The 144,179-nt window shown below is 41.1% G+C and overlaps 2 protein-coding genes and 2 long non-coding RNA genes across 15 annotated transcripts in view; 1 reads left to right on the forward strand and 3 right to left on the reverse strand.

Moving 5' to 3' along the window:
* Positions 1-1,125: 1,125 nt before the first annotated feature.
* TAF4B (TATA-box binding protein associated factor 4b) lies at positions 1,126-82,745 on the reverse strand. Of its 3 annotated transcripts, XR_008464990.1 has the most exons (17): positions 82,268-82,667; positions 64,778-64,926; positions 63,931-64,038; positions 59,570-59,737; positions 59,340-59,462; positions 57,086-57,175; positions 53,256-53,840; positions 47,936-48,071; positions 47,218-47,323; positions 41,690-41,859; positions 38,862-38,992; positions 33,196-33,321; positions 32,086-32,142; positions 19,342-19,461; positions 6,399-7,954; positions 2,381-2,857; positions 1,126-1,517 (listed from the first exon to the last, which is right to left on the reverse strand). XR_008464990.1 is itself a non-coding variant. In XM_054192342.1 (15 exons), the coding sequence occupies exons 1-15, from the start codon at positions 82,581-82,583 to the stop codon at positions 7,787-7,789; spliced, it is 2,553 nt and encodes an 850-aa protein (XP_054048317.1). In that variant the 5' UTR covers positions 82,584-82,745; the 3' UTR covers positions 6,106-7,786. The 3 variants fall into 3 exon arrangements, 1 of the variants encoding a protein (XP_054048317.1); XR_008464991.1 differs by lacking the exons at positions 1,126-1,517; positions 2,381-2,857 and having other exon boundaries at positions 6,106-6,500; positions 7,690-7,954; XM_054192342.1 differs by lacking the exons at positions 1,126-1,517; positions 2,381-2,857 and having other exon boundaries at positions 6,106-7,954; positions 82,268-82,745.
* Positions 82,746-83,744: 999 nt separating this feature from the next.
* Positions 83,745-91,701, reverse strand: LOC128905183 (uncharacterized). The gene is made up of 4 exons (XR_008464764.1): positions 91,583-91,701; positions 91,303-91,500; positions 85,108-85,212; positions 83,745-84,855 (listed from the first exon to the last, which is right to left on the reverse strand). It is a non-coding gene; the product is annotated as an uncharacterized LOC128905183 (long non-coding RNA).
* Positions 91,702-97,156: 5,455 nt separating this feature from the next.
* On the reverse strand, positions 97,157-110,049 carry LOC128905181 (uncharacterized). 7 transcript variants are annotated; one of them, XR_008464758.1, is made up of 5 exons: positions 109,913-110,049; positions 109,230-109,319; positions 102,255-102,382; positions 99,232-99,360; positions 97,157-98,692 (listed from the first exon to the last, which is right to left on the reverse strand). It is a non-coding gene; the product is annotated as an uncharacterized LOC128905181 (long non-coding RNA). The 7 variants fall into 7 exon arrangements; XR_008464760.1 differs by having other exon boundaries at positions 102,255-102,385; XR_008464757.1 differs by having other exon boundaries at positions 109,224-109,319.
* A 149-nt stretch (positions 110,050-110,198) lies between these two features.
* The window catches only part of SS18 (SS18 subunit of BAF chromatin remodeling complex), a 43,142-nt gene continuing 9,161 nt past the window's right edge, over positions 110,199-144,179 (forward strand). For 2 of the 4 annotated variants that reach the window (XM_054190844.1, XM_054190846.1), the window contains exons 1-7: positions 110,199-110,368; positions 112,784-112,860; positions 114,118-114,202; positions 128,222-128,375; positions 134,556-134,777; positions 142,603-142,770; positions 143,500-143,604. In XM_054190844.1, the coding sequence (XP_054046819.1) occupies positions 110,300-110,368; positions 112,784-112,860; positions 114,118-114,202; positions 128,222-128,375; positions 134,556-134,777; positions 142,603-142,770; positions 143,500-143,604 (880 nt within the window). In that variant the 5' untranslated portion in view covers positions 110,199-110,299. Of the gene's footprint in view, positions 110,369-111,383; positions 111,484-112,783; positions 112,861-114,117; positions 114,203-128,221; positions 128,376-134,555; positions 134,778-142,602; positions 142,771-143,499; positions 143,605-144,179 lie in introns of those variants that run through there. The other 2 variants (XM_054190845.1, XM_054190847.1) reach the window with 2 other exon arrangements.

The following is a 144,179-nucleotide window of genomic DNA, read 5'->3' on the forward strand; positions in this document are numbered from 1 at the left end:
TCCGCCAAGCAGGCGGCTTTCCCAAGGGCGCCTCCGCCAGCGCAGCCCCACCGCCCTTCCCGGGACCGGGTCCCCAGGCAGGAGCTGCGGGCAAGTCGCTGCCGGCCCCCACCACCCATGACCACGGCCACTCATTGCCCCCGTACCACCCACCCTGCCCAAACCCCACGCTGCTTTGTCTTCTACATGCCAAACTGCCACCCAAGGCAGGTGACACCTATACGGGGTTTTAAAATCCTTTCTCAAGCACAAACCTGCGTTTCTGAGGGGAAAAAAAAATCACCAAAAGAGGCAGCACACTGCCCCTGCTGCCCTGGGCTACGCGCCCCCCCCCCCGCTTTCTCCCCTGGGGAATAACACCCCTGGGGTCAGCTCGGCTTCCCCGCTCCCAGCCATCCTCGGAAAGTCATCTGCAGCTCTGTTCTGCAGAAAGTTTAACCTATTACAGAGAAAAAGCCTTTTTCAGGCAGCCGTCTACCTCAGGAGGTGGAGCAGCCTCACGGAGGTATAGGGAGGTCTGGAAGAGTCAGGCCCCTGCAAAGTTTTCTTAAGTTTTGACTCGATCAAGACTATAGAGAAAAAGAAAAAAGAAAAAAAAAAAAAGAAGAAAAAAAAAGCCTCCTGACTCACTTTCTTCCCAAGACTGCCCTAGCCCAGGGCATCTTCCCTGCCTTGGGAAGTGTTGCAAAATTTGAGCTTGCCCTGGAGGTATCTCTCACTAATTACTGGATATCCTGGTTTTGTGTAAGGACACAGGCAGAACCTTCCCACAGGTTCTTCTTTACGCCATGGGAAAAAAAAAACTCGAAACGCTGATTTCTGTTTCAGCATCCCCAGCAGACTGCTGCGAAGGGCTGATTACCCTCTCGAGGGGATCTCTTTCTGGAGCCATCCTCCTCAGCTCTGGGGCATCGCTCACCAACAGTCTCTAAGAAGCAAGGAATTTCAAAGGCAAAACCCAACCTTACTTTTAATATTTGCCCTCTGTACCTGAAGTTTGGGTCACTTTCAATTTTTTTTTGCCCTGTAATAAAGAAGGCGAAAGCTTTCAAATTAGAAGCAAAGAGTCTGAGAGCTGTGTGAGATGAGGCCTGTTTGAGTTCGCACCGCCCGCCATCTGTGCTGCAAAGGGCTAATGAATCGGCTGGTGAAAGGCAAGGTGCAGAAAATTACAGCCCTGGCCCTGACAAGAGGTAGCACAACTCTGATTACTACATCAGCTCGACGCAAGGCAGATGCTCACGCAGGCTGTAAGCCTCCCTCCATGGTTTATTCACATCCGTAGAGGAAAACCGCTTCAGCTCTGAGACGCTGAATAGCCCATGCTGTGTCTACACACCTTCTGGTATCTAGTGTATCTACACATCTGCTCATTCCAGCCTCTTCTTTCAGCATCAGTCAGGCCACCGACTCCCGTGGACAGCACATGTCCCCCTGTCCTACATCCCACAGTTCTTCAGCTCGGTGGCTGGACCACAGCACTGGGCTGCATCTGGCGATAATGCTTCTTGCCACTCCTTCAAAGAGAGATGAGATGATTACAGAGGGTTTCTCCAAATTTTAGGAAACATGAAGAACAAAAACTGCATTGAACAGGAAGCAACAATTTAAGGATTTCTTCCCCAAATAGAAGTTACCCAGTAAGTCTGCTTCATTAAATACGTAGCCTGCACATACATACCCACCTACTTTGATGGATTTTTTTTTTTTTTTCTAGAAAGGGTCTTTTCTGTTGTTTCTGTAAATGAAAGTCTCTGCCAGAATGCACATAAAGGTATCACCGAAGCTCCTGAAGAGAGGAGCGAGCTCTGATTTTAATCCTCTGAATACTTTCTCCTTTTCCTACCCTCCCTTCCTGAGAAGTCCCGCTGATCAGCTCTTCAAGGGAGTCTTTATTCTCTGCCTAATTTTGCACAAAAGGTATCAAAGGATTTTAACATATTAAAACGTGCAATCTCTTCAAGAATTCATCTCCTTCCTCCCTCTCTCCTTGTTGCTGGAGTTCCACACCTGGGAGCCGTTATAACTCAGCCCTTACAAGAAGTAGGGTATTTCTTTTAAAAAAGTTACTTAGCCATCTTTATACACACAGAGTACATGTATATTCACACATAATACTTGAAAAAAATACTCCCCCTCCTCCCTTCCAGCTTCTAAGGACAGAAATAAGAAACACCTTCAAATAACTGTAAATAATAAACCCCGTCACGCTAGACACTTCAAAGTGGAAGTGCAAATATCTCAATAAGCTTGGGGAACTGCACATAATCATGAATTAGCTCACAAAAACAGATACAGATGATCTTTCAGATAATTTTTCATTTCAAACAGATTTTAAAATAATATTCCCTGTGATCTGTTAAAGAGAGTAACAGCTTACCAATAACTGCAGTTCTTCTGGGAAAGCCTGTGGAACGGGAGCATGCATGCCAGGCTGTTGAGATGAAGATGACTTTTTCGCCTTGGCAGTACCCACGCAGAAGACCCTCACTTTTGCTCCCTCCCAGCAGGGCACAGCCCTGGGGGAGACAAGTCTTTCACTGCCACTACTGATAGGCAGAGCTCTAGAGAAACACGTAGTGGTCACTCCTGGGGCCTCAGCACAGGTCCTGATACCACCGTGTCCAGCTCCTGGGGTGCATCAAAAAGAGTGGCCAGCAGGTCGAGGGAGGTCATCCTCCCCCTCTACTCTGCCTTGGTGAGGCGGCATCTGGAGTACTGTGTCCAGTTCTGGGCTCCCCAGTTCAAGAAGGACAGGGAACTGCTGGAGAGGGTGCAGCAAAGGGCTACCAAGATGATTAGGGGACTGGAACACTTCTCTTATAAAGAAAGGCTGAGGGATTTGGGTCTCTTCAGTCTGGAAAAAAAGACAACGGAGGGGGGATCTTATCAATGCTTATAAATACTTAATGGGTGGGTGTCAGGAGGATGGGGCCAGGCTCTTTTCAGTGGTGCCCAGTGACAGGACAAGAGGTAACGGGCACAAACTTGAGCATGGGAAGTTCCATCTAAACATGAGAAGGAAGTTCTTCTAGGCGAACATGCTTTGGCAGGGCGGTTGGACTAGATGGTCTCCAGAGGTCCTTTCCAACCCCTATCATTCTGTGATTCTGTGAATCACGCAAGACATGGCTCTATACTCTTTCCTACTTCTGAGACAGAAAGTGGCTGAAGAGGGGACACTTGGAAGAGCTGTGGGACTGTGAGATGGCAGTTGGAGAACGGATGACTGTCTCTTACAGCGTCTCCAGTAGGTGTCTCTGCCAGGGAAACATCCCTTGGAAGGTCAGAAGTACCTACTGCTGCAAGGACCTTGTAGAAAACCCTTGATGAACTAGGACTTAATGGTAGAAGTCTTGCCCACCATGAAACACAAACTTCCTGTGAGAACATGGCCCCTGTGCAGAAAGTAGCAACCTCAGGCCTGGCATGGGCTGACCTGCACCACCACCTCCTTCCGCTCCTAAACAGCAATTCAGCTTTCAAGTCCAGGAAGGAGATCCTCCCTTTCCTCCCTCCTTCACAGCAAAAATCGCTTCAAAAGCAGGCTGTCTGGAGGCAATCTGTGAACTGTGAAGCTGGGGATCCTGAGAAGACACTGGGTAGCAAAGTTATCAGCTAACATGCTAGAATAGCTACAGATAGCAGGCAAGGACTGACCAGCTCCTGCCTATAGTAGCAGAGGAAAGAAGAGGCAGTAGGAACAAGGAATGATGTATCTGGAAGGAAAAGACAAGGTTTGTAGCTTCTTCCTTCAAAATGTAATAAAGCCAAAAGGGGTGCTCTCCTAGCTTACAAAAGGCCTGCACCAAGTGAAACACTGGTGTTGTGGCCTGCAGATAGGCAGCCTTCCTACCAGATGAAGGTAGGACAAGCCCCTGACATGTGGTAACAAGCCCAGTACCAAGTGTGACAAAACAGAGGCCCAGTGTGCTACGTTCTTCAATCATGGTACACAATTTTGCACTTGTCAAAGGAGTAAAGCCTTCACTGCAGACTGCAGTTACCTCTAGAGCTGCAGGCTCCAGCCATGGGACTTTGGATAACAACGGCTGGATCCAGCTCTCAGAGGATGTTGTAGACATCACGTGTGCTACGTGCAGAGGGAAGCGTATGCAGCTCTTGGCCTCAGAAACCCAGCAGCCCTCATTTGGAAAGTTGCTGGGAGCAAGCTCATTTCATCAAGTCCAATCACTTGGACTGTCTGCCCCTTCAGGACATCCTTGTTTGCCTTAGTCTTTCCTTCTTCACCCCCGTGATTACAAATGAAGAGGAAAGCAAAGAACAGAGCAAAGAGATGAACCTGGAGAACAGCTGACAGCGCTTTTTGCCGAGCACAGTGCACTCACATGGCAGGACACAGGTGCCTAGAAGAGAGTGGGCCTAGAACAACTTGATGCAAACAGTAGCCTTAAGCTACTCGTGTCAAAGTGTCCAAGAGAGCGCACTGGCTTTGAGGAATCATCTAGCAACATCTCATGGGCCCCCACTACCTTCCTCATTAAACCTTGAACAAAGCTGCGGGGTGTGTTAGTGCACTCCGGCTAGTCTTCCCAGGGGGAGAAGAGAAAAGCTGAAGTCAAAGACAAGTGCAAAGGGCTGGATTCAGTGGTAGGACTTGAAAATGGCAATAAAGGGAAAAAGCAGCAGCTGGAGGAGAAAGAGTACAGGGCCCCTTTTGTCTTCACGTAACGTAGAAAACTTGGCATACTATGCAGCTAAGATAGTAGTAATCAAGAGGCAGCAACAACAGCTTTCGCCCCACAAGTGTATACACTGTTTTCACTAAAGGCAGAATACTCGAGTGGCGGGGATAGTTCCCGGGGCAGCTCAGGGCACCAGAAATAGCCACTAGGCTAGCAGGCCATCTGAACAGCAAGAAGTGCCTGGAGTAAGCTTTAGTCCCCTCACAGCATCAGTGGCATAGATGACTCTGCTGCTAGAGCCATCCCCCCAAGCACAGGGGGAACATGAGCATGCTGAGAACTAAGAGGCAAGGGAGCACGATGGCATGGTTTGTGTTCATCAACTATGACTGGGCTTTTGGTGTTTACCCAAAGAGCAGTCCGCCTTCCCATAAAGCGTAACAACATTGGGGAAAAGGCAAGGAAGTGAACGCATGGTCAACCCCCCCTTAACTCCTCATGTGGCTGAACAAAGCCCAAGTGTCAACTAAGTGCCACTTTAGAGGACACTTGTTTTTATCAGAAGCCAAGTTGAGCTCAAATGAGAGGCAGGCTGAACCCCTGGGAGGGAGAAAAGTATTTTTAGCCCTTGCACCAAGGGCATGTCTGTCCCTGTTTGAAATTAGGCCTAAAGACCTGCTGAAAAACCTTTCTGAAAACATCTGCTGCTCCTTACAGGATAAAATTTTGGGGTTTGGGGTGTGTTTTGGGGATGGGGAAGAGGTGTCACACAAGGAGGAACTACTGGTGAAAGAGACAACTTGCTACGGCAGCAATGAAAGCATGCAATCTGCATCATAGGCAAGTCGTAAAACCACTCGAATCATCTGTCATACTTTATGTATATCTATTTATCAATTAAGTTATTTTCTCCAACATTTGTCATTTGAAGTATCACACCGGTTTCAAGATGACAAAGAGGCAGGCCTACAAGCGGACACTCACCTTTGTTCTCCAACCTGCACTCAATTAATTGTGAGCTGCTTTAAAAATAATTTAGGACAATGCTTCCACTGCACATTGCTTAAGTCGGAGACCATTCCTGTGTTTTCACTTCCCAGAACACATGCAAAGTGCTCACCTCTGCCCAGCTGCTAAAAAACCAAAAACCCAGCCTCTGTGCTGACTGACTGGGGGAAGGCAGGCAAATGGGAGGTTGCTTTTCCTCCCTGGCCATTCCCCCTTCAAGTAATTCTTTTCTCTGTCACCTTAAGCTCCATTTAAAAACCTTAAAATGTAGATGTTTATCATTAATACATCATGTGGGGCGACCGTGCCAATTACTGTGATGGGCAGATAGCTGGGGCTCACTCTCGAGAGACACGCCATTAGTCATAGGGATGACAGCTTCAGACGCTGAATCTCTCACGTTAGGAAACGAAGTTACCGATTTATTATTTTTAATAAAATAATTGCTTTAATGCAGTATTTAAAATAATTTTAAACATCTGATCAATAAGATACAGTACACAAATATGGAAAATGCTGCACTTTACATAAAAAGTAAAGCTAAGCATTTAATTATACAAAACAATTTTGCCTGATGCCATCAATATCTTGCAAACTATAGCTTAGTCAAAGTACTGCTTTTCTTTTATATATATATATGCTATATATACATATATAAATAATTTACAGCATTCATTTACTAGATTTGTTTACTACTGTTCCAACAAAAAAAAACCCAAAAAACATAACCAATGCACAACTTACTGAGTTTGGCAACTATCTGCAGTGGTTCTGACGGTGGAGGGCGTTTGAATCATCACTTCGAGTTTTGAAGTAGCATGCCAAACAACCATAGGAAGCTTGTTCCTTAAAAGAAAAAACTTTCAGCAGGAAGCCATTCAAAAGAGTCAGTGCCTTTCCCACCGGTCCTAGGAACTAGCCATGCTATACAGCACTGCGTCATGGGAGGCAAAAATGTTTGGAGGCTGGGGAGAAGGGTGACCCAGATGGCTTTCCTTCCACCACAAAGCGGTCTTTACCAGCAAGCAGAAAATCTTTGAATCTCTTCTAACAATGTAAATAACCCGGAGTCATCCTCCTCACTGAATGGAAACCAGGCAACTGTCTCAATACTTTCTGTTTGGGAAGTTTCCCTGTTATACCATGTTAAAGTATTAAATCTGTATTCTAAATAAAGCAGTGAATCCTGTGCGTTGCAACCTCTGCTTTTCTCCTTAAGAGAGACTCCAGCTGCAAAGTTTCAATGCAGCTCAAGTTTTCCCTTTTTTGCAGTCAGCACAGGTTGCTTTTGTTCATTTCTTTCTACATCTATGCTCAGGTTCAATGCTATTTTTTATATCTACAGAAAGATAAACTGTTTCTTCTGTTTACCCTTCCTTTTTAGGTTCCTTCACTCCTTGCGAAACTCAAGTTTAGTAACTCCAAATTTTCCCCAAACATCGAAGTATTCCCTAACTACACTGTCTGGATGTACTTCAATCACAAGAACGACCAATTTGGTCACCTTCCCTCAGACACCTTCTCAGAGGAAAGGGGGGAGGGCAGTTGAGGCAAGGTGGGGCAAGAAAGCACCCCTCATTCCTTCTGCTTGCTACTTTGGTCTCCACGAACAAGCATCCAGTAGTAATTCTAAACCCAGAAAATTTAAGGAGATGCTGAGTGAGACAGGCAATACATTAGCATGTTGACTGACTGCTGGTTCATGATTAAATACAGTTGCCATGCTATGCAGTGCCTTTAAAGTGTTATGTTTTCCCTAAATAAGGTTGGATTAGGAGAAGGCACTACACGTAGAACAGATGTTGCAGACTCTGGAGTACTGAAGCAAGTGACACACATAAACTAGGTACACGTATCAAGCCCTCAGAGCCTGCGAGTCAGTGAAATGCAGGCAGGTAGTCAGAGGTGCTTGTGTGTGCAGCTCTGTTTTCACTGGTTTACAGACTGGTTTAAGCCAAACATTATTAAAAACCCTACAGGTGCTAAGTTAGGTATTTAATAAAAATGTTTATCTGTAAACAGAAGTTATCCTTACAACGGATCATTTTCCAGAAATTGGAATTTCAAGACAGTGCAACAATGCTTCAGTGTTTTCTTTGGCAGTAGAGAGCAAGGTGAAATGTAAATTTAAATCACTTCAGAAGAGCACGGTACAAGGTTAGAGAATGCTTCATCTCCCTCTCTTGTTCCATGCAGAATATCAAGTCCCTGAGACAGACACGGGTTATTCTTGGACAGAGCAGCTGTTTCGTAAGGCCAAAACCTGATGATCCAGGAGCAACTCCATTGCGATTCGAACCCTAAATGGAGCGGGGAGAGAGAAAAACAACATTAGAATTCCATGTAAATACAAGGGGGTTTTTTTAACCACATTAGTTGGATTATACTGGCTACTTGCATGAGACTAGCTTGCTGATGTTTGGCTTTACATGTTGAAAACCAGCACTTCAGAATTCCTTGCAGATCAGATACTTTAAAAGACAATGCAAGCACTTGCCAGTTGATGGTTTATTTCAGTCAAAGCAACCAGAAAATTCTATCTTTCTTTAAACCTATATTATTATGGTAAGATATATAACTCTGATTTCACTGAAGTCATACTGCACAGACACTTCCACTGAGAAAGGACAAGCTAACTCAAAAATGATACTACGATGGTTCTTGTGCAGAGCCCCAGGTTGTGCAAGGTTCTTACTCCCACTTGCAAACACCCAAGCTCCAGACGTTCCCACCTCTTCTTGAAGAAAACCATCACTGCAAATTGGTTCTGGCCTTGAAACACGTCTGGGAGAACTCCTGCCCTGGCCCTCACCTGTGAATTGTCCTTTAAGGGAGCAACAAACACACAGAGTCGAATCATCCACATGTTCGGAACACTATCCGAGCCTATTCATCGCAGTCGGCTGCCTCACTTGGTTATGAAAGCACAGTTGGTAGAAGATGATGATGTTTAGTAGTTATACATTCAGGCTACTGGAATGAGCAACCCCCACGCATTCCAAAATGCCCCAAGATTTATTATTAGGGGCGGAGAGGAGGAAGATTACCAGGAGCTGCACAATAGACTGGCTACTTATCTTGGAGCCAATCTATGCTACACAGCCAGTCTCTTATCACTACTGGAGGGTTCTCGGTAATGAATGCAATTTGTACAAATACGAGTGCTCAGTCTCTGTAACTTCAGCAAGGCAATGCCTGCCAGCATCAACACCAATTGGAGACGGTGTTGCTCGGATGCCGTGTTAACTATATCAATTCTTACCCTAACACTCTCTGCAAGACTTCAGCAAAATGACTTTGCCCACTTTGCTTAGAGAAATCTGGTTAAAAGCCCCATATGTTAGAAACAAATACCAGTGCTGGACTATCTATAGCAGTGAATGCTACTGTTGTTAGGGGGAAAGCATTGAAATTTATTAAAAAAATAAAGAGATTCACCAGAGAGCACGCACTAACCACAGAAAACCCAGGGCATGTTGCAGAAATGGAAGCTGTATTTCTTACTAGCAGCATGCAGGGTATTCAGCACCATTTCATTTGCTTTACAGTCGATACTATTAAACACTATGAAATGCCATCACTTGAAATTTTCAGTTTGTTAAATGGCTTGGAACAAATGCGTGCGTGGGGAAGACTGCTGGCCACATCACACAGAGAGGGCACTGCCGTCCTGGTAAGACACAAAAGGGTCACAGTTCAAGTTTGTCATATGACAACCCTGAAGGATCCAGGGAAAAGATAGCGCTGCAATGCAGCTGCCAGCACGGGTTGAAAAGGAGGTCAATCCAACAGGATGCAGCAGAAGGCCTGAGGCAATGTTATAAATGAAACAAACCCCAAGGGTTTTCAGTAACCCAGCAGCAATGTCCTTTATAATTCAAAGAACTTTCTGGAGGTGAAAGTATTTTCTCTCTAAATAGTCATTAGACTAGAAGTCTTACCTTTAAAAAGAGACCAAACAAAGAGACCTCAATCCTGCTCGCTCCCTTACAAAAAGGAGGCAGACAGCACAAACCCCCGAGCCTGCTTTGGAAGCTGTTGGAGCTGCAAGATGCTACAATAGGGCAGAAGTGCCAAGCTGCCCATGTTTGAGACAGAGTTTTTTTTATTCTTAAATTCTTACCCATCATGCCCAGTGCAGAGACATAAAGTGATGTTATGCTGTAATATCACTCCCAAAGCCAAAGCTTTTCCCCGACTCCTGTTTGCAGCCAGTTCATACTTCTCAGTTTCACGGAGCATCACACCGGCTTATCAGAGCTACTGAGTACAGCATTTCAGGGGCCAGGAGCTCTTTCACTAGGTACTGAACATATCTCAACCAACAGCTGCTACCACATCCAAGTTAAAAGAAAAGGTCCTTCTCTCAAAGTGCATGATGGTTTAAAATTAAAGAAGCCAACAGACAGCCTAGGTCATTGCAGTCCAGACTGGGACTGCGTTGGGGAACTTACTCTGAAATAAGTTTATACGGGGATGAGCACTAACTCCTTTTGGATATTGTCTCCTGGTCTTTCACAGGTTTGTTTTGGACTTTGGACCAAGCAGTGGAGGGTGATGTACTGCCTGTCTTTTTGTAATAAAAGATTTAGAGAACCAAAAGTGAAAACACTTGAAATTAAGATGCCATCTGCACATCAAAATGAACCATCACGGGTGCCTCTGTTAATGTCCGAGACCTTATTTAAGAAGTGCCCAAGACTTCAGCTCTCCAGCTGCCACAAGGGACACTTTAGGGGAGGTTCCTCTGCTGCTCAGCTCTCAGAGCCTCCTCTTGAGAAAGTTCCTCTTGGGCAGCAGGTCAATCTTGTCCGGCCCCAGGCAAACAGTCAGCAGTCCTCTCCTTTACAGCTCACATATCCCTTCCTGCACAGAAGCTCCCCCCACGCTGCGTCTGAGACCTTAATAACCCTGGTGAGAACAACACCAGCCTACTCCTTGCTCCCAGACGTCTCTATTACATTCCTCCCAGTTGGGCATCGACTGCCTTTGTCTTGCTGTTTTGGGGGATTCTTCACTGCAAAAGTCTTCAGCCTACCCTAAGACAGCTTTGTGAGCCTCTTCTGAGGGAAAGTGAAAAATGCTGCTTTTCAAACAGGCCACAGACAACTACAAAGATAAGTGAATATAGAATGCATCCCTGTAGAACTAATTCTAGCAAAGGGTACTGCAACCAGCCTGCGCTCTCCTTCTGAAACATCTCATTATTAGTGCCTTTACTAGCAACTTCTTTTCTTCTTTTTTTCATTTTCTCTTTTTTTTTTTTTTTTTTTTAAATTTATGTTATTTTAAATTGGTAATGAACACTCCTCCACAGGGAAAATGTCAGCCCTATCCTGAAGTTCCTACCTTTCACTGGACGCCCAGTACCACGTTTTCCTTCCAAAAGGAGAAACCATGTGGAGACATGCAGCCCAGGAGGGGTAACTACCAGCATAAATTCTAGCAGTCAATCCAGGTATCAACAGCTGACAGACCCTGTTCATAAGCCAGGTAAGGTACTGCAGCAACATGGCTCTGCACCACTGGAAACCACCCTTCACAGTACCGAGACCACCAGCTGGCTTAAAACCAGCCCCAGGAGGTCACAACAGCTGCAGTCCTGCTTCTGGCCTATCCTCAGAGTCAAGTCAAATCAGCAACTTTGCCAAAGCCACACGCTGTCACCCTTTCTTGATCCTCAGAGCCTTTTACGTACACCTGGCAGAGATCAGTTACTCTCGTTGATCTTGGCAGCAGAAGACATTATGGAGCTCCTGCTGTAGTCCCACGCCTGTCATGCAGCTAGTTTTGTTGACAGGTTGCTCCCGAAACCTGTTTTAAGATCTCTAGAGCTCTCTCCAGTGGCTGGACCGAGAACTAAATACCAACTCTCTCTGAAAAAGCGACAGTCCAGTTGATACAGAGGCACAGCTCACAACAAGCTCTTCCTTTACCAGAGCTACCATCATCACCTTATTTTTAGTCTTCAAGGTATCTGGAGCATGTGACCTACAAGTCTGGATCGCAGGTTCTGACAAGGGTATCAAAGTTGCTCAGAGCTAGTCTACAAGCCCCGATACAAAGCTCAAAGGGGTCAGACGACACCTTCCTTCCCACCAAGTCCAGGTGAGGGTCAGTGAGCTGTTCCTGGCAGGGTACGCTCTCCCTTCTCAAATTCAATGGCTTCACACAAATTGCATTCAAAATTTTAAACTCTTAAGAGGGGGACACTTTAAGGGAGCAACCCATTCAGTCAAGTGTTAAAAAGTCAAGCCAAGAGTTCTCATTTTAATTTTTGGTGTGGCACAAATACACCCCAGTCTCACAGCCAAGATCCCAAGAGAGCGAACTGTCATGGCAGTTCTGCTGCACATTATAAAAATACCACCAGCAGAAGGAAGCAAAGTCATGAGACAGTTTTCAATGACATCTCCAAATACTGAACAATTACTGCTGCGTGCAGCAGAGACCTTCTTGGAAAGTGGTAAAAGCATCTCATGAATCAGAGCAAAAGCATCTGGGCAGCCCAGCAAAAGCAATCCAGCAACCCCCAGCTCTGTCACCTGTGGTCACACTGGTATCTGTGATACCTAGTGTACCCTGTACATTAGTTTCCCAGCTGTAAGATACAGAACACATTCCTGTCTTACAGGAGGAAAAAAGGGTTAAAAAGCCATTAATGAACTGTGGAGTGCTCAAACACTCTCCTGGGTCTCTCCCAGGAGCGAGGTGGAAGGAAGAGACCCTGCTAGAATTGTGGAAGTTTTGCTTGTACAAATAAGTGCATAATTTAGTCCAGAGAAAACAAAGTGAAAAAAGTTGATATTACGTTGGTGACAATTCTAACAAGCCTCACTCAGTCTACTCGAAGTACTTCCACATTCACAATACTAAAAATACTACGTTACTCAATATTTATATAAATATGATATTTTTAAAAAATAAGGTTGGTGGTGTTGGGTAGTGGTTGTTTTTTTGGTTCGTTGGTTTTTTAAACATTGTAGACCATTAGGTTAGATCAAGCCAATGTCTGAAAGGCTCTATTTCCAGGCTGCTTCTTGTGCAGCTGAAAACAAACGTGTATATTTATGATGTTATCCGCTGTAGTCTACAAAAAAGCGTCACGAAGCTGTTCTCTGTTATATGGATCTGGCACTATTCAACTACGCATTTTTCCTCAGATTTCATTGCAACATTCCTACAAGTCCTTTCAAATGTAGGCAACAACATGTTTTACATATTGAAACAAATTACTGCGAATGTAATGTCAGTTTATTCACTATTATGCCCAAGATTCATGTACGCATGTCACTTCGTATGGCTACATCAGATGCTTAATCTGTACCTGGAGGTAATGAATACTATACAAATATGTCATGTTAGTTAATAGACAATTATTAAGCTGAAATTTTCTGGCTCTTTGCCACATCATTTTAAGCAATGTATTGTCAACTAAATTATAAATCTCTTGACCCTTCACATGTCATCAACATTTGCGCATTACCAATATGTTCAGCCTAAAGCTACAATGCAATTAGTCATTTAAATTGCAGATATCTTTCACACATAGGAAGAATTAAGTTCATCTCTAACACAGAGAAGGCACGATATGGGCCAATGAACTGTATTTCTGAAGAGCGTGAATGGCAGTCGAGAATATTTTTGCCTATTTACATGGGAAAAAATTCACATCAAGTGTATGGCCTAGACTGACAGCAGCCAGGAAATTTAGCGCTGAAATTGAAACTCTCCAGCTGACAGGGCTGTGCTTAGGTCGTGCAGCAGATAAGTAAGATGTTGAAGCCACATTTTATAATTCTAGTAACACTTTTAGCTCCCCTCTTCCCCAAAGGTATGACCACGCTGTAGGCTCTTCGACTGGCCTGACAGCCTGAATAAGAACCAGAGACTCGAATCAAGAGTGTGCATATGTTAAGCGTATGCAAAATAGAAGAAAGAAAAACCCTCCTGTATCACTTCAGACCTAAATCTCAAAATGGGGTGGAGGAAGGGGTGATAGAGACAGAGACACAAAGAGAAAGAGAGGGAAACCCCCCAAGTGCAGAAATAGATTTTGTAGCCTGACTCTGAACGCCTACTTACATGCAAGTAGTATAGGTCCATTTTAAAGTGATTGCTCTTAAATTCATTTTCTGCAGCTTTTAAGAAAATATTTTAGCAGACTATCATGTACCAATGCCAAGCACCAGCCAGCAGCCTCTCTGTGCCCCATGGATATACAGGAAGCAGCAAACCTATCATCCATTCGCTACAGAGCCAACTTCAGCATTTAATTCACATTTAGACACAGTCACATCTTTAATACCAATACTGAAGTTGATGAATTATGCTAGTGTGTCCTCTCATCAGAAGAGCTCATGGCCAGAAAGGCGGCAGTAACTTCTACAGCTACCACTTATAAGAGCATAAAGCCAGATACCCCTTAGCTACCACACATTCCTCCCACAAACGCCAAAAAGAGTGATTTGATTGTCACACAGTGGAAAAACCAAAACATCTCTCTTCCCCAAACATTTGGAATAGTTGTCATTTTCTTTCATTCTGCAGAAAAGGACTTGATGCTTAAAAGCTTGGTTCTTCCCAGGTCAGCCTAAAGAGCATTTCCAAAGCTTAAACATGCACCACATACATACAGAATATGTCTGATCAACTTGCATACCGGCATCCTAAGCTGTAAAGCAAGAAGGATAAGTTTAAGTTCTGCTAACAATGATCAGATGTGGCAGAGACCTTGGCCCAAAAGAGAAGACAACACGCTTGCTTTTTCCACCCACAGTCAATACTAAAAATGGAACAATGACCAGTGTGGTAAACAAGACATTTCTCCTTGCCAAATGTCTTCCCAGAAGGACAATACAAGCTTATTTGTGGATTGCTGTATCAGAAGATGTGCATCACCTCTGAAGTATTGCGTTATTTTATGCATGTTGGAGTTTGACAGAAAGTACTTGAATGCCTCTGCACTGACCCCAAGATACCAGCTGCATCATTTACTTCTGTAGCAGCTACTTGCAGTAGCCTAAGTTTCCGCAGCAGAGCTAGACTATGGGTGGCAAGGCAAGACTCGCATGTACTAACAGAGCAGCCAGTCTTGGTGGGGGACAGAACAGCCACAAGCAGTATCTGGAAGGAGGAAATTTCCTTTGCCATCAGCTCAGGCAAACAGAAAAAAAAGACAGAAGATTTAACCCCGAGTAAGTCAATGTGACCAACCCGGAAGAAGGCAAGTGAAGGACACACCACCAACAGCACTTTGGGGCAAGACAGACTGCAGCATTTTTTCAATTAGTTAACGTGTTATCATTGAGCCAGAAAATGGATCAGAAGAAAGCAGTCTTCCCCAAAAAATTACACAGAAGTGCAGGCATCCAAGTAAGTTTTCCTCTATAAAGCAGAAGAATGGTCCAACCACAGTCTTCAGAAGCTGACCATAAGAGTAACTGCTAACTCCACTTTCAAAAACGTATCTAGACTTTTTCTCCTCCCTTCTGATGTGTGATACGGCACAAATATACTGCTCTCAGTTCAAGACCAAAGATGAGCTGAGACCCGGGACAACTTTGGATAGAAGGAAAGAAAGTTTACGGACTCATAACTGCAGCCTGTTTCCTCACAGGAAAAAAAAAAAAAAGCTTTAAATATCTGCAAGGGTTTTCAAACTTCTAAGACTCCAGTTACAGTGAGAATGAGAGAAAATTGTTTCCAAAATAGCTTTGTCATCAGAGAAGCAGTAAAACTTAATCCAAAATAATCCTTGACTATTTCTCAGCATTGAAAACATTATGGGGCATGTTACCAACCAATAAAAACTATGAAACAGAACACAGAATCGGGAAAGTAAGTCTGTGGCCTCAAGTTTATTTTTTTCTGATTTGTTTTAGAAGCGTTCTCAAGATGAGTTATTTTTCAATTCTTCCCACCCTTTAATTCATTACTGTTCACCACACGCCCCCCCAAAAAGGAAAAGAGGTGGGTAACAAATACACAAATCCGAAAACACATATGAATGAAATCCAAAGGACTCTCCCCCTCATTGTATCCAGAAGTGTCCGGAGGGACTAGAATGAGAGAGATGAAGATATTACCACCTCTGGAATACAAGTAGCACCAATTAACACATTTTCACAATAGAGGGGTTTTCTTACAAGGGCTTTCTCAAATTACTCTTTCTGAACAATACCATTCAAATGTTAAGTCCTAGTGAAGAGAACATGCAAAACTACCCAAACCAGTGTTTCCAACCAGAAGGGGGAAAAGAATTCCCATTATACTGATGCCTTTTTTTCTCCCCCCTCCCCCTTTTTTTTAAATTAGCTTACAGCATTAGCCTTATTTTTTCATTCCATGATCTTCATGGATTTGCACCTACTGCTATTTCAAGTTTAGTGATACATAAGCAATAATCATGGCAAGATATTGTTTACCCGTTTTATATTGCTTTTAGGTCCAATCAGTTGACAGATACTCCTCTGGGCAAGAACCTTTTTCTTTATTTGCTACCTGCCATGCTATAAAATGATGTGGCTGATGGTAAGCAGGCTTCCAGCTGTAAAGAACGTGCTCACGTCACCACATGTTCTAGTTTCCAGATTAAAATAATCCTTAATAGGTGCCCTTAAAAGACCAAGTAAAGAAAGCAGAATTTCAGAGAACAAGACAGGATTAACGTGCAGGAATCAGGCAAACAACTATCCCAGGGAAAAGACTTTCCAGAAGACGTGGCAAAACCAAGTGGCAGAGTATGGAGGAAGCAGATACCTAGGGCTGAAGAACCATCCCAATTAAATACATATACTCATTTGTGAAGAAAGGAAACATGGTATGCTACGAAAATGCTGTTCTTAGCCCTTCACACCTACTGTTACTGCAACAGAAGGTAGCAGATACATACCAACCCACTCAGCTGAGTTGCACTCTTCCAGTACCCATTACATTTTGGTACTGAATAAAGAAAGGCAAATATGTAACAAATTTGCTTACGGAGTTTCACTTTTTTAATACATACTGTAACTGATTATTTCTTCCCTGTCTCCCCAAATACCTTAGGGCTTCATTTTACATCAATAATGGCTTGAAACAATTCCTTTCCTTTAATTATTGTGGCAGGTAAAGATAAAAAGAAGCTGAACGGAGTCAACTTTGCTCTTACAGGGACATAAGAGACACAAACATTGCACAAAGAACATTATCCAAGGAAAGTTGAAGTCTCAGTTAAAAAACCGAACACAGTTAGCATCAGTGATTTCATTCGATACCGTCAAAGTATCATTCATATTCAGGGACAACTCATTCCACCATACCCATCTACCAAGATATTAGGCTTTAAAAAAGAAAAAAATGGTCGCAGGAGTATTATGCACAGATTTACTCCTTGCCATTGCATAGTCAGGAAGTTCTGACATTTAAGATTACTTGAGAGCAAAGCTGTCTGTGTTTGCAATTTGAAATGAGAAAGTACATCCTGCCTGTTTAAATTATTCTCAGACAGGTTGCCCCAAAAGATGATTTTAAAGATGCCCGAATGTGTATCAGCCTAAGGCCATATTGTACTTGCTTTCAGTTTCAAAGACCTCCTTTCATCTCTGAAGAATGGAATGTTGTTTACTGCTCAGGATGTTTTGCCATGTTATCATGAATGTATTACAAATGTTCTGCTTCTTGAACTACAGAGTGTTTGTCAAAACCATTCTTTATTCTACATGAGAAGTCTTAAGCCTTTTATAAATCCTGCTCAGATATATTGGGACACTTAAACGTCTAAGTCTAAACATCCTTCTCAAGTATGCTACCTTGCGTAATTTCACAAAAAACAAAAAAAGTCCATCGAGAATCGCTTTCTGGTAGCATGAAGCTTAAGTATTAGGCACTGGAATGCAAGATCGCATGCAAGAAACAAAAGCAGTTTCACTGGCAGAATTACTTTCACCTACTGCCCTTGCAATTCAGTCTAGTTGCAATTCTCAATCTATATGAGAAGCACCTTAAAATACAGCAGGTAAATTTCTTGCAATGATATGCCGTCAAGGCTTATCGTTACTTTTAGGCACGTTACGTCCATGTTCTTTTAAACTGACAATTAAATAATGGATCACCACCTTTGAATAGCAACATCGTTATCTGTCTCACTTTGGCACAACCTCATGAAGTGCTTAATAAAGCAGACACACCGCAGACGATGAGAAATAACTGAAAAGTACCTAACAGGCAGACTTGTTAAATATTCAGAAACAAATCCGGCAATAATTACAGAAAACCACTACGAAGAACAGGAATAGTTACTCGATAGAAGCTTGGGGGGAAGATGAGAAAAGGATGAGGAAAACTGTTCTTGTGCTAAATTCATTTTTTCAAGTTTTTCCAGTGGTATTGTAAAAAAAAAAATAACTACACCTTCAGCCTCATGTGAAAGTGTATTAAAAAACTTCAAAGAACTGAAGAATAGCTGCTCAAAAGCTGGGAATGCTGCTTTCTGCAGCTTCTTTAGATACAGATTCCCTCACTTCGTTTGTGGTAAACAGGGAGCTTAAACGCTAATTGTGTCTCCATGTCAGGAGACAAAAAAAAAAAAAAAAAAAAAAGAATTAAAAAAAATATCAGAGAAACAAGTCTACCTCACCTCCGTAGAGAGGTCTCTTGTCACATTCCAGGCTGAGAGAAAACCTACAGGACAGATGCCACCACTGTTTCAGTTACACTGCAAATAATTGAGCTTTATACAAGGTCCTTCCAGACTCCGGCATACAAAAACACCAGAGTATTTTCAGTCCTAGCATCTATTTAAGCTTCCTAGGCCATAAGCATGAAAAAGACTTAAGGTTTATCAGAAAGGACAACTTTACCACCACTTCTTCCACACAAGAGTTACTTTTTAGGTGACTGTTCACTGTTCTCGGGTCACAAGCCAACCACCTGTTGAGCAACGTTGATGCGTCGTACGAAAGAAGGGCAAAACTGGCAACAACACTTGAATGACAGCCCACAACACATTTCTCCCATCTCCAGACAAGATGAACCCTAACAGAAGTAGGCCGTCAGTCTCCTTGGAAAGAACTTCTGCAGCCCCATAAGCTTCCCAGGTCCCAGAAATAGTTAATCTCCAACACAATTAAGAGATTTCTTCTGACCACAATTTGTTAAAAGCACTTTCAAGGCACTTTTAAAATGCAGCATGAGCCAGAAAAGGTGACCTGGCTCATTGCAGGAACCGAATGGTCTAGCTTTATTTATTTATTGCTTTTTCAGGAGGATCTAGCCAAGGCAAACTCACAGTATATTTGAAAGAGAGTTACGCATTGTGCATGGAAAAAAGTCCACAGCCAAATGTCAAAGTAAAAGCCACTTCAAAACCCACCCAAACCAACTTCAGCTGAGGGGCCATGACAACCAGCTGCTGTGGAAGACCACCATGTTACCCTCCACTGCAGACACAAGTTTCTCCGAGTTATCATTTCATTCAAGTCCTTTACACACAATGCTCTTATCCACAGTTCTTCTTATACCACACAATTAAACATCCCCATCAAATTTACCAGAAACAATCCTTTCAAGCGTCAAACACACAGACTAGTTTTCTTACAGTATGTAACCAGCCATTTTGTGTAAGAGAATTTTCACTTCTTCCAACAGGGAAAGATAAAAATAATTCAGTACGAAAAATACAACAACATGCAAGTCATCTCCGTACCTCCAGCCCAGGTTCAATGCTTGATGAATCCAGTGGTCTTTTCTTCCTTGGTCCAATGGCTGCCAAAGCTGTGAGGTTGGCTTCCCTCTGTTGCATTTGCGCTAACTCCAACTGTTGCATCTAATTTAAAAAGAAAACATTTATATTAATTATGATATACAGTATGCTAAAGGTCTGGGTTCTCTTTATGGCAACTTCAGACAGCTCTGTGGTCCCCAGTGAAACAACGTATTCCACAGCATCTTTTCCTGTCTGTCTGGACACTTTTGACAGATTCCAATACTCATTTGTGCTTAGAGCCTTGAAAGGCTAACGGACCTATAAATAGCCCTGTGTAAGTAACACTTTTTATGGAGACCACATTGCAATATCAACTCAGCTTTAGCAGGAGCCTTGCTGCTGGTTCCTCAGCTCATAAGCTTTGGCATTTCTGATTAACAGAAAATATTGATCAGAACTGGTTTATGAAGCCAGATAAGTATTTAAAAATTGAAGTTAGCAAGTTCTGCAAAGTGGGGACATTCTTAATTCAAAATCTCAATCACAAGCAAGACACTCAATTTCTTCATGCTGTATTTACCTGAACTCAGCACTCAACATTGCCACTCTGAAACATCTTATTATCCAGCTGAACAGGATGCTGCCAGTTCACTGATATTCTCTCTTTCCCAGTACATATTTTAATCTTCAGGCATATCTGAAGCAAGTTAAGAGATACACTGCATATATTTATTTTCACTCTCCTCCAAAAACTGTTCAACACAAAGAAACCCTTAAGAAGAAAAACTACCTGTGTTAGGTAAACTTGGGATGGGAGAGAAGCCCATAGTCAAGAGGATTTAAAAAAAAAAAAAGTTTTTTCTCTCTGTATTTTGAGGTACATACTACTTCATTCTATTCGGCAACTATAGACACCAGCTGCTCTAGAGCTCAACCCAGTCAAGTCTAATAGATTTACTAGCTTTGATTGGCCACCTTGCTAATGCAACCACACTGCTTTGCTTTCAGACGCACCAGCTGCCCATCTTAGAGCACGGGTGGAGGGGAGCGCGCTTGCTCTCTGTGGAGAAGGAAGCTTTTCTATTTATTCGGGTTGAGTTTGTCCTTAAACACAAACTTCTAGGTTTGATGTCAGTCCTTAAATGATCTGACATGCAACTAGAACAGCTCCTTAGCCCATGCTCTTCCCCACTCCCAGGACTTAAAAGATCTGTTTGGATGGGAATTCTCCACATTCATGCATGTCCATGTCTTCAAAGAAAGTACAGCCGTGTCATGGTAGCAAAGCAACCAACTCTGCTCCCCTCCCTCAAATCATTAAACTCAACCCCTACCTCAACCCCGCAAATCATTAAAAAAAAAATTAATTGGAATTCCTCATTCAGTCAGTACAGGTATTTTGCTTATTAAGCTTGCAATATATTATGTTTTTGCTTGCTTTTCAGCTCTCAAATATCCTACTTGGAAAAGAAAAATTCAGCTGGCTAAGAAATGAGCTTGTAGCACCTACACAGCGTTACTACGCCACTTGCTACTACTTCAGTAAGAACCCACAATAAAAAAACCCAACCAAACAAGCACATACCATATGGTTGGGTGGGGGGCTTTTTTTTTGTTGTTGTTCAGAGTTTGGTTTTTTTGGGGGATTGGCTTTTAGGGTTTGTTTTTTGGGTGTTTTGTTTGGTTTTTTTTGCAAGTCTGTAATTTTACTTCAGAACGGTAGACTCATTCTTACTTTAGTGATGCTGGCAGCTTCACATCAAGTATTGCAGCCAGCTAAGCTATTTAAAGAAAAACAATTCCTAAAAGGACATCCTGCCCTGTAAGACTCAAACTATACACATGCTCAAGATTTTTCAACAGAAACCAGGAATGCAAGACTTTGACATAGATATGTTGAGCGTAGTTGGGGTTTTATTTTGGTTTTTTTTGAAGACGAGACAAATGATTCAGTTATGAAAACACCACCATTTGCAAGTCAGCTTTGATCACACCACGTAGGCTTTTCCTTACAGGAATAGAGGAGTAGTACTTCAACACCAGATACCATCATTCACTTACCACACACACTATTCTTGCTTTTGTGTGCAGCGTAAACATTTATAACTGTCTTTATCAGAACTACTTCAGTTCTGAATTGGTTTTTTTTTTTATTGTCTTTTTCAAAGTATATAGTATTGCTTTCAGGAATATTTTAGAGACTGTAAGGTTTGAAGTCCCTTAAACTTGAAAACTACAGTTCTGCAATTGTATGACATTACTCCAGCTGGCCTACTTGCACAAGATGCTTAAGATAAACTCCCCTTTAATCTCAGTCTTAAATATGTATATTTATATTCAGGAACACATTGCAACCTATCAGGAATGGGGTGAAATCAGACTAAGTCTGAAGAAGTTAACTCGAAACTTCACAAACTCTGTGAAACACAGAGGCTTAGAAACTATTTTTATGTGATGTCTTCGTCACTCCCTGGATTAATTGGGAACAATAAAATGCTGAGATTCTTTGGGAGAGGCATATGCTGACTTCCAGCCCCAGCTGCCCAGGCCTCCAATAGCTGAAGCCACCCTCACTTACAGGCAGCTACGGAGCATCCACGTAGAAGTACACCTTCCTGCTACCAATGTAGTTCAGTCGTCACCGTGGCTGCATGTCCACCACAGTCTTCTTGCCGTGAGAAGAGACATTACAACATGCCATGCACATGGCATCCCTTTGGGGACCGATTAAATTCCAAAAGGCTCCAGGGGCAAAAAAAAGCAGAAGGGGAAAGATAATTTGCTTTACTTTTAAGAATCATTACACTTAAAATGAAAAATTATTTTTTAAGACCATTAAGCCTAAAACAAAAAAGAAAACAAAAGCCTTTATTAGCCTAACCTTGTGCTTCTGTCCCTGTAATTCATTAGAAAACATATCCCGCCGTCTCCCTCAACCCTACAAAACACATACAAACCAGCTTCACTACAGCAAACATGTCAAAAATGGGCAGCTGCTGAACATTTGGTCACTGTCTTGACGCAGCATTGCAATAAGACCCCCACTCCTCTCTCTTTACAGCTGATGTTGACGGGGAGCCATAGTAAAGACCAAGGACAAGAGGCAGAGCCATGAATTACATACCGAGGGGCTTTGAGTTGGCATCAGCATGAGGTGGAGGGGACTAGGTGGGTTGAGTGCCTCTTGGTGGAATACCAGGATGCTGAGAAGCGGGGAGTGCCTGGGCACCATCGCTCGTTTACCCCATGCAATTCAAGCTGAGAAAGCATGCGGTTGACACAAGACGCCCTGCAGGAGTGAGCACTGCTGCTGGAGGGCAGTGCTGGCAGAAAACCCACCCGTACAAAGGATGAGATGACACTTGATGGATGGTATGAAAAAGATGCGCTTTATAGAAACAGAATCAATGCATCTTTGACCACACAGTTCCCAAGACAATGCCAGAAACATAGGTCCCTACCATCACCCATTTTCCCCAACACATTTTCTACCTCGTAACCAGTCAAAGGATTTTTCAAATCAGGCAGTATCTCACCAGGGCTTTGGAGCAAAAGAAAAAAAGGATATCATAGTCTTGTTGCATTCTAGACATCTCGGGGATTTTTCTGAGAACCATAATTAAGACAAATGAATTTAAACACTCAATCTCCATAATGGACTCAACAGATCCCCATTAAGCAATGCGGGCAGGCATCCAAATTACCCTGCTGAAGCCAGAAAATCATCTTTTCATCAAGTTTTGTTCCATTAAAAAGTGTGAGATTAAATGTCCAAACATTGTGTGAGCAGTTAAAAGCACAGGATAAGGAGAAGACAGGCAGATAACATCAAGGGATACCCGAGGATACTGGCTGAGTAACTACTGCCAGATTTTCTTAAACATGATTAGGAAAGAGCAAGAGGCAACTATGTTGAGTCAAATCTTTCTTTAACAGACAGTTTTGTAGCACACAAGTTAGGGCAGAAAGATCACTGCAGCAAGTGAAAGACAGTAAGAGTAGTATATGCACTTTATTAAAATATAACATAGGGAAGCTGCATCTAGTGTTGCGTCCTTTCTAGGGGCCAGTTTTACTATAACTGGTGTCTCTGACTAAAAAAGGATACAAACAGGACCTGTGATACCCAGGTCTGTATCTTGAAAACAGATGATTTTTCTCCCTTGAAGAGAGAAGTATGTAATGGCAATTCAAGAGGAGCAGGGTCAACTTGTGCCATATGCTGGACCCACAAACTAGCGGGTTTCCCCTCAACCCGACCTACTTCATCTGCTGGAGGATGCTGCTGTTCCATCACGACACAGGAGTCCAACACATGTTCTGTTCAAAATTCATTCCTCAAGAAGGGCATTGAGAGGGGACAATCTCCAGGCAAGCGGCAAATGAATGTTCATGCTCCTTCTCCCCCCTTTCCGATTTTTACATATGCTAAGAATTGCAGTACAAAGAGTTCTAAAAACCTGTGTATAAAGATCAAATTGCTATGAAAACGTCTCAGAACTTGTAAAATAGTCTTTGTTGCTGCTGGCCTTTTTAATAATAAAAATAGGGTTTAAAGTCTGGTCTTGCAGCAAGCAGGAATCTCTAGGGTGACACAATAACCATTTTAGTTAATCTGACCTGCAGCACAAATCAAGAAGTAAGGTATGTTTTAAAGTCCTCCCTTGTAGTGAAATGGCATTTGCAGCATGGCTGTAATCACACAAAATGAAAGGTTTTAAAATTGACCTCTCTGTTCTTCACTCAATCCTCTACTGAGAAAAAGATTTCTTCTCCTGCTCACAGAATTCTCTCTCACTTACGTCTCATACTCCGCATTTCAGACAATATGCAAAATCTATTTTTACTACTATACCAATGACATTTTTGTGGCATTTTAATATTAAAAATTAAATTTCAAGTTGCATAAGGAGACAAGAAGTACTTCAGCTATGAGATGCTGAGATTTTTTTAAAGCAATACTGCAAGTTGGTTTTAAACCCTTCCAGTTACGAAGTAGAGATCTGGTTGTTAGCATTACCAGAGCTCCGATAATTCAAGTTATGCAAATCTTGCAAGATTTTCCCTAAACACTGCAAAGAAGAATCCTTCAAACACAACTGAAGAAAGGAAAAAGCATACCGTAGTACAAACAAAAACTAATTCACACCAGCTAATCCATGGTGTGTACAGCAGCAGGTGGCTGTATTACCCAAGAGGGGTAAACGGAAGAGCCACCTAACTGAGCACACGTTCACCTTCAAAAAGGAGGAATGAAACCCCTCACGGCTGGTCACAAAGTACCCACAAAAGCAGAACAGGGTATTTGGTATAAGCTTTCATAGACAATAAAGCACATGAAACTTTTACTCTCTAGATCCTCAAGGACAGTTTTACCAGGGAAGACTTCTCTAAAGGTAGAGACAAGAAATTAAGCACCTGTGTTAGGCAGGGCTCACAGAGCTCTAACAGGTCTGAGGTTAAAGAAAAGCCAAACAGGTGACACTTGTCCACCACGATGCTGGCAGATGACACGCGTCTCAAGAAATTCATACCACTGCCCACTCCTGCAGGAGCTTCAAATATGTAAAGTACTAGGAAATAAATAAAGAGAGAATTCTTTTCTCCACATCTTAGATTTAAGTGCTAGGAACTTATGTTTAGAAAAAAAACCAAACACCCAAAATAGTCTTGGCAATGCAATAACAAATAAATACAGCCGTACGGATGTAAATGAGTTCAGAAGAAATGCTGGTAAGACAGATGGGGAAGCTAAACACCAGAATTCTGGACTTGGTTACAGTTAATATAAGGGCAAGTCTAACAAGCATAAAATACCGGGTTTAATATCAAGAAAAAAGTGGGGATGTCTCCACATATGACATTGTAGGCTGACAGAGTATGGGACAGATTAAATAAATATTTAAAGTAACAGAAGAACTGGCAGGAAAGGAAACCAGGGAAGGCTGAAGACAAGTTAATGTATGCCTAAGGGTTATGTGTGCTACCCAGCAATAAGTACATCAGGAGTAATAAAAGCACTAAAGCAGATGAACAAGAATTTGTATAAGACTTGCGGGGCGGGAAAAATAGCAATGAATACAAGCATATAAAAGAGACAGAAGCCCCCGATTCTTTCAGGTTCCACAATAAACAAATTACACAATCAATTAACGAATATTAAAATTCAAAAAGTCAAAGCAACCGTTTACTTTTTTGTAGCTTGCATCAGTGAAAAAGGAACCTGAACATCCACATGGGTCCTCGCTATTGCCCTTTACTGTACATTTTTAAAGAACTGAATGTTGAGGTATCTTTTAAGTGGGGCCACTTATCCCACTGAACTGACTTTTCTTTCGTGTTTCTATCCATTCTTTATTCTGACCATCTTTTTCAAAGTTTCACTGGGTTTCATTGTGTCCTCCATTTAGCGCTGAGGAAGTTTTCTACTGCTCCCAGTTGCTTCTCCCTTCATTGTCTTTCGGAAGAAAAGAACTCCAATTTTTTCCGCATTCCCTTAAAGCATTTTAAGGAACTTGTGACGAAAATGAAAAATAAACCTTAAAAATCTGTTTTCAATCCCAAGCCTCTCGCACTGGTTGTCATAAAGCTCAATGAGCATTACTGCCTCCAGCCTCTACCTTTTCTATACAAAATTTTCTGCCCTACAGGTTGAATGCGGCTGAATAGCAGACTCCTCATAGGGGGACATTCTCTGAGGAAAACTGACATTTGAAGGCTGCATATTTAAACATTTATCATCCTCTCCTCTTGCCTATAATGCAATTTCTCTTCTTGCAATTGCTGCCTTTCAAACTGTTTTAATTAGCCATACAATTAGTTTCCACTGACTTTTCCCTTCGTTGTAATTTAGATTTAACAGCAGAAAGGCAGAATAGCATGCACTGGTTTGATATGAAGTCCTAACTTGTAATAGGGCTGTATGTAATACTGTAGGTTTCTTTCAGGTAAATATTCCACATACATGCTTCAGTGGTAGAACAGCCCCTACCGTGGCTGTGTCCCCCAAGACCAGGTGCCTTGTTGTCTAGAACTAAAGGGGGCAATAAGATATTTTGGAGAACAACAGAAATTTTTTCTAGGATAGCCATGAAGTAACCTACCCATAGGAAAAAAAAAAAAAATCCTTCAGTTGATATTTGACATTCTTTAATAGATAAACAACTAGGTCCCCACAGAATCGAAGAAAAAAGTCCAAGGTGCGGTGACTTAAGACTCCTAATTTTGCCCTTTCTTGTTAAGAATTACCCAAGTGTGGAGCATGTATTTCCTTTTACGAGGTTTTTGTTTTGTTTAACAATTATTGATGCATGTCTGTGTAGTCTAGAACACCTGGAGCATGCCTTTTCTCCTGTGCAGCCTCATCAGCTTGCCTTACTTGGAGGCCCAGAGAAGTTCCTGGGTGTCAAGTATCCAGCACCAAGCTCTCTTTATGTGTGTTTTCAGATACAGCCCAGGCTACTTTTGTTGCACGGCCAAGAAAAGGCTAGAGCACAGCACACCAATGCAATATATTCTGTAGTTTTTGTTTCAGATGCTATCGTGTGTGAGAAGACTGCTCAGTGACCACAAGCAGACCTGCATTATCACAACAGGACAGTGTCCAGCCCTTGCAAGACATTACTTTAAAACCAATTACAGTTCTTCCAAACACATGATATTTTGAATGATTTTCAGCTGCTGTAACACTGCATATCCATTCAGTCACTCTTGAGGTCTCAAAGCTAGAGAACGTTTAAGACCCATCTTCCACCTGCAGGTTTCTCCATCTCATCGTACAGTCCACCCAACACTCGTTCTTGGCACAGAACTCTGGCTCTCCATTATCATCTTTTTGTTGTACTTTTAGTCCTAAAATTTCCTCTATTAGCAAGTTTTTAATCCAAGGCCATACTTTCAGCTGGTTACATGTCCATTATATAGTCTCTCAGAAACCTAGAAAAGGCTACTTGAAAATCCAAGAACAGGCTTAATGGAGTTTGGGGTGAGGGGGGCTTTTTTTTTTTTCCCCACTAGATACAGTTGCTATCATCTTCCAGCCAGATGGTTTCAGGGTATCTGACACAGTATCTCAGTTGCTCTTTTCTTATGCTCCTTCAAAACACCAAGATGAATGCCACATAAACAGGGTATTGATTAATTCTTCAGTTTGCTCAATATTCTAACGCTTTGCAGGATTTCCATCCCTGACTTTCTGTAAGACTCGTAACACACCACATCTCTGATGACAGCCCTTTGCTATTTGTAGGGCTACACTGCAGGTAACAAAATTTATATCTGTTTAATAATCATGCTTTTTTTTTTTTTTCCAAACCATGGAGAAGCAGGTAAGAAACACTACAGAACAATAAAGATAATATAAATCAGATAATTAAGCAGAAGCTCTCCGAATGTCACTAAAGGCTCATAAAAAGTCAATTGATCGCGATGAGATCTTATTTTGCTCGCAGCATCTTGTTTGCTTTTTTGAGAGGTTATGGTTAACTAGGGAGCTACCTTGTCCCCTGACACAAGAGTGGTCTTAAAGAATTTGAACCATTAGGTCCAGAAGACTAAATACAGAAGCAGCACAAGAGGGGTGCGTATGTGGGGAAAGAGTAAAAGAACAGCTTGAAAATGTGGGTTGGAGACATTAGGGAGAGCAGCAGACAAAGAATCAGGTTACAGTTACTTGTAATCTGAGAATGAGAGAGAAAATAAGGGAGTCAGGATGGACACATGAAAGGGAAAAAAAAAAGGTGATATTTGAAAAAAGATGCTACGAACAACTAAATTTCAGTCATTACTATATAGCACCCAGGAACTCACTGGAATCATGCAGCAACTTTTCCCCCCCCATCCCCAATGTTTTTGATAGGGTTTGTTTTGTCTCTACAAAAAAACCTAGGGTTTACTATTTTCCTCCCAGTCAGTTTATGCTAAAGGTATTGAATTTTCTCAGCATCCCATCTGCTGCTGTCTTGTGACATCCGTGTCAAAATCATAACAGTAAAATGCACAAGTGCGTCAAACAGCCAGGAACAAGGGACTGGGAAGACCCGTGCAGTGCTAAGTGAAGGGAGCTGCTGGAAGAGCAAGGAACGGGGCAGGCAAGTCTGCTGTCCATCAGGTGCTTGCTCCACACGTTCCTTCCCCTAGTTCAAGATGCAGCTGCTCACCTTTATCCACCGACAGACGCTGCAAGGGGCCACAAGGTAAGAGCAGAGATGAAGGCAGGTACTACGGAGTAAGCAAAGAAGCTGTCCGTATGTGCTCAACCCCAGGCAGCAGTCTTGCACACATACAATCTGAAAGATTTGCCCAGCCTCAGCCTTAAGCTTCCTGAAGCCATACTGCAAGCACACTCATTTTTGAGGATGAGAGACAGAAGTACAAAAGATCAGGGTTTATGGTTTAAATTTACAGTACACACTGCTTAATACTGACATTTTTACAGGTCTTCTGGGATGCACTGTTCATATGGCGTGCTTGCGCATTTGACAGCATCCTACACCTACTCAATTTAAGTAAGCTCATTTCAGAAAAGGGATGAAGCCAGAGATAAACTATAAATACAGCTACAAAAATTGCACCAACTGAACATTTTCTTTGTAACTGGAAGCATAGTTGAAAGTAGAACAGGAAATAGCAGAAAGCACCTAAAAAAAGTTATGGTTTAAAAGGTCCTCACATCAGGGACAATGCAAGGACTGTATCCTCTCAGGTTGAAGCGGCAGATAAGGCTGAATGAAAAGCAGCGGTAATTTACCCAGACTTCAGGAATGTCACTATACAAAGAGCTGGCCCATGAGGTGAACAAGGACAAAATTCTTGAGCGCACAAAGGAGCGGCTTGGGGCAAGCCTTGCAGCTGTCTCAGAAGGAATGTGCGCTTTCTGTAGGTATTAAAATCTGCTGAAACAGGTGAAAGAGGGAAGTAAATAAAGACTTAATTCACGGCAAGCTGCATAGACTAAGAATATAGGAAAGTAAATGACTTAGCATAGGCGAAGTTTGAGGCAATAGGTCATGCAAAGAGGGATGAAAAGGTCACAGCAATTATGTATAGCCTTTTGGATAAAAGAATCCACTGCCGAGTCTCTGGATGTACTTCCAGCAATGTTAAGATGTTGCCTCCAGCTGCTGGATGACAGCACATCCTGGATTTATAAGTATTCATTGTTAGGATGTACACTCCGCATTTTGGGAAACATTGCTTTAGAACATGCTCCAGTGTTATTACCCCACACCCTCTCCCTTCTCCAGGGGGTCACCATCAACACATAAAAGACAGCTTTTAGGAAGGAAGGCCCATATTCATTCTTAAAGAACGTTAAGGGGATCAGATCAGGCTTTCCTGTGGATACTCAACCAGAGTGGCCTGAAAAGGATTTGATTCCAGCTGACAGAGGTATCAAAATTCCCCGAGTGTGGTTTCTTAGGAGCAGGCTACGCTCACAATACAAGACAGACAGACAATGGTAAGCCTTTTCAGGCTTTCATCCCAGTATACACCATGCTTCTGTGTTACCAGTTTCAGCCTTGGGATATTTGTTGATATTTATTTTGCTCTTATTCCAGCTCTACTCACATTTGCATTTTTTAATGCATATATGTGCTGACCATTTATGTCCGAACTGTCAATAAAGTGCAAAAACTGACCAGCTGCATTTGGGCTCATTTCCACTTGAGACTCCAGTCTCGCAGATAAGAAAGCATCCCTGGCACAGGAGATGGGTTTCCCATGCGGCACATGATGCCTGGAGAAGTTCCGTCTGCCTCATTCTCTGAAGAACAAAGCAGCAGGACAAAGGGCAAGGCAATACCAACACAAAGATCTGTGTTGTCCCACAATGCATATCTGCCTCCTCTTCTTTTGGTGAAGCAGTTGGAGACGGTCACTCTGGGAACAGCACAGCATGGAGAAACATGCAGGACAAGCGCAACAAAGAATGTGTTAGTCTGGCACAAGATAAGATGCACTGGAGGAGATGAACTCAAGCACTTAGTAGAACACCAGGCGCTGAACTTAGATGCCTTCTCCGCTCTGTTGGCTCCTTTTTTGTACACCTATATGTCACTTTTTAAAAAAGATCTCATAAACAATACCAACCAAACTAAAAAAAGACCCAAAACACATACCTAGCTTCTTACTGTTAAAAATATCCAGATCACAGAATACTTTTCCAAGATCCTACACATTATTGTTCAAAGGAAAACAGAAAAGAAACTGCATGAATGAATCACTTGGCAGTGTTTTATTAAGAGAAAGAACCTCTAGAAACGACCAGATGATGCAGAGGTAAAGCCACCTACAAAACAAGACAAATTAGCATCACCCACTGATTGTTGATGCTGGTGGCACTACAGGCAAACTGGGAAGGGCTTTAGGGCAACTTTGTACTCACAGATTGTAAGCATAAAGAAGGAGTTATAAGCAGAAAGAAAGAATTAAGAGACAGATAGTAAAGCAAGTTCCTTCTCTGTCCTCTTATTTTACAAATTTCTTCTACTACGGTGCAAATCCAGAGCATTGATTCTAATACTATTTTACTGGATTTCCATTTGTTTTGCCTGGGCTCCTACATTAATCCAAACAATAAGGGCCTTTAAAGCATTCATAAATAACCTGCTGCTGCTGCTGCTGGCACCTAGGAGCCAAGTGCAGCAATGTTAAGCAACAACAAATTTCATAGTTCAAGAGGCACAGTTAAGGAAAAAGGTTGCTCAGAAAATCACTCTCATTTAGCACAAAGATCCTTAAAAATTGCATGAAATCAGTCAAGTAACTATAGAAACCAATTTCTTCAGCTCTGTATCACACGTCTCACACCTCAATTGTCTTTATTATCGTCTGCTGTCAGATCCTTAATCAGAAATGTGAACAGGCTTGATGATTTATTCAGCAGGGAAAAGAATCTGTAGGTCAAGTGAAAAATTTCACACACACATACACACGCACACACATCTTCAACCTTAGGTACTTTCATTTCATTCTGTTCCCAGTAGCTCTGGGGGCAACTCCAGTGAGATCCAATATTAAGGCTCAATTAAAATAAGCTCCAATTAGTGGAGCTTTTTTCTCTCAGGCTAGAAAAGTCAGGAAATGGATATTGGGAAATGTAAAAAGTCAGCTACTGAGAGGAGGCTGCAGACATAAATGAACTTATTTGTTGATTTCTACAGTTGCTATGCAGAGGCCTCTGGGAGTAAAAGCTTAACCAGTCTAAGCTATAAACTAAAACCCCTGCAGCTAAACATGAACTGTGTGAAACAAGGGCTCCATTCCAGAACAGAAAACTGCTGGGCCCAGAAAATTAAAAGCCAGAGGCGTTTTCCATTTAAAACTAAATCCCAGTACCGCCTCCCAGCCAAAGAATTATAAGCAGTATCAGATTTACAAAACGAACAATTACCCTGGAAAAATGTAGCCTATTGTACAGTCCCAGATGCTAAATCTCAAAGTTTCTTTTTTTTTTTTTTTTCTAATCCCACATTATATTCCTACGAAGCGTACTGCTGCCCGTTTACAAAGGACCGTTTCTAGACAGGACTGAAACTACAAAAATAAAATGTTAAAAAAGAGAGCTCATAATTCATTGACCTCATTTGAAGCACTGCCCTTGCCTGTGGCAGTTCCTGTCCTTCCCCAAGGCCTCTGCAAATGGTATGCAGCAGCAAAATAAACCCTGACCTAATTGCCAGGACAGGGCTGCCAACCTTCCCTCAACACACAAAGGCAAGCATGGTAACAGGAAAGTCCTACCTCTTTCACTTTCTGCTTTAACTGCAGTTGCTCTGGATCATCTTTACTGGAACGGCTCTACCAAAGGAAGAGGAAAAAGATTGAATAGAAATTACTGGCATCCAAACAGCATCGTATCCGTTAAATATTTAATAAATGACAATTTTCTCTGGTGATTGAAAGATTTAGCTCCAGGGGTGAATGCCTCAATCCAGACTGGCTTCCCTCCCCCTCCACGCACACACGCACAACCCCCCTCCTCATCTGGGCCGGCTGCCTCTGCTCTAGCCTGAAGCAAGATTAAGCTGAAAATGATGCTAACGCTGTCAGTCAGGTCCAGTCTAGGCATGATGTTGTTCATGTCAGCAGCAGACACTTAAAAAGGACAGGAAGTATAGAAAAGAAAGGGAGTCGTACTCGTGTAAGTACAACACGATTCTTTCAAGTCTAGATTAGATTTTCACCCATGGGGCTCCAGAATTCAGTTTAAAACAAAACCAAAAAACCCCAACAAACAGAAGATGATCAAGTCACATCTGATGGAGCAACATCTACTGATTTTCCTTTCTTTTGTTTGTTGTTTTTTTTTTTTTTTTCCCCTTCCATTCTTGAGGGGAGGGAAGGGGGAAGATGGGTACTTATTCTGTTCTAGCAGGGGTTTGCAGATGCAAGGGTACCAGCTCCAAGGCTAGCCCTCTGATCTGACTACAGAAAAATACATCTGGCAGGGTGGTGGATCTCACCAGGCTCCAGCTTGAACAAGCACAACTAAACCGTATTTTCAAACCGTGCCATACACGGAAATATGGAGAAAGACACACCACTTTTACAGCCAGAAATAGAGCCAGGATGGACATTTACAGCTATGTGAATACTTCTTTCATTTCATTTTGGCTGGTAGGAATAATCTCAAAAGAAGTTCACCCCACCACACATCTGAAAGGACTCCTGGTATTTGTTTTTTTTTTTTAACAAATGTAAAAAGCTAAAATCCTCTTCTGTATAGCCTAGGCTATCCTAAACATTATGGATTTCCAGTTACAGGCTTAATGGTTACATTTAAAGCAGAAATAGGAGAAACCTGAAGATGTTCACCAGTCTAAGGGACAACCCTACTTGTGAAGTTCTTACCTTGACTGCTCGAAGCAACATTTCACGTTCCTCTTCAGCCTTTCTCTGCTTTTCTAGGTGATCAAGCTTTTCAAGAAATTTCAGCTGTGCTCTGGTGTCACTAGATACGATGTACCTATCACTCCCCTGGAAAGAGAAGTTTGTTATAGACAAGCAAACTTTCATATACACCACTAGAGCTAATAAACCCAATGGGATCAATCTGGAAAGAACACCACTATTTTTTCAAAGCTGAAAAATGCAGGCTGTTTTAGAAAAGACTTCAGGTGGTAGACAGTCATCATCACATCTCCTCTCCACTGAAGCATGTTCCCTGGCATCTCTGACTAGTAAGACGCTATTGAACAAGTGACATGAACAACATCTAGTCTATATTGACTACAACACCAACAAAGTCTTTAAGTCTACAATTTTGTTTTGAACAGCAATTCTGCATGTTTACTGGATATGTACAAGACTGTCTTCTGGACAGGTTAAGAGGAAAAAAAAAACTAAAAAAAAACTCAAAAAAAAACGCAAAGCAGCAGAACATGTTATCCTTCCCCCTTTAAATAAATTTTAAATTTTAATTTAAATTTAATTTAAAAATTAAAATTTAAATTTAAATTTTAAATTTTAAACTAAAATGGTGAAGAAAAAACAAAATTTGACATTTTAAGTTTCTAGTCGTTAGTGTTCTAGTTTCAGCCATTTAATCCAGAATTTGAAAATAAGTGTCACCTGGTATTTCCAAAAAAGAGGTTTTATGGAGTGGAGAACTAGTTATAATGAATCTTGGGGGTAGGGAAAGTGACATAAATGATATATGGTTTATTATAGCTTTAGGAATACATATTTTTGCCTCAGTGGATGCTCTCAAGTCATAGGACTTGAATAGTTTATGTTGAAAGGTGACCTGTGGAAGTCATCTGGTCCAGTCCCCTGTGCAAAGCTGAGCCAATGAGTACTAATGAATAGTTCCAACAGTAACTGGACATGCATGCATTGAAACAAGACCATGGTCCCTTTGGTCTAAAAAATAACAATCAGTAGTTTCTTTTTCATACTATTTTTGCCCTCACTAAAAAGCCTGAGTTTAGTTTTATTTTAGAGAGGAAAGAAGGCAGAGAAAGGAAAGATTTAAGATGTGGTCAACTTGCAATGAAGAGCTTGTTTTTACCATTCCGCTCTTCCAAAGACACGCCATTTAAGCTACACGTTGGCCAGAGGGCAGTAGGCAAAAGAAAGCAGGGAGCCCATTCTGGATAAGGCACATCTGTGCTACCTGTTTGTACCGCTTTTTAATGCGCATCTTAGAGTCATCATCTTTCTCTGTTACTTTGTGAACTTATCTTTTCCTGAGAAATTTACCCTTGGGCTTTTACCAGCCCAACACACCATATACTTTCAGCAACCCTTCTTTCTACCCTACCCCAATCTCACGCTTTAATGAAGCAACCTTGACACACAACTGTTCTTGAATAAGCACAGCATGTTTTACAACTATATTTTAAGCAAGGGCGTATTTTAAGTATATGGACTATCAGTGACTTCAGTTGCTAAAGTCTTAGTTTTCAAACACACTATACTCTGACTCTTCTTCCACACCCAGTCATATACTTTTAAAAGCTGGGAAGAAAGTAAAAGTCTTCTTGTAGGGCACCATTGTCTCCCAGTCTGAATTCTCACAATCCAGCCAGAGCATGGAATCAATCCTTCTTCTGGTATTAAGTTGGGTCCTTTTCAATGAGCCACCACATAGCCATGTATCACCAACTTGTGGCTTGGACCACACCATGCACTGCAACCAAGGAGACTTTCTTTCCAAAGCAGAGTCTGTGGCTCTGTAAAGATGTTCAACAAACCTTTCCCCCCTCTTCTGTTACTGAGATTTCTTTTATATTGCTCCCCACAAAACCATAACACTACTTTGAGTCAGTACAGCTTGTTTTCAAGTAGCAGTTTATAATAATACACCACCATGTCCCTTTAAAAGGCACAAAGAAGAAAGCCATATTACCAGAGTATTATTTTTAGCAGAGTTTAGAAGTGTTTTGCTTTGGAATGCCCAAAGTTGGAGTTAGGTACTTATATTTTTAAAGCCAAATCCAAGACCCTATGCCAGTTAGGAATGCAAGCCTCTCAACCAGAAGCACCCCAATGTACTAACATGAGCTTATATGGGACAAGAAACGGGTGCATTCATAACAGTATTTCATCTCATCAACAAAACTAAAGTTACGAGTGTAATTGAGAACAGAATTTAACTTAGTGATACATAAAGCACGTAACCACTATACACAGTGAGGTTAGATTTGTATGTGCCAAAGCTGAACTTGTATATCTGACAGTTAAAACATCATTTTTATTTTAACTGAGCTAAATTTAACTGCAGTTCACTTGCTATCTTGAAAGAAGCTATTGTTTCCACACAACAATAGCACATTAGTGCATCTATACAACCTTATTATGAAATTCATTCCTCCACACTTTTTTTTCCTTCAGAAGAAATGCACATAGTTAAGACTTCTCCACAGATGTGCTCCAAAGCACAGCCAATTCCTACCAAAATTTTTACGTTAGGTTTGCACATATTTGAAACATGCAGCACTGAAGCAAAGCGTTCACAGGTATGTCTTTAGTGAGAAGAGAGCTGGCAACAAATTCAAGAGCAGTTATACACCTTTGTCTGCGATTTGCAGCCCCCTTCCCAGACTGTCACATACCTCTAAGTGAATCTGAAACCTGACTAAGGCACTTGAGGTTTAGCCATACAGGAATGTATTGCATGTCCAGGGGCACAAAGGAAAAACCCACATACAGGGAAGCTGCACTCCAGTCCACCAGGAAAGAAGTTGGAAGAATCCTACAAAGACCAGTTCTCCCACAAAATCTGAACAGTTCAAGTTGTGTTGAACAGCTTTGCTGAGGACAGAGCAGGAATGCAGGCAGTTGCAGAGACTCGGCTACTAGGTGGGAACTTAGGCTTCGGCATTTCATAGTCAACTCCTAAACCAAGTTAATAACAAAAAGGCTTCTGGTAAGTTACTCCTGTGCTCTGCAGTTTGATGGCAGCACGGTGTGGGTAGGAGGCTGGCTGTTTTCACATCTAGGAGTGATCACTCCATTACATTCAGAGCTTACCCCTCAAATCAATGCAGCTGCCACGCCATATTGCCCTACAGATAGTGCAGTTCAGGGTTGCAGTGCACTGTTACTGCAGTACATAGGGAAAATGTTTTCATGGCGCAATGTTCACAGCACAGCACCGTACCATACCTCTCCAAGCCACGTTCTCGTGGGCTCCAAACACAGGAGCATGGCAGTCATCTCATGCTGTGCTGAATCCACCCACATTAAAAACATTTTTTTAATCACTGTACTGTTTAGTTGCCATTATTAATTCTGGCCTTGGGTATCATATTACGTCGCATGCATACTCTTATACCTCAGCAGTTCTACAGATTGTAGGAGGGAAGCAGCCGAAGAACCAAACCCACTACCTAAATGCCTTTATGGTCTTACTGAGGGTCTATAAAGGCACTGCAACAAGAGCCGCAGCACAAAGAGCAGCTTACAACAATCTGAAAGGCTATTTCTACTTCAGATAAAGAGACCACCACGATAGTTTTATCCTAATTAAGCCAGTAACTTCCAGTTACATACTTTTTTTTTTATTATTTCTTAAATTTATCAAAACAAGGGCAAAAATTGGCAGGTCTACATGGTGGCATGGTATGAAGGTTTTACCCTGAACAACTCTCTCTGCAGGGCTATCTATCAGATATAAGCTGCAAGGCATGAGCTGAGCAAACTGGGAAGAAGAGTTTTCTGAGTATGATCCCATGAATTATTGGCTTTTTACACCAACTTCTACGCTAACGATAGTTACCTTGGTTTCACCACACCTATCCCTGTTACTGTCCGTCTTTTTGTAATGAAGACAGGCCAATGCAAAGCTTTACAGGGCAACTGCCCAATCCTCTTCGAAAGGCTCTTGATAATTCTCTGAAATGCATGGATTGCACGTTGCACACGTTGCACCTATTGATAGCCTAAGAGGAAAAGAGGACTGGGGCAAGCACTGGGGCAGATGGAATACCGGACTGTGTAAATATATATATATATATAAAAATATATATATATAATTTATAAAAATGCATAACAGGGCTCCAAAACCCTGTAGGGTTCTGTTCTTGAACTTAAGTTTCTAAAAGCCTGTCAGCATCTCTCACAATATTATTACTCACAAACGCAATCCTGTAGGACATTCCTCTGTAGCGTAATACCATCTTCCTAACGGAAGAGGGTACCTGTGCCTCTAGGATTATTATGCCCATTACTTTTTGTTTGTTTGTTTTTGAGAAAAGAGGAAAAGAAAGCAAGCTTATTGCAGGCTTACAATCTCATCAGTGCTTCTGGCAATTCAATCAGACAAAAACCTATCAGTTTTCTGTTGCTTTAGCTCAACGAGAAAGAAATCAGCTCTATAAAGCCCACTGTCCAAAAACATTCCCTTGTGTTCTTCGTGTCTCCAAGACACTAAGTCCTACTGGTTACTCAGGACTTCAGCTTCCACCTCACTTTTGCTCACAAGCTCTATTGGATCTCCCACTTTGGAGAGACAACACAGAACATGTGCAGATTTCTGAAGACTTCTCATAAAAAATTCCATACTACCTCTGTATCAATTTTTTTGTTACTGCATCTTCTTCCAGCAAGGAACAGCATACTCAACTGCTCCAGACATTACTATAAATACTTGGAAGTTTCCAAATAGTTCCTGCTCTTTACTATTGCTTCTCAAGTGCTTAAAAGCCTATAAAAAGTGTTCGGTACAAAAATAACTCCTACCACATCAGTTAGTTTTCTTGTTAAATTTCATGAAGTATAAAGTTCCTGTAAAAAAAACCCAAATCCAAACAAACAAAAACTTAAGACCTGACAGATACATCCTGCTTCTAACTTCCAATTTTTTTTTCCCAAAACAGCTTGATACTGTTAAAAGTAAGGACTAATATCTTATTATTGAATGACAAAAAAAAGCCTCAAAGAGCTATTTTGGCTACTAGTAAGTTATTGCTTCCCATTTGCACCATACAAGCATCTTAAGGGATACTGGCTCACTGGAACCCAATGTACTTTCTATTGAATGGAGCTAATACAAGAGGGAGGGGAGGGAATCTTAAGTAGCACTGGTGGAAAAAAAGTTCCGGAAACTTTAAGATCAAAGGGGTCTCTGCCTTCACACGGAACACTTTCTAAAAATAAAATACTCAATTCAGTTTCCCAAGGCTTTTTACTGAGCCAATACTGCAGTTCCATCAACAGTAAATGCATAAAGCAAACACGAGTCCCTAAATCAACCCAACCACCGAGAGCATTCAAAAATAGCTTTACATTTACCATGCAAGACAGATTTTGTATAACAGGCACCACTTCTATCGAAGAGGAGGCGGAGAAACGCATGCATTTATGCTTATGCTGGGTTTTAAGAGCACCTATCCAAGAAGCTGAATGGAAAACGTAAGGAACAGTTAGAGGCTATGAACAGTTAAAACCAGCCTTTGGTAGATACTGAAAATGCACAGATTGAATATGATATGCCTACAGTTGGAAGAGGTTTACCTTCAAGGCTGCAAAGCAGGAAAACTTTGGTACAAAACTTGCTTAATGATTTCCTTTACCTTGTGGGTTGATACTCTGTGCTGAGCAATTACAGTTAGTTTTTCTAGGAGCCCTCGTAATCTCTCCTGTGTAGCGTGGGAGATCAAGTTCACAACATCAGAGTTAAGTTCCATAATGTCATGCCTTTTACCTGTGGAAGCAGAGAAAATCCATTACGTGTTTTAGTAGTAGCTGATAATTGAAATAATTAGCACAGCAGGTATTCTGTTCCCCCTGGAAGTCATACCCATTATGAATAAAGGTTTGGAGATTATGATTTTCCTGGTAAAGTCACAACTTCAAAGATCTCAGACATTACATTAATAAAACTTAGCCTGGAGCTTCAGAAAATATAGACATTGTTTCACTTAGCCTCCAGAACCACTCTCCTTGCAAGGTCATTTATAGGACAAAGTTAATAAGAACACAAATCAAGCTTCATGTTCGGGGAGGGGGAAAAGTGGTAGCTGTAGAAATTAGTGCCATATTCTGTTAATTCCAGTAATTAAAAAAAATAGCGAATTACATTTTGCCCTTACTTGACACCATGCTTGTTAACAACTCATGACATTTATTCAATGAGCAGGGACGGTTTTTGCAGCGCTTTCTGAGCACACGGGACCCTCTCACCTGCCTTGACGGCCCGTCCCACCGCAGCAGCTCGGACAACACATATCAAGTCCAGCCAGGGTCATCATGCCATCACCTTAAACCTTTTCTCTCAGGTTGCCACTGCCTCTCTGTATTTCAGCAGCTGCGACTGAGGCTGGCAACAGCTCCGGGCAAAGCTGTCCCAGCCCCGTGCCCAGAGGTGGCCATCACCTCCGCAAGCTTCCCACGGCTACAGGCTGCCAACAGAGAAGCCTTCCTGTGGTTGACACCATCGATCACTCAACACAACTCCACCGAGACAGCTGGACAGCAGGAACTTTTCCCTAGTAGGCACGGCAGGCAGCAGTTTCACACGCTTCATACACCGTACCCATCAGAAGAGCTTTTCCTTGCCCCTCAACTGCACTTAGAGCAGCTGTAATACTTTATGATGCAATATACTGCCCACCTTCAAAACTCATTTTGGTATTTATTGCCAAGTGGAGTGTTAAGAATGGATAAACAGTACAGTGTAAGAAACACTAATCACCTATTTCATTTGCCTTTGCTACTTTAACTGAAAGTGAATAACAATCTCCAAGATGGGGAGAATCTACAATGTTTTCCCAGATAACGATCAAAGTGTTCCCACTGTTTGATCTTGGCCAGTGAGCTTTGCCCTCTACCTTGGCTGAGCACAAAGCCCATTTTGCTCAAGCACCTTTCAACACTTCCTCAGCAGTTTCCCACTACACTGAAACATCATCATAAAGACAAAACAAATCGCCCCAAACCTCAAGACCTCCCTCCACGCAGACACACTTCCTAAACCAAAGAGGGCTCAAGTTCAAGAGCAGAAGTGTTCATTTTCTGAACTGCTGTACTCCCCAACAGCATTCCTTTCCTTGCCATCAAAACACTTTTCATTTATGACATGAATTATTATGTGGAACAGCTACCATGCCAGCCATGAAACAGCCAGGCTTGTATTTTCCATCTTTCAATGAATTGTCTTCACACCCCAAACCAGACAGTTATTCCAGAAGTACGTTATGTTTTTGTAGAGCTCTTTAATGTTTCTTATACCTACTTCCCATGGATAACTGGTTAACCCTCTGCTGAATTTTGAGAAAAGCTTCTAGGCACCAGTTTCAATGTTTATTTTTCTCCTCTTCCACTAGTAGCACAGCACCTACTTCACTCAACTATGCCCCACACAGCTCAGATGGCACATCTGGCTCACTAGTGTGGGATGTATAGAAGATAGCACTTGCAGGCTACATGCTTGTCACAGGCTAGGTTCTTAGTTTGGACAAGAACCAGTTGCGTGTAGAAAGACTTTGTGATCACACCGTTAAACCACTGTGACAGAATTACGACCACACATATGAACTGCAGGCTTTCCTGAATGCTCAGCTGTAAAACTCACTGTTCCAGTATGGCAAGCTACCAGGCAGAATGTAGGAGCAAAGAGTTGAGCAACATTCACCCAGTTTGCTGTAGACAGCAGTGGTACCAATCAGTGTGCTGCTATACAAATGCACGCTCCCTGCTCTGACATTGCTGAGAGAGTTTCTGTGCAAAATAACAACTAACAGCTGAGATGATACATGCACTAAAAACTTCCTATTACCGTTTAGTCTCAGACATTCAACATACATTCCACGGTATTATTCACTGACACAAACAGCTTTCACATCTCTTTTGCATCAAATTAACAAAAGAATTTTCCATAGAGGGAGTCATAAACAAGGGTCTGCCCTGTGCATATTGGCAGTTTGAAACCTCTTCCTAATCACATCATCAGGATCTGTAACATTGGTCAATAGAGTACAGATATCTGAACAGACTGAGGAATGCAAAAACTGTTAGGAAAAATCAGCATAATGCCTCAAGTTAGGAGCTGCAGAAATAGAAAAGCACTCTTAAGTGTTTGATTTGACACTAGCATCTATACGGTTGTTATGTGTTCCATTAACTTTAAAAGTAATAAAGTTGCTCAGTTCTCACATGTAAAGTGGCACCAATTTCTTTTTTACTGGTTGTACTTCAATCTATTTCCATGTAAAAAACCTTTGAGAACAGTTGTTTCCTAGAAGAGGAAGTAAAAACTCAGTATAGTTCAACAGAAACATATTAATTGAGATGACAGGTCTTGATAGTTTCAACTCTTCCTTCAAAGATTGGAAGCTGGCTTATGAAGCAGGCAAGGAAATACTACATCCGCACGTATCTGTTACGTATGCTTTGTTCTCACCTATGTTTAAGATCTTCTTCCGAAGCACTTCCGAAGAGAGAAAAGGTTCATCTGCACAAGAGCGGATCACTGTACCAATGAGCTCAGAGTTTGTTGCCAAAATGCATGCGTTCTCCTCGTTAAGATTGACCCCAGCCATAGAAGTCACATCATTTATGTCATCTTCATCTCTACTAAAGAGAAAACCAAAGTTTTATGCTTGGTTCAGAATGGATACAAAGAAACCAACCAACAGCCACATTCAGGTATCTTGGAGGCTACCTCTATACAATTGATGTTTAGTGTGGGTGTGGGCAGCGACAGAGAACTCCTAAAAGCTTTCACACTTCAGTGAAGTGCCTCTCAAATGCTTGCTTGACTAATGCCTCATTTGCTAGGCATGCGAATCCTTTACATGAAACTGAAATTTTGAGCAAGCTCAGAAAGCAAGGACTGAGGTAAACCTGGCTTAAAAGGTCCCCACAAGCCCCTCACCCCGCACCACTGCTCTTATAGCCTGAAATTTGTTCTAAAACTCTAATTCACCAGGTAGAACCAAGTGTTGAATAAAGCCGAATACTGACTCACTGAAGTTATAAACAAGCCCATTTTCTAACTGAGATGACTACCCTATGAACTTAAGCTTACAGCACAAGCATATTAGCACAAACCTGATCTTCACTTTTCTTTTAGTGAGTTCCCTTAAAAAATAAGATACAAACGCTCCTTGTCAGTAGTATATAGCACCAACACACCTTGCCCTTTAAATCAGAACTACCATATAGTACTTATGTACGTAGCAGGGAGGATGCTATGCTTCTGAAGAACAGTGGTAGAGCTCTACTTCTTAACATCCCCCCGTTATCTGGATTCCACTGTAGCAGCTTTGGTCTGTCTGCATGTTCAAAATAGAAACTCAAGTTTGGTGTACTAAGGGCTAACATAACTAAGACTAGCTATAATCATGGCAAAGCTCACGTTAAACAAATAGCCTGTGTTCCTCAGCTTTTTTTTTCTTTTAAATAATTATTTTAGTTAAAATACTGAATTAATTTTATATAGGAAAAGTTTTTGCAAGACCTTAGCAATGAAAATGCCAAGTTAGTTTCAATTAAGTTTAGATCATCAAAAGAAAGCCTTTTTTAAATCACAAAGTGACAAAGGCCCTAATAGTGGCTTCAAGGGTTTTGAACCAGAACACAAGTCATCATCATTAATACAGACAGGTGCAAGCACTCAATCTGAAAGTTTTTTGATTCAGAAAACAAAAGAAAGCAAAAAGTCAAACCACACCACCCCCTCCTAAAAAGTATTCACTGGCAAGAGCTGATAAAGTTCATCTTCAGAAAATACTGTGTGGCCTACATAACTCTAGAACCAGGGTTTAGTCACAACCTTGCCATTCTTAGGTGAAATGGGATCTCTTGGAAGCTGTCTTCTGACTTGCAACAGGTAGAAGCTGAAATTACTACAACGCGGGTTGGGTTTGAGCGATACTCAAAAGACACAAGAAAGTGTTGGGATTTTTTCTTAAAACTATAGATGCATTTTCTCCTTTGGGCTTCAATGGGTTTCTATGGCACAAGTCTTCTCCCACAAACTTCTAGAGAGAGAAGCCTGACTAGGAAAGGAGTCCAGCCTTCCCTTACTCCTCCTGCCATTTGTTTGTGTGCCCTCACGGACAGCAGTTTCTATGTGATTTGTTCAGGAAAAGAAGACCCATCAGATTCTCAAACCAGCTTCATTCAGTAAGTCTAGACATCGCTTCCTGACTAGGCTTGTGCCCCAAATCCACTGTGCTAAGAAAAGTGTTACCCCCTTGGATTGTCAGAGTGTCACTGCTGCTAGAACAGCTTCCTTCCTCCTACAGCCAGCAACTGAGCAGTTCCAAGCGTATACTCATGCTCTATCAGCCTAACAGAGACCCTGATCTTTCAAGAAGTGTGTAAATGAAGCTTCACTGCATGCTAATTGGGTGCTAACTGATCTTCACAAGTACACTCCAGTCTCCTCTTCTTAATGACCACTACAGAGAAGTCTTTGCTGATGGCAGAGGCAAGAATCCCACTAAAGCGCAGTGACTGCAGATCTGCTGATAAAGAAGATTACAAAATCAGCACAATTAGCACCAAGAACGCGCATCATAAGCTATCAGAGGTGCAGGTGCTGGAACCTGATGTTACCCCTGTGGAGCTGTTTATGGAATGCAAGTAAGGATGCTTGCACCTCAGGTACAACTGTATAGCATGCAGTTTTAGTAAGTCATTTTAGCTTTTAATCTGGCCACATACTCCAAATACTTAAGCAAGAAGGAGGTAAACTTCTACACTATACATCTATACACCTTTCTACATACACAAGATTCAGTTCTCTCAAATCAGCCTTTATCAGTTTACTATTTTCTTTAGTATTTCCATGCACACAATCTCTTGTGAGTACACACATACAAGAGCTTATATGCAAGTCAACATCTCTACCTGTACTGTTTTTAAGGACCAATTCTAAATTCTTCAGTGAGGGATATAAGTTTGGATTAAGTCACTGAGTCAACTAACCTCGATGAAAGACTAATTTGCACCTATGAAAACACTGCTGCACTTATTTTACTTAACCCAAAGAAACTATCATTACATTTCCTTAGAAGTAGTGCTTGCTAAAGATCAATGTAAGTTTCAGAAATCATGTTAAGTTTCTACTTTTTACTATCTTTCTTCCTTGCTGTTCAAACAAACCTCAATCATTTTAAGTAAGGTATCATGTACTTCGAGTAAACTATAAAAATCATTCTACTAAAGTGATAAATTCAAAATATTCCAGAGTATATATGCAGACGTTTCTGTTGAATACGGACTTGCTTTCATTTTCAGCAATCCCTCTGTAAATCTCCTCTTCTACATGACTTCCTTTAATGCTTTTTGCACATGATCATGTCACACCCAGAAATCAACAAGAAAAACTCTCCCAGCTGTTATAAGTCTCCAGTGATTTAAGCTTATCATGATAAGGGGGGGAAACAGACACAGAGTTCTGAGCATTACCCTGCATGAAGTCAGGTTTGACATTTTTACTAAATATTTCACTGGAAAAGAGGCCCAAGCAATGCGGATGCACCTCACATCTATGAATTTGCCTGTATTGGTTGAAAAGTGAGTCTGTGGCACCCTCTGGTGTTCGACCAACGCACACGTCTTCCTTTAAATCCATCTTTATTTACTCCATTTTATACAACAGTCAAAAGGAAGACTACAAAGGCACGCTTAACCCAAACCTCTGTGCACCGTCATGGACAACAACATGGGACAGAAGAATTCCAGTGGAGCAAGAAGCACCAGCACTCCCCACCACCATGGGGCAGGTGGAAGAGCTGCCCAGATGTTCTCCACTCTGCTGTCTCGCTCCTGTTTGTCTGCTACTTGAGATTGCTGGTATCTTCCAGACAAAACACACAAGTCAGAGATGTATGTGCTTTGGAGAACAATTCGATTACATAGAATGGATGCAAAAAAAAAAAAAAAATTTGTAGATGCAAATGCGTGTCTTATTTTTTCCAGGGTGCTCTACCATGTACTTTACAGAAGTATGTAGAACAGTTTATACAAATTTTGATGCCTTTAAAACAGACTGCCCTTTACAATACATGCCATGGGGCAATCAAGTGCCAGCAATGCCCATGCTTAGCTGAAATCTTCTCATTTCTAGAAGGGTTTTTTTTAACTGGTGGGTGGGGATCACCATTTTTTCTACTGCTAATCTCGAGCAACCAAAACAGCCTATTAAAGCGCAGACAAGGTCAAATTGCAGCTTATTAAGTACAGCTTAGCAAGTATTACATTCTCAAATCCTAACCTAACCTAGTGACAATGGCAGTCAGGCTTGATGATACACTGCAATGAGAAGCCACAGTTTGATGTGATCGTACATGTGACACTTCAATTACAAGACATGCTCTCTGCCTATTACGAGTCTCATCACAAAACCTGAAAGGGGGCCATGGTGCTTCTCTCTGCCTTACAAATGATCAGCCAGTTGATGGATCACAGGTGAAAAAACAGCTGTGCTGGGAATAATAAAAGTTAGAACAGAACAGAGCAAGGAATGTCTATTGCCCCGTCCAGATTAACACTATGTGGTGCTCGACCTTCTTGGAGAATGTGGATGCTTCATGTAGAGAAGCCAAAAGTTTAGGTACATGCTTGCCCAGTTCAGGTATATGAAGATTCTTACACGTAGTTTTTAAAGTCAGAAAGTTTGGTTATAACAGGGAATAGGAGAAGCACCAGTGATGTATGCAAAGAGATGACTTCTTCAGAGAAGAGACTTACTAGAAAAATTTAAGGTGAGCTAGAGATTTCAAGTCTGAATTCTCATTACACTACTTTGAAAAGTAGGAACAGAAATCCATCTTGGATCACACTGTAGACACAGAGTTTTGCCTACACTAAGAACTTAATTCAGCGAAGGAACTTCAAGAACTCAAACTTTTTCATGTAAGACAGTTGATATATTCTGATTGGAAGATCACAGAAAAAAAATTTCTAGGCTTTTCTGTAGGTTGTTTTGGTTTTTTTTTTGTTTGTTTGTTTCTTTTGTTGGTGTTTTTTTAATGATATTTATGAAGTGATTTTTGCAAATACCACTACGCAAAATTACATCACAAATTATATTCCGAAGTATATGTCATAACAGCTTGAGGGAGCTGAACAGAGCTACTGCTTTAACATCAGCTTTTTATTTTAACTTCTGGCTACCAATGTTTTAAGTGTTCAGTGTACACTGTATGTTACTGTAAAAAACAACAGCTCTCTGTCTATATCAGTGCACACAAAGCTGTAGCTTTCAAGAGATGAGAAGTCAACTGGTCAACAAGAGAAAGCTGTTATGTCTGCTTTTATCCCTGGTAGAGTAACTTCAAGCTTGCCTTAAGGTTTTAAGACCAATAATGCTTACGGCAGTCTGTACCTCTGTTTCAACACCGTATTTCGGATATAAAAAAATAAATTAAAATTCTGCTTTTGACAAGTTAATCAGTTAACAGAACTAAAAGCCTAGAGAATACGCCAGAAGCCATAATTAGAGGTGTAGTCAAAGACTTTCACCTTTACATACAGGAGGAAGCTCATAAGAGGAGCTAATAAAAGATTTCGTAATCCAGCACAGAGCTTTAGACAGGTTGTTACTAGTCAGTCCAAGTAACAGTTCAATACTATCTGGAGGTCTGTAAAAAACAAGAGGTTGTATCTGACTTTGCTTTAGATTAGTTAATAGTACTCACAGAATGGAGATCAACAAGTGAAAAACTAATGCACACTGTTTGTATAATTACTCTTGTGACAGCACGATGAAAACCCAACCTCATCAGGCCAGTTTTCTTATATTAAGAATAATTAACATCTGCTATGAGGTCAAAACTTTTAGGTTCCCCTGTGCCAAAAACTACCTATCATAAACAAGTTGCTAAAGAAAGTTGCTTTTATTTGGGCTCTGTTCCCACTTCCATACTTGCTGTCTGTTCCTTCCTACAGTAAACTTCTGATATTGTTTATTGTTACCTGAAGGATGTTGCTCCATTCTCTTTTATTTTAGCTTTCTGAACAGGAGATGTTTGAAGCGACAGAATTTTATGTCCTGGCAGGGTAATTTGTTTCAGAATGGAACCTAAAACAAAATAAAGAACATGACATAGCAGAAAGCAAAACGCTAAGACAACTGTTTAATCAGTTCATACTTCTAGCAAATGCTACTGCAGACTCAGTAACAACTAATTAGGTCCATTTGGAAACCAGATACTCTAGAGTCTTACATTCTGCATGTACTGTATGGACAAAACCCCTACACGCTCTCAGCAAACACCTTCCACTATGCTGACCAGTGAAAGGTTTTAGTGAAAACTGGCTGGCTGAGACAAACTCACATCATGCATCGACCTGGACCTGTTAAAGGAAAAAAAGCAAAGTCTCACGAAGAGATTCTCAAAAGCATCACGGTTTAAAGGAAGTTTACTGCAAGGAGCTTACTCACAGTATTTTAACAAGTATAAATATTTGATTGACATGCTTTTAACAGGTGCTAGAAGTAGACATGGCACTGAGTTTCTTATCAGAACTCCAAGCAGGCAGTAAAAATGTTTAACTTATCGCACAGAGCTGGCTGCTCCTGACAGACAACCACCATCAATTCACTACAACTCCTACAATCTACCAACAGCCTGCACTCATTTCTATACCTCAGCAGTCCTCTCCCTCCTCCATTAAAGAGGTTACACTGTACCTGCAGGAAATTGGTTAGTTTGAACAAGTGTATTCAGCGGCATCCTTTTCTCAGCAGATGTCTGTAGGGTCAGCGTTGAGGGTTGTGGGAGTGTGGATACTTGCTTTACAATGGTTCCTGATGGTTGCTGGACTACCTGGAAGTGGAATATCCAATATCAAGAACAGCTAAACATAGAGAGAAGTAAACAGCATCAATGTGTTCAGCCAGCCAGAAGTGCCACTAGGCATGCATGCATGTCTAGCTTTCAGTTTAAAGTAAACATGCACAGAAATTTTTTTTTTTTTTTTTTTTTTTTTTTTACTTCATGACAAGAAACAAAATCTTAACAACTTGGTGGTGAGCTTTAAGCTCCAGCTCATTCAGCAAGCTCTTCGGGACACTTCACCCCTACTCTCCATTGATAACTGTATTATACAAGTTTCAATGAGGATTACACAATACATTACACTAAGAGGCTTTCCTCTCTGTAAGTCTTGCTTAACAGACTAACAATTGAATATTGAGTCTGCCTGGCAACAAGTTCAAAAGGGCAACTGTCACATACACATAGTTAAAAAGAGAGAACACCAAAACAAACAGTTTGAAATCTTGCGTGAAATCCTTTTCCTGCCAAGAATTAAGAGTATACACTATAAAGTTACTAATGCACTTTTGGAATTGCAACATCAATTGTAAATTGAGATGCTGAGTTTCAAAGTGTTAAGCAAAAGTACACTGAACACATCAGTTCGCAGGAACATGAAGTACCAACTAGCAACACCTATAGCGAGTAGAGCTTCCGCACAGAATCATCAGTACACTGCTGAAGGGTAAAAAGGAAGGGGGATGATAGTTTTGTGTAAAGAGGCTCTTGAAAGAAACAAAACCAGACAGCAGGATGTCATCACAACACAGACCTAAAGGCACAGCCCATAAATACTAATTCTTCCTCTTCAGGGGTAGCTATTAAAATGCAAGAAAATAATAAAATTGCAGCATCCCTAAAAGTGTCATTTCTAAGCCTCCTAGCTAGTAGAATGTGAGCTGCAGCTTTTCATACATCTTTTGGAAAAGTTCTTCATTCCAAGTAGTAGAAAGATGTGCTTGTACCAAAGCACAAGATTATCAACACCTTCAGATTGAATCCTACTTTTTTAGCAACAAAAAGCTAATACAAAGGAATTTTCAAGGTAAAGAAACCACTTTTTCTCCTCTATGTCTTTTATTCTAACTTCAGAAAGTCTAAAGACTGCTTGCACAGCAACACTGCACAAGTTTAATTAAATGAAGAACTGACACTTATTAAACTTCAGAAATTAGGCTGTGTCCTTCTGTCATCTAACTTCATATTTATCAGTAAACACCATGAAGGTAAGTGTCCCACATTCACAAAAAGAGGTACTTTGTGTATCAAATAGTCAAGATATGTCCCACTCACCCCCCATACCACTCTGCTACTAGTGTCGTGGTTCAGCATAGCAGCACTAACATAGAACAACTGAGCTGAAGGCAGTGTTTGAAAAACAACGAACAGGCAGTTCCTGAGAAGAAACACAAGATCCCTATCTCCCAACTTTTTATGCAGAAGAAAGAACGACGGGAGTACAGGGACGGACTGCGGAGAGAGTCAAGGCTCACACGAGCAGGGCTGCCTCGTGAGCTGGTACACACACTAACATTTGGTTCAATGTGTTTTTATGAAACCACAATCTGATCTTTCTGAAAGATCCGGCTTCCATCTGCTGGAAGTTGAAATAATGTTAACAGCATCACTTATATGTTCAGATAATCACTGAACCACCAACCAGCTTGGATAAACCTGCAACCACACTGATACGCACCTTGAGATCCTCCCTACCACCGGCAAGAATGATGCTTCATCTTCAGCATGCAAAACTCTGAAACCAGCACAGGAGGAAACATAAAGCATTCAAGGTGAAGGTGCGGCAGACAAGAAGAACAGCCAGTGTTAAATCAACAGCCTAGCTGGAGATTGGGAAGTCAGTCAAGTAACTGAGGAGACTAGATCAACGAGAAACAGAAAGGATGTGTTGGCAGTAAAGCCGAGTTTGTGTTTGCTATTCTAGCTGCTAGACTAACAAAAGCTGGAAGTCCTTGGGACTTGCAACAGAACAGGGCAACAATCCTAGAAATTTCAACAAGGATCTAATGCCAGAAAAAAAGTATTACAAAAATAGATAATATCTGTAAGAAAGAGCTATTGCCTCTTTTCTTCCGGTTAGCAGCAAGAAGTAATTAAGAAAAGGGACTGTTCCTTTGTGCCACGTTAAGTAGGTTGACAGAGACATCAGAATAAAAAGCACGAACATTCTTAAAGTAAAAAAAAGAAAGCAATGTAACATCCATCTGACAGCACAGGGACAGCTGCCTGAGAGAGACTTTGATTAGCCTTACTGGAACCTTTTCTACATTCATAAAGCAAAGTTCAGAGACGAGCAGAGAGATGGTAAGGTATCAACACACACTACAAGCAATATTGCTTCATGAAGGAAGCCTCACCAGCTGAATGCAAAAGCATACATCCAGGACAAAAAAAACTCTTGAAAAATAACAGAGGAGATTTTCTGCTCAAGAAAGCTCAGCTCTGAGGGGACCTGACACTAACAACAAGTCACTAGGAACAAGTGGTTGGAACAGCACGAGCACTTCACTTCTTGCGTCAACCACTAGCAATGTCCAGGGAGCATGTCTCACTGGTAATTGCAGGAACTACACCATAAAAATTCTTGCTCTTTATGCTTAACATGAAGTTGTGGTCTCACAGCAGCTTTCTCACCACTGGAAGCAAGCAGTTGGTAATGTAAATTTTCGTTTATTGTGCTTTAACAAGAGACAAAGCAATACTACAGCAAGATGAGCTTTCTTTGTAAGATGAAACTTCTGTGTGTGCCAATGCCCTTAAATGAATCTGTGTTAAGAAAGTCACTGAGAGGGAACCCTGTCCAACATCCAACTCTCCCCGCACAGTCATGTGATCAACCCCAAAAGCATCCCTGAAGAACTGGCCCCTCTGTGTCCACCATTCAAACCTCGAGTTTCGATAATCATGCCACAGAAAAGACAGTTAAATGTTGCACCACACTAGTCACAATTTTGATATTAAAATACTGCAGAGTTGCATTCTTAAGCAGCACCAACGTTACATCGGAGCTGGCACATGAAAGTCCACTTTACATTCCCAAGCACAAGACAAGAGACCTAAATTAGAAATGGGCATGCAGGGGGAGTGTATGGCATCAGATAACCCTGAGGGCTGGAAAGGGAAAAAAATTGCTGGCAGCATTGTACGGACAGATTTGCACAGCTGGCACGTTCTTCCTTTCAGCTGGCAGCAGCACTCTTCTGTTAAGAGAGGGGAGGTCCAGATTTGTTTTCTTGTGGGAGGAAAACAGACCCTCTGTCCATTCAAGGAAATGCACTAGGGAAGCCCTAGAAGATGCAGCCGCTTCTATGAACTTGCTCTTTGTGCTAATAGGTTGTCTGAACAAACACCAAGCTCCTGATACGGCTAAGCTGTGAAGTGGTCAACTCAGCCCTTCAACTAAGAGAACAAAATTAAAAAGGTATTTTGAAGAGCAAGTCTTTTAATCACTGTGCCTGGGATCTACCCAAATGAGGATAAAAACGTGTTTTGTATGCAATTCAATGCACGTAAGGCACAGTGAAGAAAAGCAATTGCAATAGGCTGCCACACAGCAGTAGCAGAGGAGGCAGAAGTCATTTCTTGAGTTCACCAATATCACATTCAAGAAGTGTTTCGACTCCCTAGTGTACAGTTAAGCTTCCTCGTCTATTTGTACAGATGGCCAACCTTTCCCCTGGATTACATGGCTTGCTGTGTAGCCAACAAACTGCTCTCCAGCCCTTCTACAACCTAAGAAACCCTCATTTTCTTCTGGCTGGAATCTCAAATTTAGTCCTTAAAGACAGTAAGGGTACCAATTCCTTTTCCAATTTGGCTTTAGCTGCTATCATCAAAGACTGATAGTGCATATGCTTGATAACTGTTTTTAAACAAACCCACTCATAAAAAGGATGCCCATCCCCTCCATACAGTTGAGTACTTTGTTCTTTTTAAGCAAGTCTGAAAAGGTGAAAAGCTGGTAGCGTAAGCTCATTAATTTAGAATGCAGGATTCTTGTATTACATCCACCTTATGCACTTTGAAAGGAAGAAAACTTAAAAAAAGCAAAACATTTTAGGGGGGTGAATACTGTTAAATCAAGTATACTCAATAAACAAACTACAAAGGAAATTCACATACTAGATGACCTACTATACATGTGGAAAGTAAATCTAGCTTCATAGGAAGTCTAATGTTTTCCCCTCTTTTTAAGGAAAAATCTTTAGAAGGAAGTCCTCGATTCAGTAATCAAGTTCTTGATCTGCCAAAGGTAGACTATTCTCTCAAAATACTTGAGAATGTTATTTGCAGGTAGACCAGTCAGACAGCATATTACTCAGTATCTCAAACACCCATAAACCAAACTTAATGTATTTCACAACGTTGCTCTTTTGGGTATACCTGCAATCCACAGTTTGTTGGTATTTAAAATTAACATTAGCAAGAAGTTAACCTGTGCCAAGAAAAAAAAAAATGTTAACACATTGCTTCTGAGGGTATTGTTTTAATAAGACATTTATTCCTCCTGGAATTTGTTAGCTAATGAGGCCTGATAGAAAAAGCTCACTTTTGGATGACTTCATAATTAACATGTCTTAGTAAATTTGGAGGTCGGAACTCTGCTCTGAAAAGCTCCTTGAGCTAGTTCGTACATTTCAGTTAACATATCACTAAACATCATCAAACCACCTGTGCCTGCAAAGTATCCAGGGTAGGAACTACCAAGGTAGACATACTGGAATCCCTGGTGGCTAGCTCAAGCACAGCCCTAACAAGGCATCTAACAGTAATTAATATAAGCATCCCATGAGCAATTTCTGTTTCCTGCCTTTTCTTCCAGATGCCAACCTAGCCTGGTGGCATGCATATCAGGGGTCAGAACTCATGTTCCCTTGTGTCTCAAGCTGGATGTTCAGTCTGGTTGAACGGCGGTCAGCATGCCTTGCAAGAGACTGAGCTTACAGCTTAGCTGTTGATTCACCGGTTCAGCAAGGGCTCAAAATCCCGAAGTATGACAAACATAACTGATTGACTTATGACAGACTAGCTTCATATGTTAAAAAAAAACAAACACAAAACAAAACAAAAAACCACACATTAAGAGGTAAGATCCAAACTGGTATCCTCTTTACAAAATGGTAAGAGTCAAAGTAAAGAAGCCTGGTTACAGAGAAGCTGAGAAATTCATCTTACCAACTGTTTCACTTTAACCACCTGCTGAGTACCCACTGACTGAGCAACCACAGAGTTTGGCTGTGAGATTTTAATACTGACTGGGGTTCCAATAACTGGTTTCAGAGGCTGGATAGGGGTTACTGCTGAAGATGCTGCTGTAGAGACCAGTAGTGGCTTTGCAGACTGGAGAGAGGACGTTGCTACCGCAGAGGTGAAGACTGGCTTGACAGTATGGATAGCAGTCAGCCCTGATGTTGTTATCGTCGTGGTAAGGACTGAAGCTGCAGGACGAAGAGATGCTGTCACCACTGTAGAGGAAGGAACAGGCTTGGGCTTCACAGTCTGTAGAGAAGTTGTTGCCAACACGCTGGCAAGGGCCGGTTTTATAACCGGAGTAGCTGTGACTGTTACAGAGGCAGACGCTGGGTTCGTAACTGGAATAGAAGTTGTTGCTATAGCTGAGGTTGTCACTGCTATTGAAGGAGCAGGGGCTGCAGAGGTGCAAGTTGAAACAGCTTCTTGGGTTGGAGCTGGCTGCTGCATACACTGCTGGATAAAGCTCTGAGCATTGGGCATTAGCTGCCGTAAAGCAAGCATGCTTTTCTAGAAGAAAAACGAAAAAACACTGGATATAACACCAGCAGAGTTTTCCACAATACTGATACATTAGCAACTGAATCTTCTTCCTCATCTTCCAATTTAATTTTTCATGAGACAATAAACTGCTTATTCGAAACAAGTTTTGCTAGAATTCAGGCACCCTTAAATTGATGACGATACTGCTCAGTGAAGACCATAAGAATCACCAACACAGACCGAGCAAAGGTCAACAGTCACCATGGCTTCACTGCACATGGCAAACTCCATCTATAGGTAAACTCACCCCTCTCTTTCTTCTTTTGTTTAGATTTTTCAATTTGAAATTTGTGTTCTTGAAAAAGACCATTTTCACTGTTTTATTACCTCAAAAAATTTTGTTTTGCCAAAAAACCCTACTATATTGTAACAGCTGTGTTTATTCCATGGAGCCTGCCTGACAGAGAACTACAAATTATCCAATAAAGTCAGAAACAAGCTCGGAAGAGATGAGCATTTCTATACCAATACAGCTGTATCTACGCTAGGGGGGGATACCACTTTAATAATGCCTGTATAGCTGCAGCAGCACAACTTAAGCCAGATAGTTCTCTGCAACAAGAGAACGTTAGTAAAGGTATCTGGCAACATCTCATTTTTACTACAGCTGTGTTTGAGAAGGTTAATGGACAGAATAATCTTCAAGCCCTCTACAGATTTTTCTCCCTGACTATTTACAATCTGTTATGGCTCAGAACCAGGGGAAATCAGTTCTGCAGCTATGTGTATATTCTCACAAACCTTTTTTCTTCCCCCTAAGTTTTTGAAGTCTGTAAGAGTCTCCAGCACAGTGCTGTTGCTCTGGGCTTCATGCAAAAGGGACATGTTGTCTCACAGGCTAATATACCAAGTGAACAAATTGTTTGGACATCTAGACCCTCTGTGGCACACCTATCTAAAAAGAAAACAAAGTGAACATTAAAAAGGCTGCTCAGCTTTCCTCATGCTTCTGATGCAATTTATTTCCAAAAAGCATCCAGCACAGGTTAGAAAAATCAAGCAGGCTTTACAGCCAAAGTCACTGTACTTTTCCACCTGTTGGAACAGACAAAAAACCAAATGCAACCACTTCATCAACAACCTGCACTTAAAGATAAGAGACAACTCCAGAGAGTCCTCCCTAAAATTCCACTTCACTAGCGAAAAGTGAATTGGCAACAAGCTGTACTACATTTCTTTCCAGACTCGAGCTGCAAGCATTTCTCCTCAAACAAGGCCAGCACCGAATCTTGTAGCACCTTAGAGAAGTGCTCCTGAAGTCAGCTTCCATTTGGCACTCAGTCCTGTCCCAGCTGCTCAGTTACAGACCAGAGCTAACTGGCGTGTATCAACACATCCCTAAGGTATTTCAGAAAAAAGCAATCAGGGGGCAAGATGTTTTAAAGGATGGGTAACACTACAAAGCCAGCTAACTTTGACCATGACAATGTCTAATCAATGTTTCTGAAGCTGCCGTATTTCTTTGTTAATATAGCATGTAACAGGGAAAGAGGACCTTGTCAAGGATTATAGGGTATGGAAACTGCCCAGAAAGCCTAGATGATACCAGTACCTGCCAGCAAGCCACAGGAGAAACATGCAACAGCTCTGCTGTGATGGGTCAGGGTCTTACCCAAGCTGATGAACCCAATTTAACTCCTGTGGAACTGCCTCGAGGTCTGGGCACCCCATGTAGCAGCTCTCCACATCGTGGGATGGCTTAGTAACTTGGGCCGAGCACTTCTGCAAGCGCAGGAGGACAGTGCTGCGCCTGAGCTAATAAATCCTTGGGGGACCCAAAGGGGTAGAAGCATTCGCAAGTGCTCCAAGGCCGCTCCTTGGCTCATCTCGTCTGCATGAGCAAGTCCAGGGCTGTCAGGGCTCATTGATGAAATCTAGCTGTACCAGATGTAGGCTAGGTCTGCATGGAGCCACTGAGGTTCACCTGCGCTGTTTTGGGGCCCCACACACACACAGCCAGAGGGGTTCATCAGCCAGGGCCCTGCAGAAGGCAACTACACAACTTCTGAGGTCAAACTTGCCCTGGCAGTTAGTAGAGCTCTGCCGAGAGTCCACGCAACCCATAGGAAACCTCTGCCAGTCACACTGCACTCACAGCCCAGTCCCTCTGCAGCCAGGGCTGCACTGCATGCAGGAAAGCCCATACTCTGAGCTGTTTGTTTTTCTTGTTCTTGCATGGGCTTTTAAGAAGCCTCCAGGGAATTAAACGGGAGAATAAATAAGTGACCAATATGAAAATTTTATATCAAGCCCTGCAGAGATGACTGTGGTCTTCTAGACTCACGGCAAACTTGGTAACAAAGCATTTAAAGCCACTGTAACAAAAAACATTCACCCCACACTTGAACAGATTAACACCAGCCATCTAAAATAATATCAACATTATTTCACGCGTTGTTACATGTGCTGTCAAATACTAAGGAAGGAAAAACTCCAGAAAACCTCTGTGCCAGCTTTACCACTAAACTATGCTTCCTTGATTCTCCACCATGCCTATAACAAATGCCACGGAAAAGTACAGATCTAGCAAGCCTAAGAATATACTGTGTACATTGCAATTAAGTCAATGTAACCAAGTTTTCCATGTTTTCACTGGGATTTAATGCCTGCTGTACAACAAAGGTGTTCATTTTTATTTTGTTCATATTATTCTATCATATGATAGAAAAGTGTTAAGAGAGCATTTTTTAATTTGTGATTATTAGCTTGAATGGAGGTAGAGTTGTCCTGGGTTACTTCTCCTAAGCTGCAGCAGTCCTGTCAGACCCTTTCTGCAGAAAGGGGTGGGGAATTTTTCTGCCTCCAGTTAAACACAAACCAGCAGACAGACGAATACTAGCTTGACGTAGATTCTGTAAGCTTAAATACTGCATGAGCTGTGCACAGCCACTGTTGTCAGCCTTCTGTATTAGAACTCAGAATAGCTATAGTTTTGATGAAAAAATAAGAGGTCACCTTTGTATAGCTGCTCTACTGTAGATGCACCAGTGTCCAAAACATTAGTCTCCACTAACGACTAGAGGGTAATTACTCTCGTATTTAAGAACGCAGCATAAATTACTCCTCCCTCCCCCCAAAAATTGTCTTTCTGAGAGCAACAGTCAAACAGGGCTAGGTTAAACACCATTTTCTCAACTGAATGCTGTGCCTTTCTCCTTTCCTTTTATGGTCCTCCTCTCTCCCCTCACTGAATACCACAGTCAGACACTTACCTTGAGAAAAGGAACTAAATACGGTTGCGGAGACGACTTGAGCTCTATGTATAGTTTTTTTGTAAATTCTTCTGGTTCAATTTTTGCTTCCTAAGAGGAAAGTATAATTACAATAGTAAATTATAACTATAAATCTACGTGGCTTTTTTTCCAGGTGTATCAAAAATTCATGGAAATTTACATTATCATGGAATTGCTCAATGTCAATACTCAAATTTTTCTTCCTCTTACAATTTCAAACAGCAGGTTTTAGGACAGAATGACCTTGTAATTTAGATACAGTATTATAAAATTAAATTACTTTCTTAAACTCCAGGCAGGTAACACACTTAAGGATACTTGTTCAAACACCTCACTGAAGTGAGCTGATAGAAACAAGTTTATAAGTAGCACTGAGTAGCGGATGAGTACCTCATTGTTACGCAGAAATATTTAAAATCCATCCCAAGTACTTTTATTCTGTAAAGGTTGTTTATCTGCATAAAGATGAATTTAAAGAGACTGGAGACAAAAGACAACTTAGTAGTTTTTGTAAGACAATTCTAGCCTAATGCATACATAGCATAAGAAAGCAGAACACTTAACATCGCCTTTCAAAAGCTGGAGAAACTGAGCATCCCTTCTGCATACGGCTTTGGTAACAGTCCTCTGGCTTGCAGCATACAGTCTCCTTTCTCAATGCTCTGTCCCAACACAAACACCTGACTCAAGGGCTTGGGAGGGTTAGGAAGCTGCAGCAGACTTCTGAGATGCCCCCCTCACTCGCTACTTCAGTGCCACCACGACAGGGCTAAGGCGGTGGATAGCCCCAGACGCTGCTGCCCGTTCTCACCCTCCCAAGTGAGACCCTGCCACAGAGTCACCAAGAACATTACCTCCTCTAAGAAGGTACACACACAGAAGGAGAAGGGACCCCCAGCACCAATCTCTGTCTCCACAGAGAAATTACTCCTCTCGCCCATATTCTCCTCCAGAACATCCATTACAAGGAGCTACATGACCAGAGCAGGGGTTTTAAGGCCTATATATCCACAAACAAACGTAACTTACAGCAGCTCTCCTATTTAGTCATTTGATCCACTGCCTGTTAAGTCTCACTGAGCTGTGGATACAGGTCACCGAGGTCTCACTGATACAGATGCAGGCATTTGGTACACTACATCTCAGTACATACACTGCGCTTGACACCCACTTCATGAGATGCTGCCTTAAGGACCATTTTACTTCACAGCTGTCATTTACTCATTTCCCTCATACACATGAAACAATTTATTTCACATTTAAATCTTATACATGTACTGAATGGCAGAAGAACAGCATTTTTAAAATACTACAAAAAGCAAACAAGTGCACAGTTAATGATGTATTAATGTTGGGCAACAACTGTTCTTAAAAAAAAATAATAATAAAGAGTACTGTAAGCACAAGAAGGAACAATTCTAGCATTTTCCTATAGAAGCAAGGTATATAGTCCAGCAGGGACACAGAGACAGAGGAACCAAATTTTTGCAAGGCTACATCCTCCAACAATCTGCTCTCTTAAATTAGACCTCTGTCTACACCACACTTTTCTAGACTGAGAAGTCCTTTGGTACCACTAGCAAAGCCATCCCCCTCCATCAGCCCACAGCCTTCTGCTACAGTGGAACAACAAAACAGCAGCAGCGGTCAAATGCCAAGACAAGAAGTGGCAGGAGAAATCGTTACCAAGAAAACCCAGCTGTGCTGGGGTACAGCACAAAACAGCATACGGAAGCCACCTGCGAGGAGAGAGAGAGGTTGGCAGCCACAACGTTATTTTCTCCATCCCATTGTCTAAAGACATAGATAATGTCATGCTTGTTCCACTGGAGCTTCACTGTCAACCTGTAAGTCAGTTCTGCCTCGGAGTAAAGCAGTGGCATGGACTTAGTGCTGCACTACAACCTCCACAGTAATACCCTTGCCACTGAGGGCTCAAAACTACACTAACATGAAAAAAAAAAGCAGCTCAGACCCAGAAGCTGTGTTATCACTATCAGCTCCTCCTGCTGTCACTTACCTTGTGCACAAGCTGAAACAGGAATGTTGGGGGGAAAAATACAACATGGGATACAGATAAAATAAGTTATAATGTAAGACTTGAAAAAGGTCAGACGTACTCTGCCACAAATCAAACTTTTCAGCTGTTTAAAAAAAAAAAGTGACAAGGAACAAAACTATGATTAAGTCAATGTCAAAAATGATGCAGACTTTGCTTAAAAAAAAGTCTCACCAATAGATTTTGCACCAGATTCTTCACATTCTGCCCCATCTCAGGGGCTTGAGGTCCGCTAGATGCCAGTTTTATTAATGTAGCAAGAAAATTCTTGCATTTCTTCACATTCTCTAGCATCTCCTAGCGTGGAAATAAAGAGAGGACTGTTAGATGTTGCATTGGCTCTCCAACCTCTGATGAATATAGAGAATGTTAATTTTTAATTAAAAACTTTTTTTTTTCCTTACTGTAGAAGCGCTGGTCTGTGCTACTGTTGTGCCCTCTGCTTTCACAGAGACTGCCTTTTGGGAGATAGCTTGTGCAGGTGGTCCTGTAACTGGAAGTTTTACAGGTGTTCCAGTACTCGAAGGCTTTACAGCAGTAACTGTAGTAACGCTAGCTGTTGCAGCTGCTGGCTGAAAAGAAAAATTAACACTTTTTAACCAAAGACTAACGTGACAAACATACTGTATTCTGCTAGCGTATAAGGTAGCACCCTCCCTCCACAGTACTATTTAAAACATAAACAATTTTTATTTTGTTTTTAAAGTTTGGATTCCTTTGCTTTGAGAGGCTTTATTTAATACAGGAAGTGACAGAACCTCCACAGCCATAATTCTGATTTTAAACCAAGGGCAGGGGGAAGAAATGACAAAGGCTTACCCAGACTGAAGCACTGCTTGAAACTTCAAGTGAAGAGAGAAAGGTAAAACTGTCTTGAAGAAACCAATAGATTAACCTTGCCAGGCTCCTACAGTCTAAGACTAATGAATTTTGGACAATGCTAAGCCAGGTGATAGTACTCTGAAGATAAATATGACCTTAAGTGATTATTTATCTTCCTTTCTTCCCCTGCAGCTCCTCTCCTGATTGCAATATTCCCTTACTCTTCCTATCACACACGCGCTAGGCAAAAAATGTTGTGTCCACTTTGGAAGGATGCATGTGCCAGCAGAAGCAGCCAGCTGAGCAAACGCAACTAACAAGTTCTTCCTGCTTTTTCCTTGTGGGCAGCAATTTGAATATCTCTCTCCTCTGCTCAGACATAAAACTTCACAAAATTCAGTTATTTTAAGACCTCTTTTGAAAATCTCATTAGAATTTACCACCAGATTCAGCAGCTCCAGCAACAGGAGATTAATGAAAGTTTAGAAAAAGGAAGAACACAATTACCTCTCTCCTTTGCAAACCAGGCTAAATAGTAGTTTCCAGAGGAAAATCTACTCAACTGAAGTATTTCTACTTCAGCTTTAAAAGAAAAACAAACAAACAACCCTACACTGAAAAAAACCACAACGCAGTTCTGATACAACAGAATACAATATGACTACAAGACTTTGCCTCTACAAAAACCACTACTATCGATTTCTCAACTTGAAAACTAAAAAGCCAGACTGAACCTGCAAGATACAGAAATAAGCAAAAGTTTCAGGTTAGCATTTGAAACCTCAAGCTAGGTGTCATTTTTCCTCCAAACCTCTCAAGGGAAAGGGAAAGTCTGGTTTTGTAGATCAAATTCTGGGTTCAGATCTGTGCAACACAATTGCTTTCAATGACTCTTAACACACTTAAACACCACAGTTTATTCCAGTAATCACAAATTAATACTTGCTAATTGCATTAATGATAACACAGTAGCACAAGAGCCCAACTTACCCTACCATGGATAAAATAAAAACTAATCAGAGGTGGACAGACATAATGGAGAATATCAAAGGGCTTTTAAGTCTTTCAGGATAGGGAAAATTAGCGAGTAAAGTTTTAAAGCTAAAGCAAACCACTCACACTTTTGTAGTTTATTTATAAATTATTTTTTCCCTGGGTGCCCCCCCCCTCCCCAAAGCTGCTGCCAGCTTGACATGAAAGAAGCAGGCAGCTACCAGAAAGCCTTCCAGCTTAGGCTCCCAGTGCTGGTAACACTTTAATAGCTCTCTGCAGGATCTTTGCCACCACCGCTGCCTCTTCCAAGGATGAGGCTCAACAGCTCTAAGACCACAGGGAGGCAAACTGGGCACAAGAATCCCACAAACAGATGGACGGGAGGAAGACGGAAGGGGACAGAGTACAGATCTGTCAAGCTGCAATGCCCTGGGCTTTTAAAAGCTGAAAACACAAGGTTCACAGGAGCTGATCTCTTGCAAATTCCAGTGTGTTTACACATCAAGACCAGAACGGCGTTTTAGCAGCTGAGGGAGGGAACAACAGGAGGTCTGCTGGACCCTTTTCCCAGGAAGATGAATATATGGGAATTAACTTCTGTCGTCTGCCCTCAACCTTTTTCACTACTGACAATTCTCATTCTCACTTCGAGCAACTGAGAAACAGTCACCACAAAAAAATGGCACTAATCCTGCATATTTTGCAGTCATTTCAAGAGAAGTAGTGCTCTGCATCTAAATGAAAGTGCCCCAGCATGATGCTAATTAGATACTTTGCGGCTTCCTTATCCCATCTGGGAAGAAGGTAAAAAATAAGCGTGCAGGTATTTTGTCTAAACTCAGAGCTTAAACATTCAGGAATGACAACAAATGGAAATATTTTTTGTAGATGAGGAGAATAATCCTGGAGTTCCGTAGATAGTCGTGTTCCAAGTTTGCACAGGACAGAAGACAGACAACCAAGCCAAGGATTATTTCCTCTCTGCTATCTCCCACTTTTTGTGATGACATCATACTTCTACACCAACACTCCTCTTCTGTGACCTCAAAAAAACCTGTCAAGACTAACAATTACAAGTTCTTCTATGACTAATGAAGGAAATGGCTGCCAAGGCAGTCAGACCCAAGGGCTCTTCCGTTCTTTTCCCAGACAGTTCCTGCAACCTTACACACGGACTTCCTTGTCAGCACTCTTCCCTTGTCCACCCCAGGGTGAAGAATGAAGTGGACCTGTGATGGCAGGATGTATCCACATTACACTTATTTACTCTTTATCGTATTACACTACTTATTTTTCTGAGAGTCATCCTTCCTGTTGTTTAAATCCAACATTAGAAGTGTTCAAGATTATACAACTAAAAAAATATGGCTTACAAAAAATACTCCATGTCTACCTCTTTAAATATCTTAGACGAACACAAGTTAAACCGACTACATCAAAACTGAACTAAGAAAGTACAAAAGAACCAAGTCAAAGGCAGATGTAAGTTAAAAAAAGAAGTTAATAGCATGATGAATCTCAATGTTTATCCACATGAGAGTGTGAGGATGCAGGCAGCTTCATCCATCAGATGGAAGAAATCTTTACCTTTGTCTCTTGTAGTGCAAGGATAGTACACTAGATGACTAGTGCTTTTATATTCTAAAGATCTCTATGCAGAGATCACAAGCGTGTGGTTTGCAAGCTAGTATTCCAAAATAAAAGTGGGTAAGGAATACTTGCTACTGTTTATCTTAGACACCAAGCATATGTTGTTTCCACTCTAAGCAAAATATAAAGTGTATTAAGAGAGGCCTCTGGGTTTTCCCCTTTAGCCCCAACATTACCCATCTGCAGTAAGAAGGAGGAGAGAAAAAGATCACAGACAGAGCTGTGAGTAGTTTTCAGTTGCTGATACAGAAGAACAGCAGGAGGACAAATTTTTAAGTCAAACTGTTAGTTACCGCTGTCAGCGAACATATCCTCCAATCCTTCAAACACCCTCAAGGTCAAGAACATACATCCGGTGTGGGTTTTTTTAATGACTGATCCTGCTCACTTACTGAGTGTTTGGTCAACCACAACAGCTCAGTCTCCTTCAAGCTCTTGCTCACAAAAGAGGAGCTATGTACAAGCCAGACTTCTTCCCGATTTCTCCTCCAGGTTACAAGGAGAACAGAATATTTTAGCGGCAGAAAGAAGCAGTTTTCTTTTCATCACACATACTTATCCAGAACTCTGGTCCCCAAGACACAGGAAAAACCTGTATCTAGGAGAAGTCTCATACTCTACCGGTAGCAAAAGCCTCTTCAGAAGAGTCCTACAACATTTTTCTCTGGAAAAAAGAGAAATGAGACCTAGGAAATAAGACAAAAAACACTACCTAAAAATAATGAGGCATTTCCAACCACTGTATATTTGCAGTCATATCTGTGGAACCTATCTGCCAAATTCGATTAGAGAACAGAGGTCTTCAAGTATGACCTTCCTCCAGCTTTTAATGAGGGGAAAAAAATGCAGACATGAAAAACAGCTTGACTGGTGCAAACAGCTCATTTTCCCCTCAGCATCATCACAGGTATACTTTTTTTTCCTTAAGGAATCAGGGAACCCAAACAGGAGAAAGCATTAGGATGTCTCCATCTCCCAGAAAAGCTTCAGCTAGAGCCTGAAGAAGCTGTGTCATAGGGTACAAAAGCAGTGGAAATGGCTCTCTGAACTATTTATTTTATCCATTGTTCATGCTCTTTCTACTGCAGTGAGAGAAGATGATCTGACACACGCTGGCAGAAGCATAATTAAATTATGCACTTAAAAAAAGACATTCAGGAAAGAATTTATCATGAGGACAAAAGTTACCAGCTAAGTGAAAACCAGATTAGAGTTCGAAATAACAAGAACGCATCCATATTTTCTTCAGTTCTCTCTGTCACTTATTCTTATTCCACCTCACTCTAAGCTTGCCACCTACCTGTATTACAGCAGGTGGCTGAACAGTAGAAGCCACAGCATTTGTTGTTTGAGATAATGGTTTCACAGAAGTAGCTGCTACTTTCTTTAGTAACTGGGTGCCAGAATTCTTTAAAAAAAAAAAAAAAATTTAAACACATGCGGAGAACAGCTGTCAGACAAGTCAATGACAAAACAGACACTGAAGTTAGAACCTGCTCTTGTTCAATATAAACCAAGACACCAACTCTTACAGTAACAATAGAGGTATCATTCACATAGCCCATACAGTTTAAACACTGTTCAACAAAGTTGAACGCTCAAGAAAAGATTCAGAGACATTTAGACACATCCCGTATCACAACAAAATGGTTAAAGGATGAGTATGTTGACAAGACCTATGCAGATTGCTACCTTTTTTGTACCTGTTCTTACTCTCGCATGCAGACATTACAAGAGATGGAGGTAAAAAGTCAGCAGAGCTCATGAAAGAAGGAACATCCCAGCGACATAGGAAAGGTCTTCAGCTTCACTCAGCTTCAGAGAAGAATCCCACCATCACAAGGTGTCAGTTACTAGCAGTCACCATTCAGGTAGGGGGTTGTTTTTCTTTTTGTTTTGTTTTTTCTTAAAACCCTTTACATCATCATCATAGAGGAATTTCTTAATTTGAACTATACGATATGTAATGACCAACAGCTGTTTCAAACTGAGAAGGCAAAGCACAGTGATGTTTACGTGCAAACCCAAACCCCATCATGCTGTTCAGAAAGCATCCAAATGCTTATTTAACCCTCCACAAGTTATTTGGAGGGTTACATACTAGGTGACATACAGCTACATCAAATTAAAGCTATGAGAGAAGTTACCTGTACAGCACGTATTGTGATTGCAGGTGTGCTGGTCAGTACGGATGGTCTCACGCTTGTGTTATTTTGTGGCTCACTCGGAGCTCGAGCTATTGCTTGCTGAGATACTAGCATTAGTTGGCCATTACTGCTTCTGATAAGAACAGTTCCTGTTGGAGAAAAACATCCAGACTGTTAGAAATTTAGCAATATTATGGCTTTTCTATGCTTCTGTGGAAGAAATAACTAGAACACATTGATAAGATAGTGTAATATTTAGTTTCTTACTCCAAGAAGCAGCTGCCAAGAAACGTAAGAGCTAAGTGTACATCAGCTTTACTCTGCACAGCCACATCAAAACACCATGTGCATACAAGATGCAAAATGGCAAAGCAGTTCATCATTTGAGTTAAAAAGCTATTTTGGACACTAAAAAGATGGACACCACACACACTCTGAGATTACTTTAACAGTAACTTCTTTAAGCAGTTCTTCAACCCACAAAATTCATCACCACTATCAGACTTGGCTGCCTCTGTACATTTTCACTTTCTGAACATTTAGGCACATGCTTACAGGTGAATTAATATATGGCTTAAAGAAAATATGCAATGGGAACTGAAGCCTGATTAATACCAGTTCACCTGCCTATATGAAGACCATCCCCCTGGGTCAAGAGGGCAGTGGTCTCTGCTGAGCCCACTCGGCAGCCCCAATGAAAGCCAAGACCACTCAGACATTTGAAGCTGTCCCTCCCTCAAGGGTCTGTCCAAAAGCATTAAAATGCATGGTTTTAGTGAAAGCAACTTACAGCCAAATAGGGATATTCCAATGGAGAGGGTAAAAAAAAAAAAAAGAAAAAAAAGAAAAAGAAAAAAAATACTTTTCTGCCTTGTTTTTTTTGTTTTCCTTTCAAACCTATGGCTATGTCAGCCCAGCAGGATTCATCTCCTACTACCTTTCTCCTACCCCATCAGCAGTAACGACAAACAATTAAACAGTTAACAAACAATGAGTATATTTACTAAAGCTTTCAAATGAAAATCAGCCTAAGGAGAATCCGGCAGATGCCACAACACAGTCCCATCTTCGCTGCATTTGGAAACCACTCAGCTACCAATGCCGCCTCTGCCTCCTCCTTCTCCCCATCCCCCTAAGGGCTAGGCTCTGGAAAATCCACGTGTTTCATCAGGGTCACAAAAATCCACGTGTTTCATCAGGGTCACAAATACAAAATGCCAGCTGGATCCCTGGTCTCAACGGCTTCAGATCCTTCAAGGGAGCTACAGAGCACCCTACCTTTGCTGGTGCCTCACCTCCTATACCTTCAACAGCAGCTGCTGTAGAGTCCACCACTAAAACCACCATCTTCCAACACCTCCCTCAAGAAAGGCCCTTCGCATAAAAGAAAGGGGGAAGGTACAGGAGAATGCCAGATACCTAACTAAGAGTACCTCACAATTTTTTTGAGGACTGCATTAAACTTTGAATAAAGTTATCCAATACCTGAAGAATCCCATATCTTCCAATACGCACTTACGATCTTTCCTAGCGTAAAACAAGGCTGCATCAATGGAATAATCTTTTTACCATCTGGTTAGTCTGGAAGCTGTAAAAATATTGCTCTAGAACACAGTTTAAAACACTGCTTCTGTCTGAATTTAAATGAATACAACAGGGAGAGCCACAAGCTCTGTGTGTTGGGTTTAAAGAAGAAAAAAAAAAAAGATCAAGCCATAACCACATGCTTAGAAACAGCTTTACATCCTTCACATCTAAAAGCATAGAGGATATTGCAAAACAACACAAAACTTGGTATAAAATTCTTTAACGTCAACATATTGCCATTTACATAGCACACACAAACTGAGACTGCAAGAGTAGCATCTGGAGCGATGCTCTCCTTTCCCAAGCAGCCTTTACTGGATGGGGCAGATGCACAAGACAGTTCCATATGCAGAAAAACACTGTTACTCCATCTGACAACTCAGCTTTCTCCTCCTCCACTGAAGCCTTGACTATAATTATATTTAGGTACAGATGGATCTTTTAATTTAATCAATGAATAGCCGGAATCATACAAAACCTATCCGATTTCTATTTTTCTTTTCATGACATCTTATTTAGACAGTGATTCACAGCATATGATTTATCACCAGTCAAAAAAGGGCATTTTTTCCCTTATTCGCATCACATCCTTATGCAGATCCTAGAGGAAGAGCAAAATCTGATGACACCACACATTTTGATAGCAATAGCATTTGTCTCTGTTCTAGGTCTACATTCAGGGTAGCAGAAGTGTTGCTACTAGAAGTTTTAAGCTTTTCTTTTCTAAGTTTGCTTAAAAATGCCATTGCTAGCTCTGCTTTTTGAAAAGGCACACATAAATTTATCATTGAATTCCTTTAGAGATTTGGAACGCATTAAGTCTTTTGTTTTCATGTATTTGGATATTTTGTCACTACTCATTACATTTGTTCTTTAAGGCAAACTGTCAGAAGCACAATTTCTACTTCTCTGAATCATAGGCTGCATACTAGAAACAGCATTGTTACCAGTCAATTCGATTACAGGGTTGGGGTTTTTTTGCACTACTGTCCTGAAGTTTCAGTTAGCATTTGCCAGAGATGGAGATGCTACTTGAATGGAGATGCTACTTGAAGAGTATCCCATCCTCAAGTCACTTGAATAGGGAGTTTCCAGCAGACTCCACTTGACAGGAAATTAACTCAAGAGACAGAAAACTAGCAAGCTTATGCAAATACAATACAGTCCATATGCAAATATATGAACAACTTTAAAAAAAAAGTAAACAAAAAACAACCACCACAAATATTAATAAGTCCCAGTAGCCCCTTCACATTCTACCACAACTGCAATGATCCCCGACAGCACTATACCCTGAAATATAAATCAACTTTCCTCCTAGTGACAGGATTAGTCAATACAAGGACATCCATACTTCATCAAAACACTGTAAGATAACTTTAGACTTATTCTTGGTGAGAGCATCTACACAAGAAGTCACCTAAGGCCACTTGTCATGGTATAACCCCAGCTGGCAACTAAGCACCACGCAGCCACTTGCTCACTCTCCCCTGGTGGGATGGGGGAGAGAATCCAAAGAGTAAATGTGAGAAAACACTCATGGGTTGAGATAAAGGCATGTCGTGGTTTTGGTCGGATTGGCCAATCAGAACAACAGATGGCCTTTCCAACCCCCCGCATGCCAAGAAAGGAGAGGAAGAGATAAGGAGATTTACGAGTTCAGAAAAAGAACTAAACTACTTTAATGAAAATAATAATAAATAAGAAATTAGTAAATAATAATAGAATAATAAAAATTAAAGAAAAAAGTATACAATGTATACAAAACCGTATCTAGCTCCCAGGATGACAATCGCATCACCAGCAGACACAGGGAAAGTCCCAGACTGGAGTCAGCAACGGACAGGAGCTGAATTCCAGAACTAGAGTGAGGAATGCTCAGATCAGGATCAAAGACAGACGAACAGACAGGGTCCTCCTCAGACATCGGCCACTGAAGAGCGAGCGAGCCAGAGCCGCCTTGCCCCTTTGATCCCTCAGCTTTTATACTGAGCGTGATGCAGATGGGGTGGAATACCCTGTTGGTCAGTTTTGGGTCACCTGTCCCGTCTGCTCCTCCCTGCAGGTGGGACCCCTCTGCGCTTCTCCGCTTCCAACCCTCTAATGGGGCAAAGTTAGCTGACCTTGGTTGTTATAGCAATAAGTATAAGCAAGAGCCTCTGTGCGTACCATTCCTCGGTATAACCAGGTCTTATCACTCTGAGAGTGAACAGTTTCTGAACAACGTGCTGTTAGTTTCAGACTTTAGTCAGTTAGAAGAGGCCCAGCTAAAAAGTAAAATTACAAATCAGAAAATTGGTTCCGTTTTACCTCAAACCAGGACAAGGCAGTTTAACAGGTAGAGCAAAAGCTGTACACACAAGCAAAGCAAAACTAAACAAGGAATTCATTCACCACTTCCCATCAGCAGGCAGGTGTTCGGCCATCTCCAGGAAAGCGGGGCTCTGTCACATGTAACGCTTACTTGGGAAGACAAATGCCATCATGCTGGAAGTCCCCCCTTTCCTTCTTCTTTCCCCTGCTTTATATACTGAGCATGATGTCATCTGGCATGGAATATCCCTTTGGTCAGTTGGGGTCAGCTGTCCTGGCTGTGTCCCCTCCCAAATTCTTGTGCACCCCCAGCCTGCTCGCTGGTGGGGAGGTGTGAGAAGCAGAAAAGGCCTTGGCTCTGTGTAAGCACTGCTCAGCAATAACAAAAACATCTCTGTATTATCAACACCCTTTCCATCACAAATCCAAAACACAGCCCCATACTAGCTACTATGAAGAAAATTAACTCTGCCCCAGCCAAAACCAGCACACCACTCCCGTGCTCATAGCCTTGATTGGAAAATATGACTAAGATGATGCCTGTTTACTTCCATATAAGTTACAGTAAGAACCTGTTCCACTTGGAACAAACAATTTCCCTGTATTTGTTCCACTTGGCAGAATTTTTAATATGGTGGCAGCCTTCTCCTGGCAGTAGCTTTTTGCAGTGGCTAGCAAAATTAGAACTCCAAAACCAATATTATAGTAATCTACTAACTACTGCTTTTGTAGGTTTAATACTGTAAATGCCTGATGCTAGCACAAATAAAGCTGAAGGCAAATTTGAAAGGACCGTCATAGCTACAAATCCATACATCACTTCAAGCATGAAACACAGTTTTGGGCAGTTACAGCCTAACTTCACGAAGTGACAGTAAACTGACACATGGACTTTCTGAAAAAGTCTGAAAGCTGCTGAGAAGGGCATTTATTTTTCACTTCTGGTTGCCGCAATTTACTTATAATTTTTCACAGCTTAAAAATACCCCCAATCTTTTGATAATTCCTTTCTGCCTTGAAACAAATGCAACAACCCAACACTGAAGTCAACAGTGCAGGCTCCAACAGGAGGGACAAGAGGTTTCTTCTGGTGTAAGAAAAGGTTCCAAAGCACTCAAACCCAACGTCTGAAGTCTCATACACCAGGTACAGCTGCACGTGAGTGAAATGAGGGAACAGCAGGTGATGGTAACCTTGAGGTTCTCAATAGAAAGGTCACATAAACAGACTGTGCAGCTACCAAGATGCTACTATCAGAAATGAAGAAAAGATAAGTGGAAGAATCCACATTCTTGACTTGGGGAGGGGGGTAAAAAAAGACAGTATTTCTTATCAAGAGCTGTTTTTACATTCACTGGAAGGCAATTCTTGCTAAACTAAACCTTGAAACAGATCAGGTCTTGCAGTCATTGCAACTCCACAGGAAAATGGGGGGGAGGGCGGGAACGGAACCTCTCAACAGTTGAAACGGTGAAGTTTCAGCTAACACCGCTCAGCACAGCATTTAAAAAACAGAAAAGACATCTTCAATGTCTGGCCTTAAGTTAGTTAAGTAGTTACAGTTGGTGCTGAACAGCAATCAGCCATCTTCATAACACCAAAGGTTCCCTCTTTTGGGCAGCACTTCCAAGAAAGCACCATTTACAGGATACGCGGTTTGATAGTTTTACTGAAGTTGTTTCAGAGAACAGGAAAGACTTTCTCACCACTCATGCACTTTGATAGTAAGAGTAAGGTACAATCCCTTTGTGGCTACAAGACTGTTCCTATTTTCAGATGACGAGCAGAAAACTGAAGTGACCAGTTACCAGCAGGGATTAGTTCTTGCGTGCTTTGCTGGAGGACTTAGGTGTCTCTTGCAGGTTACCAAACAGCCCTTTTTACAATGAATTGAGACTTCTGTCTCTAGATATTCTGCCTGTTCTGACAAAAACATCCTTTGGAAAGTTACTTCTTTTTCTTGACTGCCAGAGAAAGCAGTTAAAATAAAATCCACTATTTCAGCCCTTTGTTCCCTGCAGACCTTCCTTCGGCTGCAATCCTGCAGGAAAGCTGGAAAGGAAGGAACCAACAACTGGAACCCAGCTTGGCTCCCTCCAAAGCTACGCAGAAAGAGCCAAGCTATAGCTTCTCACCTTGAAAAGGTCTCCCTAAAATCTATAACCCTTTCTCTCCAGTGACCTGCCTTCTCCTGGAACAGGGGCTCCAAGAACCATGCCTCCAGAAAGAGCAACCAGCAGCCTCCACACAGAACAGCCTCTACCTAGGCACACCACTAGTGCATGCCATGGAAAACCAGAGGCGTTCTATTAAAATTCCATTTGCTGCTCAAACTTGAGATACCGCCACTGTAAATTTTTGCTGCCCCAGCACCACCAGCCAAGGAAATCCAGCTTTTTCTGAACTTGGTTATAATGCACTTCAAATTTTCTATGCTGTAGCATCTAACCCAGGAACCAAGAAACACAGGTTAGCAGGAGGAGCAGCTTCCAGATACCTCTTCATTGTAACTACTGACAGAGAACCAAAAACTCACCAGAGACATGAACAAGATGCTGTGGGATCATGGTAGAGATCTGTTTATGCCCCTGTACATCAGGCCACCTGCATGGGCTTCACTGTATTTCAGGGAACAGTGTTAAGGAAACCACGCTGTTGTTAATGTAAAGCAGTGCTGCCAACTGAAGCTCAGGGTTTCATCCAGCAGCACTGAACACCAACACATGCTAAAGGCATCCCACCACAAGGGCAACTTCCACCATTAAATTTCTACCACATAAGACAAGCCTGAAGCCATTTCTGAAGGCGGACATCCAGAAGGACTTTCCTGAGATGAACCAGCCAGCAGCTGTGTTCCAGTGGAGATACTCCACATGCTGTTACATCTGAAGCTGAAGTTGTCAAGCCACCACTTCAATTACATGGTTTCCACCACAACTGCTCAACAAAACAGCTCTTTGGAACTGCTGGCTGGGGAGCAACATGAGGAAATGAAAAGAAGTTTCCTGCTCCTAAAATAAAGGACAAGCAAGAACCAACTGCATTAGACCCAACTCAAAAGCTGCTTTCAAAGAAGGGTAAATTTAGTTTATTTCAAAAAAAGGGATGCCTGCATGAGGTATGTCACTTTAACACCAATTAAAAATACAGGGCTAAGTGAGACTTTCAGGTCCCAAATCAATAAGTGAACAGTTTTAACAACAAAAATGTTTTAAAACAACAGTAATGTTTAAGTGCTCTCTGTTCCTAAACAAATCAGATTCTTTCTCTGAACTACTCAAAACAAAGGGATAGCTTTTAAGGCACTTACAAGGTAAGACCACGTTATAAAGGGGGATGCTTTAGTAGGAAACTGAATGGCAGCTAGAAAGGAATCTTGGTTTTAAGTTTCTGAGCCTGACTATTCACGATGACTCGAAATTCAGAAAATAAAGGGTCAAATACTACTAATCCATGCAACAGCTTTGAAAATACTTTTTCCTCTCCAAAAGCATCCTTTAAAAAATATACTTTTTTCTTCTTCAACCCCATTTATTGAGTCCCACACAACAGGTCACTTAAAAGTTCCAAAACCACATTACAGGACTGAATAAGACAGGCAGAAAATGAACATTAGAGACATTGACTGTTTAGGCAGTGATCATATCCAGATGTGTTATGTTGTAGAGTGGCTGTAAAAGACTAAAGAGGCAGAAAGCATTAATGAAATACTGTGAAAAACATGATAGATAAGCTCGATAATGAAGTGACTCAACTTTTACATGATTTAAATATTTTGGGGCTGTATGTTTTCAGATGAAGTATGGACTGTACAACATGGAGGAGAAATACTTATTTCCCATGCCCCTCACTTGATACTTGCGTTTTCCTAGATGTCTACTGCAGATTTCTGTACTGAAGATGAAGAAGCAAAGACAACAGTCCAGTCTGGAGGCAACAGCTAGCTGTGCTTCTCACTGTCTTAGGAATGAAGACAGAATGAAGATCTGGCAACCATCCGAGGTTACCTTGCCACAGGCTCCCAGTGATGAGTTCTAACTTCTATTCTTAAATCAAATACAATTGACTTTGGACAACTGATCTTCTGGGAAGCCACAAAGACTGGCTTTTCTTGAGAAAACATCTCTGATTGCTCTTAGATTTCCCAGACAAGCAGGACAGAGGGCTCATCTACACCACATGGGTCATGTTGGGTTGTTCAGCTTGTACACTACATCCACAAAGTATTTTACTCCATACGACAAATCATTCCAGCCTTCAGAAGTCAATTTTAGTTGATGGAAGAGGAATTCAGCAATGATCAACCCATAATCAACACTGTTATGGCAGCAACCAGAACTACTCACCAGGTGCCCAGGCCCTTAACCAAGATATTCCGTTCACATTTCATTTCACTAACCAAATAATTACACATCCCAGAAATCACCCTCTGCGCCCTTTCCCTCTGTTCCAGGGAAGTTTCTATACCAATAGGTCTTTGTAGCAATGGCTCGGGACCAGTGACTAGCATGTAGATACTGCAGTGTCACAATGAGATGCACAATTTTGAGTTCCAATGAAAGGCACTTCATTTTCCCCACAGACATGTAATTCATTAATTTCTATGTCAAGAGAAAAGTTCAAAGGGCATAATCCCAATATGCTTTCATGCTACAAAAGAACACGGGCTAAATAAAATACAATACAATGTTATACCCACAAATGTTTTATATAAAGAAGCTGATCGCACCTTTGCCAGCTGCACAAATGTCCCACTGCAGATTCTTGTAGGCTCTGGCCTACAACTTTTAAGGTTGCACCAACCTCAGATGTCTGACCGCATCTCACCTTTTCAAAACCAGGGGTTAGCCTTACTCACAGGCATCTCTGTCCAGTTGATAACACTGTTTCACTAGCATTACCATTTCCCAGATTGCCTGGGCTGCTGTGAGCAGCTTTTTAAACCACCACGCACCCACCACTCTGTCACATCAACAGCTCAAGGGGCATACAGCCCCAGCAAAGGTTGCTGCCTCCAGTAACTCCAACCTTTCTCTAGCAATGTTCTGTGCTAACTGTGGGCACCAGCTCCTGAGACATACAGTACAGGCACCGCCTTTCCATGCAGAGGGAGCCAGGAAAGGGATGAAGATATCTCATCTAGGCAGGATGAAGCAGAGACTGATAACCTGTTGTTTCAAATGGTCTGGAATAATGGGCACCACGTATCTTTCCGAAGAGTCACAGAATCACAGAATGGTCAGGGTTGGAAGGGACCTCTGGAGATCATCTCGTCCAACCCCCCTGCCAGAGCAGGGTCACCTACAGCAGGTTGCACAGGAACACATCCAGGTGGGTTTTGAATGTCTCCAGAGAAGGAGACTCCACCACCTCTCTGGGCAGCCTGTTCCAGTGCTCTGCCACCCTCCAAGTAAAGAAGTTCCTCCTCATGTTGAGATGGAACTTCCCATGTTCAACTTTGTGCCCATTACCTCTTGTCCTGTCACTGGGCACCACTGAAAAGAGCCTGGAACCATCCTCCTGACACCCACCCTTTAAGTATTTATAAGCATTGATAAGGTCCCCCCTCAGTTGTCTTTTTCCCAGACTGAAGAGACCCAAATCCCTCAGCCTTTCCTCATAAGAGAAGTGTTCCAGTCCCCTAGTCATCTTGGTAGCCCTTTGCTGCCTAGTCTAAATAATGTTCCCTCTCCCTCCCTTCCTGCAGGAACTAGGCACAAAGTGCTAAAAATGCAAAAATCTGAAGCCGAGTTTCACACACTGTGTAATCAGTAAGTCTTAGCCAAGCTGTCGGAGGCTAGCTGCTCATCAATGCAGTTTGGTGCCCAGATGGGTATCACTATTTAACAGACTAGCAACTGGGCCCCCATAGTGCTGATGCCTTTTCACAGAATACAGGCCCACGTTTTAGAGCTAAGAGTCCTCCTCGACTGCACGCACAGTTGAGCTTCATTACTTGAGAATACACTTAGATCCATGCAATTTACAGTTCTAGTAGAACTCTCATGCAAAAATATAACCATCCCAGTTGCAAGGTAGTATACATTTTACTTACAACAAACAACAGATGGCTATACCAACCATCTAAAAAAAAATCTGGACATCGCATTGATTCTTGGAGGGGCTATAAACAACTGACAGGTCATAGATGTTTTTTAGGCATTGTTCCAAGATGGCACTACTGTTTCTATTCAAATTCTAAGTGTATTTATTGCACTTGAATCCCAAGCGTTTTTGTTTTTATTGTGGGTAGGCATACGGGATTCCCAGCCAATGCTGCATTCCACAAGCAGAGTCTTATTTGATATCGTGAGAACATCTAGCTCTTGTCCTCAGGCCATGTCTTTCAGCATTGGGATCATTTCCAACCAGCATTTCCCCATCTCATCTTTGTGGTTTGCAACTTTGCTGCTTGAGGCTTGATTGCTCTCCTGTCCGAGTAATCAGACAGTTCCAGGATAGTCTACAGATAAGATGATCTGACTTCTTCTTGAGTTCTCCAGGACACAAGTTACTTCATGAAGGAGCTTCAAGTATTTGCAGAGGACTCAGCTGATGGCAGTGAAATAGTACCTCAAAGGAGCCAAAGTGACACTTCCCTATTTTCAAGACAAAGACAATTCCTACTGCATTGGAAAAGGCACTGAATCCATACACGACACCCTCTTCTAGTTTGCTGTGTACTCCTAGCATTCACTGAAGTTAAATTCTTTAAATAGCGAGTTAGATGCTCAGCACATTGCAGTCATATATATAGAGAGCAGAGCTTTCTAAGGACCAGAAGGTATGCCAGTACCCTGCACTTACCATTTCTAGAACACTGTGAGCTATTAAACTGTTACAGAGAAATCTGAAATTTACAGAGTGTTGAAGTATGAATCTTAATTTTAAACCAAGAGATGCTATAAGCATTAACTGGTGTCTTGGTAGACTTCTAGTAAAAGACAAGATCAGTCCCCATTAAACCTCTGTCTCATTTCAATAAGAGGAGAACCAACTCGATTAATCCAGATTAATTTTGCAATGGGACACTTGTTTCCTTGGTGTTCACATGGGGACCAGCAGGAGGTTGAATTCCTCTAAAAGTACACATTCACTACTCTGTTGGATGGATTTTCACTTATTTCAGAAGGGCAAGCAAGGGCTTAATGCTGAATTTTAACACTGATTACCACCCTGCTCTAGGTGGGATTGAGCAAAGAAAAATTCTTGTAGAAGACAGCAAAACCTTCATGGAAGTATTACCTTCTGTCTACACAGATACTGTGGAAACTGTCACCAAAACCGTGTGATATTTGTCAAGTTGCTAGTACACAAGCCATATATAAAGGTGTTCTGAATACACTTGCCCCCTTCAACACACACCATTGGCTGCCCCAAGCAGACTGCCCAGTAATACACCACCAAGCAGTCATCTGGGCCTGGCTTCGAACTAGATGGCAACTGCACTTGGGAAGCTGCAAGTGAAAGTCTTTAGGTGTTGTGCCAACCAGGGCATGCTGTTTCACCCACCTGTTAACCTAGCCTGACATCCACACAAAGACCTTTGATTTCCCAGGCAACTCCTAGGAGAAGCCGATACTAACAAAGGCATCTCTTCGGCCTCCACCAAACTGGAAGTGTGCACTAGAAGAGGTCTGCAAACATGAGCTATGAAAACCAAGTGCCACCATAATATCTGACTGTTCTTAGTTCACCAAATCACCCCAGTAAGATCACTGAGCTTCACGAGTTCTCCAGCCTTAACACACCCTAGATTTGCTTGTTGGCAACAAGAATATTCCACCTGCTGCCATTTTTTTACATGGCTTCAGTTGTGATCAGAGACATTCCACCTCATTCCACCATTTTTTTTCCACTTCAAGACACTAGTGGAAAAGATCCAGTAGTGGACTTCATTCTAAAGGTGACCCAGATGGCAGAACAGACCTTAATCCTGACAATTTGAATACCAAGTCACTTAGAAATGTCTATTGTCATCTTTTCCACTTTGCAAATTATACCCATTTTTCTTCTGAAATTATCACAGTTTTCAGAGAAGTAGCTTCATGCAAAAAGAATTCCAAAAAAAGTACTTGGCTTTGGTTTTTGTTTAAGTGGTTAGAGCAGTACAAATTATTCATCTTTGATAGTTTTCAGAAGCTTTGCAACTTACAGCAAAACTGTAACATACAATCCTACCCACTAAGCACAGGCATGACAAATACTTGGTTCTCTAAGACCACTTGAAAAAATCTAGTGTTACAGACTACTCAAAATAACAACTCATGAGCTTACCTACTTTTTCAGCATCTTTGGGAAAAGAATACTGAAATATAATTAGTATTTCTTCCAGCTGTCACTTGTTTGTGTATGATGCTATTTTTACTGCTACAAACTGAGAGGTCTTTTAAATACTGCAGAAGCAACAGAAGCCATGCTCACATTCTCTCTCTTCTAAGGATAAAAACACAAGTTTACTATTCACCAATCTGTAGCTGTAATTCTTTGCAATACACTCCAATTGACTGTAAAATCTCAACAGCATTTAACATTAATTTTACTGAGCATCATATTTCAGTGCTTCAGTATTCAGAAGGCATCTGTTTTGTTTGTGAAAACCATAAATCTAGAAGTTAGCTTTATATCTTCTGCCAAGGCTTAAATCATAATCCCCACAGGGCTGTGCATTTAATGATATGAAGGCATTGTTTTGCTAGACACATTCAGTCCTGAAAGCAAAATCAAGTCTTACACAGCAGCTGAAATGTCTACTGCTTACAGCAGAAGACATTTACTCACTATTTTTAAAGTTTGACTTAGCTCCTCAAGTCTGCCAAAGCTTTGCTGACCCCTCCTCAGAAAAAGTTGACTGGTATCGCCCACTGTGAAGAGAGAAGTTTGCAAATACATCCTGATAAACCCGCTAAAATGAGGACACTGTTGGGATATAAAAGGTTGCAACCATGTATTAATTAGCCCCAACTAGTTGTCCTACAGCACCAGGATTATGCTCAGACTTCATGAGATTATCAGCATCCAGAAACTGCAGACTTTGAAGGAATCTAGATTTTTTTGTCTCGTTGAAACAAGGAATCTTTGGATAGACTCCTCCAACCGTAACAAAATATAAACTAAGTAGTATTTTAAAATGAGCACTTCCTCCTATTCCAAAGTGAAGGACCAGATGCAAATGTGAAAATATCAAATTCCTTATCTGGTTTTACAACCAAGAAACAACAACTTGAAGAGGGAGACTCAGAGTACTGTGCTTGAAAGATATTAGGCCAACTTCAACAGCAGAAGGTGGCAGCATCCAGATATGTTTACGAGCCCTTACCTCTTTCAGGTTACCTTAGTTTCTCTATCCAGTTAAGAGAAACCCAACAAGATCAGGCTCTGTACCACCCCATATAGCAGTTTTGGGATCCCTGCATCAGCTCTCTCCCTCCCACCCACAGGTGTCCGCACACTGACTGCCTGCCTCTTGCCATGCAGCCCTGGCCACCCGCCATGAACAGTGGTTGCACTTTCTGAACAGTCACCCACTATCAGCCTAGATAAGCTGTAGGCAGCAGAGAACCTGCCAGGCACAAGCCAAAACATCCAAGTGAAAAAAAAAAAAAACTGAGCTGCAAACAGAAAGCAAGAACCTGTACCTGCTGCCATTCCCCTCCAAGTCAAGTCCAAAGGAAACTTTATAAGGCAGCCATGCCTTGCACCAGCTTACTACTGCAAATTAAGGCAGGCTTGGGGCAACTTCTCTTTGCTGACACCATACTTGTTCAGGGACATTGGTATTAGCAAGAACAGAATGCACAAAACAGAAATACCCATAGCGGAGGCAGCTGATGCTACAGTGAAGAGTGCTGATAGCTGCTGTCATAACCCTGTAACCAGCAGCAGTGGCATCAGACAAGCTTTGTGAAGAGATTTCTGCTGTAAGCAGATCCTAAGGTAACAACTGAGGATCCCTAGCATCCGGTTGAGTTCTGTATTTTTTCATCCCTCCACAAGAGAAGCAGATACATCTTGTAATTGCCCTTTCAATGGCTGCCTGTAACAGGCACGCCAGGGGTAGAATGAAAGCCACAAGAGTAGACACAGAAGTGACAAAAAACTAAATTCAATAAAAGTAAAGAAGAAAGGAAACCAAGTAACAACATTCTCCTTGTTATTTTTATGCTCTTTTTCCACCTTCCATTTCTCCAAAGCAGTGTGGGGCACAGAGACACTAAGGTGAGCTACAGACATTTGTCATGGCCCATGGAAACCTTGTCACTCCTTGCTCTTCACAAGCCTTTAACTATTTCCTCCTGTTAACAGCACAGCCCAACCATTTTTCCCCCCTCAACATTAAGCTCAAGTTAACATTTCTTGTTAAGCAGATGGTCCATGACACGAGACATCTGCAGTTTTGAAAGCATCAGCACAGACCACTCAACCAGCAGAGCTGAGGTCTGAGGCAGTAGCACACTCGCCATGCTGGTCTGCTCTCTGCCAGTCCCATGGACTGCTACATGCAAAGCCTTCTGAAATGCTGCTAACGTGTTCCTGTCAACAAAGAGGGCAACTGAGGAAGGGTCCCTTTGGTAGATCATACAAGTTCCCTCCATTTAGGAAGACGCAGCCCAGTCATTCAGTCTAAGAGCTGATGGTATGCAAGGTCAAAATTCCACAACCAAACTTAAAGGCAGAATCTGTCCAGCTGAAGGTGCATAAAGGACACAGTCCCCAACTGGAATCCTACTGCGTGCTAAAACCCCCAGAGGTAGCCAGCTGTAAGCCGGGGGTGGACTCACACCTCCTGACTGCTAGTACAGGAGATATCGTGAGGGTGAAGGAGGAAGGCCTTGAGTACCAGCACTGGTCTAACAGCTGGCTACTCAGCTGAAAACCAGCACTTTGTAGAGGAAAATGTAGGAATGTGATGAAAAACCCTTGTTACTAATGAGCAACCCTGGGTCCTGCAAGATCTGGAGAACTTGTGAAGCTCAATGATCTGTCCTGGGTAACCAGGTAAAAGTGGCACTTGAAAGAGGGACAATCCGTGCTCAGAGAGCTGAGGAGTCAGATCTGGTCATCTGCATTTCCCACCTCCTGGCTTTATTCTGGGCAAGAGGGAGGGGGAAGCAGGGATGGAAGAGAAAGAACAGCCTAAATCCATTACTTCTGTGAACCTCCACTGCCCTACAAGCCACAGTGGCCAACATAGCTCCAGAGGTGCCATTCCTTCCTGCAGCCCAGTAGAAGCACAGGAGCAATGCCTGCTCCTGGCCACAAGCAGTTCACGAGCGCTTCAGGATGAGCAGTAAGGGCAGTGCTGCCCAGGCTCCCTCAGAACAGGCCAGTTCAAATACCTCCCTTTGAAACTCAGCGGGAGGATGCTTTCTGTATGCATTTTTCTTAGAAGGTGCCACAGGTTGAACGCTGTTATTTTAAAGCCAAGTGCATTCTCTCTTCTGTATCTTGTCCTGCACAGGTAGATTTTGCAATTTACTTGAAATACAAACTTTTCAAGCTTAAGAATTTGGTGGTTTATTCCACTTTCTTTTTTAAGGATATTAACACTTGTAGATTTGATGCTATTCACCTTGCATTTAAATTTCTGAATGATTTTATTATTCATCAAAAATTGAAATCACATATAAGACAGAGGTAGATTACTAACAATTACTCAAGCCAGAATGCTTTTTTAAATTGTCAGTAGGGCAATTATTTAGACAAGTTTCCCTGAAACATTGATCCATTTGAAATATGACAACTTCTACGCTCCTCCTGGAGCATTAGACTCCATACAGTTAATTTACAATGCTGCACAGGACCGGCACCTCTGAACTTACAATACAAAGTCTGCTTGCCTTGTTTCTTGTCCCAGAAGCAAGGAAAACAAGCTGATGCAACTAAAGGGTAACATTACTTTTGTTACATCTGCCTACTGCCACCATACAAGTCAGATGACATTCATCAGGATACCCTGATGTAATCAAACCCAAGCTACTAGGAAAAACTGAAGTTTCGCTAACTTGTAGTTCCCAAACTACAGGCAACTCACATGAGCATTCACCTTCACAGAAAGATGTTTAACTAAATGCTAATACATTCCAGAAAGCAAAAATATTAGAACCTGAAGATCTGAGGGGCTCCACTACAAAAAAAAAAAAAATATATATATATATTTCCATCATGGTTCATTTCAGAGGAAAGTTGTCAAGGATTTAGACTCATCCTTGACTTCTGACTACCCAGACATTATAGCATCAAGCAAGTGCTGGGAAATCTACAGTGAAACTTAGTGATTAAAGACAATATTTTTAAAAATTACATTAGCATTAAATATTTCCTTGAGAGGTGCATGTCTTTGATAAAAATACAGGGGAAAAAAGAGGAAAGAAAGGAAAAAAAGAAAGAAAAAAGGGGGGAAAAAATCAAATATGCACAAGCAGCACTAGAATTGATGTAAAACCAGTCATCCTTTTAAGCAACATCCTACCTGCAAGTAATTGCAACAGATGCTCCAACAAAGGAACTGTCCTGTCAGGAAATAATGATAGCAACAATAGCAATAAAGTGATTACATATCTTTGGGGTCTCGATATAGCGAGACCAAGAAGACCAGTGGAATCCAAGTCACTTTCTTTTTTTAAAAAGTATTTAAATACAGCCTGACAGTGAAGAGTGTGAAGTTTAGGACCAACAGCAGCTTCCTTCTTCCTCTTGTGAGCAAGTGCAGGTAGGAGCCCTGGCTAACCCTCTGCTGCTATCCAAAGTATTAAGCCACCTTTATCAGCACTACGCAATTCCTACATTGATGTTTCCTTTGCCGCTATAGGAAGTACATCTGTAAGGGTGGCACCTCTCTAAACTCTCTGTTTGCTTTATAGAAAAAAAAGCGTTTCAAAGGGCAGCATATAAGGAAATTTTAAGATCACGCTCCTTATGCAGGGTAATATTTTGTTTCCGTAACGGTTCGCGTCGGCCTGGATGTAACAGGGAAAAACAATTCTTGGCGGGGGAGCGAGGGCTGTATGACTTGCACCGTAGGTGGGAGTCGCTCCGCAGCCGCTAACCCACGCTCACGCTCCCCCGCGTTACCCCTTCGCCCAAGTTCCACGGAAGCCCCAACTAGCCTTTTTCAAGTCGCAAATTAAGGTAACTCGCCGACGGAGTTTTCGGTTAGTCCTGCCGCCCCTCGTGCTGCCCAGCAAAGTGAGAAGTTGCCTTAATCCAGAGGCTTCCAGATCCATCCTCCAGATACGCTATAAGCACCTCGGATGCCATAAGCATCCCCAGTGTTACATGCCTTAAACCCGTGTACGTTCCCAACGCCCCGCCAGACAGACACTCCCCCCCCCCAATTCCTAGAAGTTTGGGGCAGAAAAGCAACTTGCCCTAAACTTTTCGGCACACGCGTGAAAACAGCCCCGCGGGGCACCGGCAGCTGCCGCTCCCGTCCCGCCCCCACCTACCCCACGCCGCCCTGCCCGCCCGCCGCCGCAAGGGCAGGGCGAGGGGCTGCCGGCTGCCACCCCGCGCCCTCCCGACCTGGGCAGCGCGACATGCCAGGTTAAGTCGCGACACGGGAGCGGGGCAGCCCGGCGGCTCACTCACCTGGGGGCAGCTGGAAGTTGGCCGGCACCTGCAGGGTGGCGGTGGGCGGCCCCTTGGGCGCCACCGGCCGCGGGCCCGTGGGGGCGACCACCCGCGCCACCACGGGGGCGGCGGCCCGGCGCGGCCCCGGCGGCGGTTGCGCGTCGGCGGAGGGCGCCGGGCCGCCAGGCACCTCGCCGGGGGGGCTGCCCCGGTCGGGATCCGGGCCCGCGGCGGGGGCGCAGAGGAGCCCGGCGGGCGGGACGGAGGCGGCGGCCGCCTGCTCCGGGTGCCCGCCGGGCATCAGCCTGACGGGGGCCGCCGCCGAGGTGCTCATGGAGGAGGAGGTGGAGGAGACGGCGAGGGGACGGGCGGCCGCGTCGCGTCGAGCCCCGCGCCGCCCCGCAGCATGGCGGGCGGGGGGGGGACGGACAGGGACGCTCAGGCGCTGCCCCGGCAGGCGGCTCGATCGGGGAAACACATGGTGGCCCCGCTCCGCCGGCCGCCGCGCACGTGGGCCCGCCCGACCCGGCCTCCCCTGCCGGCGGCGGGAGGGAGGGCGGGGCGGAGGGAAAGGAGGACGGGCGGAGGGCGGGCCCACTCCGCCGGCGCGGCCCTACTGCGGCGGCGCCCGGCCCAGCACGGCCCCGCCCGCCCCTCAGAGCGCGCCCGGCCGCGGCGAGCTGTCCCTCAGCGAGCCCGCCGTGTTTACAGAGCCATGCGGACGCCGCGCAGGCGCTGAGGGTTGGTTCCCCCGGCCGGGTGGGCGCTGAGGAGAAAGTTGGCGGCCGCCAATCCCCGGCTGCCGTCCTCTCTCAGAGCCCCGTAGCTGAAGCGTGGGTGATGGCTGCGGAGGTGGAAGCCCCTGAGGGTACCTGGGGGCTGCAAGTGTCCTCGGGGCTTCCCTTAACGACAAAATGAGCTCCAGCAAGTGCGAGAGGTTCCCCCCCTTCGCCATCAGCTCAGGACCGGGCTGAACCGTCTGGCAGGGCGAAAGCAGCGGCTACCTGTAAGGATGAAGGGGACCAGGTTGTCTCATTCGACCTTCACGCCCAGGGCTCGATTTGAAGAAAGGACATGCAACTCCCTCCCCTTGCAAAGCAGTCGTCATCCTTACAGGAAACACACAACATACCTTTTAAAAACAATTCAATAAACTAAAGGTTTTTGCTCATTTGATAAGGGTATCAGCATGACTTTCAGTAATCCTGTTTTGAGGTTTTTACTTACCGTAGCCAAGTTTGGGCTAAATTTCAAGAGGTTTCTGAAGAAAGCTTATGCACGTGCTTCTCTTTACCCAAAAAACTTGAGACCTGCTGCTCATCTACACAAGCTGAGCGCAGTGTAAGTGATTACAAAAACCAAGGCCTGGTGTATGGTTCATTATATGTGTATGAAAAGCACAAAGTCCAACAAAATGTTAGGAGAGCAAAAAATTATTTTCATTTTAATTACTCTCATATTAAGCATCCTTTGCAACTATGTTTATCAGGTAGAAATGCACACAAGAAATTCTAATACTTGAGGATACACTGAAAATCATATAAAACATGAACAGAATGCAAAAAAATACACAACTGTTTTCCATGCCCTGATACGTAGTCCCATGCACTGCTGCTTACAGGTTTGTCAGACCGCCGGAGCAAAGGAAACGCTCCTCTCTTTGACCATTTCCGTTCACAGCCTTGCTCGATTTCACAGTATTGCTGCTCTAAAATGCTGCCAGCAGCAGCTGAAACAGCTACAGAACAGAAAGCGCTTCAGATGAGAACTGAAAGCGTACAGCCACAGCTTAATTTCCAGCGTGGTAACAACACAGGTAACTGTACCCTCCCAAACTCCACTAGGACAGGTAACAACAGGCATGAAGTCACATGGACTAGCTGAATAAGTGCCTTAGTCTTTTCCATGTCAAGTTCATTGTCCCATGCTTTCACCACTATTGTTACACCGGTAGCTTTAACGGATTGCAGAAAGCGCAGCTATCGCACCTGCATTTGCAACAGACCAGGTGAGAAACAGAGTGCTACAGAAGCCTATACTTAAGAACACAGAAAAACCCTATTTAGGGTCCAAACACGGTATTTGCTCTCTCACGCAGCATCCCCTCTCCCTCATCACCGCAGCTCTTGCCTCGCCTCAGCTCTCAGCGTGCCAAACAACAGCCTGAAATCCCAAAGAGGCGGCAGCAGCAATGGTCACTGTTTCCAAGTATAAGAGCGGGCTAAGAAGACGTTGGAAGAGGAGGCGATGGCACAACACCAGAGGGAGGTTCTAACACCTTAGAGCTCTGCCAAGTCTGAGCAAATTACATCCCTTCTTATACACATGAAGCTGTCTTAACGCACACAGAGTGACAACCTGGGTAGAGTGGGTTACCTCCCATGTGCCAAAGGATGCTCGGAGACCAGCAGACAGGGAAACTTCAGTTCCTGCAAAGACCAACAGTGATGGCTGGCAGAAGGAGCAGGACGCAAGGGAAGGCACACTGCCCACTGTTCTTGGACTTCAAGGAGAACGGAGTTGGCTTATGACTTAAGACCAAGTTTTTCTCTTCATGGGGCCATTCAACTTCTGAAGGAATCTCTGAGACTCAGGGGTGAAAGCATCTCCAAGACACAAAAAAAAACAGCTGAAGAAGACAAGCATACGCAGTAAAGCTGCAAGACAGCAGAGTGTGCAAAGAGGAAGCAGAAAATACAGGATAGCGAGAGAAAAACATACGGACACTGCAAAAGGAGCAAAGGAAATTATATGAAAGACAACGCAGGAAAAGGTATAGCACAATGATAATAAAGAGAAAAAAAAACACTGAACAAAGCCCATAAGATTTAGCAATATGTGTATCTTAAAAAAAATACCGGGCTAAGTTAAGGTGACATAAGTGTCCTCTCCAAACAAAGCAGATGCACCCATCGTTCCATGAAACTGCACAGGGAATAAAAGAAAGGGTTCCTTTTTTCACACTGGAAAAAAAACACGCGTTGTAATAGAGGACTTTAATATTACCAGCATGCAGTCTTCATTACCGAGAGTAAAAGAAATGCAAAGAGTCAGTCAGAATAACAAGGAACAAAGAATCTGGAATTTTAAAGCTATTTTCATAACTGAACAGATTACAGTACATGTAAGGAAAGTTATTTTTGTCACCACCTGGAGCTTTGTGATTTTTAATCTTTATTTTCTTGTGTGACTGCTACTACCAAAAAAACATTGAATGCATTGAAAAACTTTGAATTAAGTCATCATTCTTGTCTACAGCTTTTTTCCTGAAGACCTTGTCCAGGACATACTGATAAATATGGTACTGCTTTTCAAAGTCAGCTGAAGATATATCTAGCTGCTCACTCCACGAATTTCCAGCCTTGGAGAACTGACCTGCTTTTCTACTTCAAATAACCCATGAATGGACTCATCTGATATTCATGTAGAAACATCTTCTTTACCTTCCGGACAGAGGAAAGCGTTACTGCAAACAGTTCAGATTTCCTTCCCAGGAGCTATTAGGTTATAAACTATATTTAAAACACAAACCAACTCCAAAATTCCTGTCCAGAGAGCAGCCCTTAACTCTCCCAAAGACAGATCTTTATAAAGTCCTCACATCTTACATCAGTTTCACATCCAACACTTCAGTTTTAGTGTCCTAACAACCCTATAAAATCCATCTAATATGCTTCAGGGTTTTTAATCTGTCAGTGATCCTTTTTACAAAAGTTATATATTCTCTCAGATTGATAAATCATCAATTAAACACAACCGGCAAATTAGCTGGAATGAGAAACTTGTAATATTTGCCTTAAGCTTTTCTTAAATGACAGAGACTTGGCAGCACTACAGAATTAACTTAAGCATGTAACTGCAACATGAGGGGAAGAAATATGTGTGAAGATTTAATCTTATTAGTTAAAATAGTTCATTTCAATGGGAAAAATGAAAAGCTTACCATGAAACATGTTAAATAGTAACAAAGAATACTAGCTCTTCAGGAAAAGATGCTGAAAGAAACAAGATAGTGTAGATAAGAGCAGTAAAAATCAGGGAATAGAAAATTTCACACACAACTAAAAAAAGTGAGAATGAGCTAGCTGGAAAAGCAGAAAGAGAAGATATGGCCAAAAAGATTAAGTAATGGGAATACAGTTGCAAGTGTGAATTTAGTTAGTGATGAAAACTATCACGTGAAATCACCACTGGCTATTTAATATCCTCAGAAACCACACCTCTACATTAAACTGGTGATTCGAGTAGAGTTTTTGGGGTTTTTTTCTAAATTTATAGTCAGTGTTCCAGTCTCCCCTTTTTTTTCTGTCTTGAGTGATGATCTTTTACAGAGGTGCCTCTTTCTTTTAGACATTCAGGTGACAGATGCCAAACATTACACTTACATAAATAAGTCAAACTGCATTCCGTGAGATACAATACACTGCAGCTTCAAAACCTTATAAAATATTAAAAGTACAACAGGAAGGTACAACAAAAGAACTGGGCATACGTTGTGGATGCCCCATCCCTGGAAGCGTTCAAGGCCAGGCTGGACGGGACGTTGAGCAGCCTGGTCTAGTGGGAGGTGTCCCTGCCCATGGCAGGGGGGTTGGAACTGGATGATCTTTAAGGTCCCTTCCAACCTGAACAATTCTATGATCCTATGGTTCTAAGCGATAAAGCTTGGTTGACTATACTGAGTTACTAATAACAAGAGCTAACTGAACGTGGAGCTTATCCATACGGTGAGGCATGTTAAGTCCCAGCAGAGGAAATCCCATCTGGATCTGTAACTGCAGTTCCTGCTGGTTTGGGGAACCCAAAGCTACATCTTGAAGCCACAGAAGTGATCTGGTGAAGGGGGAAGGTCAGGGAAGCACACGCACTTCACAAACTAGGCTTTAAGTGAGGAAGAAAGATCAGAAGGCTAAGTGAACAGAGGGAGAAAGGAGGGAGGAATGGGCACAAGCAATAGAAATGCATAGCTGAAAATATACAGTAACAGGAAATAGGTACAGGTAAAATGCCTCTGCAAAAAAGATTCACAGTGTTAAGGCCTGAGCCATCAGGTACAAATATATTCTCAATGGAAAATGGAGAGTATAAAAACCCAATGGGATCTAAGACTTAATATTTTAAGAATTATATAACTGTATTAAGACGTCATACTGGATACCACTCGCTATCTGGTAAAATACACTAAAAGAAAGCAGTTTTATCACTGAAGCTGCAGTGGCCTATAATAGTACAGTATTATGTAAAGTGACATTGCTAATCTATTTTTCATTAATAACGTACAGTGTTGCAACACTCAGTAAACAAAACAGAACACAAATCAGAACTTTACTGGACTCTTAATACCACTGAGCAGTAATTATCCCTTTTGCAAAAAGTTACAGTAGAAAAGGGTAAAAAAAAGGGGGGGCGGGGCTGGTTCTGACAGATTTTATGTATCTTGTACCAACACTAACCAGGGAAATCATCATGTCCTGGAAAATGCGTGCATAACTATTGTGGCAAATATATGTGCAAGAAACAAAAAAAAAACCAAAAGGGCTACCAAGATGATTAGGGGACTGGAACAGCCTTTTGTGAAGAAAGGCTGAGGGATTTGGGTCTCTTCAGTCTGGAAAAAAGAAGACTGAGGGGGGATCTTGTCAACACTTATAAATACTTAAAGGGTGGGTGTCAGGAGGATGGGGCCAGGCTCTTTTCAGTGGTGCCCGGGGACAGGACAAGAGGTAATGGGCACGAACTTGAACATGGGAAGTTCCATCTAAACATGAGGAGGAACTTCTTTACTTGGAGGGTGGCAGAGCACTGGCCCAGGCTGCCCAGAGAGGTGGTGGAGTCTCCAACTCTGGAGACATTCAAAACCCACCTGGACATGTTCCTGTGCAACCTGCTGTAGGTGACCCTGCTCTGGCAGGGGGGTTGGACTAGATGATCTCCAGAGGTCCCTTCCAACCCTGACCATTCTGTGAGTCTGTGAATATATGCCTCTTTGCACAGTGCAGGATGAACAAGCATATTGAGTTTAGCACAGCTGTAGCTCTAGAAAGTTTCAGGAAAACTACAGAGCTCAGCTTAGGAAGAATCAAATCCATTCAGCAACTCTTTGCACTGTAGACAATTACTGCCTCTTAGAGCTTCAAAAACATTATAACAGCCATCATAATTTTTTTGCAATTTAGGTATTTTTTCTCTTTTTCTTTTCATATGCTTTTTCCCTTCTCCATTTCTGCAACATGAATTTCAATATCTTTTGCACTGCAAATCTGTGTAAGACAAAGTGATTAATACCACTGATTTCCAATTGTGATGCTACAATCTATTTAGTTATGTTCCATAGCAAAAATTGTGCTGCCAAATATTGGTAAAGCATTTCAAAGCGATGCAAACAGTCAGAATCAGACTTATAAATCAGATGATGGTGAATTAAGAGACTGCTGGCAACCAACAGTGGAGTTCGCAGAGGGGCTAACCTGTGCTGCATCCCTCTCCCACCACTTAACACCAGCCACAATAAAGCTGAGCGAAAGCTGTAACACAAACTATGCCAGTAAAATCTGAAATCCAACTACAGACAAATTAAAACTGGTGTTCATGTTCACCTAGCTCCTTAAACAGAGACTGGAATTCTGTTGTAGCACATAGGATGTTTTCCTATTCTTTCATGCTGTGCCCTAGTATTAAACAAGCTCAGGTGTCAGTTGGATCTATACACCGTTAGGTACTTTCCAAAATTTTTTTAAAAAATGTACTATATTTAATTGTGCTCATCAGCATTTTATAAACACATAGGTAGTTATGCCAGGTATTAGAAATTTTTATTTCTAAAAGAAAACAGAACACAGAAGAATTAACACTCTGGTGAGTATTCCAACTTTGTTGGGGAAATAAGCCTACAGCACAGTTATTTTTTCCCTAGGAAAAAAAAAAAACCAACCCAAACCCAACCCAAACCAAAAAAATCCACTACTGACTAGAAAAAGGACATAGCAAATCAGTTTCATTAGGGCAAATCATGAATTCTCCTTCAAAGGGCAGGGTTGTGTCCCTGTTTTCCTTCATCCTCAGAAGTATCATGTTGTAGGAAACTATTGCTGTAGTGATGCGTTTAATTTCCACCTCCCTGTGCTTGCGTATCATCTTGGATTAAGCAGGTGCATGATTTTCAGCTGAACTGTTGGCCATCCACTGGGAATTTGTAATTTGATTATCCCTTAACACACACAAGGCATAACAGCACAGAAATATGATTTCTGACCCTGTAACTGCAGTCTTGCTGCATTCTTTTAGTTCCATGGATGTTTCAAGCAGGCTGGCTTACTTAATCAAAAATAAGAAAGTGCCTGAAAAAGAACACCTGGATTTATCTTTTTACTTCTTTTGGTGAATAGTAAAAAGATCAAGATTTTATTCTTCCTCTCCCCCTACCCTGTTCACATATTTGAAGGGGCAGAGAGATATTTTAAACTTTGAGCAAATGTTAAAACAAAAAAAATAGCCTAATTAATGTCAAAAGCATTAATGCAAGGCAAATGAATTGCTTAACTTCTTCACATATTTGGTAAAGTGTGTTTACATGTTGCTCCTTCTCCCATTTTCTCTGTGCTGTTTTCCTAAACATCCAAGTCACAGTCACTCGAGAGATGAAACGCACACTGAATTTCAAAGCACACATTCGTTAAAATTTGTTATTCAAGCTGAAGGCCTAGAGTCAGTCAGTAGGAAGCCCTAGGTACCTGTAGTTAGGCCAGGTAAATTTGAATCCACCCCTTCTCTCTTATTGGAGGAAAACAAAGAAAAACAAAACACAAACCCCAAAACATGATGAGTTTTTTTCCCCACCAACTATCACAGACTCACAGAACGGCTGAGGTTGGAAGGGACCTCTGGAGGTCCTCTGGTCCGACCCCTTCCTGCCCAAGGAGGGCCACCTAGAACCAGTTGCCCAGGACAATGTCCACACAACTTACAAATATCTCTAAGGATGGAGACTCCACAACCTTTCTGGGCAACCTGTCCCAGTGCTCAGTCACCACCACATTAAAAAAAAAAAAAGTATTTCCTGGTGCTCAGAGGGAACCTCCTGTGTTTCCATTTGTGCCCGTTACCTCAGGTCCTGCCACTGGGCGCTATTGACAACAGCCTGGCTCCATCCACTTAGCATCCTCCCTTTGGGTATTTATAGACATTCATAATATCCCTGAGTCTTCTTTTCTCCAGGTTGAGCAGTCCCAGGTCTCTCAGCCTTTCCTCATAGGAGAGATGCTCCAGTCCCTCATCATCTTCGGGGCCCTTCACTGCACACTCTGCAGTATGTCCATGTCCCTCTTGTGCTGGGTGGCTCAGAACTGGACCCAGCACTCCAGGTGTGGCCTCCCCAGTGCTGAGCAGAGAGGAAGGATCACCTCCCTCGACCTGCTGGCAATACCTTGTACTACGTTGTAAGTGTTAAAGTAACTGCTCCAAAAAAATGAAAATACTGTACTCCAATAATATTTTTAATGTATATTTTTGCATATACTCTAAAGCCTGTATTTTCCACTTGTGATAGAAACAGAAGCTATTAAGCTATGAAGAGACCACAGCATGTCAGAAACACTGCGATAAGGATCACTACAGGATAAAACATTGCTATCATTTTCATCATTTTCAAAGACAATGATAATGTCTTATACAACCCACACAAGTAGCATGTTGCCATACACCTTCCTACACTGCTTCTTGCATGAATCGTTCCCAACAGTGTCTTACGCTACTATAAATTAGCAGCAATCACTATAGCTCCCAGCACTATCAATCTACAGAGACACTACAAAAGTCACCTAACGTTGTACCACCAGATGTTAGGGGAGATTTCATACATCAACTTGAATGCACAGGTGTCACCTGGAATAATTTTTGTGAGATTTTGTATACCAGTTGTATACTCGTTTCCTATAAAGTCATTAACACATACCTGTTGTGGCTGGTTTCTCCTTATTATAGCAAGTTCAATGGTTTTTTTCCACCAGATTTCACAGCATAGCATACAATGAAATAATTAAAACAAGTATACTTACCAAGCATTTCACGTTTTCATGAAGGGAAGAAGCCCAAGCTTTTCTTAAAGCATTTATCATGTGCTTGGTACTGGATTACTTTTTAGCAAAGTTGCTTGCTAATTCAGTGGTGTCCTTTTGAGCTCCTGTAGTTTCTTCTGGGTAATTCTTTTCCAAAAACTTTTACCCAGTTTTAGCATTACCACCAACTGCATTGGCCTGTGGAGGACAGAAAGGAAGTTATAAATCTCACCACGACATACATTAACTGCTGTGATCAATCTTATAAAGGCTTGCGTACATTTCATACTGGACTCCCTCGCAATATGCGGTGCACAAATTGCCTGTCTGCCAGGTCAATGATTTCCCCTTGCAGCTTCTGTTTAGACTCTCCTAATGTTTCAATACTTGATCTTAGAGTATCTGGGAACATAAATATATAAGAACAGCAGTTCTTAACTTTTTCAGGCCACACATGTCTTTACCTAAATTATTCTAGCAACTCTGTGTTTGCTAAAACCTCTTCTGATGTAGCACCAGGGGAAGGACAGACATTTCAAAGACATTTAACACAGTACTGTGAGCAATAGTTGAAGAAACCCAAATTAAATCCTGTCCATAGGAGAAGCATTCTGAGTAAGCCAGGATATAGAATACTTCTCCAACCAATATTCTTCTTCTAACTTCTCTGACTAAATATTCGGGGCTTTACAAATGCCATGTTGCTTGTGGTTGGGGTTTTGTTTGTTTGTTTGTTTGTTTGTTTTTTTCTCTCCAATTAAAAGCCAAGAAGGTGTGTTTGGAAGAATTGCCAAAGTTTGGTACCTATTTCTTTACATCAGAGAGGAAAAAAAAAAATGGAGAGCATACACAGGGTTTCTCTCAAATGGAATTACAAACTTTTTCGAGTTTCACTGACATCTAAATTGCTATCAGAGCGTCGTGAATTGAGGAATGTCCACATGGTCTGATGTGCGAGACTCGCTTCTAGTGCTGTAGCTGTTGTCTTTTCTTGCAGTAACAATTCAATAAATATTTGTAGTGATTCAACAAGGCCGAGTGCCGGGTCCTGCACTTGGGTCACAACAACCCCATGCAGCGCTACAGGATTGGGGAAGAGTGGCTGGAGAGCTGGCCGGCAGGAAAGGACCTGGGGGTGTTGGTTGACAGCCGGCTGAATATGAGCCAGCAGTGTGCCCAGGTGGCCATGAAGGCCAACAGCATCAGAATGCTGTTGTATCAGAAATAGCATGGCCAGCAGGACTAGAGAAGTGATTGTACCCCTATACTTGGCACTGGTGAGGCTGCACCTTGAGTATTGTGTTCAGTTTTGGGCCCCTCACTACAAAAAAGACATTGAGATTCTGGAGTGTGTCCAGAGAAGGGCAATGAAGCTGGTGAGGGGTCTGGAGCGCAGGTCTTACGAGGAGCAGCTGAGGGAGCTGGGGCTGTTTAGCCTGGAGGAAAGGAGGCTGAGGGGAGACCTTTTCGCTCTCTACAACTGCCTGAAAGGAGGTTGTAGCGAAGTGGGGGTCAGTCTCTTCCAGGTAACAGGCAATAGGACAAGAAGAAACGGCCTCAAGTTCTGTCAGGGGTGGTTTAGATTGAATATCAGGAAAAATTTCTTCGCTGAAAGGGCTGTCAAGCATTGGAACAGGCTGTCCAGGAAATTGGTTGGGTCACCACCCCTAGAGATAATTAAAAGATGGGCAGACGTGGTGCTTAGGGACATGGTTTAGTGTTGGTTTTGGTAGTGTTAGGTTAATGGTTGGACTTGATGATCCTAAAGGTCCCATCCAATTTAGACAATTCTGTGATTCTATGAAGAATTATCTTCCCCTCTCTGAAGCTTAATAATAATAAAAAATTATTCTAATGTAATAATTTAAAAATCACTAACATTTTTTAAATTTAAAAGCGAAGTGGAAGGCAGGCAGAAATTTCATCTGGGTTTACTGAGGAGCTGATTATGACCTTCTCCAGCCATGCTACAACTTTGTCAACTAACCATGTCCTTGTTGGCCAAACAGCCAACACACCTCTGCCAATCCTGCAGACAAGGTTCCATCAGCATTTTCTCAAATTAAAATGAGAATGGCAAGAATGGTGGTTTTCACTTTTACAGTGAAAAAAGTACATTCAGAAAGTTGTTTTTCTTTTCATGTTAACAATACAGTCATTAATAAACCAGTTGTCAGATTCTGTAAATCCTTAGCTTTTCATGGGCTCATTGCTTGATCTACCCAACGCCTATCTGTGTGCCCCAGAATTCTTTCCCAGCTAGCTCAAAAATGCCTTTGAAGTATTGTGATGGCTTACAAGCACAGCGGTCTGTGTTTTGGTCCGAGTTCATTAGAGATGAAAGAAATCCACAGGACGGGGAAAAGCAGATGGTGGCTAGGACTTCCCTGCTTTCTGGCTCTTGGGAATCAAGCAGAGAACATGGACTGTAATCCAATTAACTACACCCTTGAGGCAAAAACTAGGGAATAAGAAGCAACTACAGGCACGTCCCAGCAGGACAGGGAACCAACGAAGAAGGCAGTGTGATGGGCACATCGTGGTATAGAACAATAGAAGGCTGCAAAGCAAATACACTACCATTTGCATTGGTAAGTAACTGCTATTCTATGCTCACCTTGGGAAAAATAAAAACAAAAAACCAAACAAACATGCAATAATTAAGAAAGGAGGAAAGAAAAAAAATTAGGACATCTCCTTACCTTTTGTCCATAACCTCCAAGTTAAGAGTCCAAATCTCAGAGCAAAAAAGAGAATTGGAAGGGAAGCAATGCTTACAGCAAGAATGGCTATTACCTGACATATTAAATTATCTGAAAGGCAGCTTTCCCCACAAAGTTTCTTAAATGGAGACAACGCAAAGTGATTACTTACTCACCAGTTCTAGCAGCTATGTTAAAGCCATCAATAGCATTAAGAGGTGTGATAAAAATGGCAAAAATACCAAATTGATAAAACTAGCATTTACGGTATCACCACAGTAATGAGAAATACTTACATAATAAAAGTATCCATTTGGAAACAAAGATAGGTCAATAAAGAAGCGATATTCAATATTTAACTTTGTCTTCAGATTTTTTATTTCATTGGTGGCCAGAGACAGAAAGAAATTGAAAAAATATGCGGACCATACATAAAACTAGTGTAAGACTTAAATGGATCCTTATGCCCTTCAGTCCTTTGCCTCAAAGCAAACGTGATCTGTGATTTTGCCTTCACCAAGGCACGTACAATTAAAGGTCTGGGGGAGTTTTAATCCATTCTACAGAATAATTGTTCTGCTTTACACGTAGCCAAAGCCCATAAGCTATTACAACATTCTGGTGTAATATTTTCCTCCCTCCTCTCGTCCTACTAAGTCTGGAAGATACTTAATCCAAAGCTGCCTGAGCTGTAAAGGTGGACACCGCTCCTGTCTGCACTGAGGAGATCAATCCACTGCTGCAGCTTCCAGCTGCCTCAGCTGAACCCATGCCAGAACAGAAAAGTCGTCAGCATGTGGGTCCAGGCACTGGAGCTTCATCATCTCCATTGCCACAACGGTCTCTGGCACACATCGGGAGCAGGCAGCCAGGACACAGCTAGTCCATTTTGGAGGCAAGGAGAGTCTGGTACAAACATGGTCTCAGGGACAAAAAGTGGGCTTTGGCAGTTTCATTCTCTAATGAAGAGGTACCCCACCAGCTCATGCGCTGCAAGAGCTTTCAGCAACCACTAGGCACAAAGTCAGCAATGAAATTACCCCAGTAAATTAAAGTGGTAAGTATCTGATTGATTTAGTACAAAATATGGACAACACCGGCTGCAGTCAGCTGCAACTATTCCTTTAGCCAGAGGACTTCCTCAACCCTGCCTCTGCCTGTCTTCATTTAATAAAAAATAAATAAAAATAATAATACTCCTCTAGGTCATTGCCTCCATGACCAACCAACATATTCAATAGTTTCCCTGCAATGGGAATGGAAGCCTAAATATAATCATCCAGATTGCTCTCTTGCTACTGCTTTTAGCGGCACAGCTGCAACACCGCCAGGGAGAGCTTCTAGTGCGAGCAGACCGTACACCGAAGGGTTCGGCATATTTGTTCTGGTTCTGCTTGAATCAATTACAAAAACCTGTGATCAAGAGCAAGGTGTGACTCAAAACTCTCTGGCACAAAAACTCCAATAACGGCCTTAGCTGCTGTTTGTGTTCTTTCAAATACAGCTGATTGATAGGCAGGTTTTCAGTGCCTATACAGAAAAGTTTCTATAAAAAGCAGCAAGTGAACAAATAAACACAAGACACATTTCAGATGGAATTATGTATTTTTTTTTCCGTATAAAGAGGCTACCATTTCTTGCAGCAATTATTAAGCCTTTGTAAAGCTTTTACATCTATTTATGTATTTATATATGTATATATGTATTTTTGCTATAGCTTATTATAACTTTATTATAACTTTATTTCCACTGGCTTAGTCAGCTTGAACCTTCCTTCTGATCCTGTTGATGCTTGGTTCAGAATTCAACATCCAACATCAGAGACATGCAGACTATGCAAAAACTTTTAATGCATAAAATTGATTCCTCATACAGTCCATATATGCAGTATTTTTATGTAAGTACTTTGATACTTCCAGACGGTAAATGTATATTAAGTTGACACTTACCTTCCAAGACTGGTAGGTACCAGGTGGACCTATCTGGTGCAGTTCAGGACTCCCACCGCTATTGAAGCCCACAGTCAAGGCAGACGCACCGAAAGGTCTAGAGCCATTGCTTTGTGTGTAGCTCTGTGGGAAAGCTGACCAGTTTTGGCATCCCAGGAAATTAAGAAATTTACTGGCCCAATATGCAAGCAAAGGACAACACTGAAAAGGCTGGATACAGGTATTCACCATAAAACTCTTCATTTCCAATACATCAACAGCTTATTTCTGGTCCTCGGAAGTCAGTTTGCGGTCAATGCTCTAGTTGCACAGCTCCATTCAAGACACACAAAAGTAATTAAGGCAAAACAAGCTTCACTGTAAAGAAACTACTCCCTGTTAAAACCACACAGACTACAGAAAGTTAAGGTTTAATCAGATTATCCTTTAACGTGATCTCAGGCACAGTTGTGAACAGATTTGAAGGAACATCTCAGATGGCTGCAATCAATCAGCCTGCTCACGGGTGTTCTGCTAGTCTTTATTATTTGAAAATAAGAATCTGCATCTGTGAGTTTTACATTCTGTTTGGCCTTTCACGTTGCTGTCTTCTGTAAGTTTATATTTTTAAGTTTATGTTTTTATCTCAACTCTTCTATACAGTAATATTATACGGTCTCTCTGCATTATTATTTCCAAATTATATAATAAAGTTCTTCACAGATCTATACATATGAGGAACAGTTATGTTCGCTGGTGCTCCTTAAAATAAAAGAGCTTATAATGGTGATTATTTTATTTGAAAACCAGTTATTTTTCTCAAGTGATATTCACTTTTTTTTTAAGAAGTCATGCAAAGGAAACTTAACCTGACTTCCTTTTTTCGCAGATATTAATAGAAACAATCGGTTTGTTTTCTATACTCAGGATCATCTGACACTTTAAGCGGAAAAGTAAAAGTGCCAAAGTGCTTCCCTGCTAAAGTTGCAAAGCAGCGTGTGGTATATTCTACTGTGACTGGACCCTCAAGAGTCAGTTCATGGAGCTGTTAATCACTATTCTGGCACCAGCAGTCAGGTCTGCATGATCATAATGATAAAATCATCACAAATGCTCTTTCATTAACTAGCAACAAATTATTATTCAAGAAGGAGCAGACCATTGCAACTTTTTTTTAAAGTCAGAAACCACTGAAAAAGCAATGTAGGTGAAGACAGAAACAAATTCAAAACAGCACACAGAAGTAACTTTATTCTAACCGAGAAACAGCAATTTTAAGTAAATTTTAGGCCATAATAGTTTTTAAGTTTACAGAAAGAAACCTTACATAATTAAATATGGATTTAGCCCCTCCAAAAACACATATGAAAAGTACCCTGCTCCCTACCGTACCACATGTTGTGGGTTTGGTATGGTACAACTCCTTCCACCCCACAGTACCAGGAAATTGGGGTTACGGCACCGTACTAGGGTGTAAGTAGAGAGAGTTGCTGAGGTACATCCTTATTCTTCTTCATTACAAGCTAATGTAAAAAACCCAAGGCACATTTAACATAATAACTTTCCTGATGGTAAAGCCAGTTGAGTAGGTTCCTAATTTCGTAGAATCATAGAATGGTTTAGGTTGGAAGGGACCTTAAAGATCATCTAGTTCCAACCCCCTGCCATGGGCAGGGACACCTCCCACTAGACCAGGCTGCTCAAAGCCCCATCCAGCCTGGCCTTGAACACTTCCAGGGATGGGGCATCCACAACTTCTCTGGGCAACCTGTTCCAGTGCCTCACCACCCTCACAGTGAAAAATTTCTTCCTGATATCTAATATAAATCTACTCTCTTCCAGTTTGAAGCCATTACCCCTTGTCCTATCACTACATGCTCTTGTAAAATGTCCCTCCCCATCTTTCTTTTAGGCCCCTTTAGGTCTCCCCGGAGCCTTCTCTTCTCCAGGCTGAACAACCCCAACTCTCTCAGCCTGTCCTCACAGGAGAGGTGCTCCAGTCCTCTGATCATCTTCGTGGCCCCTCTCTGGACCTGCTGCAACAGGTCCCTGTCCTTCTCATACTGGGGGCTCCAGAGCTGGATGCACAGTGGGTTAATAATGGTTTGACCACCAAAAAAGGACAGTTCCATCTCCTCCACCAACTTCTTCTTTCACTCCCCTGTTCCCTCACAGAGTTATGGGGCTCATACAGTTGCACACTGTATCAATTCAACAAGCAAATGAAGAGGGTTTTTTCTGTGAGGCTAGTGAGTTGAGTCAACTCACAAGGCATCAAAGAAGCACCAGAAAGGGCATCAGGGAGGAGATGAAAGTGCCTAGGGTACTGCAGAGACAGGAGGAAGAAGTGGCACCACCCAGGAGCACACACTTGTACGAGAGTTTAGACTGATCTAAGTCAGTGGTACTGTGTCTCTCTAAATTGCTCCCTGAGCCTCTGCTGGCTCTTGCCCCGGCCTCGGTCAGACACTGCAAGAAACTTTTTCGTCCTGGCTTATGTCTTTGCTGGGCAGGCTTTAAGCCTGGCTTACAGTGCTTCAGCCAGGCAGCAAAGCCAGCACAGAAGTGACAATGGAAGAGCACAGCCTGGAGTAAGACCTTTGTTTTGCAGTGGCAACTAACCAACACCAGTCAGTTTAGCAGTCACGTGGAACTGTACGTCGAGATGAGACGTATGCTCTAAGCAGTTTTGCTAACCAGTTTGATGTGTTTCCATGCAGTTTTACCTTCATTCAATCCTCAACTGGAGGAAAATATTCCCTGTGGAGGCAAATGTTCACAAGTGTTAGTTCATATATGGAACAGGGGTCTCGTAAATGAGACAGTCATGTCAAGCGGTAGTTTCTAGGGCAGAGGAGGAGGACGGCAGCACAGATTCAAGCCCAAAGTTGTCTGCCAACTCTCCAGGAATATTTCCAATATCATCCTGGTTTGTTTTGCTGAATTTGATCTCTAGGCTTGTCTTTCTTGCCTTTTCAGTGTGCCTATTGCCATTGCAACCAGTACAGAGCAGCTTCTGCTATCCAGGCAGCTTGTCCCTGATGATAAGATGCAGACAGACATGCATAAGATGATTTAAAAAAAATATAATAAAAATTAAAGTAATTCCCACTGGCCCCGTAAGAATCCTTCAGCTATATTCAGTTACGTAAGAACCCACGCCTTCATATCCGAGTACCAATCTCCCAAATCACCATGTCCACCTTCACGTTTTTCATAAATTCAGTCTTTAAAGGACTTTTACATATTCCATATCTGCAATGGAATGAATTGTGGAGCAATAACACGAGGAACAATACCTGCAAAAGCCAAACAGACGTGATCATCAAGTGCATACAGTTTCCTCACTGTTCTTTCCTCTTGAAGCATGGTGACAGATTTTTTTTCTGTGTATCCAACAGAGGTGTATCTAGCCCTCAAATTCCAACCTGTTAGATGAGAATGAAGAAATTGTTCTTATTTCCAATATTAACTTTATTTATGTTATGCAGAGGAGATGTTATAATACTAAGTCTTTTCACAAAGACATCGGCAAACAGCTATGTGGAGGCTCCGTCATTCCCCCTGAACAACAAATAATAATGTTAGACATCTGTTAGGAAGGAAAAATGATAAGTTGTGGTAAACATCACAGCAAAAAGTTTCAAAGTTGCAAAAGTTGTGGTTTACAAATACAGTACAGAGAGGCAGCCCCTGAACAAAAAGCTCACAACCAAAGTAGAAAACAAAGGAAATAAGGTGGTTACAGACACAAGAACCCAGGGAGATAGGAAGACAACACAGATGAATGTGATAAGCAGTATTCTCAGTATATTCTCTGTTTATAGGTGCAACCATGGCTAAGCTGATCTAAAAGCTAACTGCTGACAAAGAAGGGTAACGCTGATCCACTTTTGCACCCCAGTAATTGTATTCCCTTGCTTTGACATCAAAGATCATCTGCTCCCAATTTGGGCAACTCAACAGGCAGAAAACTGCTTTTATAGAAAAGCAATTGTTTTTCTAATAATTCAGCTTCCTTAAATGTCTCACTACAAGATCAGATGAGTAAACGTGATGGCACAGGAGACAGAGTGGGAACACATGACCACGAGTGTAGAGGGGGCCAAAGGAAATCATGGCTTTTGATAGCAGCTAGCTGTGAGCTATAAGGTAATGCCAGACTGCAACTTAAATGCTGTCACTGGTTTCAGAGGTATTTTGGTGGGGAAGAGTTTTGAAGGTAGACAATGTCATACCACTGATATTTATGAGAAGCTCCTTTCATATCCACAGGTAGAAAGAAAGATGAAGACTGCTCTTTTGAAAACTTCTAAGAAAGGCTAATGGAAAGGACGTTAGGGTCACCATCTCAAGAACTTTCTTTCTCGGTTGGTTTGAAACTCAGCATTTCCCCTCATAAAACCTTTTTCTTATAAGACACAAATGAACGAATGCTGAAGAGGAAAGAAAAACTGACCAGCACTGTGTCAGGTCTGATAATGGGCTGAAGAAAATAAATGAACGATAAGATCAATGATAAATAAACTAGGATTTTGAGCTGAAAGTCTAAAGCACGACCAAAATAGTACACAGGCATCCCCTTCCTCCTTTGCTTTCTTAGTCTTCCTCAAAGATGCTCTCCCACCAACACTAAGGAATTGATGCAAAAGAGGGTTTACAGGAACACACAAGAAGTCACTTCCTTGCAGAAATTTATCATCTTATCTAGCACTCAAGAAAGAAAAGCTCTTTGAGCACACTACTTATAAAATTCATCCCTTTTTTACATGACTTCCTTGTGATAAATATTTTTCTTATCACTTACCTAAGACCAAAGATTTGCTACATCACAAACAATGTCAAACTTGTCAGTTTCTGTGACTATTTTATATAAAGTACACAATGGGTAAAATATTACAAAAATGAATGCAGAAAACTGTACATTATTTTAAAAAGACATAACCTGTTATCTCTAGGAATTTAGGAAGAATAACAGACTATGGTTTCATACTGCTACTATAAAACATTTGCTCTTTAAGAAAATCCATACCAACAGGTACATACAATCTAGCCATCAATTCTACTTGTTTCAGAGCTCATATAACTTCCATTTTAAATAGGCCAGCAAAAGTTTTCATAGGCAATTTCTTGTTGCGTTTTCAATCCATTACAAATTTTGTCCTCTGCTCTAGGCTTACAATTTTTTACTTTTCTTACAAAAATTAGATCTCAATCAATAAATACCAATAAACATAGGAGGTTTCATCTGCTTTTCACCAGATTTGACCCCTATCAATTGGCTCTCTCTGTCATAATTTCTGATGAATTTCAGTTTTTTGTTTCCTATCCCCAGAGAGAAAAATTACCTCTGTTTTTGATTCATAGGTTATAATTTCTTGTCTGTGTCAGTGTGTAACCAACTTTTCAAGTTGATGCTGACTAAACACAATGAGGAAGTCTGGGAAAGACAAACATCAATGAAAAATAAAGTCTATACTTAATATTTTCAATGAGCACATAAACCCTGAATCCTACAAAACAGAATTATTCCAAATTGAATTATTCCCAATAGCTAAATCAGCAGGGTAAAATGATGCATTACATATGGCAGAATCAAAGGCCAACTTGCAAAGAGTAGGAAAGAATGTACCATTTAGAAAACTGCATAATGAATTTATTTGAGCAACAGTACCTTATTCCTGCAAAAATATATACGCACTAATATGTGAACATATTTAGAAAGTTATGCAAAATCACATTTTATCATTATCAAAGACTAGTAGTATTTAATAATAAAGTGCAAATTATGTTATTGAACAAAAGACTCCTTTTTATTATCCTTATTATTTTATATAATCAATACAAGAGAGGCACAGGTATTATTATGGCCCACATTCCCACCAGCAAGGCTTCTTAATTAATTAGTCTTTTAATTTAAAATTTTTCTTACTGGTATCCAGAGCAAACTCAACTTGATTTTCAGAAGGATTTAATAGGAAGATACATTGATATTTTACTTGCAAAAGAATATATAGCAATTATAGAATAACACTGTGATACTTTTCCAGAGTATCTTTTTAGACTAGAGTAATGCTTTAAAATTTCATGCTGAATAAAAGGAAAAGATGTGGAGCAGTAGAAAGCATTGCTACGTTCTTAAAGCAAAATAATACTAGAAATCAACAGTTACTATTTTTTTCTGGTTTCCTATGTTGCTTAGAGAAAACTATACTCAATTCCTCTTTGTAGGGTAGTTCAAAGGCAGCTTACCTGTTTCTAGCACACATCCCTTGTTGCTCTCATTCTAAAACAAGGGAAGACCAAGGCCTTTAGTTCCTACCTTGCAAATACCAACTTCTCCTCATGGATGCAACCTCCTGTTTTGTACAGCAGTCCTCCTCTACGCTGGGACCCTGTTCTCACAGGCTGCACTCACATGAAGCACCTTCCTTCTCCTCCCTTTTGCTCCTGCTTGAAAAGAAGCACACATGCATAGACAGATATTATACATCTATATAATAAATAGGTCTGTTTACAGTAATGCAAGTTAGAGACAGTACCATTCCAAGCAACCATTCATTGTACCTGCACAGTCTATGCTAGAAATTTGGACTAGATAAAGGAAAGATTTCAAAATGTCATAGTTATTCTTTGTAGTGATTTTCTTGGCTCTTGAATATATTTATGTACTCAGTTACTGCATTTCCACTGATGATGGGACTGCTCAGGAGAGAAAGGTATAAATGAGTAAACTTTCACAGGAAAGGAGTTTTGGCCTTCAGTGAATTATGGGCCTTTTGAGCGTTCCCGATGACTACATTACCACATACATACCAAATACAGAAATGGGGACAAAGAAATGGGGCCATATTTGGAAGGATGAATACCATGGTACAAACAATGATGTGGTACATGTTCAACAGAAGTTTACTTTGGTTCCTTTTCACACGTGATAAAATACAAATATGCTATATCTGTCATTCCAAGCTAAGAGTAAAATTGATGCAGCGTGTCTATAAGAAATATTATAGAGCCTCACTCTGCAACTGGATCTCCAGTCACCATAATTTTACCTTTGAAAATACTTGAAAAGTGGAAGAAAGCAAGCAAGAAGAAAGAATCCCACAGACATTAAAAGTGGAAAACAATAAATGTACATTCAATACAACAAGATTTTAGTTAGAGTATATTTTCCCAAATTGGTTTCAAGCACAGTAATACTCACAAAGCATATTTGCAGAAATGTGAGTATATTGTTTCTTTTGCTCTGCTTTGTTGTCACTGAGGTGCCATGCAATAGAACTGGCACCAATGGTTATTAACAGTGACAATACTATCTCTATAATCTACTTTTGCTCGAATATAACTGTATTCCCTGCTTGGTATTTCATTGTATAATTTATTATTTTTTATTCACAAGAGAATTAATCTTTTAAGATTTCAAGACCTTCTGATAAAATATACAGTGACTTTGAGATACACCGTGTATAGCAAGTTAAAGAACAATGTTAAATGGTTATTTATTGTTCTTCTTAAAAAGCAATATATGTATCAACAAAGAAAGCAGACAGAAGAGAACAAACCCAAATGTTGTTATGTGAGACAGCAGCAGGAATGGAACACGGATCTCTGCCTTGGGATGGATGAGGAGTTAACTGGGAGCTGCTGGGGCAAAACAACATGGGCAAAGTTGTCCTGGGTGTCTGCTATGGACCCCCTGATCAGGAAGAAGTAGAAGAGGTCTTCTTCAGACAGTTGTCAGAAACTTCATGTTTGCAGGCCCTGATCCTCATGAGGGACATTAACCATCCTGGTATCTGCTGGAGGGGCACCAGAGCAGGGCACAAGCAAAGCAAAATGTTTAGGGAATGCATTGATTCACAAATCCCTAACAAAGGTGACTGAGGAGCCAACAAGGAGGAGTGCTCTGCTAGCCTTCACACTTACAAACAAGGAAGGACTGACTGGGGATGTGAAGCTGCAGTGACCATGAGAAGGTGGAGTTCAGGATCTCAGGAGGAAAGCACAAAGCAAAAAGCAGGATCACAGCCCTAGATTTCAGGAGACCAGAATTTGGCCCATTCAGGGACCTACTTGAAAGAGTCCCACTGGATGTGGCCCTGGAGAGAAGAGGGATCCAAGAGAGATGGTCAATTTTCAAAGATCAGCTCCTCCAAACTCAAGAATGGTCCACCCTGACCTGCAGGAAATTGAGCAAGGAGGCTTGCAGGGATGAACAAGGAGCTCCTGACAAAAGCCAAACATAAAAAAGAAGCATACCAGAGGTGGACACAGGGGCAGGTGTCCTGGCGCAATACAGACACTGTCTGATCATGCAGGGAGGGGAGATCAGTGGATTTTAATTTTTTTTTATCTCAACCTTAGCAAGGTTTTAGACAGTTATCTGCCATAACATTCTCATAGGCAAACTGAGGTGTACAGTGAGGTGTACTGAAAACTAGCTGAACTGCAAGGTTCATAGGGTTGTGGTCAGTGGCATGGAGTCCAGCTGGTGGCTAGTCAATAGTGATGTATATCAGGGGTCAATACTGGGGCCAATACTGTTTAACTTCTTCATTAATGACCTGGATGACAGGAGACAGTACACCCTCAGCAAGTTTGCCGATGCTACAAGACTGGAAGGAGTTGTTGATATACCAGTTGGTAGTGCTGCCATTCAGAGGGACCACAACAGGTTGAAGAAATGGACAGACATGAACATGCGGGGGGCGAACTGGCTGGAAATCCGCTTGGCAGAAAAGGCCTCGGGGGTCCTGGTGGACAAGGTGAATGTGAGCTGTCAATGTGCCCTTGCAGCAAAGGCCAACAGCATCCTGGGCAGCACTGGGAGCAGGATGAGGGAGGTCTTCTTTAGGTCATGGGATCAGGCTCGCTGAAAGAAAATTGCACTTGCTATAATTATCTTTCTATGTTCCCTCAGCAAGCTGTTGATTAGGATTGTGATGATAAGGTAGAAGTACTGTCCTGTAGCCATTCAGTCACCTCCTCTGTCCTTCATGGTCATGAGTCTTCAGAAGGCAGAAGCTGATGCAGACGGTGCAGAAGTGAGAGTCCCCAGAAGCCTCTCCAGAAGAATACTATACCTTTCCATTGCAAATGTGGTGCCTTTAACAGATACGAATATTCAATAACCACCATGATCATTCTACATTTTCTTCAGCACTGCTTGGCAGTGCCTTCCCGTGTTTATCTTTTCTGCTTTGCTTTTGACATTCAAAAAATGAGGAAGTTAGAAAACTGCAGTGCTTTGCTTCTGTGTCCTAAAATAAAATATTAACTGCTAAGAATTCTTGAAGACTTTTCGGCTCTAAGGAGGCTTAGATTAGATGTTCTGCTATTCTTTATTTATAGCATACGTTCCTAGTAGCTGGAGATTCCCTTCTGAAGAATAAAATCAGGACACAGAAAGATTTTCTCACCGCAGCTGTTGCACTTAGTCCCACTAGTGCAAACTGCTGAACCTGCTGCGCATTTCTTTATTCTAAATATTTATATTTGCAGACTAAAATGACAGATACTAGAATAAAAATTTAGCATCCCAAAGATTTTTTTTCTGAGTTTTCTTATTGCCCCTCTGGAACATGGCAGAGCCACCAATATCCATGCAGCATGCAGTGCTGTTTGGGTACTTCACTTTACACCAGAACACACAGGCTTGCATTTCAGGTGCTACTTCTTATTAACATTCTCTATAATAGCCAGTGCAGAATATAAATGAGCAAATTGAAAAAAAAATCAAAAACAGACAGGAAGCTGACAGAATAAATTCAAGACAAATTTATCCTGTTAGTGCGATCTCTTCTAGGAAGCAAAAAGCACCATTTGCCCTACCAACACTCTGATATTGTTGTGTATTTTGATAACAAATTACCATTTATTAAATAAGCAGAACTGGACCTGTTTTCAAGACTCAACCAGTTATATAGGCAAGCACCATTTTGCAACAAAAGGAATTAACACAGAGACTGGGCACGTAGAAAATCCCACCAAAGTTACGAGATCACACCAAGTTCAGTTGGTGAGGAAATACTAAACCAAAACCAGCATTTCTTCCTTTTGCTATCTTCCTTCGTCATCTACCAAAAGACTCTCCTTCCTTGGGATCTGCTCTAACTGTTACCTGGTTGTATTGCTGGTGTTACAAAACACATGCATAAACATCCCCCCCCACTTTTTTTTTAAATTGCAAGATGAAAAAGTAATCCATCCTGAAAAGGAGTCTCAAATTCACCATGCCATCATATTAGCAGTAGATTCTGAGCTGTCATACTTACCGTATGTAAAGAAAGTGGAGGTTTTTTTGTCAATTTGAACAGAAAGCACAAAATGAGGTGCTGTCACCAACATGTTAAAGGCTTTGTCTGAGAAACAGACAGTCTAACTCCCAGGAATCATTCTCAACTTTTGATACCAAGACCTTTAGTCAAGCAGGTTTAAGCAGATGGTGCTACCATAAAATTCTTTCCTGTCCTCTTTCCTGTACATACAGCTTCATAAATTCCAAGTTTGAAATTTTAATTTTAGATGTAAATTTGAAAATGATGATGAATCAGCATTCTGTATTTTGCGGCTTGTGGATGGGAATGTCTGCAGATTTCTTCTCTTACTTATCTCTCCTATTCCAGAGAATTGATGGAAGTTTAGATAATAAAATGGCAGAAAATACAGACAGAAACTGAAGAACGCTTACCATTTTTTCTCAGAATTGTCTGAAGACTGGATCACTAAAAATACTAGAGTTTTCTCCAAAACTAAATGAATTCCTCTGCAATGGGGAATTTTGACACAATCCTGGGATGACGAAAATCGCTCTACTGTTAGCACTTCATTTCAAACGTATAGCTTCTCTAGAAACTAAATGTTAACACTTTCCAGACCCCAGGCTCAGGTACTATATATCTTTACCTACTATTTATTACTGAGAAACATGAGTTGGAAACCTGGGGAAAACAACTTTCAGAAAAGGACCTATCCTTCTTTGTCTGCATTCTTTTTGTTCCAAAAAATATGACATACTCAAATGCACATCAACAAAAAAGGCACAACACTGACAAAAGTTGGAACAGAGGTGGAAGAAGATCTGATTGAAACATATTTGCGTTTGAAACTCTCAGTGATGATCTAGATTTATGCATCTAAATTACAATTAAATAATGTTAAGGTTGCGAGTAACTCACAAGAGCAAAGAAATGTGCAATTAAAGAGAAAATATACCATATGTCCTTTGATATCTAGGCATATTGCAGTGCATTAAGAAAGTCATAAAAGAGACGCCCTGTTGTGGTTATGTGTTCTGGGACATGTGGCACATTTCCATTGTAGCTATCTATTTCCCTGCTTGTATGCATCTGTGCCATTATTTAAATGTTGATTTTGAGTGTGAATTTCCCCTTCCATGGTAAAAAAACAGAGCTGCAGACTCTTTTTTCAACGTTTCTTTAGCTCTGTTGCTATTTATGAATACAGAAGTCCTAAATTTTAAACATATGAATGAAAAATCATGACAAAAGGGAATAAATGGATTTAATCATCCGACAGAATTAGGCAAAAGAGATGGTTTTAGTTATTATGAATGAATGATCTTATGTGTGTATCTTCCTCTAAAAACAGATGAATTCCAAACATTGTTCTCCCATATTATGCATGGAAATAGGAATATACTAAAAAGTTCCTCACATGTAATTTGGACTACATTTGGGAAATACAGTGGGTAATTATTCCTTTCATTTTACGGCTCCTCACCTGTGTCATCCCGCAAGCCTGTTTTTCTCCTCTACTCAAAACCAACCTGAAAACATGAGAGAATATGATGGAACGTTCAGATCTTAAAAGCAGTGTTTATGTGGATGACATCTAACGCACATTGTCTCAAACGCTGTGATCCCCAAGACACCCCGATGCAAAATATTTTATAAACAGTGGTTGGGTAGCCAGGGGATGAGAACAAGACAAGTTATACTTGTGGGAAGAGAAGAACATTTTGCGGAATTCCCAGTGTTGAGAGTATTTCATGAGAACATGTTTGCCCTCCAGTTGCTTAAGATGCCTGCACCCTTGGGACACCTTCAGGCACCTCACTGGTTCTCCAGAGCCAAGCATGTACTTCTGCTGAAAAAGTTAAGTCCTTGTCATTCTATTTGCAGCTGTCTAGGAGATGGTACCTTTCTGATTACACACTGATTTGGCCGAGGCTGTCTTGCATTCTTCATTCCTAGAATTGTTTGTTTTAATAACTAGTATCAATTTGAGCACAGAGCTATTACAAGAGTTATCCTATGAGTTCACTCCAAGAACATAAAATAATAACCACGCATCACTATGAAGTCTATCAACTTTAGGAAAAATGGGTTTCTTCAACCCTTTCATTTTTTGCTTTTGGTTTCCTACGAGTATGATAGTAATGATGATGATGATGATGATTATGATGAAGTGTGTGGGAGACACAAAAAAACCCCTGTACTAGTACAAAAAATGGACCCAGATACGATGGTGATGAGTGAAATGGTTAGAAACACAAACAGCTTAATGGATATGTTGGCATCACTCCTCCTCCCTAGCACGACCTACAGTGGGCCAGAGACATTTTCTGGAGAGGAGAGCAAGCCAGATTAGCATCACATCAGCTCAGAGTCATGTGTAATCTGAAGAGACAAGGCAGAAGCAGCACCATTCTGGTATCAGAGAGCATCAGGCACAGGTGGGGGGCCCTTGGAGACAGGGATGCTGTAGGAATGCAAGAACAGCTTGGAGCCGGCAGCCTGGGAACTGGTCGTCAAGGGAAAAAAAGCAGAGGGTGATGGACAGTCACAGTCAATCCTAGGACAGCAGAGCCAAGAAGAGCAATCTCCATGAGGTGGGGGAAAGGAGCCAGCCTAGAAACAGTCTGAAGAGGCAGCATGCCAGTTGGGAAGCAGCTGTACAGCCAGGGGGTGGCCAAGGATGCCACTGACAAATGTGTGCTGTGACCAAAAGGGTTAGGGCTTGAGGGAAGAGCCAGGGACTCCAGCCAGCAACAGCTGAGAACAGGGCAAGCAATGCACCCAGCAAAAGGAACAGGATTCACATTTTGTGGCGTGGTGCCATGTCACCAAGTAGTGTCCCATCAGCCACAGCAGCACAAGATTCTGTCAACTGCAGGAGCAGAAATTCGTTTACAAAAGGCCACCGCTTGCAAAAAGAGACATTACTCACAGCCTGCAGCATGGCACTGGAAAGCACACAGGCTGAGCAGGGCCGTGCCTCGGTAAAAGCAGGTTTAACATGCTTAATTGGGGATTTTCAACTTTACCATTACCCGTTGAAACTCTCTCAAAGAAGAGTCTCAGACTTGCCAACTTGTACAGGAGGACCTTTGGCAAAATGGAGATTCCCCCCAGTGGCCGCACTGAAAAAAATCAAGGCCGATTTTAGCACTTTCAGCCTCTATAATTTATTTAAAGTTGCAGCAGTAGCCGTTTCTCTTTGCTCCGTTTCGTTCTCACGAACAGGGAAGCGGCGGGCGCCCAGGTCGGTAAGGGAAAGCCGCCCCACACCAGCGAGCCGGGGGTCCCACAACACCAGCTGCTGCTGCTCCCCCACAACTTTCTCTTCACGGTTTGTTCTTTTCGCCCCGCTCCCCCACCTGTCAGCGTCGGCAGCCGCTGAAGGAGCGGCACCGCAAACGGCGACAGCGTCACGGCGGCGGCTCTCCCCGCCGGTTAGCACCGGTTCCGCCACTACCAACTCCCCTCACGGGCAGGCCCGATCGTGCCAGGCCGAAAACGCCGCAACCTCGCAGCAAAAGCCCAGGGCCGCCCGCCGCCGCCTCACAGCGTGAGGTGCCTCCCCCCAGTCCCGCCGGAGCAGGCTGCCCGGCTGCAACCGACTGTCGCGGCGGGTAGAGAGGGGAGGAGAGCGCGCCGCTCGGCACAGCCGGAGCGCCTCCCCTGTAACGCGCGCCCCGCAGCACTCCCATCCCCCCCGCCCCGCCGGCCGTACCACTTCGCTGTCTGTCCGGCGCTGAGGCGCGTTGGGCGGGAACGTACCAACGCGGCGGAGGGAAAGGGGTAGCCGAGAAGGTCGCGCGACGGGGGGAGGCCACGTTCGAACGGCGCCGCGCCGACTTTCGGTGTCCCGTTGTTTTGCCTGAGAGGTGCCAGGCGGCCGCGGCCGCCTCGGGCCTCCCGCCGGCAGTGGGAAAGGGGGAAAGAGCGGCCGGTACCTCCTTAACCCTTCCCCGGCGGGACGGGGATGGGCCGTCCCGCTGGGCAGCCGCCCCCGCCCCCCGCGTTCTTCCCGGATCGCGTCCGCCTCCCGCCGCTGCTGCTTCCGCGGGGCGCGTGAGCGGGCGGGCGGGCGGACTGACGCTCCCAGCAGCCGCCCGACATGTCTGTGGCGTTCGCGGCCCCGAGGCAGCGGGGGAAAGGCGAGATCACGCCGGCCGCCATACAGAAGGTGAGGAGAGGACGGGCCCGGCCTTCCCCGTGCCGGGAAGGGGATGGCGGCGGCGTTCCGGAGGGCCAAGGCCCTGTCGGGGCAAGTGGAGGCGGGCGGGGGGGTTGATGGCGGCCGGGCCGTGCTCGCTGCGCTGCCTTTCCCGGCCTCGGCACTTGTTGGGGAGTGCTGGGGAGAAGGTGGGGGGGTGGCCGGTGGCCTTGCGGCCCTCCCGGCTGCCCCGAGCGCTCCCGGGGCCGCGGGCGTGAATTGAGCCTTAAGGACTCGGCCTGGCACGGTGGGGAAACGGAGGAGACGGGTAACCCCGTCCTGTGAGGGGTGTCTGTGAGGCGGAGCGCCGTCGAGTCGTTCCTGAAGGCTGCCTGGCTTCGGGCTCTCCTTCCCGAACTCGGCCCGCCCGGTAGTGGGGCTGCCCCTAAACTTTTAAGTGTTATTAACGAAGAACGTCATGGTTGGAGCCAATGACAGCGGCTGCGAACGACTCCATTTAAGCTTACGTGGGAGGGAGCAAGTTAACTCGCTAAAGCAATCTAAGAAAAGCATGTATGGGATTTGTAATAATCTGCGATGTTTTGTGTCGGCAGAAGCAGAGGAGTGTGTTCAAGTTGACTGGTAACTTGGTATTCAGAAACTTAACTGAAGACTCACACTGTTACCAATGTAAATAGCTGTGAATCAAACCGATTTCAGATTACAAGAAGCTTCTTGGGTAGGAGCCATTTGGGTAGGTCTAGCTCACTTCCGATTTAGTAAAGAGAGAGTGTCAACAAGGTAGGTGTTGCAGGGGTCAGGACCTCAAAGACGACCCCAGAGTTACAATGGAGACCTCCAGGATAGCGTAGAGGTCGTCAGTGCATGGGAAGTGTGGGTGAAAAATACCCACTGGGTGGAAAGCTGCCTAAAGGTAGTCAGTAGAGACTTCAGGTCACTGGGGTGCATATGGAGAATGCAGACAACTAAGTTTTTCTTGTGCTGTAGTCAAACCATTAATTTGATGGTGGTGTGCTGGCAAAACACTGGTATAGTTAAAGCTGAAGAATCTTTGTAATGTACATAAGCTGTCAGAAGCCCCGGAGGCGTCTTCATCCAGCTGGAAACTAAATTCTCTTTTGATGGTAGGTGTTTATAACTCTTTCAAAGAACTATTTCAATTTTCTATCAGCAATTGCTCAGTCGAACTTGTATAAAACAGTGCCTGCAGCCCCATCTAGAATACAGTTGTATTCCTTCTCCATTTACTTTCCTCTTGGGCCTAGCATTCCTTTTTTTAACCCCCAAAGATGTGCAGCTTACATGGCGACAGTGAAGAATGCCTCTAACTGGCAGTCTGAAGATCTACCTGTTTTAAGTGTCTGCCGCCTTCCTCTGGAAGGTGGGAGACATTCTGAGGAGAGCCTTGCCTCAAGGTTTCCTTGGCAAGTGCTGTATGAGACTTTGGTATCAAAGATATTAGCTCCTTTTTCCTTATTTTTTTCTGTTGAAAATGGCCACCGTGTTTCTTATAAAACTTGATGTTAGTACATGTGAACTGTGTGTAGCTGCGTGTGCATGATAATCCTCTGAGTGTGCAGCTACAGTTGTACGTAGTTTCTGAGGGTCAGACAGTAACTCAAAATACTGCAGTCCTGTCTGTATTTAGTGCTTAATGACAGTGTTTCCAGATCTAGCAATTTCAGGCAAAATAATTGCTCAGTGATGGTTCTAGTCAGTTCTGGTGAATTACTGGTTTGCGTTTAGGAAGATATGTCTGTTTGGCTCATTCTTACATGGATAGAAGTCCTGAGTAGGCTGCATGAGGCTTCTGACTCCATACCCTTTTCATAGAGATGGGTTAGTTGGAAGAAAAAAAGTCTTGGTACCTATTTCTATAGTAGATCTATTGTGCCCATTATACAGAATATTTATAAAGTGCAGTTTAATTAGAGATTCTTATTGTAAATATGGCCTAGCTTTCGAATGCATTTCCTTAAAACAAACCTGTCTGGTAAGCTCAGTCTCTATCAATAGCAATTTCAATACCTTTTATTATTAAATTTATGAACAGATGTGTTTATAAGGCGAGAGGAAATTTGGAGCATGAGTTTTTAAGTAAGCTTCTTGGTAGAGATCAAATGAAGAAATGCAAGGCTTTGAAAACTTTGTAAGAACTTAGTGTATAACAAGCATTGGTATTTGAATGGGAAGCCTCACAAATGTAGCTATAATAGTAGCTTGAAACCCTTAAACTGAAAGCTGTAAAACTAGTTGGAGGGTGCAGGGAGCTGGGAGCAAGAGAGTGTTCTATAAATTATTAATGTAGAACTTTGTGGAATACTACTTTTCTTTTTTGTTTTTAAAAACTCTGAGGAGCGAGGCTCAAATTTATCTTCAGTTCCTTCATGATACTTACTGCAAAATTCTTCTTTATCGTTTCAGATGTTGGATGAAAATAATCATCTTATTCAGTGTATAATGGACTATCAGAACAAAGGAAAGACGTCTGAATGCTCTCAGTAAGACATTAATCCAAATCTACTATGGACTGGGTGAATTTCCATCTAGATCACCATTCTTGATCTGTTTAGCTTGCCTCGTAGGAGAACTGTGCTGTGAAGAATAGAAAAGTATTGCTGCAGACACTACACTTAAAATTGATTTTTCTGTTTGCCATATGACTGTCACTTCTATGGCTGAAATAAATATCGCAAATTGACTACAGTAAGTTGTTGTCATAATGATGACACCCATAAAAATGGGGACTGTATACCCAAGATCTTTTTCCTCTGCATCATAATTACACTTTGGGAAAGAGGTAGTTTTCTTCTCAGACCTTTCTTCTTCCTTTTAGGAAACACGGGAAAACTACCTGTTTACCACTTGCCCAAGAACAAACAGGCTTGGTTAAATGTTTGGCTTGCTAGAATATCTCATGTGGACTTGCTGGCTAGTGGGATCTCTGGAGAGTGATCTGAGAGAACTGTGGAAGGAGTGAATTATTAAGGAATATTATTTTCCCCTTGTTCTTTTCTGGCAGGGGATGATCAGACAAATACAGAGTTTGCTGACAGATGGGACATCACAGTATGGCTCTTGAGCCCTTACTAAGGGAACTGGTAGTCTGGGAGTAGGAGGGAGAGTCATAAACGTTAGGTATTTTTGATTTAAGGGAATGCTTTTATTGTAGCACAGTTAACTGTAACAGCAAGGCTGTAGTTATGTATTCATAATCTGTTCCTCCTTTCAAGGTTATTGTGACTGTGGGCTAGATGTTGAGACTATGTTAAGAATGTGGTTCTGTGGCAGAAAAATCACTACATAGCAAACTTCTAAAGCTCAGGGTCCTGATGAAATGTTTGCACTGTTCTTGGCCGTGATTCACATAAATCTATGATATTTTGCATCTGGGGTTATAATATAAGGAGCTTTCTTTCCCTTGTGTTTGTGATGGAAATTACACCAGACAGCCACACACACACGCTCCATATGTCTCCTGGTGACATAGTTTGGGGCACGAAGCAAAACAGGTGAGAACAGGGTCACCCAGCTTTAGATGTTTTCATAGCAAGACAGAAGTTGCAGAGAAGATACAGTCACAGATTTGATGGAGACATTGGGAAAGGTTGGGTAATAGGTAAGTGTGAGGGGAAAGGCTTAGGATTCCTAATAATGGTACTCTTCTAAGTTTCTTGAATCTTGTTTTACATAGGTAAGTTTCTTTACATAAGTAGGATTAAAGTAAAGATCTGTTTTGCCTTTGTTTATTTTGATAGATACCAGCAGATGCTGCATACAAACTTGGTTTACCTAGCCACTATAGCTGACTCCAACCAGAACATGCAGTCTCTACTACCAGCAGTAAGTACAAAATAGTGTAAAAGTAGGGAACAGATTTTATTTGGGTTCCTGGAGGAAAAAAAAAACAAACCAAACAAACAGCACAAAACCACACAGAAGTGTTTGAGGCAATGACCAAATGTTTAGCCTCTGATTTACTGTACGGTGCATATACAAAATGCAGTGTCTCTTCATGCTGTATTTGGAGTCTAGTAATCTCACCGTTTAGGTGTTGTTCAAAATCTGACTTGTTTAACTAAAGATTGATAACCTGTGCGCTGCATCTTTAATCCAGAGTATGTGGCTTGCCTCATGGATGGTCTTAGTGTTTTTTCCTCACCTAAGAACTCTGTTGATGTGGGTCTTAGCTCCTACAACAGTAATCTGTTTTTCCTCTTAGATCAGGGAAAAGTGGGGGGGGAATTTTTTTTTTATTATTTTTTGCCTCAGTGGAATGAGGTTGGGTAAATCTTTGTCTGCTTTTCTCAACTCTAGGTGAGTCTCTTAAATTCTTTGCGTCTCTCCTGTATTAGAAAGTAACCTTTTTTTAAGGTGAATAATGATAATACGCAAGAAATAAAGTCATGCAAGCTTAACTTGAAACACTGCATCACTTTACAAATGAAGCATTTCTCAGATAATACTTGCTGTCTTTTTTTTTTTAAGCTGGAATTTTCTGAGTCTGTATTCCTGAACTCTTTATTGTATAAGATACCTCCAATTTTTCCCCCTTTCCATTTTTTACGGAGCAGTAAGGAAAGATACAACAAACATCACAATAGCTTGCTGTTTGCTTTTTGTGTTAATCAGAAAGCTTGGGGAGTTCATTGTGAGTAACACAAGGAAGTTCTTTGGTTTTTGGTAGTAAGACTTTTCTTGAATTAATACAGTCTTGATTCATTTCTGTAATATGAAGCTTAAAAGAATGTCTATAAAACAGTCATTCTTAGATACTAGTTTTCACCAACTGAAATTGAATTACTTTTTCTTTGGTCTCTGGAGAAGTGTTCTCCAGTCATTGCTACTAGCAAAGCATCCTTTCAAGTTGGTACCTAGAGGACTATAGAAACAGTACTTCATTTCGTCCAACCTGTTGTGCCTGTAGAGGCTTCTCTTTTTATAAATCCATCCTTGTAGCTGAGCGGGAGGGAAAGAAACCTTTAAGAGGGCTGTGTGTATTACTCAACTAATATGTTTTTGGAGGCTTAATTCATATCCTGGTTCTGATGACAACTGGAAATGAATTTGACCTTATCCTAGTCCCTGGTGAACAGCCCTGTTCTTAAAGTTGAATGTGATGACATTTTCTTCTTAAATGAAAATGAAGATAGGGCTGAGAGAGACTTCTGCAGATCAAGACTGAAGTGCATTTCTGATCTTGAATGTGAGGAATATTCCACAGCATAGTGAGACAACAGCATAGTGGGTTTTGTTTGGGGTGGGGGGAATCCTCTTTGGACAGCTGAGGGTGGGGGAATAAAAAGGTAGCTTCGTAGTTTTTATTTCAAACTAAAATACAAAATGAAGTTTAGATGTTCAGTCTTACCTAAGTGTAGACATTCTGACCTACAAAGTCAACTCTGGGATGACTTGCCTGAAATGTGGTAACATAATGAGATAAAACGACTTTTTGTTGGGGTTTTTAGAAAAACATTTAAATTCTTTCTGTCTTCACAATAAATTCTAGCCAGAAAAATTTGGAAATGTGTGAGCTACTGCTTTTTTTCAGTGCAAGATAAACTACTTCAGACTCTTTGCCTTTATTGGCTTTCTGTTTAAGAGCTGATGAGGCTCAAGTTGACTTGGAAGTATTATGTTTCTGTTCAGCATGCTTCTGTGTCAGCTGTTGAACAGTCTTACTAATTTCAAGGGTTGCGGGTGGTGACAGTTAAATATGGAGCAAGATACTGTGTGTGTAAACATCCACTACTTTTAATAGTAAAATACATGAAATTTATGATATTACTGTTGCAGTAGTCTCACATATAACTTAGGAGGGCTTGACTCTGAATAGCTTCTGAAGTTGGATTCCATATGATCTATTCATATCTGGAAGATTGTTCTCCTAGTAAACTATACTTTCTTTTTTGTTTAAATTTTATCTTGTTTTTGTTTTATCAGGAAAATACACTCAAGAAATTTCAAAACTTGACTATTAGTTTTTGTAAAATGTTTTGTGTGATCAAATGAAGTTGAAAAGAGAATGTTGCTGTTGAGATAACATTCACACTGAACAAAAGAGCTAAATAATCAGGTTCATTGAAGCTTTTAATATAAGCTAAAATTACTTGAACCTGATGATAACTTCGTTGTATCCTCTCACAATAGTCCTTAGACTTGATGCTTCATCCTGCTGGGAAAAACGCTTGTATGTTCTCCGTCACACTTTCTGTCGGGATTACTCGAGGTAGTTACTGCCTCCTTCCTGTCTTTTCTATTGGACGTAAATGTTGTATTTTTTAGTATAAGAAAGTCTGTGCCTCTGTCCACATCTTTTAGAATGTGCTATTCTGATCAAATACTGTACATCCTTTCTGAAAGTGTGGTGTTGCCTGTAGGGAACAAGATAAATCTTGCACTAAACAAAAGTATAGTGAACCAACTGTATCATGCAGAGAAATGATTCTGTAAAGGGCCTGCAAGTGAGGAAAAGGTGCAACAGGTGAAGCAGGCATTGCAGGCAGTGGGTGAAAAGAACAAGAAAGACTTTGAAACTCCAATGTCATAACAAAGCTCCTGTTGTCTTTGTATGCATCATAAATGTAGAGTATTAAATTATGACTTCTGGGGTAAGAGGCTTTCCTTCACATTGGAAGACAAAAGAAGTGCGAGGTTAATCTCCTTGTGTCAACCAGTCGTTTCTCAGCCAGGTGAACAGCAGCATTACTAAGGACATTCCCAGCTGGATGAGAGTTGTTGCTAAGTTTGCATGTAAAGTTGATGCAACTTTTTGCTGCTGCTTTGCGAGTTATGGCAGATATTCTCTTTCGTGGACAGCAGTGGAAAGTCTGTTTACCACCCCCATATGGGATATGTTAGCTTTCCAAAAAGGACTCGAATAGTGAGGAACACGAGACTGTTGCATTCTTTTGATTTCCACCGGTGCTACTTTTAAGGGAGGCAACAGCAAAGAATTAGTATCCTTGAACTGTAGAGAGCCAAGATGCAACTGTGTCCAGTTCTGGGCTCGCCAGTTCAAGGACAGGGAACTACTGGAGAGAGAGCCCAGTGGAGGGCTACAAAGATGATCAAGGGAATGGAGCACCTCTCATATGAGGAAAGGCTGAGAGACGTGGGTCTGTTTAGCCTAGAGAAGGGAAGACTGAGAGGGGACCTCATCAATGCTTATAAATATCTAAAGGGCGGGTGTCAAGAGGATGGGGCCAGACTCTTTTCAGTGGTGCCCAGTGACAGGACAAGGGGCAACAGGCGCAAACTGGAACATGGCAAATTCCATCTCAACATGAGGAGAAACTTCTTTACTTTGAGGGTGCCAGAGCACTGGAACAGGCTGCCCAGAGAGGTTGTGGAGTCTCCTTCTCTGGAGATATTAAAAATCCGCCTGGATGTGTTCCTGGGCAGCCTGCTCTAGGTGAACCTGCTTCGGCAGGGGAGTTGGACTAGATGATCTCCAGAGGTCCCTTCCAACCCTGACCATTCTGTGAATTAAAGTTGGTTACTGGGACCTCCAAGAGAACCCCCCCAAAAGCAGTAGTGAAGCAGTGTGTGTGTGTGTGTGTTTCTAACTACATTAAATCTCAAACTGCAGAAAAGGTATCTTATTCTCCCTGACTTATTTCTCTCTTTTTCTTGCGAGAGAGTGTCTTATTGACATTAAAAAGTCATTGCAAACTGCTGAATGAAAAGAGACTTTTTGACCTGGACATTTTCCTGTTCCCGTATGTCTTACTTTTGCCAAATATTTATGGGAAAACAACCCACAACCATCACTGTATTGGGAAAAGTAGAGGGGATTTTTTTGTCCTCTACTTGAGCCTTTTCATTTTAGCATTTGTTCGATAACAGGCAAATATGGAGGTCTGCAGGAGTTATTTAATTGGGAACACTTGTTTTGTTGGGGCTTTTTGCATGCAGAAAAAGTGATTTATTTTTTTTTCCAGGGTTTTTCTTACATAATGCAATTTGCCTTCTATGAGTGTGCAGAGCACTTGATTTCAGTGTGTATTTCAGGAAGGTGATGGAAATAAATGCTTATGATTATTACTCACACTTATAATGTGGCAGTTTTCTTTTATATTGAATGTGCCAGTTCATTCCAGTAGCAAGCTAAACTGTGTACGTGAAGTGACTTCCAAGAAAACTCATTGTGTCTGAGTTGTACAAAAATGTGCACATCTCACTAAATTATTTTTCTTAATTTCATATTATTGGAAGGCTTATTAATAAAGTTATTAATAAAAATATTTTTTCTTGCTTGAGAGACTTCTCTCAAAACTAACGCTTTTTGTAGGACTTGGGAAGTCCCTTAATCTATTCTGCTCCCAAACTTGTCTCACGGATTAGGGCAAAGTTCATGCCGTTTTAGTTAGAAGACGCTTCTATATAAAACGGTGATTGCTTTTTACGGACACTTAACATCAGCAAACACTGACATGCTGGCTACTTCCAAAGAAACTGCTTCAAGAGGTAGAACCATTAGACATCATTACTAATGCCTGACTAAAACTTCTTCCTCAGGTTCCTTACTGGAAGACATTTGTTTTGTTTGGTTTTGGGGTTTTGTGTGTGTTTGGGTTTGTTGTGTTGTTTTTTTTTTAAAGCTGCAGAGTTCAGGTGGCTAAATAGGAGTCTTAAATGTAAGAATGGTTTTACTCAATCAGTGGAAAGTCTCCTATGATCTTAAATACACCTCAGTACTTTTCAGAAGGGTAATGTTTAGTCTGGCTTTAATGTACTTGTGATGTGATTAGTTTGTACGAACAATTCAGAGTCTTAGGAACTGAACAGTGCACTTGGCTTTTTTACTAGCCTTTATTCTGAATGTGAAACTCGTCTAAAATATTTATGTTAATCAAATTATCTTGATACTGTTTTGTTTGTTGTTTTTTTTTCTTTAAAAAGAAAGATGACATCAAGAAAAGACAAATGTGGCTCAGTTTTAACAGCTTAAAATAAAACTTGCAGATAAAACTCCTGTGACTGAAGATGAGAGAAATCTTAAATTAATAAAATTCTTGTCCACTGATGTACCAAAGGCTTTGAAAAGTCTGATACCGGCTAGTATAGCAGAATATCTGTTAGTGGTATCTGCTTTCTTGCTGATCACAGCTGGTGTAGGTCTTTAAACCCCTGGCTTAATTCAGTATATATTGAATGGTATTGTGTTGAATTAAATTAGTTTTAAAGCAGATACACAAAGCAGTATGGTGTATTACTCTGCATTAGCCTTTCAGAACACAAGTCCGTGCCAAATTCAAGTTCAACTATTTGTAAACTGAATAGAGAACAGAGCAAAATAAAGGCTGAATGTTTCCTGTCAAGAGGCAAGTGAGCTATTAGTTAGAAGTGGAGCTTGGATTTTGGAGAATAATTAGTCTGATTAAATGTTTGTTAAACAGTTTTCAAAAATCATGATAATTTCTAAGTTTTAAAAGAGAAACATTAGGCAGCAGATTTTTTGAGAAAGGAAGGAAAGATGTTGCATTCATACCCACCATATTATGCAAGTACACCCTGAGGAGGATTTCTAGGCGATGACGCTAACCGTGATTGTGTTCTTTAAAGCAAGAAATTTGAATGCTTCTGTTTGGTGTGGAGTTTCACATTAGAGTAACTTACCCAAAAGAGCAACTTGCCTGCTGATCTTCAAATGAGGGGCAAGTGGAGCCAGTGTGGTTGGGATGGGTAAAAGAAATCAAGCTTCACATTCCTGTACCATTATTAGAAACGATCAAGCTAGTGAAAATCCATAATTGATAAAAGCTAATCTATTTGTCCTTGCGTCCTCCCTGAAGAACGTAATTTCTTATTTTATTTCTTCCTCCAACTGCTCATACTCTACCTTTTTATTTTCTATGTTGATTTTGCATAGCAAAAAATATTTCGTGTGTTTTGTGAGCAAGAAACACATGGAGTAAGCCTCCTTTGGTAATAGTCTGTAGCCCATAGTTGGTTAGACTTTGTCACTAAAGATGAGAAACATCTTTAGAATATTTAGGTTTACATTGTAGTACCACGTTATTCTAAGAATTCAGCGTTGCCACTGTGTGTGAGTGATCTCAGAGACTCAGTGCTTTGAATAACATGGTAAACAAGACTTTTCCTGAAGTTCTGCAGTATTACAGGTCTGTTAAGAGATGAGATTTAATTCTTTATTGCTGTCAGTAGCCTAGTTCTTAGGGTGTGACTGCAATAACCAGTCCTAAAAGCAATGCATTATGATTTAGTGGTATAAGTGCTTACAGAGAGGTTGAGTGTCTTAATTGTGTTTGCTCCAAGGCCAGCACATGATCATCTGTATCCATTTTCTTTCTTTAGGGCTTTGGATGTTTGACTTCTGACCTCTAAGTGAACACTCTGATTGCCTATGTGTTCACTGTATGTAAAAACGTGGTTATGGGATATTAACCAAAAGAGAACTAGTTTTACAAATAGCTACTTTTATATATATATTATTTTTTTTTAATTTTATTTTTTTTTGGTGGAGCATGAAAGAGCACGTTCCTCAATTCTACCAGGAAACTGAAAATCTGCTCATTATGGGAGGAAATCTTGTAAAATTGTCAGTACTAAAAGCTTTTTAGAAGACTTAAATGAAATACAACCAAATTTGCTGTGATTTATGTTTTGTGAGTTGTTTCTCCCCTAGCCTATTCATAGAATCTCTGCAACACCACCAGTCCCTGTGTTGATATGCATCTTTTGGGGCTAATAGTGTTGTTGTGTTTTAGGAAAAAAGAATTGGGTATGCTGCATTTTTAAAATAATTTTCAGATTGTGGATCCTCAGTTTATCCATGGTTTTATAATAAAAATTGCTTTTCCATGTTGTTCATTTTGTTCCAGAGAGGCTTTTAAATGTTGGAAAGAAGTTTGGCTGTTCCTTTTGATGGTAGTGGTTATGCTGACATAACCAGAGCCGTATTCTTTGTCAGCTGCAGTTCTGCTCTGATGTTTTGAAGTTGTTGTATGATGAACCAATCTGGAGAATCAGTCCAGATTAATTAGGTGGAAAGGGGGATATTTTCATGCTGGATTAGTTCAGATTAACTGCAGGGCTATGTAAATGGCTGTGTTGGCACAACTGAAAGGGTAGTATTAGGAAACGGAGGGCCGCTGGAGGGAGCTTCATAAGCCAGCAATTCCACTAAAAATAAAAATAATCAGAATACGGGAATTTAAGTTGTTAGCATGTTAGGAGTGAATTCATAGAACACTAATGTACTCCACTTTAAATAAGAGGATCACTCTACCTTGTGTCAGCTACTTTGCATGTATTGCTAATCAGGTGTGTCCACATGGGGAGCTAGTGCACCGTACACAAAAAACTACTTCTGTTGCCTGCTAACTTCTGTGGCTGATTTAGAAATCAGTAAAAATAGCAGCCGATTTGAATCAGAAGTATGCTCTAAAGTGTAATTCTTTCATACTTGAAGGTGTGATTTGCCTCTCTGTAGTACAGTATCTGCACAATAAATACCTCTTTCAACCCCAAGCAGTTTGCTGAGAGCTGCACCAGGCAGTCTGGTAACAGAGGTACCGAATCCTTTTGCCTCTATGATTTTGCTCTTTCCCCAGTGAAATACTCTGAGAGTTCTGCAGGATTCTTTCTCCTTTAATTGAGTTTATGTAAGACCTTCTAGCTGAAATAGAAGTGGAAGTATTCTCTTTGGTTGCTATATGCAAGCAAAAGCTGTACATATTGGACCAGGCATTAAACCATCTTAAAAGCCAAAGAGGCAGGAGGTAAACAGCTGTGGAGCAGGAAGCTCCTGCTTTTTGAGGACAGATAGGAACTGCATTTTATGGGGGGAATTACAGAGTACCTCTGAAGTTGTCTTGTTTCTATAGCTCAGTGTTCCCCAAATTAATGTCCGTAGTTAACTTATTCCTAGTCATTTAAAATAAAACCATCTGAATTCATACTTTTGATTTAAATAATTTCTAGTTATATAGAGGTAAGAATTTTGTGTGTTTATCTTTTAAGTATCAAAAGAGCTATTGCTACATGGATGTTAAGTATTTTAGGGTTAAATTTTCTGGTTGTTTAAAAGATGCTAAAGAATATTTGTACAGTGGAATATCTTTATACAGTGATACATGCAGTTTGAAACAGTTAAAGATTCCGGTTTAAGCAAAGTGTTTAAGTATTCCATTATGCACTATTTTAACTCTTTTTTTTTTTTTATACAAATATTAAGTCTGATTATTGAGGATACCAAAGTAAATCGAGATTTAGAAACTGGTTGTCATTCTAAGTTTAGAATTCCTTACTGCTAGTGTCACAACTAGTACTCCAACAGAGAGAACACAAATTACAAATGTAATTAACTTCACTATTTAGACACAGTTGTAAATGCTTTTCATGTAGAAATCCTCCCTACCCCCAAATATTACACTTGCTGAGAACTGATGTAGGTTTGTTATTTTTTCTTTTAAGGTACTCGCAGTACTAGAATACTCTGCACCTTGTAGAAGAAGAGCATAACCCAGTTAAATAAATCTTGCCTCTTTCAAATCTCAAAAATGTATTCCTTTATGATCTTATTTCCCAGTCTGACACCTCAGTAAGTACTCTGCAGGTGCCATCACCACTTATCAACAGAGTACTGTTCTCTGAGACTGGGACAGGTGCTGTGATATTAGCAATGTGATATTCGCAGGGCAGGGTACCTCCTGGGATGGGATATTTTGCTTTGCAGAAAATGGTATTTGAGAACTGAAAACAAAGATCACTGATTAAATCCTGCATTAGAGCTTCTCTTAGAAAGATCAGAAGGCTTTTATGTTTGTGTTCCACGTAGCTTTTAATTGTTACTCTGGGAGATTTTCAAGAAAATTGTATTTTTGATCGTGTATTTTAAATATCTGTTGCTATTTGTATTGATTAGCAATACTGTGTGTTAGTGTACTTAATAGTATTTCCTGTCTCTTACATTTTATTGATGACTGAGTTGGTATTCCACCTCAGTTTTTATAAGAATAAATGTTCCATAAACAAATCTTTCAACCTGCTATTGATGGTAAGAAAAATCTGATAGGGCAGATAAGAGATGATAGATGAAAGTTCCAGGTGTACAATTGCACCATGGCAGCTTTTATTGTTTGCTGTCTTCATTTTATCTAATTTATTATTTAAAAGAAAATCTTCTAAAAAAGTATGCAGTTTGACTATTATTTTAAGTGTATGCTTTCAAATAACTTTTGAGTTTAGTAGGATTTTGTTTGCTGAAAGTTGTCAGTTAAAATTTAATGGGTTTTTTTCTTGTCTCTTTTTGGTTACAACTGCAGGTCAGTTTCAGTCTCTTTCCAGTTCAGTTTTCCAGAGCTGGACAAAATAAGTTTGTTGTTTGTTTGTTTTCCTCCATGCTCTGATAAATTTTAAATGCTCATAGTGGCTATAAATTGTAATCTGTGTGTTGGGTTAAGTGAGCCAAAAATTAGCATTTAGCAACTGAAGCCATGTCTGACATCTTACTTCTAATTCTTTAATATACTTTTTACTGATAGTAAAATATTTAGTATTTTCTACTTTACAATTAGAATAAAATCAGCAGTGATTTTTAATTTCCATTCCTTTCTGTCAGTTATCCAGCAGAAAGAGGAAAGTAGGCTTTCCTTTGGTTCTGTTAACCTAACTACATTTGGATGTCAATTCACCCTTCTTCTCTAGGCTGAATGGGTAGGGTTCATGGTGGGTAAGTTTCCCGTCACAAAGGTTGGGGGGGGTTCTTTTTCCTTTTCTTATTATCTGGCTTTTGAACACCGTGTAGTCATTTTGTATTTTAGAAGGTCTTTATCATGCATAGTGCATGTTACTGGAGGTAGTCAATTTCCTTAACTTCTGTAAAGAACAAAAAAAGTGAAATGACCCAGGTTCTATAGGGTTTTTTTTCTTTGTTTTGTTTTTTAGTTCAAGATGATTTAAAACAAATTTGTCACCTGTAAAAGCCTGGATCAACTCTGATAGAAATAGGAAAATTGCCATTTGAAAACATTTTTTTTTCTTGTTTTCTTCCGACTGCAGCCAGTGTACTCTGGAGGAATTTCACTAGGGAGTAATTATATCTGCAGGAGACATTTCTTTGTAATTACTATCAGATAGTGATTGGTTTATGACCCTGACATGGAGGCTTATAACACTTCTAAAAAATCCTATATAATATAATTGTTTTGATTGTGCATATGTATGTGTGATTATCTCTGAATCTTACTTAAACTTTCTTCTAGTGTCTCACATTGATGAATTCCTCACGTTTATGTGATTTATGTGGTCTCTTGTATGTTTAATGTGATTCCTCAATTTATTGACTATTCTCGTGGGGTTTCCTTTGTTGTTAAAGCATAAATTGGATGATCTACTTTTTGTATGTATCATACATTAAATTGTATTTCTGTCATATCCTCTTATGTTCATTTCCTTTCAATGTTTAAAAAAAAAATAAATCTGTCCTTTTTGATTTATTTCAGATGAAAGACATTCAAAGTCTTGAATCATTGGTTGCTTGTCTTTGGAATCCTTCTGATTTTACAGTATCTTTTTGTGATTCCTTTCCTCAAACTGAACATGTATCATGATCACAAATACCATGGCATTTTTTTTCTTGGATATTGTACCTCCCTTTTGATATATCCAAGTACTGCAGGTAATCAGAAAGGGAACATGGGTATTTTGAATATTTTTTATGGTTTTTTAAATTTTTTTCCACCAAACTGTCTGTGTGATGTTCAATTATTTTTTTTTTATGTGTAAGTTGCAATAGAAGTTTCTTCTTTCTGAAGAAAGAGCGGTTCAACGTTCAGTGTAATTGCTGTATATTTAGCCATGTTGAATTTCACCTGGCACCACTCTGCTTATTTTTTCTTCTTCAGTTTTCAGTAATTAATGTTACGTCTTCAAATGTTGACATGTACTAACAAATACTTTCAGGGGACCTCTATATGTTCCTTTATTTTCTGAACTTCATGTAAGGTTATTTTGTATTTCTTCCCTTTGGGCAGTTTCTGATCAGTGAAAGTGTATACCCCTGAACAACATATTTTTCCCAAAAGTTTTGTCAAAAAACTTGTATAAAGAAGTTTTTATTAAATATGCAGCTAAGTGGTTTAATTTATATATTTGAAAATTTCTAATAGATTAGAAAGATATGACTTCCCTATATTGACACTCTACTAACTCATCTTTAGCTTTATCATCCTTGGAGTTTTCAAGTACTCTAATTACATTCATCAGTTTACTTGTAGCTTGGGGAGCAAGGCTCACAGATTTATGATTCTTAGAATTGATCTTACTATTTTTTCTAAAAAGAGGTACAGTGTTCACCTACCTTCTAGTCATCTTATGGGGTAGTTTATTTTAATGAAAGATTGAATTTGTTTTCAACGTGGACCTTTTTTGTGCATTATTTTTAAGAATCTGAAATGGGTTCACACAGGTCTTTGGGCTTTTTCCATATCCAGAAGCTCTTCTTGCTAAATTATTTCCTGGTAGTACCTTTCTGGGTGTTTTTAATTACTCCCTCAGTTCTCTCAATTCCCCGTGGTTTGTGAAGTCTCTTGCAGGTTTTTGTATCTAATGGGATTTTTTAAATCCTTAATACTTTTTTTTTTCCTGTCCTTGAATGTTTGCACTCTCAACACTGTTTTTTTTTTTTTTCTAATAATTGCAGCGTACGTCTTAATGTCAAACAATGGATGTTTTGAAAACTTCCAGAATAAATTTCAGAGTTGGAATATATAGTTTTGTCTCAAATAATCTTTGGAGGTTTTTTTGTCCATCTTTCCATGCATAAGGGTATGCCCATGTTTGTGCAGTAACACCTGCAGGATAGCTAAAACCTATGTATGATCTAAAATTTTTCAGTACTTTATAGTATTTTCCATTATCAGTATGTTGTGTGAACAGTGAGTTTACTAATGATTTATATGTGGAATCCAAGAAGTTCATTTTAATTCTGAAAACATTTAAACTTGGATGGTTTTTGGCTTTGCTTTGTTTGCTGATGTGGGACTGTTGTAATGCTCTGAGCTCTAGCTGCTCATGTGGAGATACCAAGTGTGTTGGTTTTGCTGGTATTCCAAAAATTACTTTCTAAATAAAAATTAAAAATAGTCTCTTTGGGGTTTTTGGTTTGTTTATTTCTCTTTACATCAGTTTTAGATGATTTCTGTTAGATGCAAAAGTAGGATGATAGTGGGCTTCCAAAGGTGAAGGGAAGGAAGACTTTGCTGAGGTGTCCTTGCTTTGGTTGCTTAGTAATGGAGGAGGATCAAGCAAAACGGAGCAGCATTCCACTCGCACTGTTCAGAGAGAAGGGATGCTTCTCACTCTTGCCTTTTCCACCATCTACCACTTCTGCTATACGATGAGGAATAAACTTGCTTATAAAAGGTTATTCTTTGTGTAATTCCTCATTGTGGAGGAATGAAAGAAATTTAGTAACAGAAGCCGTCTACTTGCTTGCCTTTTCCTTCATCTCCTTCCTTCCTACTGCTAAAAAAGCTCTTCACTAATTTCTTGAGGAATTTTTTTAAATATTGCAGGGAAAATAATACATGCTTTTGATGTATTTAAAGAAATTTTGAGAAAATAAATTAGTACTGTTCCTCCTGTCCCCCTGGCAAGCAAATGCACGTGTGTCTGTATTACCCTGGTGTTGCCTTCTCCAAGGCCAGAAAGGGCTTTACACTCGTCCCACCTTACGCTCGTTTGGAAAGACTTACTCTTTTCTACTGTATTATGTCATATCTTTTGTGAAACTCTTGATGAGTAGTTGTAGATGTTAAGGGGGACTGGGTTGGGCAGGAACTTAGGGATCACCCCCTTGGTTGTTTCTGTGAAGTGTTGAAAAATACACGTGTGGTTGTCTCACAGGACAGGTTTTGCATGAAGTTACGGCCTTTCAGAGAGGGTCTGCAAAAGCCAGCGACTGAGGTGTTCACTCTCCCAGAGATGATTTTTTTTTTTTGTTTCCCTGAAAACATTTGGCTAAGGTATGTGAGGAGGATCGTACAGTCTCACAGGTGTTTTTAATAGGAAAATGAAGCTGGCTACTAGCAGTTTCTGCATCTCCTTACATTGCCCTGAGTAGAACCTATAGTAAATTCCCCCTTGTACTTACTGTTTTCCTTGCTCTCCCTCTTTGAACTCTCAAGGTTATTCAGTTATTTTCCTCACAATTTCATTAGGAAATTTGCCAAAAACATCCTTTCTAGGCAGCTGTCTCTGGACCTTTGGAGGCCAGCAGTAATGTGCTTCCAGTCTGCAGGGGGTGTTTGGCACGGAATTACGAACTAGGCCTTCAGCGCTTCGGGGGAGAGGGGGGAAGAGATCGCAAATGCTTTACCACACCCAGGTGCAAATTTTTTGCTCGTCTACGAGCATTGAGAGGCTTTTATCTCTTGCTGTACCTGTTTTGTCCCGGTGCAAGGTCTGTTAACGGCAACAAATTGTTGATGTGAGAGAGTTATAATGGAGGAGTTCTTTTCCCGTTCCCCAAATGTTGCTTTGAAGGAAAGCTTTTGCGTGTGTGTGAGGGAGCCACTCCAGCAATCTTAAACTGTTCAGATATAATTTTTTAATGAGGGATTGATTTGTATTTTTTTCATTTTAAAGCGGTGCTTGAAGGTGCTGTGGTGTTGTCTGCACGTAATACCTCATGTAAAATTGATTGAAAGATTAAACGTTTTGCCGAAATTAATATTGGGAGGAGTTAAGCGTCTCAGAAGGAGCAAGAAATGCGTTCCGGTGCTTTCTTTCATACCCCGCTGAACAATATAGGCAACTGCTGTACCATATGTACACATAGTATATTTGTCAGACTAACTGCTTCTCGTGTTTGACTAAACTGTCTCCTTTCAGCCACCCACACAGAATATGCCTATGGGTCCAGGCGGGATGAGTCAGAGCGGCCCTCCCCCACCACCGCGCTCCCACAACATGTCTTCAGATGGTATGGTAGGTGGGGGCCCTCCTGCACCACACATGCAGAACCAGATGAACGGCCAGATGCCTGGTAAGTTTTTCTCCTCTAAGACATTAACACCAGCGTTGCCTGGCAACCGAAACGACATGGGGGCTCAGGGGATACTAGATTGTTGATGACAAAACTGCTTTGAATGCCCCCGAGTACAAGCTCTCTTAGAGTTTGTTAGCTACAGAGCTACGTGACCTGTATTCAGTGTTTATCAGGCTGCCCTTGGGCTTTGATGTAGCTGACACACAGCATTCCTCTGATGAACAGAACTAGCTAAATTTAGTCTGTTTGAAACCGTGCAGTACAGCTGGCTTTAGAAGGCTTATTGGGGAAAGGTATTGGCCTGTGGCTGAGTGAACACAAATCCTTCCATAAAAAGATAATGTGAAATCATCGTAGTTAAATAATTAGATAAGAATAAAATAGATACATCTTAAAGGGGATGTTTAAAATGTGGGTAAATGTTAAAAAAAAAATAATATAAAAACCTCTTTTATACAGAAAGTGATCCAGCTTCCACTAATCCTCTGTGTTCTTTATTATTGAAGATGTGTTGAATCGTAAGGGATTTGTAAAGAAATGGCCTCCAGATTATTGTTCTAGGTGTAAATTTTAAGTCAGTTTTTATGCCATCCTGTTTTGTAATAAAAAGAAAAGTGCTTGGGAAGTCAGAAACAAAGCAGTGAAACAAGATGATAAAATTCCGCATTGTGCCTACCAGTACTGGCTTAGGGGTAACTATTCCCTTTAGCAGTCAGATCAGAATGGAGTAGGCCCTGGAAAAGCCTGCTTCTTTATATAGAGGCTGTTTTCTAGAATTTCTTCTCATAAAGTCATACTGCCTATTTCATGTGAATTGGCTTTCAGCTTAAAATTGCATTCCCAGGATTGCTTTTGTTCAGGACCCTTTCATTGTTTTGTATGGAGGAACTTTTCATACAAAAGCTCTTCAAGGTATTGATTCTTCCAAGAAAAGAAACTGCTGTCAAAGAATCTTTGAAAATTCATCTCTCAATGGTCACAAAGATAAGCTCCACGACCACAAACACAGTAAATAACTGTGCAAAGCTTAATATAATAATGATTTCTGTGGTCTCTAATTTCTGTGCAAATCCTGATAAAATGGACCTGATGGTGTTAGCGACAGCTTTTCTGAGAAGAGTAGCTGAATAGCCTCCAGAGGTTGTGTGTAGGAAGTGTAATAAAAGATCTAGAGAAGAAGTTAGTTTCATCACACGTGTGTTGGTCATGGTTTGCATTTGGAAGTGGAAAGAGCAATATATGCTGCTCCCTAAGTAGGGCAGAGATATTCTGGTTGTGGAGTCGTCTATCCATCTAAGATCCATCAGCTCCCATGGAGAATAGCATTGCCTCTCACAAATCAGTCTCTTTGACCCTCTAGTGTAATCATATTATTGTTATTATAATGATCTTTTCCAAGGAGAAGGATTACCAAGTCACAATGTGAGCATAATGACTTCACTGCAGAGCCACGGGGGAGAAAAGTCACTCCTTAAACATACATATTTTGTAATTAGATAGAATAAGACAAGAGCTCTTATGAAAATATGTGATAGGTAAATAGGTTTGTTTTGGTATTCACCTAGACAGATACTTAAATGCAGTTTCCCACTAAGCTTTAATTTAGCCTTTCTTCCAACGTACTCCCTCTTTTTGAATGTCTGTTCCTTCCCTTCTCTGTTTAAGGTTGTCTCTGAGGATGTGAAGATAAACAGCTTAAGATGAGGGCATCTTTAATATCAGAAAGGCATGCTAAAATCATTTCATAGTTAGGCATTGGAGAAGGGGAAACAGAATCATCTTGTTAAGTGGATAGCTGAATGATTGTTTTCTTTAAGTGTTTGCTAGTTTACTTGTATGCAAGCCTTTTTGTATTTCATAGGCATGTATTCGTAATCATTTCTGCAGTGTGTGCATTTGCTTTCTGTTTGTAGGGCACTTACTCTAAAGTTACGTAGACACTTTGTAATACAAGCCAGATGCAAAACCTTAAATATCTGAAGAGATGATCTGTCCAAAAGGAATAAAGTCACTAAGGTGCAAACCAAGAGGCCAGGGTCAACAGACATAAGTTGACCAGTCTGGAAGAAATAAGATGCAGGCTCTTAAAAATACCAGCTAAGGATTTCTGGAAGGCCTTATCTGAGCAGGGGCTTCCACATGACTGACTATGGGTGGAAGGGTTGATGGGAGGATTAAAAGAACAGCCTAGTGATGGTCAGGGCACAAGTTGATTTAAAGTTCTGCTCTCCCATTGCCTAAAGGGCAAAGGATGATTTTTCTCATACTTGTGTTCTGGTTAATGAAGGACCTGAAGTGCTGCTGAGGCCCTTAATTGCATGCCCTGATAAATGAGTGTCTCTATCCTCTTACTAGTGAAGACAGTCACAACGAACCTTTTCCAGCCTGTGGTGGAATTGAGTATTGTCTGTACCTGTGACAAATTATGGCTTTTACCTGGAAAAATTACTGTCTGAAGAGTTACATTAACTGAGAGTTTGTGTGATGCAAAGTAAGGATAGCCTGGATTTGGAAGGAGATGATGAACTGGGTTGTACTGGTGGCAGGTTATCTTCCCGATTTCTTGAGCTTGTTTTATCATATGTAGAAAGTTGAAAGGTAAGATTTGCCATAGGGTTCTCTGACCTCTGTCCTGGAACTGGTAGGTCACCTTTCTGAATAACAGGTGCTTGTGTACTACCCACAAGTTCTCTCAAAGTCTGTCTTTCCTTGCTGCAAATGTAGTCTCAAATGCACTTAACGCTGGCTTACAGCTTCTCAGAACTAAGATACTGTCCGTAAGTGGCAAAGAGGAAAAAAGAACTTCTGTTTATAGTCTAGATAGATACCTGTTCCACTAACTTTTTGTAATTAGTATAGCATTTAAAGCAGTTTTTTTAATGGCAGATAAGCACTTTGTGTCTCATTCATTCGTATTTCATTCATATTCTGCTCTTCCTATTTCATTCATTCACATAGAAAAAATAGTGAACTGTTGTGTCCTTATGTGCAGGAGAACTGCATGAAATATTTTGGAAAACTATAAAAAAAATTATTTGTAAAGTTTGTTCTTAACTATTTTTCATTTGCAAGGTTTTTTGATACTATGATCTTGGCTTTTCCTCTGTCTTCTAGCTTCTGACTAACAAACTACCTGATTTTGACCTCAGAACATATGCATGCCTGACGTTTCATGTGCTAGCTTTTTCTTATGAATACTTTCCCTGTTTTGGTGCTACCCTAGACATGAAGTGTAAACCAGCCTTTTAAACAAGGTGTTTTATTTTTTCAGCTTCTCTTGTGATGATTTTTGCCTTCCCCATTTTGCTTCTTAACATTACCAGTTTTTAAAAACTTACTCCTCTGTGTGCTTCGGTAGCTCTCTGAAATCTGCTATTGACAATTTCTTCCTTTAAAAAAAAAAAGTAACAAAGCCACTCCCAGGTCCTGACTTTCTGGCACTAATCCTGTGTGGTCTTCCTTTTCTTATGAGAGAAGATGAGAAACTAGTCTTCTAGCAGTCCTATAGAGTTGCTTGGCACTACATTCTGGAGCTTTTCTTCACTTCAGCTTTACTTTAACACATTGATGATATCATGGTTAGAGATGATCTCATTTTTTCATAATTAAACCGTCTCTCTTTTCTCAGTGTTGCAGAGTTAGGCAGTGTTGAATTGAAGAAGGGACAGTGTAGGCATCTGTATTTCTTTGTCATGGTCATAATCGGTATTCACCGAGTTATTTTTTTCTGTATTTGTGGTGGGCCTGCCTTTGTACCATTCAGCAATCTCCGCTCACCTTGTTTTGCAGGAACAGAGAACTGTGCGTATGATACCTTTTAGCTTTTTCACTTCCCTTGATAAAATATGCTTACCTGTTCATTTCAGTAAGGTGCCTTGAAAAGGGCACGGGGATAAATATATTCTTAAGTGTGTTCTCTGTTCCTTCATGTTGGCTTTTAGTAGCTGTGTTCCTTGATAATTGTTATCTTTTTCTTCTACATCTTTTTGTTTGCAGGTCAGTTGGTATTGCCTCTGTGACCTTGTGTACAACTCTGTACGTCCTTATTTTAGCCTTCACCCTGTCCTAGATTGCTGCAGCTATTTCTTTAGTGAAGGCAGGACTTGGGAGCTGTTTACAGAAAGTAAATACTTTTTTTCTTTTTTTTTTTTTTTTTTTTTATGCGCAGGGAGATCTGTAACCAAATCACTATCTTCCTACAACTCTACTGACATAGTTTCTTCTAGGTTCCTCTTCTAAGTTTTCTGTATTTCTTAGTGTTTTGTGGCTTAAAAAAACACCTGTGGCATGTTTGGCAGCAATGGTATCTTCTTGATGAACTCTGTGTATATCAACACTTGCCTTGTTTACAGTTGACCTACTCTGTCACATGCTCTGGTTGCACATATCTTCGTAAACTCTTCATGTCGTGTGCTTGTCATATGCATAATCCGTGCACTTCACTTACTTTTTTCACTTCATGGAATCATAGAATGGTTTGGGTTGGAAGGGACCTTTAAAGGTCATCTAGTCCAACCTCCCCTGCAATGTGCAGGGACATCTGCCACTAGATCAGGTTATTCGGAGCCCCATCCAACCTGCCCTTGAATGTTTCCAGGGATGGGGCATCTACCGCCTCTCTGGGCAACTTGTGCCAGTGTTTCACCACCCTCATTGTAAAAAATTTCTTCCTTATATCTAGTCTAAATCTTCCCTCTTTTAGTTTAAAACCATTACCCCTTGTCCTATCACAGTGGGCCCCACTAAAAGTTTGTCCCCATCTTTCCTGTAGGCCCCCTTTAAGTACTCAAAGGCTGCAATAAGGTCTCCCCAGAGCCTTCTCTCCTGCAGGCTAAACAACCCCAACTCTCTCAGCCTTTCCTCAAAGGCGAGGTGCTCCATCCCTCTGATTGCTTTTGTGGCCCTCCTCTGGACCCGCTTCAACAGATCCATGTCTTTCCTCTGCTGAGGGCTCCAGAGCTGGATGCAGTACTCCAGGTGAGGTCTCACCAAAGCGGAGTAGAGGGGCAGAATCACCTCCCTTGAACTGCTGGCCATGGTTCTCTTGATACAGCCGGCTTTCTGGTCTGCGAAAGCACATTGCCGTCTCACATCCAGCTTTTCATCCACCAGTACCCCCAGGTCCTTCTCAGCAGGGCTGCTTTCAATCCCTTGTTCCCCAGCCTGTATTGATACCAGCAGTCCAGGTGCAGGACCATGCACTTAGCCTTGTTGAACCTCATGAGGTTCACATGGGCCCATTTCTCGAGCTTGTCCAGGTCAGGTTTATATCTAGTCACACCTCTTACGAATTTTACTCCTAGTAGCTACTCATTTATCCCAGCTAAAGTAATGAGTAAAGTGATCCGGTGGTATTGTAATGTTTATGCTTTTAAAAATACCCATTGAGAGTAGATTTAACTCAGAGAACAATCCAATTCTAACCTGTGTTGTCAAGAAGAGGGGAAATAAAGGGTGAAGAGATGTAGTTGGCCTTCCAGACAGGTTGCTCTTCCTTTGATTCTTTGCAAGCATGAGAGGTGAGCTGATAATTTGATTTCTGTCCTTCCAGTCATCATCTCCCACCCTAGTAATTTGTAAATACAGTCGCAGAATATTGGCCATAGATTATATGTTCAAACAATGTTAAATATACGTTCATCCACTTTTATTCTACATGTATTGTACCATGTCAGTGTTAATACTGCCTGACTTTGGAAAAAAAGTATTAACTGTTACTTTCAGAAAAGTCTCTAGTATGGTTTGTTTGAATAAACAGAAATGTTACAGCTATTGTAACAATTCTATGTGTAGCTGTGAGAGGGCTACCAAGCTGGCTGTTAGACTGATACTGTGCAATTCATGTTGAAATTCGGGGTGTGTTGTGTGAGTACTAAAAAGACTAGTTTTGCATATGATATGGATATAAGATGAGCTGTATGATATTTTCCCCTTTTATTTTAGTAGCTTCAGCTGCTCAACAAAAGAAAACGTATTGCGTAGTGGAGCTGAACTTTGACTGTTGTTAACTATTTTTATAATTTAAGTTGGGACGTCATGAGCAAACTCTGTTTTATCTTTGTTTTAATGTAGTTGTATTTAATAACCGTTATTTAGTTTTGTGATTCAGTATGACTGTATTTGCTTGATTTATGATACTTAATGAAGAACCTTTTTTGTCCGTTTGCCTTTCTGAAGGACCTAACCATATGCCTATGCAAGGACCTGGACCTAACCAACTCAATATGACAAACAGTTCCATGAACATGCCTTCAAGTAGCCATGGATCAATGGGCGGCTATAATCACTCAGTGCCATCCTCACAGAGCATGCCAGTGCAGAATCAGATGACTATGAGCCAGGGACAGCCGATGGGCAACTATGGTCCCAGACCAAACATGAACATGCAACCAAACCAAGGTAAGCGAGGTGCTTGGTAACTTCTGTAAAAAGGAAACATCTCAGGTACAGACTATTCTTAAATGTCTTTTCTCCTGGATTTCCTTCTCTAAATGCATTTGTACCCATGTTTGGAGGACTCTACATCTCTTTCTCCCACTGTCAGTGACTTTTTATTTATTTGCAGACATTGAACTGTTTTCGGGTATTGTGTGAGAATCTAGGAGTGGATCTGTTTTCATTAGTTACAAGTTTGAACTACTGTTTATCTTTCTCAGACTTCACACTTCTAAGTGTTATTATTTCTCGAGTTGATAAAATGTATCTCTACTCTTCAGTCTCTTGGGTAAATTGAAAAATTAAAGTCAGGTAGCCCTCAGATTTTTGTTCCTAATTAATCTTTGTTCTCTGCTGCATGCTGTTTTAGTGTGGAATGTCTGTTAATCTTAAAGAAATAAAATTCAGTTCCAGGAACAAATCAGTTACTCCCTACTGTTTTCAGGAGATGTCCTTGTGTATGTAGTAAAATCCAAAACTAATTTGGTATCTAGGATATCTACATAGCATAAACAGATGATGTATCCTGTTGACAGTATGGTCCTTGTTGAAGTGCCAAGGACATTGCGGAATTAAAATATTACATTAGAGTCACAGCAGACCAAATTATTAAATTGTATGTATACTGCATGTTCTTCCAAATGTGCTTCACAAGTCAGGAAGCAGTATTTTCAGTTTACCTGTTAAGTCTGCTACTACATTGGGTCTGGACATACCACCTGTTAGAAGACATACTGCAGAATTTTTTTAAAAAATTGCTTCTGCCACGTTTACAGCAAGTATGAACTTCTATCAATATATTTGCTGAAGGATATGACTTGGGTCAAGGTTTTCATCTCTTTTCTGATGCTGTAGGAAAACGTGTTTTTCACTTTTTCTAAGGTTCGCATCCTGGTCACTGTAGAAAAAATAATCCTTCAGTGGCACAGGTTCTTATTGCAGTGTACTGTCATTGGAGACCAAAGCTCCACTTTGTTAGGTAGATACTATTTGTTCCTGAGGTGTACGAGCAGACCAGGTCATACTGATCAGTTTGGTTATTGCAGAATATCGCAGAAACGTACAAAACAGACAAAAGACTAAATTAATGAGAGACCAAAAATGAGTCAAGAAAAAGCAGCTGTTTCTGCATCTTTCTTCCCGGTAGTGAAAGTGGAAGTCCGAGTCCTTCATTGTCCACATTGTTAATGGCATTTTCCTTATAATTTAACAGCAGAGGAAACAAAAGATAGGCACGTAGCAGAGGAAACTCTCACAAGTGGGAATATTTTTGACTGTCTCTCTGAACTGTCAAGTTACCTGTGTATTCTGGGCAATACACAATCGAGTAATTTTGTAAACGTTGTAAGATGCTTTAGAAAAGTCCTGTGCATGCTCAGTTGAAATCTCTTAGTTGCAGAGAGTTAGCAATAAATATGCAGCAGTATGTGTGAGGGAGCCATCCACAGAGTCGCTCTACAGGAAACAACTTACTTTGTATGACTGGCTTACAATTTAGGACTAGTGATTATTCCATCTCAAAGTAGTGTTCTTTACGCTTCCTCATTCCCCTGCTGTATTTTCAATACTCTGTCAAACTTGAAAATTGCTCATTAGAAATTAGGCAGAAAGACACTTAAAAGGTTTCTGTTCTGAACAAATAATAGTACTGAAGTGGCTTTGGGGAATAAAGAACAAAGCAGTATCTAACTAAATTATACGTTCAAGAACAAGAGCAAAATATCTAGTTAGAACAAGAGCTGATACTGTTGCCTGCACCTAGGGCCAAGATAAGCTTTCACATTGGGTAATTCTAATTCTGTCAAATTTTGACCCTTTAGGCTGAGATTTTTTCCATTCTAAATGTCTGCCTCAAGGCTGATTTTTTGCTAAAGTTTCACAGAAGTGGAGGGCCGTTTCTGACAGTGAGGTGAAAAATTACATTCTTTAACCCTAGCCCTGACCCTAATGGTGCCCTAAATCCTAGCCCTAACCCTAACCCCTTTAAAATTTTTAAATGTCTCATAAAACCAACAGTAAATAGAGCATCTAACCCTAATTTTCTGAACCTCAGTATTGCTGTCAGGAGGCATTTGTGAACCCTTAAGCATGTGTTGTTTCTTATAAAGGAGTGATCCATATTGAGAATGAGAGATCCTACTATATCTGTCAGTAAATAACAGCACTAGCTAAATATAATGCTAAATATTCTGCAAGATAAGGTCTTAGCATCTCAAGCTGGCTGTTAAAAATGAGTAGATGTTTTTGACCTTAATCTTTCCCTGCATGGGCTCCCCATCTGTAGAGGAATGAATCTGATGGTAAGATTATAATACCATCTGATTTCACAGAAGTGTTGTGAAAGTATATTCATTATGAAGATTTGGACATTTTAGTTATGAGCGCCATAAGAAAACCCATGAGTAAATTAATAATTCTGTCTTCAGTGTTTGACTAGGCACAGCATCTCACAATGAACAATTAGGAGGAAACAAATTATTGAAATAGCTTTTCAGTGAATAATACCTACTGTGTCCTGAAAGAGGCCAGTACTTTTAGAAAAAAAGGATGCTATCATATAATAGATAAAGAGACCATAATATGCAGAAAGGTTTTATCTAAGTTTTGGATAGTTTTAGCATAACTTTGTCATGTGCTTTTTCTAGCAAAACACTTTGAGGCAGACGGTGTTAGGAAGAAAAAACGAAAAAGTGCAGTCCACTGTTGGATTTACTTTCGGTCCCCACTTTGTGCTCATTATTGATTTGCACTAGTTTATAAAATGCCAGTCAGAGGACTATCTGATACAAGAAGCAAAATTTTCGTGGTATTGTTTTTATACAGTCAGTCCAGTTAAAAGAAGAATTTTAGTCATTTTGGGCTTATGAAGCAGAATGTTTTAAGTAGAAGATTCTGTAGATGATTCTTGATTACAAAGCTACTGTAGCAGCCTGGGACATCCACAAGGAATGTTGGCTACCTTTTTGGAAAAGATAGGAAGCAGCAGGAGCTGAGTGAATGTGGAAGAAACTCCTTTCTTGTGGGTGCGTTTTTTTTCTTCTGTATGGGAAGCTATTGCAGTCGAATAAAATATTTCAAGGCTTGCCAATTTTTGACTTTTCAGAGGGGAGGTGTAAGCATGATTTTGTGGAACCTGAAACTTACATGGAAATTCCTCTCACTTATTTTGAACAGATCTTTCACAGTCAGAGAGTAATAATAAACAGCAGAACTGAAATACTTTAAGGATCAAGAAATCATAGGTTGGCCTTCTCAGATCCTTTTGCTAGAATTCTGTTCCCTTGCCAGAAGTGTTTGAAGCAAAGTTGCCAAACTCCCCAGTCTATTTAATGAGCATTACACGTTGCTTGGGGTGAGGGAACTAGTTTACTTTAAACAGGTGAACTCTACATGAGAATGCCATGTTGACTTGATCATTTGCAGAAGACCGATTGTTGAGTCCAGTGCTGAGATTTTTTTAATGACAGTCGCATTTATATAAACTTACAAAAAATTGCATTAAAGCAAAAAAAGCATTAAAGCAAAAAGCTTTCAATTACAAAGTAAATATGAAGACATCCCAGAGACAGCAGATATGAGGCAGGTGCAGAATTCCTGTTCTTTTTGTTGTCCACATAAAGAAAGGAACTTAAAGATAGGAACATTCAATGTTAACTGAAATATAAACATATTCAGGGTATGACAGATCAGGATAAAATTATTTCTGAGGCTGAGGACCTTTTGTGAACATCTTGCCATCTGTTCATTCCCATATAAGCGGAAGATGTTAGTTTCAATACCTCAGCTGCTTACAGTAGCCATTATGTCATGGGCAAAGGAGGGCAGTCTCAATTTTTTGGACATCTAACCCATTTGTATCCTCAAAGTCTTTTGAGCTAGCGTTTGAACTGCCCTTTGTGTTAAAACACCTTTAAGATTTTGGTTCATTTGATGAAGTACATCTGAATTGTAGCTTTTGTCAAGAATCTTGAGAAAATTGAAGGTTAAATTTATCCTACGGTAGAGGAGTTAAGGTAGCTCTTGCAAGCGTCATCACCATCACTTATGTTTAAAAAAAAAAAGGCATTTTCTTGTAAACATGAAGAAAATCAACAAAAAAGTTTTACTGAGGGCTGCTGCATTGCTAGGTATGTATTTTGTTATTTATGTAACAGTGGACACAATGACGACATTTACCATGGTAAATCTGATATAATGTACTCTGCTGGTACTCTAGATGTGGCTGTCCGATTGCGTTATTGATATGAGTGCACATTGTGAAATGCCTAAGAATAGACCTCCTCTTAGCAACAAAACCAAAGTATTTTTCAAGACTGAAGAAACAATAGCTTGTACTGGTGCTTTTTGATTATACCCAGCTGCTCCCGTAGCTCTTTAATCAGAACAGCAGAACCACCAGTTTATTTGCGTGTGGCTCCTCACTTCTCTACTTCTTCAGAAGTTTCAGCCATGTCAGCAATTATTCTTGTCATTTCATAGCATTTGCCACCACTATCTGAGTTTCAGCAGAGGAGACAAAGCTAAGGAGACCTTTTTAAACTGCCAAGTTTTTTGTCAGCTCTTTCATCCTCAGTGCACTTCTGGTCTCAACTTCGTTAGATTTATTGGGGACCCATTTCTGGTTTGCATTTCTGTTTCTCTCATCTTGCCTCTCTGCAGCCTAGGTTGTCAGTTTCCTGAAGTCATGTCTTGTCAGGAGACTGCCACCAGGCCACTGAATTTATAAGAAAATCAGGTACCAGTCCATTTTTACTTAATTCCACATACCTTTTCTTCCCTATATGTGAGTCCTCCTTATGAGACACTGCCTGGAGCAGAAATAGTTTTTTTCATTTAGTAGGTGTAGATGACTTTGAAATGAGCAGTTGAGGAAAATGTTGTGTATTCTTGATAATGTGGACTATTTTTAATTGAACTATGAGCATTTCTGGTTTCACCTGTTATCTGGCTTGCTTTATACATTCATTTACTCCAGAAGATTGATTTGGGTCTGCATGTTACATGTTTCAGGTGCCTGTTTAATGACTACCAAAATGGCCTGCACTCCTCACAGGACCTACAGTATTACTTCTTAGCATCTTTTTCTTCAGACTTTTATCCCCAGAATGCTTCCAGTATATTAATATGTGAAGGCTGCCTTCTTGAATACACGGAAACATTTATAGGGCTTTTGTACTACCAACAGTTTCTTGGAAACACAATAGTCTGCTTGTGTACTTGCATATTTAGAGGGATAGTCCTGCACAATGTTTTCTTGGTCTCATTTTGGATTCAGTACAAATCAGACATTTTGTCCTCTCTTGAATAAATAGTTCTAGAAATTCACCAAAAAATAAGAGTTTCTAAGGAGAGTCTTTGAAAGCAGTGAGCATTCCCTTGCATCGTACAATTTTATGAACTTCTGTGTGTGAAGTCTTATCTCCAAATCTGGAAGACATCATGACTTCCACTGAGTGTAGTTTGTTGTGACCTGATTAGAAATTGAAGAGCTGGATTATAAGTGGATTGTAAAAACATTTGCTACAAATATTAGAAAGTCATAAGATAATGAACTAATAGCCTTAAGTTTTTGACTTAAGTTTTGTGAAGGGTTTTTCTAGTTTAATTTTATGTCATATTAAGTATTACATGATGAATAAATGTAGCTTTTATTGTAGGCTTGATTTTTCAAAATGAAAAACAAATTCAAAGTTCCCTCATTCCTCAAAACTGCTGCGTAAAATGGTTCCGTTGCGTGAGATGGTAGAGATCATGGTTCTTCTTTTAGGTATCTTCTTAATGAGAGAGATGTGAACCAAACTGGAAGGAAGCCAGGCACTCTGTTATTAACACAATACACAGTCTGATACAGGGTAGTGAATTCTCATTGTGGCTCTACAAAGCGTTAATGAAGTTCTAATTTAAAAAGCAAACAGAAAACCTCTACATTGCACCATGGGGACCCAACACATTTTATCACATTGTATTGTGACTAATATTAATATTGTTAATTAACAAGCTTTCTTGAGATGTAGGAATATTATGGCAACAAGTTTTTATTTTTTTTTTCAAGGCTGCCTAATGTTTCTCAGTACCTCCAAACAGAGGAGCAGTGAAATGGAATGATCTAAATTACCTCCTCGTTCACAAGATCAAAAAATGAAATATATTTTTGCTAAGTGAAAAATAATTACAGTATCTCAAACTGTTTTTTTACTTTAAAATTGGGACACGCAAACTGCCATGCTGAAGGGTAGAAGCATAACTGGATCATTTTAAGAGCGGCCAATATTTATCTTCAGAGGAAAATGAAGCTTAACAGAACTAAGGCCACTTTACTTCTCGCTGAGAGATTCCACACAGGGGTTTAATGGGATTTAACTAACGCACTTTGAATTCGTACCATTAATTAATTTGGCTTAACTTTCTCTGGTAACCCCACATAGACAAGATCCAAGTGACTATGTATTCCTTTCCTTATATAAATCGTCAGTATCTAGGTAACTTTCCTGTACTGCGGTTTCTACATAGGACTTTCTGCTTGTGCTTCAGCACGTAGTTATTTAAAAATATTAAATGCAATGGCAAAATCTATCATATAGAAAAGGAGATGATACCTTTCCGTTTTCTCCTGGGATGGGGCTAAGGAATGGCTGTGCTAGTTTGATGTTTGATTTGTTTTTTTTTTTTTAGTGAGACTTAGTTACTTGTTGTCTTTGTAGTTTATAAAACAAGTATATAAAACAAAAAAAGGGGGGGGGGGAAGCTTAGGGTTTCACCATTATAAAGTATGCAATATTTGTTAAGTAGTTTGACTTAATGTATTATAAGAATATGTTGTTTAAGAAGTTTAGCTTCTTGTGACAACTCTTTCCTCCTCATATTTTTAATATTGGAATAACTCTTTTTCTGAAGCGGTACTACAGAGGAAGTGAGGAAGCTGTTCTTTGTTAAAAGTTATATCAACCTAACCTGCAATCTCATATAATGAAATGGCGTAATCATCATTTTCATTGCTGTGCGGTGTCAGTAGGGTGCTCTTTAACTGTCTGTTTTGATTACTGAAGTTTGCATTTCTCTAAGTTCAGCCTTAACTAGAATTTCTTCGTTGATAAAACATGGACAGTACTTGATCTCTCCTGGTCTTTTCCCGAGGCTCATAGAACCTTGGTGCAGCTTGGTATGAAAGGAGGTTTTTGATACAGGCTGCTCGGGACTGTTCAGTGGCGGGCTGACCGTGTATTCCTGTGGGCCTTTCTGCATAATGTCTATTGTGTGATTGCCTGACACGCTGGTACAAGTGGTTTGTCTTTATAGGCTAAACAACATTGTTTATTTTGTGATAACAGCTAAGTGGCTCATTGCTGGACTATAACAACAACTACATGTGTATTAAAACTATGCCCCAAGGAGTTCATGATGTTAAATAGTTTTTCTATGACTTGTCAAGGTTTCACCATCAAGTTTTCATCTACACTTTCTTTGCAGGTGGTTTTTAAAACAAACAAAAAATGATAGAAGCGTTTCAGTTATCTCTGTGTATGAGTAAACTAGTGTCTGTGTAGTTTGAACATAAATCATCTAAAAGGGTCCTTATTTAGGCTGAGTTCTATTTTGTAATTTGGTTGCTGAATTGATCATCTGCACTTGCATTGGTACAGGAGCAAGGAATCCTTACGAGAACACTAGAAATACAGAGCCTTTTTTGCTCCATTTTTAAACCTTGAGTTTTCCATGTTAGTTCTCCCTGAAAGGTTTAATCACAAATCATGTGTTACAGAAGGCATATTTGCTGCTTTTCCTTTCACAGGTCCAATGATGCACCAGCAGCCCCCCACCCAGCAATACAACATGCCACAAGCAGGTGGCCAGCATTACCAGGGGCAGCAGCCACCTATGGGAATGATGGGCCAAGTTAACCAAGGAAATCACATGATGGGTCAGAGACAGATTCCTCCGTACAGGCCGCCACAGCAAGGTAGGACTTCACTTCAGTGTTTTTACAGTGATTTTAAATAACCATCTTTAAAACTATTTTAAATCACTTTCTTGATTACACCAAATTTTGATCAAATCATTGGGTGTCACGGGCTTTGTTTGCAGACTCTTTTTGTTACCCTTTTAAGGGTGGTTCTTGCAGCAACAGATTACTGGTATCATCATGAAACGTGAAGACAAGTTTCTCTTCTGTTTTGAGTTTTCTGACAAAAAGTATCTAAAAATACGCGTCGCAGATACGCAGATGCAGAATTCTGTTTCAGTATTTAACTGATAGGTACAGAAAAGGAACGGAGTATCTGCTCGTTTCTGAATTAGCTCCATTACGAGAAAGGAACAGTGTTCCACAATTTTGCTTCTCTTTTTTCTTTTTTTTTTTTTTTGACAGTCCTTTTAGAAAAGGAATAACTTCATTATTAACACCCTAGTCTGTTATATACATTTTCCTAAAATCAGCTCAAAACTGAAGTTTGATATATATGTGCTCAATCTAGTGCAGCCAAACAACTGTGTGTGTGTATATATAGATAGATACATTATTTTATTATTATTTTTTTTAAGTAAACCAGATTACGTATGTTGTCTGAAATGCAACGATATGGGTGGGGAGTACATTTGAGAAATATTTCTCATACTAAAATCAGAAATTAGCAGGCTTTATAACAGACAAAACAAGTTATTTACGTATTGACTGGTTGTGGTTTTTCAGGCCCACCACAGCAGTACTCAGGCCAGGAAGACTATTATGGGGACCAATACAGTCATGGTGGACAAGGTCCTCCAGAAGGCATGAACCAGCAATATTACCCTGATGGTAATCTCTCATAAATGTTAACTTTCCCATTTTCTATACCTGCCCAATACTAATGTAGTTATATGCCCAAAATTAGGGAATGAGGCAAGAATAGTAATTGGATATCATGCTTCACATTTACAAAACCTTCCAAATTCAGAATTGTTACTACAGTTTAAGTTACTATGACTAGTTAATTTTACAACTTACTCAAAGCGTGTAATTTGTACTACTCCCATTTGACACTCTTTAACAACAGTTTTAGTATTTCAACGTGAAGTTCTGTTAATAGGTTTATCTAGAAGTATGGAGGATTCCTTAGCAGATCTAGTATAATTGACATGAATTAAAACAATCATAACTTTATTATAAATAAGAGAGGGGGCGATATCCTTTTATTAAAGATTTTATTGAAGTGGAAAAACTCGCTAACGAGATGTACTTTTTCTGTAAATATTCTACTTTTTAACTTGGTGTTTAGTTTTCATGTAAGTCACACAAATACGTTATTGCTGCTATGGTATGGGCCTTCAGTTTAATTTTTGCAAAGGAATAAAATGGTCCTTGCCCTGAGGAGATTGTAATTGTGAATCCTC

This window comes from Rissa tridactyla, chromosome 2 (genome assembly GCF_028500815.1).
Source record: "Rissa tridactyla isolate bRisTri1 chromosome 2, bRisTri1.patW.cur.20221130, whole genome shotgun sequence".
In the NCBI taxonomy this organism is placed as follows: domain Eukaryota; kingdom Metazoa; phylum Chordata; class Aves; order Charadriiformes; family Laridae; genus Rissa; species Rissa tridactyla.

Excerpts from the sequence above, each read along its gene's own strand:
- TAF4B (XM_054192342.1), bottom strand. The coding sequence starts at position 82,583 with ATGAGCACCTCGGCGGCGGCCCCCGTCAGGCTGATGCCCGGCGGGCAC. Across the intron at positions 59,463-59,569 it reads CACAGACCAGCGCTTCTACA|GAGATGCTAGAGAATGTGAA; the intron begins GTAAGGAAAAAA and ends TTTCCACGCTAG. Across the intron at positions 47,324-47,935 it reads AACTAACCAATTTCCTGCAG|GTTCCATTCTGAAACAAATT; the intron begins GTACAGTGTAAC and ends ATTTTGTTTTAG.